This window comes from Bos javanicus, chromosome 17 (assembly GCF_032452875.1).
Source record: "Bos javanicus breed banteng chromosome 17, ARS-OSU_banteng_1.0, whole genome shotgun sequence".
Taxonomy (NCBI): Eukaryota; Metazoa; Chordata; class Mammalia; order Artiodactyla; family Bovidae; genus Bos; species Bos javanicus.
Window position 1 is genome coordinate 43,451,751 of NC_083884.1, and position 144,179 is coordinate 43,595,929.

Below are 144,179 nucleotides of genomic sequence, written 5' to 3' on the forward strand. Positions count from 1 at the left end.
TGATTAAGAGGATCACAGCAAAATTCATTCTTTTTAAGTTTGCAGTGCCCTGATCTCAAGAGCCTACTGCTTTATGAAACAGGGTTTGATGTCCAGCCTAGGACCCAAACAAGCAGGATCACTTTCTGAGAGGCACTCACATCCTCTTCCATCACTTTGGCATGCCTTCCAGCTTTCTGAGCAACATTCTCACACATTCTTTGCCCTTAATTATTCTACAAAAGGTTTTTATTAACAATACAGATTATTAGTGGCATATGAATAAAATAATGATACTGACAATGGAGAAATGCTCTCCAAATAATATCTCTGGGGTCTTTAAGAAAGCTGAAATGCTCACAAAATCCCTTTTAATATGTTGATGTTTCCTCTACTGGTATTTCTAAGAAAAGAAAATTATTCAATTCTGTTGTTTTGGTTTTTCTTTTATATTTACACAATGTCAGATTTTATGTAATGGGAGTCGTTATTACTCTGACCTGCAAGTTGCCCAGATTTTACAAACAAAGGGTGTGGTTTTGTTCTAATAAAGCTCCGCAAAAACAGCAGTCAGCCTGATTTGGCCAATAAGTCCCACTTTACCCCTGAGAGACATGAGACATTCTACTAGATATCAGAGGGCATACAATAAGTTTTTAATCTCAAAATATTTACCAGCCAGTGACAAGACACAAAGATAAATTCACCATAGAAGACACTTTATGGTAAGTTTTAAATGAAAGATGCAAAGAATGTCAAAGGCCAGAATTAGTCATTGAGATAATGTATGTGGTAGAATGTTTTGAATTAGGAAATAAGAAAACTACAATATTATTGTTGTTTAACTCCTACTGCTATTCACATTTGATGCTCAAAAATTTAATTATATTGGCAAGTAAAAACAAAAAGCAAGATTTTTATTATGTTAGTGATTAAAACATTGTTTCTTTCATAGCTAGTCTGCTCACTGTTTTATTTGACTATTCAGAATTTGGACCATTCTTGGTAAACATGTTTCTGTCTTAGAGCTGTACTTTTTATTTATTCATTACCCTTGGCACTAAAATTTATGACCATTTCCAAAATAGAATAGTCTGTGCTTTTTACTTTAACACTTGGGAGACATCTCATTGTAATGTCTGCCAGAACAGAAACGATTTTTGTGGGTTTTTTCCCACTGAACTATTTATGCCTGTCCTTCAAGAAAATAGTCACTTCTTCCACACAGTTTAATGATAGCTCCTAGGTCACATCTCCAAGGCCAAATAAGTCAGAGAATTAAGATTTTTTCAGAACTTTATACTTAAACGACATGTATTATTCAATGTAATTACCTCAACTGTCTATAGTGACCCTTCAGTTCTGTGCTTTGGCTGAGGTCTGACTTACATGGGATGGTTGAAAGACAATGAATAAAAAACATTTTAAAAATTACTGTAGATGAAGTATCCAAAGAAAATACATCTTTATTCTGAAGGTGAACCATGTAAGGTACAGAAATACACACACACACACACACACACACACATATATATATATATGTATATGTATATGAGATGAGTAACTCTAAAAGAAGAAAAAGTAGAGCTTGAGCCTATCAGATCACAGAACACGTGTATTAACACTTTTTCAAATTAAAAAAGGAATAAAGAAAACACTGTATCTTCAGTTCAGTTCAGTCGCTCAGTCGTGTCCAACTCTTTCAGACCCCATGAACAACAGCATACCAGGCCTCCCTGTCCATCACCAACTCCCGGAGTTTACTCAAACTCACGTCACTGAGTTGGTGATGACATCCAACTATCTCATCCTCTATCATCCCCTTATCCTTCCACCTTATATATTTTCTAGCATCAGGGTCTTTTCCAATGAGTCAGTTCTTCCCATCAGGTGCCAAAATACTGGAGCTTCAGTTTCAGCATCAGACCTTCCACTGAATATTCAGGACTGATTTCCTTTAGGATGGACTGGTTGGGTCTCCTTGCAGCCCAAGGGACTCTAAAGAGTCTTCTCCAAAACCACAGCTCAAAAGCGTCAATTCTTTGGTGCTCAGCTTTTTCTATAGTCCAACTCTCACATCCATATATGACTACTGGAAAAGCCATTGCCTTAACTAGATGGACCTTAGTTGACAAAGTAATGTCTCTGTTTTATAATATGCTATCTAGGTTGGTTATAACTTTCCTTCCAAGGAGTAAGCGTCTTTTAATTTCATGGCTGCAGTCAACATCTGCAGTGATTTTGGAGCCCAAAAAAAGAAAGTCTGTTGCCGTTTCCACTGTTTCAACATTTATTTGCATGAAGTGATGGAACCGGATGCCATGATCTTGGTTCTCTGAATGTTGACTTTAAAGCCAACATTTTCACTCTCCTCTTTCACTTTCATCAAGACGCTCTTTAGTTCTTCTTCACTTTCTGCCACAAGGGTGGTGTCATCTGCATATCTGAGATTATTGATATTTCACCCGGCAATCTTGATTCCAGCTTGTGCTTCATCCAGCTCACCATTTCTCATGATGTACTCTGCACATAAATTAAATAAGCATAGTGACAATATACAGCCTTGATGTACTCCTTTCCTGATTTGGAACCAGTCTATTGTTCCATGTCCAGTTCTAACTGTTGCTTCCTGACCTGCATACAGATTCCTCAAGAGGCAGATCAAGTGGTCTGGTATTCCCATCACTTGAAGAATTTTCAACACTGGTGGTGATCTGCAAAGTCAAAGGCTTTGGCATAGTCAATAAAGCATAAATAGATGTTTCTCAGCAACTCTCTTGCTTTTTCAATGATCCAACAGATGTTGGCAATTTGATCTCTGGGTCCTCTGATTTTCTAAATCCAGCTTGAACATTTGGAAGTTCCTGGTTAATGCACTGTTGAAACCTGGCTTGGAGAGTTTTGAGCATTACTTTTCTAGTCTGTGCTGCTGCTGCTGCTGCTAAGTCGCTTCAGTCGTGTCCGACTCTGTGCGACCCCATAGACAGCAGCACATGGGGCTCCCCTGTCCCTAGGATTCTCCAGGCAAGAACACTGGAGAGATAAGTGCAATTGTGTGGTAGTTTGAGCATTCTTTGGCATTGTCTTTCTTTGGGATTGGAATGAAAACTGAGCTTTTCCAGTCCTGTGGCAACTGCTGAGTTTTCCAAATTTGCTGGCATATTGAGAGAAGCATTTTCACAGCATCATCTTTTAGGATTTGAAATAGCTCAATTGGAATTCCATGACCTCCACTAGCTTTGTTCATAGTGATATTTCCTGAGGCCCACTTGACTTCTCATTCCAGGATGTCTGGCTCTAGGTGAGTGATAACACCATCGTGATTATCTGGGTTGTGCAGATCTTTTTGTATACTGCTTCTGTGTATTCTTGCCACTTCTTCTTAATAGCTTCAGCTTCTGTTAGGTCCATACCATTTCTGTCCTTTATTGAGCCCATCATTGCATGAAATGTTCCCTTGGCATCTCTAATTTTCTTGAAGAGATCTGTAATCTTTCCCATTCTATTATCTTCCTCTGTTTCTTTGCACTGGTCACTGAGGAAGGCTTTCTTATTTCTCCTTGCTATTCTTTGGAATTCTGCATTCAAATGGGTATATCTGTCATTCTCTCCTTTGATTTTTGCCTCTCTTCTTTTCACTATTATTTGTAAGGCCTCCTCTTATGTATAAGACAGCCATTTGCTTTTTTGTATTTCTTTTTCTTGGAAATGATCTTGATCCCTGTCTCCTGTACAATGTCATTAGCCTCTGTTCTTAGTTCATCAGGCACTCTGTGTATCAGATCTAATCCCTTGAATCGATTTCTCAATTCCACTGTATAATTGTAAGGGATTTGATTTAGGTCATACTTGAATGGTCTAGTGGTTTTCTCTACTTTTCTCAGCTTAAGTCTGAATTTGGCAAGAAAGAGTTTATGATCTGAGCCACAGTCAGCTCCCAGTCTTGTTTCTGCTGACTGTATAGAGCTTCTTCATTTTTGGCTCCAAATAATATTACCAATCTGATTTCAGTATTGACCATCTGGTGATGTGTAGATGTGTTCATGTGTAGAGTCTTCTCTTGTGTTGTTGGAAGAGGATGTTTGCTATGACCAATGTGTTCTTTTGGGCAAAATTCTTATTAGAATTTTGCCATGTACTCCACAGCCAAACTTGCCTGTTACTCCAGGTATCTCTTGACTTCCTACTTTTGCATTCCAGTCCCCTATACTGAAAAGGACCTCTTTTGTGTGTGTTCTAAAAGGTCTTGTAGGTCTTCATAGAACGATTCAACTTCAGCTTCTTCAGCATTATTGTTTGGGGTATAGACTTGGATTACCATGAAATTGAATGGTTTGCCTTGGAAACAATCAGAGATCATTACTTCTTAACATAATGGGTTTGCTTAAGTCCATACCCTAACAATAAACTGACATTGAATTTTCTATTTTTAATAAAATAAAATCATATTTATTTTAAGGATTATTTATAATGTTTAAATTATTAAGTGCAAAAGTTACACTTAACTACCACTGGGGAGCAAAATCACACGGAAAATTAATGTAAAGGAAATAATATACGTGCTTTAACACGAGTAAGTTTTGCTCAATCATGGTGTACAACAAGAGATGAATACTAGGGATCTGTCTAACACGCTCTGTGATTGTGATACTTGCATCCATAAAAGAAGCAGCACAATTGATTAAGAAAGCAAGAAATAGTCTCTGAAATGAATATTTGTAATAAATTCTCACATACTTGAAATACTATTTTTCTCTAAGTTCTTTTTCTCTCTTTTCTTTGTTGATTTTAAATATTTGCATTATAACTAAAGAAAAGTAGAAACCATTCATCTGCCCAAGTCAAATCCTGAGTTTCTTTTTTAATACACCAATTTTTAAAGTAGTTAATTTACAATATTGTGTTAGTTTCATGTATACAGCAAAGTGGTCAGTTAAACAGACACATGTATATGCATATTATACTAATAATCTGCAAAAGAATAGATGCATGTTTATTACATATATTGGAGGAGGAAATGGCAATTCTCCAGTGTTCTTGCCTGGAGAATCCCATGGACAGAGGAGCCTGGTGGGCTGCCGTCTATGGGGTCGCACAGAGTAGGACACGACTGAAGCGACCTAGCAGCAGCAGCAGCAGCAGCAATATGCATATAGACATATAATATGCATGATATACATGTATATGGGAATCACTGGTGGCTCAGCTGCATAGAATCTGACTGTGAGACAGTAGATGCAGGTTTGGTCCCTGGCTCAGAAAGACCCCCTGTACAAGGAAATGACAATCCACTCCAGTATTCTTGCCTGGGAAATCCCAAGGACAGAGGAGTCTGGTGGGTTACAGTCCTTGGTGTCATAAGAGCACGACATGACATAGCAACTAAACCACCACCAACATGTACATATATGCCAATGCTGCTGCTAAGTCGCTTCAGTCATGTCCGAATCTGTGCGACCCCTTAGACGGCAGCCCACTAGGCTCCGCTGTCCCTGGGATTCTCCAGGCAGTAATACTGGAGTGGGTTGCCATTTCCTTCTCCAATGCATGAGAGTGAAGAGTGAAAGTGAAGTCTCTCGGTCGTGCCCAACTCTTAGTGACCCCATGGACTGCAGCCTTCCAGGCTCCTCCGTCCACGGGATTTTCCAGGCAAGAGTACTGGAGTGGGTTGCCATTGCCTTCTCCGCTGTACATATATATATATATATATATATATATATATACATATAATATACATGTATATACATTTACATGTATCTATGGCTATTCTAACTCCAGAAAGAATGAAGGAACGGAGCCAAAGCAAAAACAATACCCAGTTGTGGATGTGACTGGTGACAGAAGCAAGGTCCAATACTGTAAAGAGCAATATTGCATATAGGAACCTGGAATGTCAAGTCCATGAATCAAGGCAAATTGGAAGTGCTCAAACAAGAGATGGCAAGAGTGAACGTCGACATTCTAGGAATCAGCGAACTAAAATGGACTGGAATGGGTGAATTTAACTCGGATGACCATTATATCTATTACTGCGGGCAGGAATCCCTTAGAAGAAATGGAGTAGCCATCATGGTCAACAAAAGAGTTCAAAATGCAGAACTTGGATGCAATCTCAAAAATGACAGAATGATCTCTGTTCGTTTCCAAGGCAAACCATTCAGTATCACAGTAATCCAAGTCTATGCCCCAACCAGTAATGCTGAAGAAGCTGAACTTGAACGGTCCTATGAAGACCTACAAGACCTTTTAGAACTAACACCCCAAAAAGATGTCCTTTTCATTATAGGGGACTGGAATGCAAAAGTAGGAAGTCAAGAAACACCTGGAGTAACAGGCAAATTTGGCCTTGGAATATGGAATAAAGCAGGGCAAAGACTAATAGAGTTTTGCCAAGAAAATGCACTGGTCATAGCAAACAACTTCTTCCAACAACACAAGACTCTATACATGGACATCACCAGATGGTCACAACAAAATCAGATGGATTATATTCTTTGCAGCCAAACATGGAGAAGCTCTATACAGTCAGCAAAAACAAGACTGAGAGCTGACTGTGGCTCAGACCATGAACTCCTTATTGCCAAATTCAGACTTAAATTGAAGAAAGTAGGGAAAACCACTAGACCATTCAGGTATGACCTAAATCAAATCCCTTATGATTATACAGTGGAAGTGAGAAATAGATTTAAGGGCCTAGATCTGATAGATAGAGTGCCTGATGAACTATGGAATGAGGTTCATGACATTGTACAGGAGACAGGGATCAAGACCATCCCCATGGAAAAGAAATGCAAAAAAGCAAAACGGCTGTCTGGGGAGGCCTAACAAATAGCTGTGAAAGAAGAGAAGTGAAAAGCAAAGGAGCAAAGGAAAGATATAAGCATCTGAATGCAGAGTTCCAAAGAATAGCAAGAAGAATAAGAAAGCCTTCCTCAGCGATCAATGCAAAGAAATAGAGGAAAACAACAGAATGGGAAAGACTAGAGATCTCTTCAAGAAAATTAGAGATACCAAAGGGAACACTCCATGCAAAGATGGGCTGGATAAATGACAGAAATGGTATGGACCTAACAGAAGCAGAAGATATTAAGAAGAGATGGAAAGAATACACAGAGGAACTGTACAAAAAGATCTTCACGACCCAGATAATCACGATGGTGTGATCACTGACCTAGAGCCAGACATCCTGGAATGTGAAGTCAAGTGGGCCTTAGGAAGCATCACTACAAACAAAGCTAGTGGAGGTGATGGAATGCCAGTTGAGCTATTTCAAAGCCTGAAAGATGATGGTGTTAAAGTGCTGCACTCAATATGCCAGCAAATTTGAAAACTCAGCAGTGGCCACAGGACTGGAAAAGGTCAGTTTTCATTCCAATCCCAAAGAAAGGCAATGCCAAAGAATGCTCAAACTACCGCACAATTGCACTCATCTCACACGCTAGTAAAGTAATGCTTAAAATTCTCCAAGCCAGGCTTCAGCAATACATGAATCGTGAACTTCCAGATGTTCAAGCTGGTTTTAGAAAAGGCAGAGGAACCAGAGATCAAATTGCCAACATCTGCTGGATCATAGAAAAAGCAAGAGAGTTCCAGAAAAACATCTATTTCTGCTTTATTGACTATGCCAAAGCCTTTGACTGTGTGGATCACAATAAACTCTGGAAAATTCTGAAAGAGACGGGAATACCAGACCACCTGACCTGCCTCTTGAGAAACCTATATGCAGGTCAGGAAGCAACAGTTCGAACTGGACATGGAACAACAGACTGGTTCCAAATAGGAAAAGGAGTCCATCAAGGCTGTATATTGTCACCCTGCTTGTTTAACTTATATGCAGAGTACATCATGAGAAACGCTGGGCTGGAAAAAGCACAAGCTGGAATCAAGATTGCCCGGAGAAATATCAATAACCTCAGATATGCAGATGACACCACCCTTATGGCAGAAAGTGAAGAGGAACTAAAGAGCCTCTTGATGAAAGTGAAAGAGGAGAGTGAAAAAGTTGGCTTGAAGCTCAACCTTCAGAAAACGAAGATCATGGCATCTGGTCCCAACACTTCATGGGAAATAGATGGGGAAACAGTGGAAACAGTATCAGACTTCATTTTGGGGGGCTCCAAAATCACTGCAGATGTTGATTGCAGCCATGAAATTAAAAGACGCTTACTCCTTGGAAGGAAAGTTATGACCAATCTAGATAGCATATTGAAAAGCAGAGACATTACTTTGCCAAAAAAGGTCGGTCTAATCAAGGCTATGGTTTTTCCTGTGGTCATGTATGGATGTGTGAGTTGGACTGTGAAGAAAGCTGAGTGCCAAAGAACTGATGCTTTTGAACTGTGGTGTTGGAGAAACTCTTGAGAGTCCCTTGGACTGCAAGGAGATCCAACCAGTCCATTCTGAAGGAGATCAGCCCTGGGATTTCTTTGGATGGAATGATGCTAAAGCTGAAACTCCAGTCTTTTGGCCACCTCATGTGAAGAGTTGACTCACTGGAAAAGACTCTGATGCTGGGAGGGATTGGGGGCAGGAGGAGAAGGGGACAACAGAGGATGAGATGGCTGGATGGCATCTCATGAGGATGAGATGACTCCATGGATGTGAGTCTGAGTGAACTCCAGGAGTTGGTTATGAACATGGAGGCCTGGCATGCTGCAATTCATGGGGTTGCAAAGAGTCGGACACGATTGAGCGATTAAACTGAACTGAATGATGGCTATTACAGAATATTGAGTACAGTCTCTGGTGCTATATAGTAGAACTTTGTTGTTTAGCTTCTGAATTTTAATGAAATAAAATTCTTAAGCAAAAATCTATCAGTTGTCTCTCAGAACTTATGTGCACAAAAAGAGGGCATCATGATTTCTCTCTGATTATTTTTAAAGCTGTGAAGAGATGATTCTTTGATAGAGTATTCATATATTGTGTCTTTTTTTGAACACATCTACTCAAAATATTACAGTTTGATTGCACTTGCCAGAACATAAATTGCATTTACTCTTCTCCAAAGAAAAAGTTTGACCAAAAATCCGTTTCTTGTCTATAGCTTTCCCAAGGCTCAAGTTATCCTTATTTAATGTAAATACAGCTCTTGATAAATAATCAGAGTTGTTCTTATGCAGATGCATGTTGGCTAAGCAAGAAGTCTGTCATCTTGATGATTGAATAAGACTGTTGTCTTTGAGGGCTGACACGAACACAACTTTACCTCTAAGTATTCCAGCCACCACTTCATAGCTAACTGCATTTTTGGGAAGAAAGAACATAGATTTTGACTCATATTTCTTTAATCATTATCAAAATTATTTATAGAATGCCAGTGATAGATAATTAGCTTCTTTTTAAATCTAGAATATTACTGAGGCTTTTAAGAAAAATAGAGGGAAAGGGGAAATAACAAAATGTGTCATCATAACATTTTAAGTACTCAACCTCCATTTAAAGATTCAGCATTTACTTTCCTAATTAAAAACTGAACATTTCCTGAAATATGAAATTCTCCCATCTCTCATTCTCTTTCTTTCCCTTTCTCTCCTTTACAATATACACTATTTGGGAAAGTGAGACTTTTGTGAAACCTGTTTAATAAATAAAATGATAAGTCACAGCTCAGTTACTGGGCAAAACTAAAGTAATTTGAAAACTATTATATTTTGGAGCAACCTGATCAATCCAAAGTCATAAAATATTTAAGTATTCAGGTTGGAGCCCTAGGAGAAAGCCTGTTACTCTGGCAGGAAGATATTAACAACTTAAATGGCCTGTCAAAGCATGTTTGATTTCCTAGGAGACATCCTTGTAAACAAGGGCATTTAAATGATGTGCATAAAAAAAATAAAATAAATAAATGATGTGCATAGTCATACTATATGTTCAAACTTACAGCTATCTCTAAGAAGGAAAGCTTTGGATAATGACATAATGACACCATAATGTGTCATTATTCTACCCAGGTAGAGTTAATAATTGATGAGTAAAGAATGGCTCTCTCTGTTGTAACTCTAATTAAATATGAAAGAATCATTAATTCTTGAGTCCACTTATGGTTGAGTTGAACAGTTGAATGGCAATCTCTCAGATTGCCCAAGGTTGTATACATGTTGTAATTACTTGCAGACAATTTCAGAAACTAAATCCTATAAATAATCATACCAATGTAATGTTGTTTTTTTGTCACCAAGTCATGTCTGATTCTTTGTGTCCCCATGGACTGTAGCCTGCCAGGCTCCTCTGTCCATGGTATGTCCCAGCCGAAAATACTGGAGAGGATCGCCATCTCCTTCTCAAGGGGATCTTCCTGCAGATCAAATCTGGTTTCCTAAATCGCCAAGTGGATTCTTTACCACTGAGCCACCTGGGAAGCACAATAAAGTAATAAAGACATTTTACTGACAACTGGATAATTGCAGTGCTACCTAAAACCACGTGTATCATCCAGGTTCCCAGAGATGCTTCACAATATTCTTTCCCATTTTGGTCACAAGAACAGAGATCTCTTTGGAAATTTAACAATATACAACTCTGATTAAGGAAAAAAATAAAAATATCTAATTTTCCTAAAAAAACATATATATTGGAGGAAAGAGCCAAGGAGTAAGCATTATATAGAAGATTATGTAGTTGAATTGGCTTCTTGAATTATTTTATTTTCATCCTGTTAGTTAGATAGCAGTTCACAATACATTAATCTAGCACCAACTAAATGCAAGATGTTTCACTGAAAAAACTTTAGATTGCAGAGACAAAACTCTTAAAGCTATCATATTAATTTGGTTTTCTAGATAAAATCTACTCATATAACACATAGTATTATTATCTCTGTTATCAATGTCATTGAAAATAATGTATATCAAAACATTCCAAAACATAAATTGCTAGTTATATTGCTAGCTTATTCAAGGTAAATTCAAATTAAAATATGGCATACTAAGACATCCATTATGTAATACTAAAAAGATCTTTTAAACACTCTTATTACCCAAATTTCTGTCTCTGTTACTCTAGTGACAACAAATTGTTTTAAGTAGTTTCAATATATATACATTTTAAATCTTCTTTTTCTATTAAATATAATGTTCACTGAAAAAAATCATCTGCTTTAATGAGTAATTTTAATACCAACTCCCATGTAATCAATACAAATGACAAGAAATATAGCCATGTATCAGTCTGCCTTCCCAGAAGGACCTGTTGTAATTGCAGCATAGTAATTAGTCCATTGATTTCTGTTATAGCTTTTCTAGCCATCTATGTGTTTTTAAACAACACAATTTTCTTTTGCTTATTTTTAGAATACTGATTTTAAAAATCAAATTTTATACAATCCCCATGTCTTGCAGTTTGCATTAAAAAATTCTGGGTTCATCTGTATATTTTTACATGCAAGCAAAGTTTATCTTCAATATTGTTTTTAACTACATTTCAGACTACAGTGTTATCTCTTTTACCAAAGTATAGATAGAAATTTGAATTGTTTCAAGTTTGGGGCTATTTTGAATGGTGTTGTCATAAACATTCTTGTTCATGTTTCCTGGTGCCAAGTACCTAATTTTCTCTGGTATATTCCAAATAGTGGAACCACTGGGTCATAAGATATGGGTGTCTACTTACTTAGAATGTATGACTTTTTCTTTTCTTTTCACAAGTGTCCAAAGAATCACAGTTCAGTTCAGTTCAGTTCAGTCGCTCAGTCGTGTCCGACTCTACGCGACCCCATGAATCGCAGCACGCCAGGCCTCCCTGTCCAACCATCTTAAATTAAATGTTTATTGCTAACTCTGTCTTCCTTGATTATTGTGTGGACTAGAATAAGATAGCCACCTTCTGGTGTTTGCTATTATCGAGATGTTTTTAGGTCTGCGTTGACTTTTTTCAACCTAAAACAACCTGAACAAGTCATTTGTTCCAGATTTTGGTTTCATAACTCCTTCTTATTTTGTCAGCTCTCAATCCACATAACATGTGTGTAAATCCATATAAATGTGTATTTATTTTATTTCTATTTACATAGTATAAATATATATGTACACTCAGTTGTGCATAAATACAGGCATTTTTAATATTTTAAATCCATTTCAAGGGAATTTTTTTAAGTTCAGCTGTTTTCAATGGGTGCTGTTATGAGTTACATTTAGTTCAGTTCAGTTCAGTCACTCAGTCGTGTCCAACTCTTTGTAACCCCATGGACTGCAACACGCCAGACTTCCCTGTCTGTCACCAACTCCCAGAGCTTGTTCAAACTTGTGTCCATTGAGTTGGTAATGCCATCCAACCATCTCATTGTCTGTCATCCCCTTCTCCTCCTACCTTCAATCTTGCCCAACATCAGGGTCTTTTCCAGTAAGTCAATTCTTTGCATCAGGTGGCCAAAGTATTGGAGCTTCAACTTCAGCATCAGTCCTTCCAATGAATATTCAGGACTGATTTCCTTTAGGATTGACTGGTTTGATCTCCTTGCAGTTCTAGGGACTCTAAGGAGTCTTCTCCAACACCACAGTTCAAAAGCATCAATTCTTTGACACTCAGCTTTTTTTATAGTCCAACTCTCACATCCATACATGGCAAATGGAAAAACCATAGCTTTGACTAGATGGACCTTTGTTGGCAAAGTAATGTCTCTTGCTTTTTAATATGCTGTCTAGGTTGATCATAGCTTTTCTTCCAAGGAGCAAGCATCTTTTAATTTCATAGCTGCAGTCACCATTTGCAGTGATTTTGGAGCCCAAGAAAATAAAGTCTGTCACTGTTTCCATTGTTTCCCCATCTATTTGCCATAAAGTGATGGGACCAGATGCCGTGATCTTTTTTTTTTTAATATTGAATTTTAAGCCAGTTTTTTCATTCTCCTGTTTCACTTTCATCGAGAGGCTATTTAGTTCTTCACTTTCTGCCATAAGGGTGGTGTCATCTGCATATCTGAGGTTTTTGATATTTCTCCAGGCTCCCAAAATTTACATGTTGTCATCCTAACCTCCATAATGTGATTTTTTTGAAAATGGTCTTTACAGAGGTAATTCGATTTGAAGGAGATTATACTGGAGGAGGGTGGCTCCTGATCCAACACAATGAGTGTCTTTAGAGGAGGCTAAATGAGGACACAGACACATGAACAAGGAAAAGGCCATGTGGACTTAAAGGCAGACCCTGGAGTGATGCTCCTACAAGCCAGGTAACACCAAAGATAGCCAGCCAACCCGAGTGCCAGAAACGGACTTCCTCAAAGCCTCCAAAGGAAGCACCCACTGACACCTTGAATCCAACGTCTACCCTTCAGGACAAGCAGACAACAACCTCTTGTGTTTGAGCCACCCAATTGTGGTACATTTTGCAGGCACTTTAGAAAACTAAAGCAGATGAGTTTTAATAAATTTTCCAATATTATCTGAACCACAGACAGAAAACACTTCCTCACACCTTTGTGGAGGGAGTGACTTGTTTGTGTTTCACACAGAGACCAGGATGTTTCTCCATCTCTTTCTTCCCGTCCTTCCTCTTTTCCTTGCCAATCTCCCTCCTTCCTTTTTCTTTCCTTCCTTCCTTTCTTTCTTCCCTTCCTTTATTCCTTCCTTGTTTCTTTCTCTTCTTTGCTTCTGAACCCTCAAACCTTCTCTATTTAACATCTTGTCCCATCTTATTATGCACACACCATATCCCTTCAATGTCATAAGATACATACAGAAAGCCATCCTAGCTAACAAAGTAGATTGTAGACCACATGTCTGACCGTAAAAGAAAATATCAAAGGAAGATAAATAAATTAAGCCTTCTTAATATAATTTGTCCTAAAAAGTAGATAATAGCTTTAGATAACCCAAGTTATAGGAAGGTACTCAGTTGTGAAAAAGTGAATCAACATCTCTCAACCTTGATTTTTAAATATAAATGGTGTTAGGCAGTGTGTTGTTCCAATAGGGCTGCCGGTACAAGGACCACAGACTCGGGCTTAAACAACAGAAATTTACTTCTCATAGTCCTGGGGGCTGAAAGTCCAAGACCAAGGTGTAGGCAGGACTAGTTTCTTCTGAGGCTGCTGTCCTGGATGTGCAGATGGGCATCTTCTCCCTGTGTGCTCACATGGTCTTCTCTCCTTCCCTAGTGAAGTAGCTCAGTCATGTCCAACTCTTTGCGACCCAGTGGACTGTAACTCTTGCGACCCAGTGGACTATAGCCCACCAGGGTCTTCAGTCCATGGGATTTTCCAGGCAAGAATACTGGAGTGGGTTGACATTTCCTACTCCATCTCTCCTTCCTTATCTGTTTCCTAAACTCCTCTTGTTATTGGGATACCAGGCAAGCTAGACTAAAGCCCATGCTGATGACTTCATTTTAACTTAATTACGTTTTTAAAGACCCTGTCTTCAAATATGGTTACCTGCTGATATACTAGAGGTTAGGACTTTAACATACAAATTTTAAGGGGAGCAAAATTTAGCTGTAACAGGCATAGAGAATGTAAAACATCTAATAAAAATGCAAATGCAATTACAAGTATGATAATAGCTATTATTATTATTACAATCTTTCTGGAAAACACTAATGTAAAAATACTAATAACTACTTAAGATGAAGCTTTGTATCTTGCTCAAAGATACAATAGCATTAATATTCACAGAAGAGAATAAAATATTAGAAAATTATATGAATGAAACTTATTTGTATACCTATTAACAGGGCTAGTCATTACATTCAAGCAGAATCTTTGATTATAAGAGTCCCCCAAGCTAAATTCAAGTCCCATGTGTAAAGTACTACACACTTTATTAACAGTTACCATCAAAACTACTTCAAATAAAAGCAATCATATTTAACTGATTTATAGAGCAGTTAAAGTTCTGTGTAATGATAACCCATGTCTATCTATGCAAATATCTTTAATCTCTATTTCTGGATATTATCCTTTTTGTCTTTTTGGGGATAAATACTGACTATAACACTGATTGGAGTTTTTAACTAGAGTTATTATTCTTTGCAACATAAGATCCAATACAAATATAACACTTCTATTTTCTATTCTACATTATCTATATGTGCACCACATATTTGTCTATAATAAATATATGCTTATTACAGTCAATATTATATTCCAAATACTTAACTCTCATAAAGATATATGCCTATTTATTGATTCATTGTGATGTACTCAATTATTTATACCTTTAGTCACTGATTCTTTTGAATGACTATTTTATAACCTCTTATGTTAGCATTACATGTGATAGTATTTGATTACTGTTTATTTCCTGTGTTTACTCATAAATTCCTCAAATTCAGACCCTTCACAAGGAAACTAATTATTCTAATGCTTTATCTTCCTGAAATGCAATGGTGGTGGTTTAGTCCCTAAGTTGCATCCAGTTCTTGGTGACCCCATGGACTGTAGCCCCCCAGGTTCCTTTTTCCATGGGACTTTTCAGGCAAGAATACTGGAGTGGATTGTCATTTTCTTCTCCAGGGAATCAAATCCAAGTCCCTACCTGGCAGGCATTCTTTGTCACTGAGACACCTGAGAAGCCTTCCTGAAATAGGTGCGCTCCTATTTTTATACAGCAGCAGTCATGAACTGCTTTGTGTTCTCCTAAAATTTAGTGCCAGGTGATGGTGTTGGAGATGGAGATTCTGCAAGGTAGTTAAGTTTAAATGAAGCCATGAAGGTGGGAGCCTCACAATGGGATTTGTGTTCTTATAAAAAGACTCTGGAGAGCTTTATCCTTCACCTTTCATGCCCCCAAAAATGAGGTCCTGTGAACACACAGCAAGATGGTGCCAGTTCACAAGGCAATTCAAACCTCAGAATGGAACCTAGGTTACAGGCATCTTGATCTTGGACTTCCAGCCTGCAGAAGTGTATGAGATAAATTCCTATTGTTTAGGCCAGTCAGTCAATGAAATTTAATGATGACATCTGAAAATAAGATAGGTCTTTTAAAATTGTTTTTTATCTTATGTGTTTGTTCTGGTTTGTAGGTTCCACAAATGGAAGGATCATTTCTATCATTTCTAGTGTTTCTTTATCATCCTAAAACAGCAGTGTACATATGCTTGAGCAATGGAATCATAGCACCTAAGATACACTACCAGAAGTCACAAATGAACCTGGTTTGCAAACACCAGAATGGTTTGAGTTTTCCTTTATTCAACTGTTTACATGGTCATGATTTCTTAAGAGTATGGCAAAGTCTCTGACTGTGTGGACCACAATAAACTGTGGAAAATTCTGAAAGAGATGGGAATACCAGACCATCTGACCTGCCTCTTGAGAAACCTATATGCAGGTCAAGAAACAACAGTTAGAACTGGACATGGAACAACAGACTGGTTCCAAATAGGAAAAGGAGTATATCAAGGCTGTATATTGTCACCCTGCTTATTGAACTTATATTCAGAGTGCATCATGAGAAACGCTGGGCTGTAGGAAGCACAAGCTGGAATCCAGATTGCCAGGAGAAATATCAATCACCTCAGATATGCAGATGACACCACTGTTATGGCAGAAAATAAAGAGGAACTAAAAAGTCTCTTGATAAAAGTAAAAGAGGAAAGTGAAAAAGTTGGCTTAAAGCTCAACATTCAGAAAACTAAGATCATGGCATCTGATCCCATCACTTCACGACGGATAGATGGGGAAACAGTGGAAACAGTGGCTGACTTTACTTTGGGGGGCTCCAAAATCACTGCAGATGGTGATTGCAGCCATGAAATTAAAAAACGCTTACTCCTTGGAAGGAAAGTTATGACCAACCTAGATACCATATTGAAAAGCAGAGACATTACTTTGCCAACAAAGGTCCACCTAGTCAAGGCTATGGATTTTCTAGTGGTCATGTATGGATGTGAGAGTTGGACTGTAAAGAAAGCTAAGAGCTGAAGAATTGATGCTTTTGAACTGTGGTGTTGGAGAAGACTCTTGAGAGTCCCTTGGACTGCAAGGAGATCCAACCAGTCCATCCTAAAGGAGATCAGTCCTGGGTGTTCATTGGAAGGACTGATACTGAAGCTGAAACTCCAATACTTTGGCCACCTCATATGAAGAGTTGACTCATTGTAAAAGACTCTGATGCTGGGAGGGATTGGGGGCAGGAGGAGAAGGGGATGACAGAGGATGAGATGGCTGGATGGCATCACCGACTCGATGGACATGAATCTGAGTAAACTCCAGGGGTTGGTGATGGACAGGGAGGCCTGGTGTGCTGCAATTCATGGGGTCACAAAGAGTCAGACAAGACTGAGTGACTGAACTGAACTGAATGTAGTCAGAGAGATAAATCATTTTGGGGAAGAATCAGTCAGATAATGGTTTTTAGATGATGAGGCCTCATAGCCTAGATTTTTTATATCTTATTACATATTTGTTCAAGATGTCTCATCGTTCAAATGACTTGTTTGGTAATTTTGAAGAAAACTGTCATATCTAGAGTCAAAAGTTTTATCCTGTGGATTCCAGCATTGATTCTAAGGAATCACTTGAATCCTAAATGCTACTTGCATCTGAGGGATTTATCAACCCAGGAAATGATTAAATTCAAAAGCAAGGGCTCTTTCTGAAACCTCTGTCCGTATTAGGTCAAGTGTGTTTATGAGCATCTCAGGAGTGGCTCTTTTAATAGGCTACTTTTGAATGGATTCCACCAACATCCTGGATGTTATCCAGTGCTTCTCCCATCTCTGCTGGGGCTCTGTTTTCTTTCTTTCTGTCTTTTAAATTTATTTATTTTAGTTGGAGGCTAATTACTTTACAATATTGTAGTGGCTTTTGCCATATATTGATATGAATCAGCCATGTTTGAGTTTTCCCTGAGTTTTGAGTTTCTTAACTTCCTTAGGGCATATTTAAATCTATTAAATCCCTTTCATTTCCACTTCTCATTTCAGCCCATGTTTTTGTATAGAGAAGATTGTTTTAAAAAAATAGTTTCCAAAGTATCTTGAGCTAATAATATAGAAACTGGTGGTGTCATCCTTTCCTTGAAACACACAAACAGTAACCTGAGGTATGAAACCTACCTTTCACAGGAACTACTTCTTCATGCAGAACTGGCATTCCAGAGTCACAATGTGACCAGGTAGAGGAGTTGACCTTGAGCCTGTGGTAAGTTACGTGCATCTAAATTTCACCTGTATATATTTCCTCCTTTTGACACCACATGCATCATGGAATTTAGGACAGTGCACCTAGACTGGGGACTAGCATTTAATATGACATCTGCAGGAACCCAGCCCACTTGCTTTATAAAAGTACATGGACCCGAATAGCAAAAATCATGCTGCAGCTACTGCACACTTGAGCATTAGACTTCTGAACCCCTGCAAGTCTGTAACTTTGCTTAGACCAGGAATAGCATGCAAGTGGAATACGGCCATAGACTTTGTAGTTCAAGGTCAAACGGAAGCAATTTCGTACCCTCACACCAAGTATGAAACCTATCTGCCAGTGTTTGGTTAAAGGGTGGGTGGAGAGCGCCCCGTGAATGTGAGAAAGAGGAAAATCTCAATGTTTGATCACTTTAACATCCATCTAGCACAGAATCTGGCATATTTAGGGACATGGTGTGTTTTTACTGAATGAATTAATTTAATAAATACATCTTAATTACGGTCCAGGTATTTAACGCTCACCCAGATCTGGTTCTGCTCTTTTTCTGGTCACATAGAAAGTTTAACCCTTCCAAGTGCTATTTGCATTAGGTGAGACTGTTGACTGCATGTAGGCAGTGGGGTGTGAGAAAAGTGGTGTGCATCATTTCCGAGCCAAGGCATTTAAGAACCTGCCTACTACACTCTTCATACTGTCTCTTCCCCTGCTGTTGGCATCCTGGGAGAGCACCGTCCTAAGACCATGGATGCTGAACCTGCATTGCTGCCTCCAGGAGCTTTCTCTGGAGGGGTGGTCTCAGTTCAATTCAGTTCAGTTGCTCAGTCATGTCCGACTCTTTGCGACCCCATGAATCGCAGCATGCCAGGCCTCCCTGTCCATCACCAACTCCCTATCTACATGTAATTTCAAGCTTTTCTTTGTACGGTCAATGATATTTTGACTTTATTTTGTTAGCCTTCTGTTATACTGATGCATACCACTGGTTTTATGCCTGTTAATTCTATCTCCAATGTGAAATCATAGAGCCACATTAGCAGACTCTTAACTGTTCACTGTTTATTATTAGTACATATGCATCATCTTTGAGAAATTCAGGGAAAAACCACACTTGCTTCATGTGCAAACCAACTCAATAAATTTCCTGTAAAATCCTGACTGTAAGCTTAAAGTTTTCCTTTGCTTGTAAAACTACTATTGACAATGTGGTGAGTAAACTTTTTTCAGCAAACTGTGGGACTTGATCTTGGAAAGCAGAGTCTCAATTAGAGAAAAATCCATGATAAACATAACAAATGCCACAGTCAAAAATAAGGAACAAGTACATAATAGGTGATGCTTGCTTGGTCAGGGAAAAGGAATTAATTAAATATGTAGTACCATAACATTTTTATTTCAATAATTAAAACTATTTTAGATTTTCAATTAAGAAATGAATCAGGCTTTAGTAGTGTTTTTGTATTTCCACAGCATACATTTTAAAAAATATTATAGAAATATAGTATATTTGTACTATTGTGTTAGTTTCTGCTCTATAGCAAACTGATTCAGTTATATATATATATATGTGTATATATTTATATATATTCTTTTCCAGTAGAAGTTATGACAGAGAATTGAGTATAGTTCCCTGTATTATATAGTAGGGCCTTATTGTTTATCCATCCTATATATAATAGTTTACCTATGCTAACCCCAAACTCCCAATCTTTCCCCACCCTTGGCAATTACAAGTCTGTTTTCTGTGTCTGTGAGTCTATTTCTCTTTCATAGATAAGTTCATTTGTATCCGTTTTTATATTCCACGTGTAAGTGATCTCATGTGATATTAGCCTTTCTCTTTCTGACGTCACTTAGTATAGTGATTTCTAGGTTGACCCACACAGCATACATTTTCACTGCTTTCTGAAGTATAGTAGTAAAGTCACATTGTTTGTAACACATGTAACAGTGGAAACAAAAAAACAAGCACTGCTTTAAAGGAAAAGGAAGAGTTAATTTAGGTGAGTGAGAGTTCAATTATACAGAATTATTTTTAGATTTTACCTAGAGTGTTGGTTTTAAAGATAAAACTTCTCAACACCTCATGAGAAATGTGAAAGGTGAAAAGGCTGGAGAAGCTGGGTTAGGACACAGAACACAGGATAGATGTGGTTTGTTTCCATTTTTGTTTTATTTTTAATGGCCAAAACTTTGGAAGCAAAGGCAGAAGGGAAATGAGAAATAAAGATCTAAAAGGTGGTTTGAATTTAGAATTCAAACTTAAGAGTTGGAATAAAAGGTACTATTTACTCACCAAATAATCAAAAGTGATTTTATAAGTGATGGAAAATTTTGAGCACAAGATTAAAACTTTAAGGCAATTTATTGAATTAGTTTGACAAGTTAGGTGAAATGTACACTTTACATAACAAATTTAACTCAGCATAATTTTGTGAATTAGGAATTATTTCAGCTTTGCAGTTGAAAAAATAAGTCAAACTTCTAAGCTCTCTAAAGTAATAAAGATGGAGCTTGGATTTAAAACTTTATATGTTTGATTTTAAGGTTTTTAATATTTCCAGGGGATCTCATAGCTCTTCTTAGAAATCATCTTTGTTAACTTTTTAAGAGAGACAAGTGGTATCCCAATTACTTATATACAAATGGAAGCAGAGATTAACTGTCCTAAGTCCTTTCTCAGGACTCATTCAGATAAAACAAGCCTCGGTTTCCAGATTGAAGTTTAAGGAAGGAAAGAAAAAGTTTAATAAATATTTGCTTGCTATAAAAAACCACAGATGCTATAGTCTATGGATATGACTTAGTTTTCATACAATAAAATGGAAAATAATACCTTCCCGGTAGGATTTTTGTAGATGTGAGTGATAATGTATATTGCTTGGAACGGTGTCCAGCTCATGCTAAGGAATCAATAGGTGATACTTACCATTTTCACGTCTTTTTACGCCCTGCCATTTGGAAAGAATGCCGCCCACAGTTTTTCTGTTCACATAAAAAGTGGAAGTAATCAATGGACATGGGTTTGGGTGGACTCCGGGAGTTGGTGATGGACAGGGAGGCCTGGCATGCTGCAGTTCATGGGGTCGCAAAGAGTCGGACATGACTGAGCGACTGAACTGAACTGAACCAGGGTAAAGTTAATAGAAGTCAGATGAATTGGATGACAACAAGACAGGGACGGATATGGCTGTATTTTTCTACAGAAGTAAAATCAGACCGTAACATTTAAAAAATATAACAATATCAGATAAGACATTGAAGACAAAATTTGACGGAGCTTGGCTGCAGCCACTGCATGACCACCATACCTGCCTCCTAGCAGCAGAGGAGAAGAACGCATGGGGGAGAAGCACCCCTCCCTCCGGGACAGGGGGCGTGATTCCAATGCTTGCCCTGCTCCATTGGCTTCCCACGAAAGCGGACTAGGAGTCAGCTGATGGAAGTGGATTCCTCTTTCAGAGCAGAGTCGGTCGCTCTTCACAGGAAAGCTAGGTTTTACAGATCACTGTGGTTGTAGATGTTGCCACTGCAAATACTCCAGCACCAGCCCTCCAAGTATTCCTGAAATTTATAAGTTGTAAATGTTTAACACAAACCTTTCAGGTATTTGTAGGATGGTCTGTGAAAAGTAATAAACTCTTCTACTGGCTACTAAGCTATTAGTTCTGAGCTCAAAACCAGCCTTACAGATTCTAAAGCTGCCAGGACTTAAAGTCCAGAACGCTCTTCTATTTGCCAGCACGCCTATCAATCTCTGCCCAGAAAGGGGCTAGAGAGTGACAATGAAGCCCCAAAAAGGAACTGACCCTTGCTTAACTGTTGGTTTCTCATCCCACCAGCATGCCTCACTTCTGTGTCTTGGAAATGGCAGTTTGTTCCAAAGTCAGTAGGTTTTCTATGCTGATTTTTTTCCATTACTTGCAGCATTGGCCCACGGATGCCTGTTCTAGACAACAGCATCATCGACCTGATACCGCTGCCCATTGGGTACCATTGCCACGAGGTCCAGGTGCTTGGACCCAGCCTCTGATTCAAAGACAGGTTCTCCATGGAGCCTGCCCCCATTTAGAGGTCAGAGTTTCCCTCCAGGGGCCACTCCTCCACACTGGCAAAGTTTTAATCATGCTATGTATATGTGTGCTAAGTCACCAGTCATGTCTGACTCTTTGCTACCCTATGGACTGTAGACTGCCAGGCTCCTCTGTCCTTGGGATTCTCCAGGCAAGTATACTGCAGTGGGTTGTCATGCCTTCCTCCAAGGCATCTTCCTGACCCAGGGATCGAACCTGATTTAACCATGCTAACTGACCTCTTCATCATTTCCCCAATTCTAGCGGGGATGATTGTTTCCTGTGGTTGTTGCCTCTCTGACACTTTCTGTGCAGAGAAGCACGAACACAGTGGACCTAAGATGCTGTCCTTAGAGCATCCTGCCTGCAAGACTGGCCCTTGACTGGAACTTGGATTTACAAAAGGGTCCCCTGAGAAGAGTGGCTTGCGGTGCCCTACCTATGCAAATATTGTGGCTTATCCTGAGCACCTCCTTTCTTGCAGGGAGTCAGGAATTTGAGTGCACGATAGGCAGCGAGATCATGTCCAATAAACATCTAGGGTTCTGAATGTCTAATGAGAGTCTCTAATCAACAGAGTTACATGTGGCAGCAGGAATCTCTGACCCCTCTTCGTATTATTTTTTTTTTCATACCTAGGTAATAATTCTTTGAATTAAATTTACTCTGTTAACATACCTGGTATAGATTAAGCTCTAACCTGAAATGATTTTTTTTTTTTTAATAGCAGGGTTTTCACAGCACAGCTTGTACGTACACCAGAAGGATTACCTTGACAGTGTGCTTACCAGGGGAACTCAGTGAGAGGAAGCAGGGGAGGGATCAGGGGATCTAGTTTAACACACACCCTGATGAAGATCTTTTTTTTTTTTTTTTGTCTGAACCCTCCTCCCTCCTCCCTCCCCATACTGATGAAGATCTTTATAAATAAATCTGGGAAACATTTCTCAATGATGTCAAGTAATTTTTTTTTAATATCTGAGAAGGTTTTCACATTAAATATTCTTGCCTTCAAAGAATGAAGGTACTTCTTTCAAGGAGCATATCACTGCCAAGTGCTTGGACTCATATCTGTGAGTACTGACTACACTGGCAAATTGCTTTATGACCATACCTAGTCATTCATACAATCTGAAGGTAGTATCTACTTTGGGTTTATTTCAAGGTCTTGGATAAAGTCCATAGAAAACTGAATTGTGAAAGTGGACGCTGGTCCAGTAAGGGGTCTTTATGTGAAATCCTAGAGGGGTAGGATGCAGAGGTGGGAGGAGGCTCAAGAGGGAAGGGATATATGCATACACAGGGCATTTCATGTTGTTGTATGGCAGAAACCAACAAAACATTGAGGCAATTAAACTCCAGTTAAATTTTTTAAAAGATAAACATTTTTAAATGCAGAAATATTTTTGAAAAATTTCTAGAATACCCAAAGAAAATATACTTGATGAGGATATATATATATATATATATAAAGTGCTTCTAAGTATTTTCTGGGGCACTGATACAATTTTTCCAAAAACTGCAGAGCAAGGATAAAGACCATAAAATTAAAAACCTATGACATGCAAATGGGATGTAGAAATATTAATTTAAAAGAGGACATAATCTCCTTACCTTTTTGAATACAACAGTTCAGTTCAGTTCAGTTCAGTCACTCAGTCATGTCCAACTCTTTGAACCCCGTGGACTGCAGAACGCCAGGCCTCCCTGTCCATCACCAAGTCCTGGAGTTTACTCAAACTCATGCCCATTTAATTGGTGATGCCATCCAATCTTTTCATCCCTGTCGTCCCCTTCTCCTCCCACCTTCAATCTTTCCCAGTATCAGTGTCTTTTCAAATGCGTCAGTTCTTCACATCAGGTGGCCAAAGCATGAGTTTCAGCTTCAACATCAGTCCTTCCAATGAATATTCAGGACTGATTTCCTTTAGGATGGACTGGTTGGATCTCCTTGCAGTCCAAGGGACTCTCAAGAGTCTTCTCCAACACCACAGTTCAAAAGCATCAATTCTTCAGCGCTCAGCTTTCTTTATAGTCCAGATCTCACATCCACATATGACTATTGGAAAAACCATAGCCTTAACTAGACAGACCTTTGTTGGCAAAGTAATGTTTCTGCTTTTAAATATGCTGTCTAGGTTGGTCATACCTTTCCTTCCAAGGAGTAAGCGTCCTTTAATTTCATGGCTGCAGTCACCATCTGCAGTGATTTTGGAGCCCCAGAAAATAAAGTCTGACACTGTTTATATTGTTTCCCCATCTATTTGCCATGAAGTGATGGGACTGGATGCCATGATCTCAGTTTTCTGAATGTTGAACTTTAAGACAACTTTTACATTGTCTTCTTTCACTTTCATCAAGAGGCAATGATGAAGTTCTTCTTTAGTTCTTCTTCACTTTCTGCCATTAGGGTGGTATCATCTGCATATCTGAGGTTATTGATATTTCCCCCAGCAATCTTGATTCTAACTTGTGATTCATCCAGCCCAGCGTTTCTCATGATATACTCTGCATAAAAGTTAAATAAGCATGGTGACAATATATAGCCTTGACATACTCCTTTTCCTATTTGGAACCAGTCTGTTGTTCTATGACCAGTTCTAACTGTTGCTTCCTGACCTGCATACAGATTCCTGAAGAGGCAAATCAGGTGATCTGGTATTCCCATCTTTTTCAGAATTTTCCACAGTTTATTGTAATCCACACAGTCAAAGGCTTTGGCATAATCAATAAAGTAGAAATAGACATTTTTCTGGAACTCTCTTGCTTTCTTGATGATCCAAAGGAGGTTGCCAATTTGATCTCTGGTTCCTCTGTCTTTTCTAAAACCAGCATGAACATTTGGAATTTCAGCGTTAATGTGTTGTTGAAGCCTGGCTTGGAGAATTTTGAGCACTGCTTTACTAGCGTGTGAGATGAGTGCAATTGTGCGGTAGTTTGAGCATTCTTTGGCATTGCCTTTCTTTGGGATTGGAATGAAAACTGACCTTTTCCAGTCCTGTAGCCACTGCTGAGTTTTCCAAATGTGCTGGCATATTGAGAGCAGCACTTTCACAGCATCATCTTTTAAGATATGAAATAGCTCAACTGTGATTCTATCACCTCAGTTAGCTTTGTTCATATTGATTCTTCCTAAGGCCCACTTGACTTCATATTCCAGGATGTCTGGCTCTAGGTGAGTGATCACACCATAGTGGTTATCTGAGTCGTGAAGATCTTATTTGTATCAGGCTTCTGTGTATTCTTTCCACCTCTTCTTAATATCTTCTGCTTCTGTTAGGTCCATACTATCTCTGCCTTTTATTGTGCTCATCTTTGCATGAAATGTTCCCGTGGTATCTCTAATTTTCTTGACGAGATCTCTAGTCCTTCCATTCTATTGTTGTTTTTTTTTTTTTTAATATTGTATTGATTTTGCCATTCATCAACATGAATCCGCCACGGGTGTACATGTGTTCCCCATCCTGAACCCCCCACCCTCCTCCCTCCCTGTACCATCCCTCTGGGTCATCCCAGTGCACTAGCCCCAAGCATCCTGTATCGTGCATCGAACCTGGACTGGTGATTTGTTTCTTATATGATATTATACATGTTTCAATTTTCCTCTATTTCCTTGCAGTGATCACTGAGGAAGGCTATCTCTCCTTGCTATTCTTTGGAACTCTGCATTCAAATGGGTATATCTTTCCTTTTCTCCTATGCTTTTCACTTCTCTTCTTTCACAGCTATTTATAAGGCCTCCTCAGAAAGCCTTTTGCTTTTTTGCATTTCTTTTTCTTGGGGATGGTCTTGCTCCCTGATTCCTATACACTGTCACGAACCTCTCTCCATAGTTCTTCAGGCACTCTGTCTATCAGAACTAGTCCCTTAAATCTATTTCTCACTTCTACTGTATAATCACTAGGGACTTGATTTAGGTCATACCTGAATGATGTAGTGGTTTTCCCTACTTTCTTCAATTTAAGTCTGAATTTGGGTATAAGGAGTTCATGATCTGAGCCACAGTCAGCTCTCAGTCTTGTTTTTGCTGACTGTATAGAGCTTCTCCATCTTTGGCTGCAAAGAATATAATCAATCTGATTTTGATGTTGGCCATCTGGTGATGTCCTTGTGAATACATGAACATGTGTATTACTCACACCTTTTCTCCTTTCTGTATTATCGTCTTGGACTGGCAATTATGATAGATAGTTTAAGGAGTGAAAAACAAATCTGCTTGCTAAGGGTCATAAAATTATGCTTTAAGTTCCGACAGAGGCGTGGCATGGGGTGAAATCATTATTCCATCCTGACTTTTAAAGCAAAGCTTCAGCAAATTGCACAACTCAAAGGCACTTCCTAAGAATTTTGGATGAAACTGGATGCTTCAAGGAGCTCTCTGACTGAAGGCATCTGCTTCAGATTATACTGTTCCAGAGAAGAGCTGCAGGTATCTGGGCATCGTTCAGACCTGTTTATAAAAATGCTCATCTGATGCACATGATGCTCAGCAAACATCAGCTCTCCATGTACACGACAGTCAGCAAACACCAGCGTAGGATACTCGACCACGATACTCTGACACTTACTCCTTTGGGATCAATCTGGGGTGCTAGGATATTGGCAGTCAGTTCCATTCTCTCCTCACCTCCGAGTGCTGCCTCCTTACTCCTTAACTGCTCCAGTTTCCTGCATGAGACAAGCCTTCAACTCTCCACTAATTTGCAAGAATAGATGAGCAGTGGCCCTGAGTCATCAGGAATTTCCAGTTTGGTTACCAGATCTAACCACTTCCAGGGTACTCCTGTATGAATCATTTAGGTTTTTACTTTCCCCTCTCTCATTCTTCAGATATTCCTCTGCAATCATGTCCCCTCGGCTTTATAACAAAAATCTGAGCTATACTCTCAATGACTGTAGCAGGCCACTCCAGCCTAAAATGAAAATTGTTCTCTGACACTTGAGCAAGTAGAAGGCTTTCTCCGAGTGCTTGCTGTGTCTCAGGGCTGTGAGCCTGCAGGCATGCCCTTTAGTGACTCTCAAGATGTGCCTCTATTTTAAATGGAAGGCAGGGCCACGAAGGCCATAACACACCCAGCATCACTGTGAGCCAAGACAAAAGGCTAATGGAAGCGGTGGGACTTTTGCCTCGTGAAGTTGAAAATGAGGGCTATTTGTACTTTAAAATCTAGTGTGAACTTAGAGCACATGTAATTCTAGAGTAGCCATCGAGTTATGAGGAAAAGATTAAGGGACAAAAGAAGACAACTATTCTGGGAAAAGTGCTATATTTCTAGAAGATTCTCCACATTCTGCTTCTTTTTCCAAATTATACTCTGTATACCTATTTTTGCTGTTGTCCAAGCCATGGTGTCCATGCAAACCAGAAAAATACCTGTGTGGCAGCAAGTCAGGACCTTCTTACTGGTGATTTAATCCAGGTTGACCATGACAATATATTTATAAATCAGATTATTTAATAAGACATAAAAATGGAAAGAGGAAAATCAAACGCAAATTAGTTACATATTCAGTGTTTCAAATCACTGCCTTAATTCAGTTGTTTAAAAGATCAAACTATTCATTTTTATTTTGAACTATTTTTGTTGTTCAGCTACTAAGTCGTGTCCAACTTTTTTGCCCTCCCGATTCCTCTGTCCATGGGATTTCCCAGGCAAGAATACTGAAGTGGTTTGTCATTTCCTCCTCCAGGGTATCTTCCCTACCGAGGGATCAAACATGAGTCTCCTGCTTTGGCAGGTGAATTCTTTACCACAGAGCCACTGGTGACAAACAAATTTAACTCTAATATTACTTTCAATCTGTCCTTGCCTTTTTTGTTCTGTAAGTAAGAGTTTTGATTCTGAAATGTTGCTATTAAAGTTCCTTTTGCTGAAAAATGCAATAAAAAGAAGGAGCCCAATTAAAATAAAACTTTCCAATTCAAAAATTCAGATCTTTATAACTATGAGAAGTTCTGTAGGGTATCCATTTCTTATACGGTGATGCTGTTTTAGGTCCTGATTCATTGCATCTTAGGAAGATGATGGAACATCATAGCTTCTGGTTCATACTCTGCAGTGGCCCCTCATCTGACTCAGAATAAAACCAGAGCATTGACAGCAGGCTCACCATCTGTCTCCCCATTTGGCTCCTGACTCAACCACCACTCTCCATCCTATCCACCCTGGTCTCCTTGGAATCCTGACGCATGCTCCTGTTTTGGGGCATTTTCACTGGTGGTTTCCTCTGTCTGAAGCTGCTCTCTCTGGCTAATTCTCTCATGCCCTATATTTGCTTTAAGATTACCTTTCTGATGAAGAGTACCACTCTGTTTTTAATGATAACCCCTTCCATATCCCAGTTCCTTCAAATCAACTATCAAGATATAGTTTACCCTGCTCTATGACTGGTTGATTTCCATTTACTTACACATTTAATTGTGTTGTGTGATGTTTGTCTGCATCCCCATGGAATGTAAATAGCAAAGGAGTAGAGCCGTTGTTGTGGTCTGAATGTTTGTGTCCCCCTCAAGGGCAGGTGTTGAGATCTTACAGGCGCTGGTATTAATAGGTAGAACCACAAAGGTGATTAGACCATGGCAGTGATGTTCCCTTAGAAAAGATACCCAAGGGAGCTCCCTGGTCCCTGCCCTCCCTGAGGACACAGTGACACTACATCTGCAACCTGGAAGCATCCCCCTACCCCACTCCAAGCAGGCTCCCCACAAGCAAGCTCCACCCTGATCGCAGACTTCCGGTCTCCAGAATGGTGACATATTTCCGTTGTTCACAAGCCACCTTGTTTGCGTTATTTCATTGTAACAGTCTGCATGGACTAAGACAGTTGTCCATCCCTGTTTGTTCATTAATGTGTCTCAATAGCCTGAAACAATGTAAACACAATTGACCCTTGAAACAACTTGGGTCTGAACTGAGCAGGTCTATCCATAAGAAGTTTTGCCCTTAACCCCTGCATGGTTCATGGATCACCTGTACTTAGTAATTTTTTTTTTTTTTAAGAAGAGATTAGGTGAATGGTGGAGAATGATAGTGAATATGATGATAAGTGATTCTTCTGTTTTCTACCCTGAGCCAAGAAGCACACTTTATAATATACCAAACCTCCCCATAAATTCTATGGCACATGGATATTATGATTCTTATTTTATCAATGAAAAAATTGTGACTTGAGAAGTTAAGGAATCTGTCTCAAATTACACAGCTGATAAACTAATGAACTGGTACCATCATGTTCCCATGTCTATGCCCTTATCCTAAATGATGTTATCATTCCTAAAATCATAATTTGGCTAAATTAAGTTTATGCTTGTTTGACCTCCAATCAGTAAAGGAAACACATTTTTTATATGGTCAATATGTTGAATAAACTGTAGTGCAGGATGTTATATGTCTTTTAACCAATCCATTTGATTTTGGGACCTTGTTATTCTGGCCCTTGAACTCATGAATCATATATTCCCCTTCTATTCACTTTATAAAACTCTGTGAATTAATTGTTATGGCTACCCTGTGAAAGTTCACTAGCATAAATGCACTCTTTGGACATGAAACATGGAGAGTGGAAACGTTTACTAACTCATCTTGCCTGATAACATGAAACCTCACAAATAAAAAAAAATTATGGGGCAGGAGGGAGCTGTGTTGTCAAGGATAGAAACATAAAAGTCTAAAGATTCCAAGTGGTTACATTAAAAATAGAACAAGCAAGAGATATAATAGTTATTGTCAACAGGGGTTCATGCTTTGAATAGTGGAGATAGAAAATAAGAAAAGAAAAATTGAGTATAGAGTTAAGCAGGAGGGAACCACTTCCATCACAAAGGGCAGTACTTGCAGCTGTTCAGTGCTCTTTTCAGTTTGCTCATTTCCAAGTTGGTTATAAAAATAGTACCTACCTCAAAGTCTTGTTTAGAAAATAAAATGACTTTATGCATTTAAAATGAATACAAACAGTGTTTTCTGTAACCATTTGTATAATTCTAATGGGCAGAAACATATCTCTCTTTGTTTTCTATTATGGAAATCCATTATTCATGAATGATTTGACCTGCAGATCTACTTAGAAATATGAAGATTCTGACTCCAGTTAATTTAAGGACTCTTACCTTTCCTTGGGTCCCTTTTCTTCTCCCTCTGTAGCATCTGGGCATAGGTGGAAACTTAACAGCATTACGATGGAGGAAGGAAGAGTCTCACCTGAATATCATCCCTCAGGTCTTAGCTGCCTTTCCACCTCACTCCTGCTGGCCTTGGTTTGCTTTTTTTTTTTTTTTTTCGGCTGTGTCAGGTCTTAGTTGCAGCATGTGGACTCTTCATTGCCCCGTGCAGACTTTTTGCTGTGTCATGCAGGATCTAGTTCTCTAACCAGGGATCGAACCCAGGCCCCTGGCATTGGAGCATGGAGTCTTAACCACTGGACCACCAGGGAAGTCCCTGAAAGTATATAGTCTTGTCCTGTTATTTCAGATAATCTCCTCATTTAACTCTGTCAAAATGTGGTGGAAATAATGCCTCTTTTTGGAGACAGTTGGGCCACAGTCAAATCTGTACCCTCATTTACTTTTAAGGCTTTGAATCTTTGAATTGCTTGACTTGATTTAACATATTTCTACACAAACTATGGTGCTTAATTTTATATATCAATTTACCTGGCCCACAGGGAATTCAAACACTTGGTTACACATGGTTCTGGGTATGTGAGGATGTCTCTGGATGTGATAAACATTTGAATCTGTAGACTGAGTAAAGCTGACTGCCCTCCCCTATGTGGTGGGCCTCTACTAATCCACTGAAGGCCTGAATAGAACACAAGGCAAGGTGAGGGAGGGTTTATTCTCTCTGTGTCTACAAGCTGAGATATCTGTCTTCTCCTGCCTTCAGACTAAAACACGGGGTAGAATTTACACCATCAGCTTGCCTGGTTCCAGCCCACTGGGGACTTCTCAACCTCCATAGCTGAATAGGCCAATTCCTTACAATCAATCAATCAATCAATCTCTCTGTATAAACAAATTATTTTTCTCTTTCTCTGGAGAACACAGATGAAACACATATTGAACCATAAGATTCAGGATTCACCTTCTCTTTATTCCTGATGTCTAGTGTGCTGTGGGGCACCTCTGGCTTGGCTACTAAGTACATTAGTGTAGACTGCATGCAATGTATTTTAAAGGTAAACACATTTTTATGGTGATGAGAGTTTACAAAGGAAGTAAGACTAGATTAAAATCTGAGGGTGTAGACAGATGAATGTGGCAAGTATAATTAAATATTTTTGCAGGCAATGTCTGAAGCTAATATTGGGGGAAAGAAGAGATATGCTTGGAGCAGGATATGGTGCTCCATGAGAGGACTTTTACTGGAGAGGGGGAACCTAGGAATAGTTAGTGCTCACACGTGAAGGAGAAAGATGATAGAGAAAGAAAGAAAAGGTATGAGGTTGTATAAATTAAAGTTTACCTGCCTTACTCTATTTCCCAGGACCATTGTGGTGAGAGTCGTCCTCTGTGATCTAATCATTTTACTCCATACTATTAATGTTTTCAGTCGTCAGTCAGACCCCAGTGATAATCTATCCATACTCAATATGATTATCTGGCTTAGAAAGCCCATGAAAAACACAAGCAATCACGTCTAGGAAGATATGTAATTCAAATACACTTATTATGTAGTCAAATCCATTTACTAGTTGAAAGTAAATTATGATTATTGTGAACAAAGAAAGAAACTGAGAATTTAAGAAACAGATCTAGATGTAAACGAACTTTGAAAATTGAGAGAAACTTTACCTAGAGAGATGGGTGGCCCTTCCTGAGATGATTAAGTGTGGTAAATGTGTAGCCATGGTCATTTGAGGCTATTCGGATGACAGTAACATGATTTCCCCTTCAGCCACCCCCATTCTCTCTCTGCTCTGATTTCCACCACTAAGTATTCCCCTCACCCGCCATTCCTAACCCCAGACTGGACTTCAGGATCAGAGATGAGAAAGGCTCAAGGTTGCAGTGTGCCTCTGGATGGGGGTAGATATTCATCTTTTGCAAATTCCTTGATAATTAAAATAGACATGGGGTTAGGGTAGAGATAAACTACTCTGTATAAAATAAGTAACTAATAAGGACCCATTGTGGGCTTCACTGGTGGCTCAGATGGTAAAAAAAATCCACCTGCAATACAAGAGACCTGGGTTTGATCCCTGGGTTGGGAAGATCCCCTGAAGAAGAGCATGGCAACCCACTCCAATATTCTTGCCTGGAGAATCCCGTGGACAGTGGAGCCTGATGGGCTACAGTCCATGGGATTGCAAAGAGTCAGACATGACTGAGCAACTGAGCACCGCACACCAAGGATCTACTGTATATCACAGGGAAGTCTATCAATACTCTGTAATGGCTTATATGGGAAAAGAATCTAAAAAGGAACGGACACTTGTTTATGTATAATTGAGTCACTTTGCTCTACACCTAAAACTAATACAACATAGTAAATCAATTATGATCCAAAAAAAAATAATTTTAAAAATAGATACAAATTTAGAGTCTGAATTTAAAAGACATGAATATGACTGGACAAACTCTAGGAGATAGTGAGGGACAGGGCAGCTTGGTGTGCTGCAGTCCATGGGGTCGCAGAGAGTCAGACATGACTGGGAGACTGAACAACAACAAAGGCTAAAATAACAGCCCATCAAAACAGCTGCTTCACATCAACTATATGAACATACCTTATAGTTCTTCCTTTAGAATCACCTTCTGTCGAGCTCAGAACAGCATGAAAATTACTTCTCAAATGCCTTCCTGGTCTCTGAAGTCTAAGGTAACTGTTTCTCAGGCATGTATATAACACAATGCAAGACATAAATGATGATTAATATCTCTCCACTAGGAGTTGGGCCTTTCTCTCAGCCACAGAGCAGATTTTATTAGTCCACATACTCCCCACACCTAGCACATGACCATCAAATAATGGGTACTAGTGATTAAATAATAAATCATGTAGTGGTTAAATAATAAATCTACTAAAACTAGGGCTTGCAAGGTGGCCCTAGTGGTAAAGAATTTGCCTGCCAATGCAGGAGTTGTAAGAGATGTGGATTCAATCCCTCGCTCAGGAAGATACCCTGAAGAAGGAAATGATAACCTACTTCAGTTTTCTTGCCTGGGAAATCCCATGAACAGAGGGGCCTGGTTGGCTACAGTCCATGGGGCTGCAAAGTCAGACACAACTGTCTGAGCACAGCACATACTAGAACTAGCTGTTAACTAGCCAGGCTTTAACTGCTGAATTAGAAAGGAGCTGCTAAACAGTGATTTCAGAAATACCTATTTATTTGTCTTTGGTGAAATGAATAAACAAAATATAATATTCATATAGCTATAATTTAGCCTGAAATATTACACACAGTGGTGAAAACATGTACAACTTGTATATTTCATTTATGAAAATATAAATTAGGATTGTGTCACATAAGAAAAACAAGCAATTCAAATTCCCATCATTAAGAATATTCAAGTCTTTCATTTGAATTGTCTTTAATTTTCCTTAAGGTAAGGTGGTGGTTTAGTTGCTAAGTTGCGTTCAACTCTTGTGATACTATGGACTAGACTTTATCCTGCCAGGCTCCTCTATCCATGGGATTCTCCAGGCAGGAATATTGGAGTGGGCTGTCATTTCCTCCTCCAGGGGATCTTCCCATTGGTCCCCTGCTCTCCTGCATTAGAGGCAGCTTCTTTACCAATTGAGCTACAAGGGAAACCCAAGTTATGTTACTGGGTAATATTTAGATGAATTGCTATTTAAAACTAAAACTAAAGATTCTAAACAGAGCTTCTTGCCCTGAAATGACCATACTGTCCCTTATTCCTTATTGAAAACTGAAAGCCCATCAATGACCTCTTTACAATCCAATCTGGTAATTGACTAACCTTCATCTCTTCTTCCCTTAGAAAACTATGGCCTTCTGATAGCACTGCTTCATTCATTAGTTGCAAAAATAGCAGAAGTTCAGCTTTCATAACACTTGGACACTATCTCTAGGATCAAATCATACTCACAATAATACTGATATAACAGTAATAAAAACAATTCCATACATTTGATGGAAATTCCCTTTTGAAAAGATACGCATACTTTGTTTCAAATTTGATTCTCAGAACATTCATAATAATGAGGGCTAGAATGTTCCATCTTAAATTACAGGGTTTTTATTTAAAGCCTCTTTCTCAAAATCAGTAAGTTATTTGGGTTTAGAAATAGTACATGGAACTGTTAATGAAACCCACACCTTCCCTCCACACCACTCTGAGTAGAAATGGAAGCTACTAAGGATGGTTGGAAACAAGCCTTTCATAATCTAAATTCAGAGATGCTACTTAGCAAAACCGAAGCTAAATGCTATGGTATCTAAAAGCCACTCAGGAATAACACCTTAAAGCTAGCATAATAAATGTGTTTATTGAATTATGGTTCAAACATGGGATTTTCACCTCCAATTATCTTATCCTTAATCCTGGCACCTCAAGCCGCCCCTTTTCGGTTTTTAATATTTTAATTAGGGATCCCATTTGAGCTGGAATTTTAAAAGGCTCAAAAGTATTCTTGCTTTGACACAAAACTTTGGGTTTTTGTTATGACTATAACAAGTATTGTTTATACAATCCTCTGTTTCAGAGTTGAGCTGTGAAAAATAGCTTTTGATATTTGGTATTATTATTTTCTTTCTTTTTTTTTTTTTTTTAGCAGTTGATCTTGGCACCCTAGACTGTTTTTTCAAAGACTGTAGCAATAGCAAACCCTCTCAGAATTTGGTTACTGATTTAGAACAAAGAAGCTGGATATTTTCTGGGTAATTCAGTAGTTCTTAAATTTAACTCTGTTTGGTTAGATTCTCATTCTTAATTAAGGAAATGGCAACCCACTCCAGTACTCTTGCCTGGAAAATCCCATGGACGGAGGAGCCTGGTAGGCTATAGTCTATGGGGTCGCAAAGAGTTGGACACGACTGAGCGACTTCACTCACTCACTCATGAAAATGTTTTGTTAATATGTTATGTTAACAGTAAAAAGTAGACATTATAAATAATCTTGAGTCTAGTAGCAAAAGTCGAATTGAGCAAAACAGTGATTCCTAATTTAAAAGATGCACTGACTCAATGTATCTATAATTTGAAAAGAAAAAAGAAAATGCCTGTGATCCTAACAAGGCACAATAGTGTCTAGCTCTCAGATGCTAGTTTAACTTTCACTTAAACTTATATTCGGAGAAGGCAATGGCACCCCACTCCAGTACTCTTGGCTGGAAAATCCCATGGACAGAGGAGCCTGGTAGGCTACAGTCCATGGGGTCGCTAAGAGTCTGACATGACTGAGCTATTTGTTCCTGATATATTACTCGCCTAAATTATCATTTAGTATCATTTTTACAGCCCTATTCATTTAACAAATAAATTATGATAAACTACCTCTGTTTAGTGAGTTTTATGATCATTTACCTTGAGGGAAAAAAAGAAAGAGACTGTGTCTTGAAAAGATGTAAGACTAACCGTGTATGTGTATATTTTATGAAAATGTTTATTTGCAATTTATTTCTTAGTTGATCTAATTCTTAGTCTTAGATGTCTCCAAACTAATGTAAGATAAAAATTTAAAAATTGTAGTGAAATATAGATGAATTCAACTCAATCGAAATTAGTAATATCAGGTAAACTAAGAACATTGTCTATAGAAACTTATTTATACATTTATACAACCTTATCATTCAGGAGCTCCATTTTACAAATTAAAAACTGAATCTTGGAGAATTTAAACAGGAAAAGTGAGTTCCTCCGTTTAGTGAATTCCTAGGCTAACATCTGAACCTGGCTAACAAGAAAACAAACAAACAAAAAACATTTTTGGAACCACTGGCTGTACAATCAATGAATTGGAGTGTATAGATTGCATACAAGGTTTGTTTAGAAATGTAAATTTACATACACTGAACATGACTATGTCACATACTATTTGTATGACTCTGGAGAAACTGATTAACTGAGATTCAATGCCATCATTCATAAAACGAAAGTATTACTTAGCCAAATTCAATTAAAGCTACATTTTAGAGGGTGTGAATGTGGCACCAAATTAAACATGACCATTCTGTGGTGGTAAGTCTCAAAAACAATGATGAGCAACAAAAACGGTCTACACAGATGAGCATCTCAGCATCCCAGCGCTTCAAAACTCTTGCTGGTACTTTTTTGTCAATACTGCTGCCACTTAGGAGTTACTGCAAGTTGTAATTATGGGACCACAAGAGCCTAAAAAGTCCTGAACCTGAAAAATTCTTGTCAGGATATAATAGGAAGGTGGTTGAACGCTAGTAAAGGAATAACAAACCCGATGTTCTTCAGATTATAAGAAAATATGCTGTTTTAAAATTGTCTGCATTACTAAATGAAGTAAGTTGGATAGAGACAAATATTGTTATGATATCGCTTGTTTGTAAAATGTGGAATCTAAAAAACAATGATACAAATGAACTTATTTAGAATTCAGAAACAGATTCATAGACATACAAAACAAACCTATGGTTAACAAAGGATAGGGTGAGAATAACTTAAGAGTTTGAGGTTAAAATATACACACTACTATATAAAATAGACAATCAATGGGAATCTACTGTATACCATGAGGAACTCTACTCAATATATTGTAATAACCTATAATGTAAAAGAATGTAATATATATAGTATATATATATTTATATGTTATAAATATATATGTATAACTGAATCATTTGCTGTACTACTGAAACTAACACAACGTTATAAATCAACTATACTTCAATAAAATTGCTTTAATAAATAAAGGACTCTGAATAGTATGTACTAGCTTAATCAAATCTATTTTAGCTTATTTTCTAATTACTGTGGATAAAAGCAATTATATCTAGATTATAAATAGAGGACAAAATAACTCATACCCAGTGTGACAAAACCTACACAGTCCTTGGATCCAAGGATGGTGGGGTGTGCATTCCAACCCTGGTCCTCAGAAGACCAACCAACTTTCAGTGTATTTTTACTGTAGGCATAGCTAGGAATGGATACTGAATCATACATTGGATTTCTGGTACTTTTACTAGATACTGTTGACAGTTTCTTATGTAAATGCACCAGGTTAACTCGTAGCAGCAGCCAGAGAGGATTCTTGTTCCTTAACTTGAAATCCTTGAAAACGTTTGGTCACTAAAATAAAGATTATTTCTCTGTAGTCATCTTAGGATTTGTGTTAGAACACTATGATTTTGATTTGGGTTTTCTTGCTGGTTAAAACAGATATTTCTATTATTTATTTTTTGCCATGTGTTATCATCTTCAGTAAGGTTCTGCTGAATTTTTAATGCATTTTTCTATTGCACTGTTTAATTATTATGTATATAAATATAGATCTATAAATATTATTTATATATTTTGGATAGGGATCAAGTCAGGTGCATGCAAAGCAAAATATAGTTTCTGAATCTGTTAATCTGCCTTTTTGCTCTCTTAATAATGTCTTTTTGAGAAGCATGATTTATTTTCATATAATCAAATTAATATAGCCCAATTTATTTTAATATAGTCAAAAATAAATAAAAAATGAAAAAGCATCGTTAGTGCTTTCTACATTTTGTTGAGAAATGTTTGCCCTCACCAAAATGATAATGTTTCCCTTTATTCTGTTCCCTAATAGCTTACTTGCCATTTACCTTTAAATCTGCACTATATTTTCTACTGATTCTTACAGATGGAACACACAAACTGTCTACTCTTATCCATACACATATCTAATTCACTTGATACTGTCTGCTGACAATGTCTATTGACAACGTCTATTCTCTACTGTCAATTCTGAAGGAAACCAACTCTGAATACTCATTGGAAGGACTGATGCTGAAGACGAACCTCCAATACTTTGGCCACCTGATGCAAAAAGTTGACTCTTTGGAAAAGATCCTGATGCTGGGAAAAGTTGAAGGTGAAAGGAAAAGGGTGTGGCAGAGGATGAGATGGTTAGATAGCATCACCGACTCAATGGACATGAATTTGAGCAAGCTCTAGGAGATATTGAAGGACAAGGAAGTCTGGTGTGATGCAGTCCAAGTGGTCTCAAAGGGTCAGACATGACTTAGCGATAAAACTATAATTGTCTACTGAAGTGGCATATCTTACTCCTTTGACTTCAGTGTGACTTTTGTCATATAATAGGTGAGTGTGTATGCACTGTCCTATTTCTGAAATTTCCGCTATTTAAACCACAGGGTTTCAATCACTGCAGTTTTGTAGGAGAACTTCTGTCAGTTTAAATCCTTCCTTTCTTTAGTTTTCATCAGATTGTCTTGGATTATCTTGGGCCTGTGCATTTCTCATGATTTTTTGAGTATTTTTGTCAATATAAAAAACAAAGAAACCCAGCTCTGTATAATGTTGAAAATGTTGAACAAAGGAGTTTTCTATTTATTTTTCTTTTGAGTGTGGTAAATTATATTTTTAAATACATCTATTTATTTTATTCAAATTGCCAAATTGATTAGCCATAGTTTGTTTATTGTACCCACTTACTATGCTTTTCACTGTTGGCCAGATTATTACCATTTTTTCCCTTTCTTGTTCTTACTGTAGATAACTTGTGTTTTTTCTCCCTTTCTTCTTAATTAAACATGAGTCTGTCTGATTAATTTCATCACTGAACTAGTTTCTATCCTATGTGACAGTCTGCTGTACATTTGTTTTCTTTACTATTTCTCTCTTTAATTTGAGTTTAATTTTCTGCTCTTTTTATAACTTATTGAGTTGAAAGTTTAGCTCATTGATTTTTAAACTTCTTTATTAATATATGGAGTTAAGGATATAAATTTCCCTTAATAATGTTTGAGTTGATCACACCTTAGTTATGTTTTATTTTCTTTAAAATGCAGTTCTAACACTTTTATTTTTTCTAATCTCTAACTGGTGAATTATTTTTAAATGTGTTCAATTTTTAAGAGGTTGGGGATTTTATAGTTGTAATTATTGTCTTTGTCATTGTTATTCTTGTTAACTATTTTGATTCCATTGCTGTGATGAAATATACTCTGGATGATTTATCTTTGTAATTTGTTGAAATGTATTGCTCATAGAAGGATCAGTTTTTGTAACAATTATGAAAAAGCTATGAAAATTTCTAGCTTTTTCCTGTTTGGGGCACATTCTTTTGGCTTAGAAAATCAAATAATTTGTTTTCTTCTTCCATGTCTCTCAGTATATCTTTTTTCAGTACCACACATCTTTACTTTAGCATTAGAATTTCCCTAAAAAAAATCTGGCTTTGAGAAATCCAAATGGAGAAATTAGCATTATATATTACATTCCAGTAATATGCTAGTTAATAACAGGAGTATACACCTTTAATTCAGATATATATCTATTTATGAAGCTATAAGAGTACTTATTTCAGCTGTGAAATTCCCTGGGTACATGTTTACATGCCATTTGTCTTTGAATAAAACCAAATTGCTCTTTGAGTAAAGCTGAATAGTTAATCCTACAGTCAAGCAAACATATTGTCTATGCCTCTTGTATTTCTTCATGTTCTTTCTTTTTGTTGCTGGTACCAAGAATGCTTGTGTAAAATGAGTACTTGTTTAAACCAGGACTTTAGTTTGTCTTTCTCTTGTGTCATTTTGTACTCTCTGAATAAGAAAAGATCTCCCAGGACTGGCTAATATGCAAACTAGAGTGAAGCTGTAATGATCATGTCATTACAGATAGATAGATAGATGACAGGTGGATAGATAGACGGGTATTTTAAACCTGAGTTTTCTCTTTATATCAATGTAACATGAGCAAAAAACACACAGTAAGTCTGACAAGCAAAGTTTCAAATTTTGAGACATATCCTTTTTAAAAATATATCATATATTAAATGCAAGTAAGAGATTTTTGTTTGATTACATGAGGGATTGTGTTCTACCTTTGCATTTTGTATAAATTTAAAATAATTTTAGTTATCAAATAATACTATTATGGAAAGAAATTCTAAATAGAGTATTTGGTCATTATTTTCAAAAGGTGATACATGGGAACTACATCAGAATTGCCTGGTTGTTTAATAAAAGGGACTATGAACCTAACCCAGCCTACTGAACTGGCATCTCTGTGTGGAGTCTAAGAAATAACATTTCTAAAAATTTCCATATGGGAGTTGGGCATAGTTACATTTGTGAAACACAAAGTTGGGCAATTTATATATAAGTATTAGATTATTATATAATCATGTATCAAAAGTATATTTGGTATTATGGAGCAAACCTTGTAAGAAATAGAATTTATTTTTCAAAATATTTTAATTTGGCACCATTAAACAACATTTTGGAATAGATGTTTTGAGTTAAAAATACATACTGAAATTTAGGAATGCTTTTTTTTGGAAATTTGGGAAAGATTTTTCCTTTTTTAAATAGCATCTTTCCATTCCAAGAATGAAAAATATTTTGACATAAAATCAGTATGTAAGCCAGGTTATTTCAGTGATAAAGAATCACAGAACATTTAGGAACAGAAGGCTGTGATGTTTTCCAATGACATAAGTTTACACATGAAGAGATAGACTCATTTAGCGAAATGCTTCACTCAAATTGTAGATGAAATACAGCCACTATTTGAACCCAGACCCAGTGTTATCTTTGCTATTCTCCATTGACCTTCTTCTACACTGTTGAGTGTTTCTATTTATGCATCAAATGGCTTCTAGTCAAGCCATAGCATGTATGACTAACACAAATGAATATGCCCTTAAAATATTATATAATTAAGGATTTTTGGACTTTCCAGTGGCTCACTGATAAAGAATCCACCTGCCAATGCAGGAGATGCAGGTTTACTTCCTTGGTGGGGAAGATCCCCTAGAGAAGGAAAGTGCAGCCCACTCCAGTGTTCTTGCTTGGGAAACCCCATGGACAGAGAAGCCTGGTGGGCTACAGTCTCTGGGATCTTAAAAGAGCTGGACATGACTGAGGGACTAAAACAATAAAAAAGGATTTTTGAGGAGGAGGGTGGATAAGCAGTCACATTGTAGCAGCCCGGAAATTCTAACTGAAACCACTACTTAGCTTCCATTGAGAACAAGTAGAGACAATTCTGGAAATGACATAACTCTCTTTATAGACATAAACCATACAGGAAGGTGTTTTCTGTGAAGCAGTCAGCTTTCTATTCAAATTAGAAATTAAATGCATGAGAAAAATAAAATTGGAACAAGACGGAGAGTCATCTTTTTTAAATTAACTTATTTATTTTATTTGGAGGCTAATTACAATATTGTGGTGGCTTTTGCCTTACATAGACATGAGTCAGCCATGGGTGTACATGTGTCCCCCCATCCTGAGCCCCCCTCCAAGCCCCCTCCCCATCCCATCCCTCTGGGTTGTCCCAGAGTACCAGCTTTGAGTGCCCTGCTTCAGGCATACAAAGAAAACCAAACTTACTTTAAACAGTTTTTTTTTTTTTTTTAAGTCTGCCAGAGCCACTTGTTCTGCTGTTAAAGTAATTATGTCTGTTATATGTTTGTGAGTCTATGTTTTCTTAAAAATATGTCTCAGACTTCATAGATTAAATATGGGATACAAAACATGTTTCTCTTTATTGATGTTTCAGATACTCAAAGTGTTTAATGAACATGCAGAAAATGTCAATAACAGATAGAAGAGCTGAAGCAATGAGATCAGAGGAGGGAGCTATTTTTAGAAAATGGAAAGTAGGTGGGTAAGTGGTACCATATATAAAAAATCAGAGGAAGTGCATCCTGTTTTTTTAAGTCTTTTGTATGTGTATCATTTTTAAAGGCTTTATTGAATTTGTTACAGTATTGCTTCTGTTTTATGTTTTGTTTTTTTGGCTGAAAGGCATGTGTAATCTTAGGTCACTGACCAAGGGTCAAACCTACACCCCCGCACTGGGAGGCAGTCTTAACCACTGAACTGTGGGGCAAGTCCCCACCCTCACTGTCTTGATGTGTTTCCATCTTCTCATCAGATCTCACTCTTGTTGATGTACCAAGTGTCCTCTTTCCTTGGCCAGAGGAATCCTCTTTGGCTGGTTCCTGTGTATTTTAGACATGACCCTAATAGCTTTGGAAAGTTCTTTGTTCCCTGGTACATGAAGCAGGTTCATATCTATCTTACATACTTTCTGCCCCAAACCTAAAAGATGATACTGTTAAAGTATTGCACTCCATATATCAGCAAATTTGGAAAAACTAAGTAGTGGTCACATGACTGGAAAAGGTCAGTTCTCAATCCAAAACCAAAGAAGGGCAATGCCAAAGAATATTCAAACTACTATACAACTGCACTCATTTCACATACTAGCAATGTTATGCTCAAAAGCCTTCAAGCTAGGTTTCAACAGTAAATGAACCAAGAACTTCCAGATATAAAAACTGAATTTTGAAGAGGCAGAGGAACCAGAAATCAAATTGCCTACATTCACTGGATCATGAAGAAAGCAAGGAAATTATATATATATATTTTAAAAAATCTACTTCTGCTTCATTGACTACACATAAGCCTTTGTGTGGATCACAGCAAACTGTGTAAAATTCCCCAAGAGATAAGAATACAGACCACCTCACCTGCATCCTGGAAAATCTGTGTGCAGGTCAAAAAGCAACAGTTAGAATCGAACATGGAACAACAGACTGGTTCCAAATTGGGAAAGGAGTAGGTCAAGGCTGTATATCTTAGTCTGTTTATTTAACTTAAATGCAGAGTACATCATGTGAAATGCCAGGCTGGATGAAGCACAAACTGGAATCAAGATTGCTGGGAGAAATATCAACAACCTCAGATATGCAAATGTTAACCACTCTAATGGCAGCAAGTGAAGAGAAACTAAAGAGTCTCTTGATGTGGGTGAAAGAGGAAAGTGAAAAAGCTTCCTGAAACTCAATATTAAAAAAAAAAAAAAACGAAGATCATGGCATATGATCCCATCATTTCATTTCAAGTGGAAAAAGTGTATGCAGTGACATATGTTATTTTCTTGGGCTACAAAATCATTGTGGTTGGTGACTGCAGCCATGAAATTAAGACACTTGCTCCTTGGAAGAAAAGCTATGACAAACTTAGACAGCATATTACAAAAAAATAAAATAAAAAATAAATAAAAAGCAGAGACATCACTTTGCCCACAAAGGTCTGTTATAGTCAAAACTATGGTTTTTTCCAGTAGTCAAGTATGGATGTGAGAGCTAGACTATAAAGAAGGCTGAGTGTCAAAGCATTGATGCTGTCAAATTGCAGTGCTGGAGAAGACTCTTGAGAGTCCCTTGGACTGCAAGGAGATCAAACCAGTCAATCCTAAAAGAAATCAACCCTGAATATTCATTGGAAGGACTGACCCTGAAGTTGAAGCTCTGATACTTTGGCCAGCTGATGCAAAGAGTTGACTCATTGGAAAAGACTACAATGCTGGGAAACATTGAAGGCAAATGGAGAAGGGGGCAGCAGAGGATGAGATGGTTGTATAGCATTACCAACTCAATGGACATGAGTTTGGGCAAACTCCAGGAGATATAGGAGGACAGAGGAACCTGGCCTGCTCCAGTCCACGGAGTTGCAAAGAGTGGGACACAACTTAGTGACAGAACAACAAAAGCATTCTGAAATTGTTTCTGTTTCCAAGGAGTACTAATTATGATGAGTGGGAAAGAAATATTTATAGATCATAGTCTGGACGCTCAATGTGATTGCTTACTGAGCTAATCCACTTCACCCCAGAGTCGTATCCATGCTATTGGTCTGGTATGGCCCATTCGCCTCCAAACCCTCTTGCCATCTGACCCCTCAGTCACCCTTCATGGTCCAAGCATCTCTCTTGGTTGAGTAAAGAATACATATCTACATAGCCCAGAGTTTTGAGATCTGACAACTGAATGATCTCATTGTCATGATATTTAGAAACTCTAGGGAGTCAATGTCCTGAAGTGTGATAGCTGAGATGTTAGGGACAGAATTTGGGAAAGAGTTCCATGTGGTGCTGTCACCATTTAATGCTACCAGATGAGGACAAAGTGGGGAAAGACTGTTTTCAACTGTTGAGATGTTACCATTCAGGACAGGACAAGAAAGTTTATGGTGACCTGCATTCTCACCACAATAGTTAATACTACTTCTTTATTAATATGCTGTCTTCTTCTTCTGTGTATGTGTGAACTGTAGAGTAATTGTCAACCAGTAAATACACTATGACTTGTAATTATATTCCCACAAATGTGATAAAAATATAGAGAATTAGAAGAAACATTACAGTGTCTTCTTAAAGGGAATTTTCAACTTATTTCAAGAGAAAAATAACACCATTGATAAAGAAGAAAAAAAAGAAAAACAAAACAAAAAGCTGTGAAATAATATAATAGACATTCAAATATGATTTTTAGAAGGAGAGATAAATTTGGCTTGGAAATATATCCATTCATCTATTCAGTTCAGTTCAGTAGCTCAGTTGTGTAAAACTCTTTACAACCCCATGGACTGCAAAACACCAGGCTTCCCTGTCCATCTCCAACTCCTGGAACTTGCGAAGAAGCTTCTAAAAAGAAGCTAAAAAAAGCAAAGAAGACCTAAAAAGCCTCTTGATGAAAGTGAAAAGGGAGAGTGAAAAAGTTGGCTGAAAACTCAACATTCAAAAAACTAAAATCATGGCATCTGGTCCTATCACCTCATGGCAAATTGAAACGAAAACAATGGAAATGGTGACAGACTATTTTGGGGAGCTCCAAAATCACTTCAGGTGGTGACTGCAGTCATGAAATTAAAAGACACTTGCTCCTTGGAAGAAAAGCTATGACCAACCTAGACAGCATTCATCTATTACTTTATTTATTTACTCATATATCTTCTCCCAGAATTATTGAAGAGATGTACAGAAATGCATAGTGTTAATGTAAAAAAACTCACAATGATCAAAATTGCCAAATGAACAGAGAAATTTGTGTGAAAAGAAATTTGACTACAAATACGAATAATTAGTAAATTTAGAAATATGTGCAACATATGAATTGAGATTTTCGGTTCCATATTTACATTGATAATATGATCTTCAACAATTAACAATGAAGATATTTATAACAAAACTCTGTCCTTGTGGTTCAGTGGTGAAGAATCTGTCTGCAATATGGGAGACCTGGGTTCAATCCCTGGCTTGGAAAGATCTCCTGGAGGAGGGCATGACAATCCATGCCAGTATACTTGCCTAGAGAATTCCCATGGACAGAGGAGCCTGGCAGGCTATAGTCCATCAGGTTGCAAAGAGTCAGACACAACTGAGTGACTAAGCACTTCTTGGTAAAATCTTTAACATTGATCACAGCATGAATGACCAACTGTATGAAAACCCTTCAATCAAATAATGATACATTCATGTGATACACTATTACAAAGCCACTGAACACTATGTTTCCAAATAATGTCTAATGACTTGAAAATACTCATATAAGACTAATTTTAAATATAAAATTATATTTTAGCCAAACCTGTTAAAATCATAAAAACAAAATTAATAGAAAACAGTAAAGTGAATAAATCTAAATATCTGAAGTGGTTATTTTGGATGATGATTTACAGTTAATTATACGTGTTTTATTTTTTTCCTATTTTTTGATTTTTCAATGTTTTTACAAGGATTTCCTTTGGAGGGTTAATTTTTGTGAAATAAAATTTTGTCATGTTTTTAGAATGCAAAAATTTAGTTATAAATATATATGATAGTAAAAAGGGAAAATAGGGGTAGCAAAGTCAGTCAATTCATATATCAATTTAGAGGAGAAATTAGCATATTTTGAAGTATTCTATAATTGTTAGAATGGACATATTTTGAAGCTGAGAGTTCCTGATGAACAAGTAAACACAAACTGACATAATTGGCAGCATCAGTAACTTAAAATCAAATGAGATCTCAGGTAAAGACAATTACCCCTTATAATGGGGCATAAGAGATTTTTTTGGCCTTTACAAGAGGATACTGAATTATGTTGTCAAATGAAGTAGACAAGAAGTCTTTGTTGAATGGGCAAGATTTCAACTAAATATTTAGGTTTGGATATTTGAATAGGTAGAGAGGACACTGGATGGACACATTTCTAACAGAAAAAACGGTGAGAACAAAGCTCTAAAGTGATGAATGAACTCAACTTGCTCCAGGTCATTTGAAATGGCAAGAGCAGGGAATTCATGTTAGAGGGATGTAGACAAAGGATACTGTGAAAATGTCACATATGAGGTTCTCAGGGTGCAGATAAAGATGAGGATAGAAAGAGAAAGAGGGAGAAGGAGGGCATTACATTCTATTGGAGAGAAAATGTGTCATTATCTTAAAAAACAATTGATCATTGTTAAAAGAAGGAAAATACTCAAATTTCAATTTTGCATGCTTAGAAAGAAAACACAATAACATCATATAATAATCAGTTTAGTTCAGTCGCTCAGTCGTGTCCGACTGTTTGCGACCCCATGAATCACAGCACACCAGGCCTCCCTGTCCATCACCAACTCCCAGAGTTCACCCAAACTCATGTCCATTGAGTCAGTGATGACATCCAGCCATTTCGTCCTCTGTCGTCCCCTTCTTCTCCTGCCCCCAATCCTTCCCAGCATCAGGGTCTTTTCCAACGAGTCAACTCTTCTCGTGAGGTGGCCAAAGTATTGGAGTTTCAGCTTTAGCATCAGTCCTTCCAATGAACACCCAGGACTGATCTCCTATAAGATAGACTGGTTGGACCTCCTTGCAGTCCAAGGGACTCTCAAGAGTCTTCTCCAACGTCACAGTTCAAAAGCATCAGTTCTTCAGCACTCAGCTTTCTTCACAGTCCAACTCTCACATCCATACATGACCACTGGAAAAACCATAGCCTTGACTAGATGGAGCTTTGTTGGCAAAGTAATGTCTCTGCTTTTCAATATGGTATCTAGGTTGGTCATAACTTTCCTTCCAAGGAGTAAGCATCCTTTAATTTCATGACTGCAGTCACCATCTGCAGTGATTTTGGAGCCCAAAAAGATAAAGTCTGACACTGTTTCCACTGTTTCCCCATCTATTTCCCATGAAGTGATGGGACCATAGCTACTCTTTATTAACCTTTTAGGAACTGCTGGAAATTTCCTAGACCACAAAACTTCAGAAAGCTCTTCACAATTTTATTTTTCCCATATAAATGATTTCTTATGAGAGTTACAGACACTCTGGTATTCCTAGAAAAGTATCTGGAACAATCAGACACGATGCAAAAATCTGAGGACAAATGTAGAATTACATTTACTTGTACTGAAGTTGTTATTTTTATGTGACAAACTTCAGAATGTACACCATGTTATCATCAATGGAAATACTCATAATACTGCTATAATTATGATATTTCTTACAAACTAATTACCAGTGTGGACTGGTTATTTATTTACTTAATCATGGACTTTATAAAATGGGGTAAAAGCTTTAATCATCTTCTAAGTTTATAGTGAGACTTTTCTGCAAGGAGAATTTTATTTCTTTTTCTTTCTTTGCTTCCTACATGTAACTTGCACTTTCTATTCAAACAATATAGTTTACTTATTCCTTCACTTTGCCCTTCAACCATTCAAGTATGAGCAATTCAAAGAAACTTTAAAACCAAGTTTTCCTGTTCTGATTTACATGACAATTCTTTATGTTTCAGGAAAAAGTCTCATATTCAGAATCTTATATGTTCTATTTAGTTTCTGGGATGGAGGATGTAATGCTTGAAAAAATTACTCCTGCCTATAAATATTATATTGCAGGATATTTTTCTGCTCTTCTGTGAAGGTAGAAAAGTGCTGAGGATAAAATGAAAACCTAAGTTCTGACATGACAGGCTGATTGCTGTGAAGTAAGAAAATTAAATGACTTTTCAACAAATATATAAGATAACTTATTATGTATGTGGTTGCTGTTCAGTCACTCAGATGTGTACAACTCTTTGCAACCCCATGGACTGCAGAACACCAGGCTTCCCCATTCTTCACCATCTCCCAGAAATTGCTCAAACTCATGTCCACTGAGTCAGTGATGCCATCCATCCATTTCCTCCTCTGTTGTCCCCTTCTCCTCCTGCCTTCAACCTTCCCCAGCATCAGAGCCTTTTCCAATGAGTCAGCTCTTCTCATCAGGTGGCCAAAGTATTGGAGTTTCAGCTTCAACATCAATCCTTCCAATGAATATTCAGGATAGGTTTCCTTTAGGATTGACTGGATTGATCTCCTTGCAGTCCAAGGGACTCTCCAGAATCTTCTCCAACACCACAGTTCAAAAGCATCAATTCTTCAGCCCTCAGATTTCTTTATTGTCCAGCTCTCACATCCATACATGACTACTGGAAAAACCATAGCTTTGACTAAACAGACCTTTGTTGGCATTGTAATGTCTCTGCATTTTAATATGCTGTCATGGTCTTTATTCCAAGGAGCAAACTTCTTTTACTTTCAAGCCTGAAGTCATCATCTGCAGTGATTTTGGAACCCAAAAAAATAAAGTTTGTCATTGTTTCCACTTTTTCCCCATCTATTTGCCATGAAGTGATAGGACCAGATGCCATGATATTAGTTTTTTGAATGTTGAGTTTTAAGCCAGTTTTTTGACCCTCTTCTTTCACTTTCATCAAGAGGCACTTTAGTTCTTCCTCACTTTCTGCCATAAGAGTGGTGTCATCTGCATCTCTGAGGTTATTGATATTTCTCCAAGCAATCTTGATTCCAGCTTGTGCTTCATCCAGCCCACCTTTTCTCATGATGTACTCTGCACAGAAGTTAAATAAGAAGGGTGACAATATACAGTCTTGATGTCCTCCTTTCCCAATTTGGAACCAGTCCGTTATGCCATATTTGATTCTAACTGTTGTTTCTTGACATGCATATAGGTTTTGCAGGAGGTAGGTCAGGTAGTTTGGTATTCCCATCTCTTGAAGAATTTTCCACAGTTTGTTTTGATCCACATAGTCAAAGGCTTTAGCGTCATCAATGAAGCATAAGTAGATGTTTTTCTGGAATTCTCTTGCTTTTTCCATAGATATTACTAATAACAAGGAAGTGATAGTTTAGTACTTAACTTTTCATCTTAAATTTTTAAAAGCCTAAAAATAAATGGGAAAAAAATAGTTAAGAACTGTGTGCAAATCCTGGACACCTAGAGTTGGGGATAGAGGAAATGGATACAATATGAGTTATGTAACTTACTGTATGCTCTTTGAATTTAGAATTTTTAATGACCTCTACTTGCTATGTATTTGAATTCCATGAATAATATTTGAAAAGCAAACATATATATATATATTTTTTAAACATATATATAAACATATATATATATATATTTCCATGTAATAGTGCTGTCACATCAAGACACATTATGATAAAATGTTTGAAAAGTAAAGAGAAATGACCTTCAAAACAGTGAGAGAGAATCTATACCTTACATATAGAGAGGAAACAATTCAAACAACAATGTATTTTTTATCAGAAAGCCATCAAGAGAAACCAAGAAAGAAGTGACACCATGGTTTTAAATGCTGAAAGAAAATAATGATCAGCCCTGAATTTTATATCCAGCAAAAATATCCTTCAGGAATGCGGGGAAGTTTAGACATTCTCAGATTAAGAAAGGCTGAGAGAATTTGTTGCTAGTAGACCTAATCCTAAACAAATAGCCAAGGGAACTTTTGTTACAGAAAGAAAAACATTAAAGAAAGGATCTTGAAACATCAGAAGGAAAAAAGAATAATGGAAAGACTCAATAAAAATACAAAACATTTTCCTTCTTTTCTTGAGTGTTTTAAGTTATGTTTGACAGAGTAAAAGTACAGTGTTGTCTGATGTGGATATTTAAGATTACTATGAATAGTGATAATTAGAGGACTTAAAAGTAGGTAAAATTTCTACGCTTCATTTGAATTGGTAATATGTTGACACAAGTAGACCTTTGCAGTGATGGAATAGTTCTGAATCTTAACTGATCAGATCAGATCAGTCACTCAGTCATGTCCGACTCTTTACAACCCCATGAATCACAACACGCCAAGCCTCCCTGTCCATCACCAACTCCCAGAGTTCACCCAGACTCACGTCCATCGAGTCAGTGATGCCATCCAGCCGTCTCAACCTCTGTCGTCCCCTTCTCCTCCTGCCCCCAATCCCTCCCAGCATCAGGGTCTTTTCCAATTAGTCAACTCTTCGCATGAGGTAGCCAAAGTACTGGAGTTTCAGCTTTAGCATCATTCCTTCCAAAGAAATCCCAGGGCTGATCTCCTTCAGAATGGACTGGTTGGATCTCCTTGCAGTCCAAGGGACTCTCAAGAGTCTTCTCCAACACCACAGTTCAAAAGCATCAATTCTTCAGCACTCAGCCTTCTTCACAGTCCAACTCACACATCCATACACGACCACAGGAAAAACCATAACCTTGACTAGTCGGACCTTTGTTGGCAAAGTAATGTCTCTGCTTTTGAATATGCTATCTAGGTTGGTCATAACTTTCCTTCCAAGGAGTAAGCATCTTTTAATTTCATGGCTGCAGTCACCATCTGCAGTGATTTTGGAGCCCAGAAATAATAAAGTCTGACACTGTTTCCACTGTTTCCCCATCTATTTCCCATGAAGTGGTGGGACCGTGTGCCATGATCTTCATTTTCTGAATGTTGAGCTTTAAGCCAACTTTCTCACTCTCCACTTTCACTTTCATCAAGAGGCTTTTGAGTTCCTCTTCACTTTATGCCATAAGGGTGGTGTCATCTGCATATCTGAGGTGATTGATATTTCTCCCAGCAATCTTGATTCCAGCTTGTGCTTCTTCCAGGCCAGCGTTTCTCATGATGTACTCTGCATAGAAGTTAAATAAACAGGGTGACAATATACAGCCTTGATGGACTCCTTTTCCTATTTGGAACCAGTCTGTTGTTCCATGTCCAGTTCTAACTGTTGCTTCCTGACCTGCATATAGGTTTCTCAAGAGGCAGGTGAGGTGGTCTGGTATTCCCATCTCTTTCAGAATTTTCCACAGTTTCTTGTGATCTACACTGTCAAAGGCTTTGGCATAGTCAATAAAGCAGAAATAGATGAGCTTCTGGAACTCTCTTGCTTTTTCCATGATCCAGTGGATGTTGGCAATTTGATCTCTGGTTCCTCTGCCTTTTCTAAAACCAGCTTGAACATCAGGAAGGTCATGGTTCACATACTGCTGAAGCCTGGCTTGGAGAATTTGGAGCATTACTTTACTAGCGTGTGAGATGAGTGCAATTGTGCGGTAGTTTGAGCATTCTTTGGCATTGCCTTTCTTTGGGATTGGAATGAAAACGGACCTTTACCAGTCCTGTGGCCACTGCAGAGTTTACCAAATATGCTGGCATATTGAGTGTAGCACTTTCATAGAATCATCTTTCAGGATTTGAAATAGCTCAACTGCAATTCCATCACCTCCACTAGCTTTGTTCGTAGTGATGCTTTCTTTTTTCTTTTTTATACACAGATATACATGTGTTCCCCATCCTGAACCCTCCTCCCTCCTCCCTCCCCATACCATCTCTCTGGGTCGTCCCAGTGCACCAGCCCCAAGCATCCAGTATCGTGCATCGAACCTGGACTGGCAACTCGTTTCATACATGATATTATACATGTTTCAATCCCATTCCCCCAAATCTTCCCACCCTCTCCCTCTCCAACAGAGTCCATAAGACTGTTCTATACATCATGCTTTCTAAGGCCCACTTGACTTCACATTCCAGGATGTCTGACTCTAGGTCAGTGATCACACCATCGTGATTATCTGGGTCATGAAGATCATTTTTGTACAGTTCTTCTGTGTATTCTTGCCACCTCTTCTTAATATCTTCTGCTTCTGTTAGGTCCATACCATTTCTGTCCTTTATTGAGCCCATCTTTGCATGAAATGTTCCTTTGGTATCGCTGATTTTCTTGAAGAGATCCCTAGTCTTTCCCATTCTGTTGTTTTCCTCTATTTCTTTCCATTGATCGCTGAAGAAGGCTTTCTTATCTCTTCTTGCTATTCTTTGGAACTCTGCATTCAGATGCTTATATCTTTCCTTTTTTCCTTTGCTTTTTGCTTCTCTTCTTTTCACAGCTATTTGTAAGGCCTCCCCAGACAGCCATTTTGCTTTTTTGCATTTCTTTTCTATGGGAATGGTCTTGATCCCTGCCTCTGGTACAGTGTCACGAACCTCAGTCCATAGTTCATCAGGGACTCTATCTATCAGATCTAGGCCCTTAAATCTATTTCTCACTTCCACTGTATAATCATAAGGGATTTGATTTAGGTCATACCTGAATGGTCTAGTGGTTTTCCCTACTTTCTTCAATTTAAGTTTGAATTTGGCAATAAGGAGTTCATGGTCTGAGCCACAGTCAGCTCCCGGTCTTGTTTTTGCTGACTGTATAGAGCTCCTCCATCTTTGGCTGCAAAGAATATAATCAATCTGATTTCGGTGTTGACCATCTGGTGATGTCCATGTATAGAGTCTTCTCTTGTGTTGTTGGAAGAGGGTGTTTGTTATGACCAGTGCATTTTCTTGGCAAAACTCTATTAGTCTTTGCCCTGCTTCATTCCGTAATCCAAGGCCAAATTCGCCTATTACTCCAGGTGTTTCTTGACTTCGTACTTTTGCATTCCAGTCCCTTATAATGAAAAGGACATCTTTTTTGGGTGTTAGTTCTAAAAGGTCTTGTAGGTCTTCATAGAACCGTTCAACTTCAGCTTCTTCAGTGTTACTGGTTGGGGCATAGACTTGGATTACTGTGATATTGAACTGTTTGCCTTGGAAACCAACAGAGATCATTCTGTCATTTTTGAGACTGCATCCAAGTACTGCATTTTGGACTCTTTTGTTGACCATGATGGCCATTCCAGTTCTTCTGAGGGATTCCTGCCTGCAGTAGTAGATATAATGGTCATCTGAGTTAAATTCACCCATTCCAGTCCATTTCAGTTCACTTATTCTTAGAATGTTGACATTCACTCTTGCCATCTCTTGTTTGACCACTTCCAATTTGCCTTGATTCATGGGTCTGACATTCGAGGTTCCTATGCAATATTGCTCTTTACAGCATCGGATCTTGCTTCTATCACCAGTCACATCCACAGCTGGGTATTCTTTTTGCTTTGGCTCCATCCCTTCATTCTTTCTGGAATTTTATCTCCACTGATCTCCAGTAGCATATTCGGCACCTACTGACCTGGGGAGTTTCTCTTTCAGTATCCTATCATTTTGCCTTTTCATGCTGTTCATGGAGTTCTCGAGGCAAGAATACTGAAGTGGTTTGCCATTCCCTTCTCCAGTGGACCACATTCTGTCAAATCTCTCCACCATGACCTGCCCGTCTTGGGTGGCCCCACGGGCATGGCTTAGTTTAATTGAGTTAGACAAGGCTGTGGTCCTAGTGTGATTAGACTGACTAGTTTTCTGTGAGTATGGCTTCAGCATGTTTGCCTTCTGATGCCCTCTTGCAACACCTACCATCTTACTTGAGTTTCTCTTACCTTGGGCGTGGGATATCTCTTCACGGCTGTGGTTAAAAGAATTTCTACTTATGTGTTAGAGTGGCTTAGAACTATACACACACCTGGTACCAATCCAATGACTGGTTTTGATTTTAACAGTAGTTTTTCAACACGTAATCCCAAGGAAGACTGTGTGAAGGGTACATGGAGCCTTAAAGCACTGTCTTTGCAATTTCTCTTAAATCTGAATTTATTTCAAAATTTATCTCAAGTGGGGAAACAAAGAATGCTATTTTGAAACACTTTTTTTTTTTTTTTACTGTACAAACTCTTAAGCCTTGATTCCATTTAAAATGACTCCTGGTTTTAAACTTCACAATGATTTAGAATCCGTAAATGGATTAAAAAAATAATTATCTAACTAAACTTTAAATCCAATATGTCAGAAAAACCTAATTTCCAGAAAATGTCTGAGTTATGGCTTTCAGATTATTTTTAAATGAATGCAAAATCACAGATCAGTTGAAGGAAAGAATCATCTCACCATTGACAGGAATTAACAGGACTAAAATTCATTGTTTAAACAATAAAGAAAAACCCTCTGATTTTGAAAGATTAAAAATTAAGAACCTGCATGTTTCTTATGAATGTTTTATTTTGAAATAATTCTAGATTCACAAAAGGTTATGCAACTACATTGAGACAAATTTCATGCATCACAGCCTCTTCTGAGGACAATCACTTACACAACCATAGTGCAATCTCACAGCCCAGGTACTGATGAGGTTCTACACACACAGATTATGCAGACATCCACAGCTACACATGAGCTCATGTGTGTGTGGCTCCATCTGGTTTCATTACACGTGTAGCCTTGTGTTAACTACCTCTAGGAGGACGAGATGAAGATGGAAGAGGTGAGGACTGGGGGTGGCCTAGGAGTAAAAAGAAAGAGTCCTGTGATGAGAGTATGCTAAGCGAATTGTCTTTAATATAAATTGGAAAATTTGTTTCTAGTTAAGATTTTTAAAACACATTCAGAGCAAGTTTATACTGTTGCCCCTGAGCTGAAATTCTTCATGAATAAAGTCAAAATAAACAAGCAAGAAGATGGTTATTTTAAAGGGATACTTGATTAAAATCACAGCCTACCCCCCTATTTTCAGATTGGCTTACTATTTAAATTAGAGTGTCTAGGGGGAAGAAGTATTTGACAACAAATAGAATTCAAATGACCTCTTGTGTTTGTTAACCTTATTAATTGCTTTAAGTCCAAGTGCCTGCGTTTACTGGCATAGAAAGTTCCCATTATTTATGGCCATTTATTGTGGAAGACCTTTGTTCTTTGTGTTTTTCAGCTCTGTTAGTCCAAAGAGCCAGGAACTCTGACAGCTGCTGCCAGCCCTGTGCAGTTTGTTTAAAACAATAGGGAAGATTGCCTAGCAACCTCACATCCAGCTTCTGGTACCCTCCTGGAGACCACATTCCAGAACCACTCTGCTCATCTACTCAAGTTCACAGGGGAAAATACCCACACACGCGCACACACACAAGCGCACGCACACACACACACACATCAAAACTAGACTGACCTTCACTTTCCTAAAATAAATGACCCTGTTTTTCACAGCCAGGGTACTTTTCCAGCATACAGATCAGAGCTGGGTTGTTAACTTTAAAACATGAACAGAGATTTGTAGAATTGAATTTATTCACCCTCTGCAGAGTCTGTTGTCAGAGCTGGGAGAAGGGCAATGAAACATGTATAATATCATATGTGAAACAAATCACCAGTCCAGTTTTGATGCATGATACTGGATGCTTGGGGCTGGTGCACTGAGATGACCCAGTGTGATGGTATGGGGAGGGAGGAGGGAGGGGGGTTCAGGATGGGGAACACGTGTATACCTGTGGCGGATTCATGTTGATGTATGGCAAAACCAATACAATATTGTAAAGTAAAAAATAAAAATAAAAAAAATTTTAAAAAGAGACTGTGCAACTTTCATTGCTAAAATGGATAAAATGGGCCCCTTACACTATGACATATTTAATGCCTTATAGTTATAAGTAGTTACTGATGTTGACAGAGTTGTGGGAATTCAAGTTTATTTGCAGTCATTTCAGAGCATGGTATCTGGATTATAACCAGGATGTTCAGCTCTACCTGCTATGTTTCCTCCTCCCATACTCCTATCTATCAGGTGATTGTGATGGACATTAGGATGCCTTGGGGCTTTGTGAGGAGAGCACTATGTCAGAGTCGGAAGGCTGGACTTCAACTCTGGAATTGTGTTTGCTGGTTTTCACTCCCAGCTTGATCTAGGCAATCACTTCACTTCTTGATCTTTATAGCCTCACCTGCATAACAGAAACTTACACTAAACCATCACCAAGATCCTGTCTCATCTAACACCCCACCAGTCCATAGATGGTGTTGGTTGTCTGTGAGACTGTTTTATACAGAAAATTGAGAAGGAGGAAAAGGTTTTAGTAGATGACTTTTTCCTTCTTGTAACCATGCCATTGGGCCAAACATATTATCTGTGAAACTGGGAGAAAAGAGTGCATCAGAGGATCACAGGTACCTACCCAACTCTGGCAGAAGTACAAATACATACAACTATTCTACACATTCATACAAGTTATATAAGGACTTTCTGAAAGTTGAAGGATAATTTAAAGTCAAAACAGTAATATAGAGAGATTCTAAGGAAGAGATCAGAAACTACAGCTTTGTGGACCAAATCCATCCACCCTGTTACTTACTTTTATAAATAAAGATTTATTGGAACATGGTTCATGCACACTTTCACATATTATCTGTGGCTGCTTTCCTGCTAGAATGCCAGAGTTAAATAATTGGGGCAGAAGCCATAAGTTACAAATCTAAAATAGTTACTATTTGGCCCTTTAGAGAAAAAGTGTGCAGATTCCTGTTGTGGTGCATGAGAAACTTGGCTGTACTTATTTCGACTTGAAATCAATCAACTCAACCAGGTTATACACACACAAACGAAAGAGAAAAATTTGTAAATACTACAATCTAGAATTCAACATTCTGTTCTCTATTTTTTCAGTAGAGCAAATATTCACAAAGAAATTCAAGAGTGAATTTGATGGAAGAAAGCCAAAGCATTTTAATTTTTCAGAATGGGTTGTTGTCTTTAGGTTTCTTCATATATTTATAGCTAAATATTCAGAATCTGTTTGGCAACATCAAGGTTGCATATGTGCATGCTCATTCGCTCAATCATGTCCGATTCTTTGTGACCCCATGGACTGTAGCCTTCCAGGCTCCTCTGTCCATGGGATTCTCCAGGCAAGAATACTGAAGTGGGTTGTCATCCCCTCATCTAGGGGATCTTCACCATCAAGGGATTGAATTCACATCTCCTATGTCTCCTGCATTGGCAGGCATGTTCTTTACCACTAGTACCACCTGGGAAGCTCAGTGTCAAGGTTACTACATGTGAAATGCAATATCTAGTCCAAGAATAGTATTTTAACATATGGAACTCCTTCAAAAAATGTCCCAAGGCAAATATGGAATTCAGGGGCCTGGATTCCAGCAATATCACTGACAGTGATAAAATTCACTGTCATGATTATAAATTTATACATCATGAATGTAAAGTTGATTGTTTTATGCTATGATACATTTACATGTACCTTCCTGTATTAGATCAGGGCTGTTAAATTTCTCAATCCTGTGTTACTTTCTGAAGTGATTAGCAGAATCTTTAAAACAAAAATTAAAAAAAAATACAAAATCAATGGAGAATGAAATGCTTATCATTCTGTATCTTCTTTGTTTTTATTTTTTCAAATTAATTTTATTGGAGTATGTGTGTGTGCTCAGTCACTTCAGTCATGTCCGACTCTCTGCAACCCCATGGATCATGGCCCGCCAGGCTCCTCTGTCCATGGGATTCTCCAGGCAAGAATACTGGAGTGGATTGCCATTTCCTTTTCCAGTGATAAAGCATGAAGTGAGTGAAAAGAGTGAAGCGAAGTTGCTCAGTCATGTCCGACTCTTTGCGACCCCATGGACTATAGCCTACCAGGCTCCTCCGTCCATGGGATTTTCCAGGAAGAGTACTGGAGTGGCTTGCCTTTTCCTCCTCCATTATTGGAGTATAGTTGCTTTACAATGTTGTATTAGTTTCTGCTGTACAGCAAAATGAATCCGCCATACATATACATACATTCCCTCCCTATTGGACAGACATATACTACTGAAACTATGCATAAAATAGATAACTAATGAGAACCTACTCTATAGCACAAGGAACTCTACTTAATGCTCTGTGGTGACCTGAATGGGAAGGAAATCTTTCTTGTTTTTTAATTCCTTCTACCCTATACCTGGAATAGCAAAGTACATTGAGATAGAGTTTTATCTTGTTAGGAACTTCCTCAACACATAGGTACTTTTCACTTCTGTTTGAGAAAACAGTGAAGGTTAATACTTCATCTCCTGATGCTCTTGAGAGAATATTGTCATAGAAAAGGTCACCACTGAGTAGTAGATATGGTTCAGTAGTAGACATAGAATTCACAGTTCTGAATCCATCACCATAGAATCAGAAAACAATATTTTCTTTTCATTTGAAACATTTGAACATAGAAGGGTGGATTGTGTTCCTTTCTTCTCCTACCAACTGGCGCCTTTGATAAGATCTCCTGGGTATGCCCACCTTGCCTTCTGCCTCATAGGCGGGGCTATGGTGCAGTGTGATGGCAAGAATGCAGAGGAATCCAGCCCAGAAGGAGAAGAGCAATAAAGCAGGGACTCAGAATCAAGACATAGAGGAGAGGAACCAGGAACCAGGAGTGGGGGGAGCAGTGTCCTCCACACAAGAAGGAGGGAACCCAAGGGAAGGTTAGAACTTTTATTCATGTGTTATGGTGAATAGGTAAGAATGTACTTGATTAGCACTATTCACAATATCCAGGACACGGAAATACTCTACATGGCCATCAACAGAGGAATGAATAAAGAAGATGTGGCACATATATACAATGGAATATTACTCAGCCATTAAAAGGAATAAACTGGGTCATTTATAGAGATGTGGATGGAACCAGAGGAAGTTATATAGAGTAAAGTAAGTCAGAAAGAGAAAAACAAATATTGCATATTAATGCATATATGTGGAATACAGAAAATTGGTATAGATGATTTTATTTGCAGGGCAGAAACAGAAACAGACATAAAGAACAAACATATGGTTACCAAGTGGGGGAAGAAGGGGTGAGATGGATTGGGAAACTGGAATTAACATATACACACTACTATATATAAAACAGATAATGAAATGAGAACCTACTGTATAGAACAAGGAACTCTACTCAATGTTATGTGCTGATCTAAATGGGGAGTAAATCAAAAAAAGATGGGATATATGTATACGTATAGCTGATTCACTTTGCTGTACATTAGAAACTAACACAACATTGTAAATCAACTACAATCCAATAAAAATTAATTTTAAAGAAGCATCGATTAAGATTCTCTAGAAAAAAAGAAAGAATGTACTTGATTAAAGTGATGGGGAAAGTGGACATCAACCAACAGGAAAATTAAAGGAAAAAAGAGATTTATGGATTTCATGTGAAGATGTAAAATTACTTTGGTATCCAGCTACCATCTGGTCTCTACTGTGGTGAGATATGTTTACTGGATTCTTGCCTTTTATCCTTTGAAAGTCGTATAGTTTTCAGCTGCAGGTGCTGCCTCACTATGCAGAGCTTTTGTAAGTGGGTGTCCATCAATCTGACCACCTTCTGCTGCCCCAGTCTGGTCAGCATGATCTCTGTGATGCTCTTGATGTTGTTCCACCTGAGAACTGTCAAGTCTGCTAGAGATAGGCATCCTCAACCTCACATCCTCTTGTATATGCTCTCTGCCAAAAATCCTCTCTGATGATCCTGTCCAACTGGGCAGATTCTGCCATGATGCCTGCCTGTGTTTTGCTTTTGCTGCCATCTACTGGGGAACCAATGACTTCACCTCAGACACTCCTGATAATTTGCTTGAAACTGTTCTACTCAATCAAACCTAATGTATCATACTACCTAGAGATGGGTCAGGTCCCCCAGATCCAGACCTTGGAAAGTCTGCTTCCCCATATAAATCATCTAATCACACTGCAAAAAACTCGAGAAAAAAATACTAGAAATCACTGAGATGAAAATCAGTGTGAATGAGAAGGTGCGTTTGTTTGCTTTTTGTTAATTTTACTTAAAGTGCATTTTTCCATGTGTGCCTTTTGCCACAGTCTCAGAGACCTGCAAATCTGGTTATACAATGCTTGCTAAAATGGCTGATATTAGTTAAGAGATCAGTTTCTGTACAGAGTCCAAAGGAAGAAGCAAGTTCATGGTGCATTTTAATCAGACAGATCTGAATGTGATTCTGGCAACAGCAGGAATAAGCCTTGTTACTGAGAAAAAGGTTACTTAAATTATTCTAAATATCATTTTCCTTATCTTTAAAACTGGAGTAAGCTACTATCAACCTACTACAATTTGTGAAGAATAAGAAAATAATACCTGCTAAGTACGTACCTCAGTGCCAAATAATAGACCTCATGGGTAAACGGGATGCATTGCTATCTGGGACCACACATATCATAGGTGAGATACTTAGATCAAACTATGGTGAAACAAAATGAAAACACTCCTTCTCTCTTTTTCTAAAACACGGTTCTAGTCTATGACATCATCTCACTTCTGTTTCCTGACTGCAAGAATTCTTTGTCCACACAGGATAATTCATACATGTCACTGCCCAACTGGACACAAGCCAAAGAAAAAAACAGAGTGTAAGAGAAAAATGGAAGGAGCTCTCGTGTTCTCTAGGGCAGAAGGAATAATCATGTCTTTCTTAACCATAAATATGCAATTTAGAATAACTTGAGTTTCGGTGATTTATACTCTACCTCCTGGTTTTGATTTTAAGGTTTCAGGAAACTTAAATGTTCAAATCATTGGAAGAGACACAGCTGATCAAGTTGAAAGAAGCCAGCTTCAAGAGAAGCTCATTAATGGACTCTTAACCTGGTGACATTTGTCAGCAATGTTGTTCTGTTTCCTTGGCAAACATACCACTGCAAGGTCTCAATAAATAGAATATATCTATAATTGAAATATAAATGCTTGCATATTTCATTGGTTTCTGAGAGTCCTTTCCCACCTATACCCTCATGAAAGTTCCTGTTGAACATTTGCTGGCCTGAGCCATGACCAACTTTACATAGAGTAGATTGATAAAATTGCCTAACAAAAAATAGCAAGGTGGTGGCAAGTCCTACTCCAATAATTTGGACTTAGAATTTAGTGGCAATTGTTTTTCTGAATGTAAATAACTAGAATCAAGTTTAAAGGCTGCAAATTGAGAAAAACGTTCCTTGATAAGGCTAGTGTTTGCCTGAAAATTTGAGACTTTTAAACATATTCACCCAAGTATCTTCAAAATTGTTGAAGAATTGCTGAGGATAGTTGATATCATTTCAGTGAGAATAATACTTATTAAGATTCTTTACTGTGCAGTACAGATAGTAAGAACAAATCTAAATTTTTAATTCTTACGAATTCCTTTGTCCTTAACATTCTGTTAAATGCCTTAGTCCCAATGACTTAATCTACTCAGGCTGCCATAAATGAAATAGCAGGGATTAATTGTTTAAGCAAACATTAGACATCTATGTCTCACAGTTCTAGAAGCTGGAAGGTCTAGGATCTGGGTGCTGGTCAATGTGGTCCCTGATGAGGGTTCTGTCCTCAGTTCTCGGGCTATCTTCTAGCTGTGTCCTCAAGTGAAGAACAGAAAGAAAGAGAGAATGGGCTCTAAGGAATTCTCTGGTGTCTCTTCATACTGGAACACTAATTCTATCAGATTGGAGCCCCACATTTTTGAGATCATTCATCCTTAGTGACTTCCTTTGGGTCCTGTCTTCAATATTATCACATTGGATTATTATTCACACATGGATTTTGCAGGGTACATGATTCTGTCCACATCACCAAATCTATGTTTTGGATGGAAATACAGTTCTCAGTGTTGAATGCATTAGCTCTGTATATGCCAGCAATGTGTACTTTTTAAAGAATTTACAATAATTTTTTTTAAATGTTGGGGGGTATAGTTGATTTACAGCAATGTGTGAATTTTTGCTTGGTGCCTTGATCACTTACTCCATGACAGCTTCATAGAAAAATAAATCACACTGAGGTTTTCTGCTCTGCAGGAGACAGCAGTCAGTGGAAGAGATGCAGTGTCAGCTCATAATTAGGATGAACAGTGCGGTATAAGAGGAGAATCACAGACTGGGCTCAGATAGTCCAGAGATGTAACAGCAACTGCCTCTGACCAATGGTGGTGGAATCAGAGGTGCAATATGGATATAGTGTCTAAGAAAACATAAGTATATTCTAAAATGTTAGAAACCTGTTACTTAAAAAAAAAAAAACAACTAAAGTGTAGGAAGATTGATATAAAGTCAATATATTAAAAATATGTAAATATGGGAATCAATGTCTTGTGATAAACCTGCCTTCTAGGAACTATTTTCAAATGCTGATTATATCATTACACAAGAAAGAGAATACTCAAAATATATTTAAAGCTAACCCAAAGATATTTAAACTAAACTATTTTAAGTTAAACCAGCAGGCCTGCAAATGTACTTTGTCACAATTTCAAGATAACCACAAAATAGAAGGCTTGTTTGAAGCTAGCAGAACTTCTATCACTTTATTATTAGCACAGAAATCTCACATACATTATTTCACTTCATCTCACAGCATCTCTCTGATAAAATAATCAAGCAGTGTATTAATTCTTACTCACTTAAAGAAACAGGTATCAAATGATCATGAATTTGCTAAAGTTCCATCAATATATGGGAAGTAGTTGGAGCATTTGGATTACTATACAAGTCCAAGTCTTCTAACTCAGCATCTAAACACCATTATCTTATTGACACTGCTTCTTGTTAGTAACTTTAAGATCACTATTAACAGAAAAATCAAGCAAGCTAAATTTCAACCATGTTAAAGATGGTTATTCATTCAAATATTAATCATTAGCTAGACACCAAGTTATTGGGAAAACTGTTAATCCTATCATGTGGGTTGCCACAATCCCTCCCCTTTCATTGTTGATTCTTACTATGATTCCTCCTACTGTTAAATGAATTGAACATCATCCCCTTCAAAGGGAAAAAATGTGAAAAATCTTAAAACTATCTTATTTGCCTTTAGTTCATGAAAGACTTGAGCACATTGGGACTATCAATTATCCTCCCTTCAGGGATGTCTGAGCATCTGCAGTACTGATACAGTTCCCTGAGGTTACTACCAAAGGATGCTGTTGATGCTTACAACCCCTTACCGTCATAGAACCCATCACTCAGTGCCAAAGGAGTGGTTTGGCATCAACATTATTTGCAACTATGGACAAAACCTTCTTTGTTTCTGTTTAGATAATTAGGTCCAATCTTATCATGCCTGAGTATTGGAATGAGGTTTAACATAAAAACGGAGAAATTTCAAATACAATCTGAAAATAGTCCTGACAAATAGCTTTTGTGACATTGTTCTAAACTCAGCAAACATTTATTTAGGATATTGAATTAAACCAAAGAATAGTCATCCTGTAGAACTGGGGAGAAAAAAGAAGTATTTGCATTCATTAAAAAGTCTGAACCATAACATTTTATAAATATTTATTCCTTTGACTCATTTTCAAATAGCTTTAAATAAAATTTCTTTGAGGAACACAATGCTTATCTCAGTTCCAATAAAATGTGTTCCTAAAAAGAGGCTAACAAAGAGTTTCTTCCATTATTAGCTGTACATTTCCTGCAACTGAAGCTCATGAAAATAGTAGACTTATCTCTGTTGTGAAGTATCACTGCCCATGGTGTGGTCAGAGAACAGGGAATTGGAATTTCTTAAGAAAATTACATAAAATTCCTAGGTATTCACAGACACAGATGCAAGAAAAACGGCTCATGATATTTTGTGGATAGGATTCCTTAAGACATCTATTAAGCCATTGAACATAAGGAAATAATAGATAATATTAACATTAAATCATGCTAAAAATTTTCTTTAAAGCAGAGTATTCCATGTTGAAAGGCAGAAATGAAACCAAGTGCATGAAATCTAACTTTTAAATCCTTCCTAATAATAAATTTAACCATTTTTATTAATGTCAAAGTATACTTATGTAAGAAATAAATCATGAATCCAGAGAAATATGAAGTCTTTTTCCATTGATAAAAAACCTTATAGAAAAATGATTTTAAAAATTAGATTGAACATTTCTTTTCAAATAACTTACAAAATTCAACTTTCAATTTTGTATTTTACAAAATATGAGGGAGATAAACTGGGGGAGGGTTTCTGAGGAGTAGTTGGAATTTCATTCACAGGTAGATGTAGAAACTAACACATCAAACACAGTAAACACGTATTGAAGGGAAAATCTATTTTGTTTTTAAAAGGTGAATCATTGATTTGCTCTTTTGCTCAGTAGGAGTATGGAGATTGAATCTTGGAGGTAGCAGATGAGAAAAAGATTGACTTAGGTCTTTGAAGTGCTATCATAGCCCAGACAGTCATGCCCAGGAAGCCACAAAGCCTAGAGTGAGCTCAATAAAACTCTGTGGATGTAGGCATATATTATATGAAGATCTAGAAAAGTTAATAGCGGGATATCTCAGCCATGGTTTGCAAGCAAGGACCTACCGTCTAGAGAACAGGATGATACAAAGATAGATGCCAACAAAAAAGTTGAACAGAAATGGGGAATATAAAAATATTTCTGAGCTTTTGCAGTAGACAGAGACTCAGTCATGGAAATTTGTTTAAAAATGATCAAAACTTCTTTTCCAAAATGTTAAACCATAGGATAAACCATCAAAGCTCCAGCCAGTAATCAATTATAGCTAATTAAAGAAAGAAATGCTTCTTTGAAAAATCACATTGGTGATTTTATAGTTTGCATTTGACATATTTGCTTTTATGACAAATTTATTATAATACTTTAATACTTCGCATTTGAATTACTTAACGTGTGATGTTGCTGTGATGTTCCCTTCCTTGAATGTAATCACATTTAAAAAGAGAAATGAACATGTTCAGATCAGAATTAATAAAACTAGTCTGTTCACATTCAGTTTCGCTAGAACTGTGCTAACCCCAACTCTAACCCTAACCCTAACCCATTGCTTTCTGACTTACCTTGTCAGGGTGGCAAGGTGGTCTCAAAGCAAGACGTTCACATTCCTTTCTAATGAGTCAACTTTCCAGCTTATAACAATATCAGATGTATTTTAAATCAAACAAAGAGAAGCTCTACAGAAATTTCTAGAGAAAATGATCCATGGTGCCTTAGGTTTAACATCAATTTAGTCCTTTTGTTCTTTTATAAGTACACTGGGAGCAGTTAGCGAAACTACCACTGTGTCTGACCTAACACTGTGAACAAAGATACTAAAATTAATTTGAAAATAATTATAAAACTAGAGTATCATATTATTGATGCACATAAGATTCTTAAATGTGTCATTAATAGTTACTGGAAAAATTATTCAAGTTAGTTAACTGGTTAACTTCAAGAAATTTAATGTTCAACCACTAAATGCACAGTCCAATTTGTACAAATTATCTTTTTTATTATTCATATTTTTTCTTGATTTTTTTTGCCTTCTGCACAAAATTATGTAAGAAATATGCTCCTCCTAGCATGTGGATGTTTTCTATATCTTGTGTACAGTTTTCTTCCTTATTAAACAGAAAGATAAATCTCATGGTGGTGTCTATTGTTCCTGACCCTGGCTGTACAGCCTGCTGAAGTCATATAGCTGCAAAATAAAAGACAAGAAAGAAGTAAAGGAAAAGGATAATGTGTCTGTGAGCATAGCGATGTAATCACACAGCACACCTCCCAAAGCCAGAAACCAAATAATTGGTTTATTCTGTTGCCCGTCCGTCATGATTGAATCACCAACTGACTGGGGAGACACAGGGCACCAGGCTAGTAGCATGTCAGGATCCATGGAGCATCATCTTGCATTGGCTGAGGTCCTACCCCCAGGTGTGATAGAGACTCACTGCAGTAAGTAGAACCCAAGCTAAGCTTAGAATGTTCATTCAAGAAAGACAGTGGTAAAATATTCCCTCCTCACCCTACAAGGTGTTTTTTTACTGTCTTTGCCACATTGTATGTGTCATGAATTTTTATAATCTCAGCATTAATTTGTCATGAATAGTTACAAATTCTTCTGTTGTAATTGGAATAACCAGGCATTAGTGAAGAACTCTGGCCTACAGTAGCTCTTCAGTAAAGTCACTCAGTTGTGTCTGATTCTTTGTGACCCCATGTACTGGAGAATGCCAGGCTTCCCAGTCCATCACCAACCCCCAAGCTTGCTCAAATTCATGTCCATTGAGTCAGTGGTGATGCCATCCAACCATCTCATCTGTTGTCCCCTTCTCCTCCTACCTTCAATCTTTCCCTGCATCAGGGTCTTTTTCAATGAGTCAGTTCTTAGAATCGGGTGGCCAAAGTATTGGAGTTTCAGCTTCAGCAGCAGTCCATCCAGTGATTATTCAGGACAGATTTCCTTTAGGATTGACTGGTTTGATCTCATTACTGTCCAAGAGACTCTCAAGAATCTTCTCCAACACCACAGTTCAAAAGCATCAATTCTTTGGTGATCAGCTTTCTTTATGGTCCAAACCTCACATCCATACATGCCTACTGGAAAAAACCATAACTTTGACTATATGGACATTTGTCAGTAGAGTAATGTCAGTAGAGCTTTTTAATATGCTGTCTAGGTTGGTCACAGCTTTCCTTTCAAGGAGCAAGCATCTTTAGATTTCATTGCTGCAGTCACCATTTTGCAGGCCAAGAAAATAAAGTCCATCACTGTTTCCATTGTTTCCCCATCTATTTGCCATGAATTGATGGAACTGGGTACCAGGATCTTCATTTCTTGAATGCTGAGTTTTAAGTCAGCTTATTCACTCTCTCTTTCAAGAAGCTATTTAGTTCCTCTTTGCTTTCTGCCTTAAGGGTTGTGTCATCTGAATATCTGAGGCGATTAATATTTCTTCCCACAATCTTGATTCCAGCTTGAGCTTCATCCTGCCCTGCATTTTGCATGATGCACCCTGCATATAAATTAAATTAGCAGGATGACAGTATACTGCCTTGATGTACTCCTTTCCTGATTTGGAACCAGTCTGTTGTTCCATGTCCAGTTCTAACTGTTGCTTCCTGACCTGCATACAAATTTCTCAAGAGACAGGTAAGGTAGCCTGGGATTTCCATCTCTTGAAGAATTTTCCACAATTTGTTGTGATCCACACAGTCAAAGGCTTTGGCATAGTCAATAAAGCAGAAATAGATGTTTTTCTGGAACTCTCTTGCTTTTTCAATGATCCAAAGAATGTTGGCAATTTGATCTCTGGTTCCTCTGCCTTTTCTAAATCCAGCTTGAACATCTGGAACTTCTTGGTTCATGTACTGTTGAAGCCTGGCTTGGAGAATTTTGAGCATTACTTTGCTAGCATGTGAGATGAGTGCAATGATGTTGTAGTTTGAACATTTTGGGGCATTTCCTTTCTTTGGGATTGGAAAGAAAACTGACACTTTGCAGTATGTTGGCTACTGCTGAGTTTTCCAAATTTGCTGGCATATTGAGTGTAGCACTTTAACACCATCATCTTAGGATTTGAAATAGCTTAGCTGGAATTCCCACTTCCAAAAACACAAGAGAAGACTCTACACATGGATATCACCAGATGGTCAACTCTGAAATCAGATTGATTATATTCTTTGCAGTCAAAGATGGAGAAGCTCTATACAGTCAGCAAAAACAAGACTGAGAGCTGACTGTGGCTCAGATCATGAACTCCTTATTGCCAAATTCAGACTTAAATTGAAGAAAGTAGGGAAAACCACTAGACCATTCAGGTATGACCTAAATCAAATCCCTTATGATTATACAGTGGAAGTGAGAAATAGATTTAAGGGACTAGATCTGATAGATAGAGTGCCTGATGAACTATGGACTGAGGTTCATGACACTGAACAGGAGACAGGGATCAAGACCATTCCCATGGAAAAGAAATGCAAAAAAGCAAAATGGCTGTCTGGGGAGGCCTTACAAATAGCTGTGAAAAGAAGAGAAGCAAAAAGCAAAGGAGAAAATGAAAGATATAAGCAACTGAATGCAGAGTTCCAAAGAATAGCAAGAAGAGATAAGAAAGCCTTCCTCAGCGATCAATGCAAAGAAATAGAGGAAAACAACAGAATGGGAAAGACTAGGGATCTCTTCAATAAAATTAGAGATACCAAGGGAATATTTCATGCAAAGATGGGCTCGATAAAGGACAGATATGGTATGGACCTAACAGAAGCAGAAGATATTAAGAAGAGGTGGCAAGAATATACAGAAGACCTACACAAAAAAGATCTTCACAACCCAGATAATCACGATGGTGTGATCACTCACCTAGAGCCAGATATCCTGGAATGTGAAGTCAAGTGGGCATTAGAAAGCATCACTACGATCAAAGCTAGTGGAGGTGATGGAATTTCAGTTGAGCTATTTCAAATCCTAAAAGATGATGCTGGGAAAGTGCTGCACTCAATATGCCAGCAAATTTGGAAAACTCAGCAGTGGCCACAGGACTGGAAAAGGTCAGTTTTTATTCCAATCCCAAAGAAAGGCAATGCCAAAGAATGCTCAAACTACCGCATAATTGCACTCAACTCACATGCTAGTAAAGTAATACTCAGAATTCTCCAAGCCAGACTTCAGCAATATGTGAACCATGAACTTTCAGATGCTCAAGCTGGTTTTAGAAAAGGCAGAGGAACCAGAGACCAAATTGCCAATATCCGCTGGATCATCAAAAAAGCAAGAGAGTTCCAGAAGCTCATCTATTTCTGCTTTATTGACTATGCTAAAGCCTTTGACTGTGTGGATCACAATAAACTGTGGAAAATTCTGAAAGAGTGTTTGTTGTTTTTTCAAGAGGCAGTTTTTGTTGTTTTCTCAAGAGGCAGGTCAGGTGGTCTGGGAATACCAGACCACCTGACCTGCCTCTTGAGAAATCTGTATGCAGGTCAGGAAGCAACAGTTAGAACTGGACATGGAACAACAGACTGGTTCCAAATAGGAAAAGGAGTTCGTCAAGGCTGTATATTGTCACCCTGCTTATTTAACTTATATGCAGAGTACATCAGGAGAAACACTGGGCTGGAAGAAGCACAAGCTGGAATCAAGATTGCCGGGAGAAATATCAGTCACCTCAGATATGCAGATGACACCACCCTTATGGTAGAAAGTGAAGAGGAACTAAAAAGCCTCTTGATGAAAGTGAAAGATGAGAGTGGAAAAGTTGGCTTAAAGCTCAACATTCAGAAAACGAAGATCATGGCATCTGGTCCCATCACTTCATGGGAAATAGATGGGCAAACAGTGGAAACAGTGTCAGACTTTATTATTTTGGGCTCCAAAATCACTGCAGATGGTGACTGCAGCCATGAAATTAAAAGACGCTTACTCCTTGGAAGGAAAGTTTTGACCAACCTGGATAGCATATTCAAAAGCAGAGACATTACTTGGCCAACAAAGGTCCACCTAGTCAAGGCTATGGTTTTTCCAGTGGTCATGTATGGATGTGAGAGTTGGACTGTGAAGAAAGCTGAGCGCCAAAGAATTGATGCTTTTGAACTGTGGTGTTGGAGAAGACTCTTGCGAGTCCCTTGGACTGCAAGGAGATCCAACCAGTCCATTCTGAAGGAGATCAGCCCTGGGATTTCTTTGGAAGGAATGATGCTAAAGTTGAAACTCCAGTACTTTGGCCACCTCATGCAAAGGGTTGATTCATTGGAAAAGTCTCTGATACTGAGAAGGATTGAGGGCAGAAGGAGAAGGGGATGACAGAGGATGAGATGGCTGGATGGCATCACTGACTCGATGGATGTGAGTCTGAGTGAACTCCAGGAGTTGGTGATGGACAGGGAGGCCTGGCGTGCTGCGATTCATGGGGTCTCAAAAAGTCGGACATGACTGAGTGACTGAACTGAACTGGAATTCCATCACCTCCACTAGCTTTGTTCATAATGATGCTTCCTAAGGCCCACTTGGCTTCACCCTTCAGGATGTCTGGCTCTAGGTGAGTGATCACATCATTGTGATTATCTGGGTCATTAAGATATTTTTGTATAGTTCTTCTGTGTGTTTTTGCAATCTCTTCTTAATATCTCCTTCTTTTGTTAGGTCCATAACATTTCTGTCCTTTATTGTGGCATCTGTGCATGAAATGTTCCCTTGGTATCTCTAATTTTCTTAAAGAGATTTCTAGTGTTTCCCATTCTATTGTTCTCCTCTATTTCTTTGCATTGATCACTGAAGAAGGCTTTCTTATCTTTACTTGCTATTCACTTCCTCAGTGATCAACGGTGGCTTTTACCTGATGTGAAACATACAAGTGTCACTGTCAGTCTTGCAGCCACAAGGACTATTTACCAATGTTCTGTTCTCACTTTGGAGCACCTGGCAGGATTACCTTTTTTCTCTTCCACTAATAACTGTTTGTCATGAAATTCGCTTTGGCAAATTTGTGAACAGAATGGACTGTCAGACTTTCCAGTGGAAGTTTTCTGAGCCCTTTGTCCTTCATTCACCCTGTCCCTTGGCCTCCATGACTAACAGCATCCATCAGCTCGGGGCCTGGAGTGAAGACAACAGGTGTAAAGCAGACAGGTAGCCCCAGTGAAAACTATAGTGGTTATCTTTTAATCCACTGAGATATAAGAGTTAAGACAACCCAACATGGCTGCCTTCGTTGATAGGCTTGAAGAACTACAAAGGTCTGAAGTGTGTTTCCAGATTAATTAAGAAAATATTTGAATTACAAAACCTGATACTGATACAAATAGCTCTTTAAAATATGTAAAGTAGATCTTCCTGACAAAGAAATACTTCTAGAAATAATACCTTTCATATCAATTATTATTTGATCAGATACAGGTTCTGCTGTGTGAAATTGCCCATGTTTGACCAGCTTTTAACCTACAAATGGCAACTGTGAGTGGCTTAACCTAATAAATGTCCTGATAATATCATATTGTCTTTGTGTATCTAAGGGAAATACACATTGTGTTTTAGTGAGCTGATTGCCAAAAAGAAATGATTATTCATGTTTAGTATTTGCTTAGAGTTTAATTTTATTGCATTAATTCCTTATGTTGAGATCATTTAAAAAGTTAGTCCAAATAGCACAGTGTGATTAACAAACATTTGTCTTTTTCAGACATGATCTAATGCATTTTTTAAGTTTTTGTTTTCTAACATCTTAACTATTACTTGCTTCAGGACACATTCTTGAGGGCACAAATGTTTATTTAACTTAAAATACTTGATAGGGACTATTATGTTTGTTTTGAAGTTTTTACCAGTGAAATATAACAAATTAGCCAATATGGCTTATTATGTTAAATTTATTCACTAAGAGAGTTTATAAAATGATTAAAATCCAGTACTGAATTCTTAGAGGTGCAATATTTCCACTAAATGACAGCACATATAAAAATTTGACTATTACTCATGTTTTAATTATGGAGATAATATTCTATTAGGGACAATCCAAGTCCAGCATATTGAAATAACTTACAAGAGGAACATTCTTTTTTGTTTTCTCCCACACAGTTCTTGAACTCTACCAAAATAAAGTTAAATTTGAGATTCAAATTCTACATGCTTTGAAAAACTGTGATTTTCTGGTTTAAAGAAAAGAAATTCAAGAATAATTTATAAAACTTTAGAATTTCCAGATGTAGCTTCTCATAAAGTTCTTTGAATATCAAGTGCTGCAGCATTTACCAAACATCTTGATGAGTTAAGTGTAAATTAATCAGTAACATAAGGATTAAATTTCTCCAGAAGTACACAAGAGCTTGAAAAATTAGGGAAAAGAGTGCCTTGGCAGAATTCAATTGGGTTTTGTCAAACCCAAAGAGTTTCAAAACTATCTTTGAAGTTTTTCTGAAACTGAAACTTGCTATTTTGATCTTTTGTTACACATCCAAACTGAATCGTGTTTCCAAGTTCTACTGGTGATAAACGAACAGAAAGTGGTTGGGACCAGGACCACAAATTCACTTTCATAAATCATTTTTTATAACATTAAGAGATTCATCATGTCATTCTCACTTGTGTTCAGTGGAATTATGAAAATTAAAACTGGAAGAAGGTGGTCAAAGGCATAAATTTTCAATTAAGGATAAATAAGTCCTAGGGAGGTAATGTACATGGAGACAAGAGTTAACACGGATGTACGGAATATAAGAAAGTTGTTAGGAGACAGATCTAAGAATTCTCACCACAAGGAAATTTTCTTCTTTTTTTTTTCTTCTTTTTAAGGTATCTGTATGAAATGATAGATGCCAACTAAGCTTTTATGCAGCAATAATCAATTCACAGAAGTTGTAACTTTAAATCACTAAGCTATACACCTTAAATTTATTCAGTGATGTATGTCAATTATATCTCAATAAAACTGGAATATATGAATAAATATTAATTTCAAGAAATTACAAAAACAACAACAGAAAACAAATAACCTGATTCCACAGGTTCTCAAGTTTCTCAACAAAATAGGTTGTGTGCCCAGTAGGGTACAACCCAACATCTCAATCCTTGAAATTTATCACCACCTTCATTTCATGCTTCACTCTGATCATCTAATAGTATTTGGTATTTATTACAGGGAAAAAAAAGCTGCATAAAGATATAATATCATTGAGAGAAATGTATCATGATGTAACACTGAAACTGTGAACTACATTCATCTAGTAGTTCAGATGGTACCCCATAAATGAGTGCTTCTGTGTTTCTTTTGGAAATTTAAAATATTCCATGGTGCCTCCCTATGGCAGTTAGTGCCCAGAGTGCCAGTTAGAGAACTGTGGATTTTATCCCTTTTATTATCTTACAGCCATTTTAGGATTTTCGGTATCAATTTTACAGCCAAGCAAGTATTGACAGCAGTAGAGTTGGACACGACTGAGAGACTAAGCACAACACAACAATACTATTTTATATTTTTATTTACACAATATTTTTATGAAGAAAATATTTTACTGTATGTTTTTAATTTACAAATAATTTTAATGAATTAAGAAAAAATACAGTATTTTGAGCTTATGTTTTTCATAACAAGCATAATTTACTTTGAAAGAATGTTAATTAGCAATTAATAAAATACAGGGGGGAATTCTTAGGCTGAAAATATAAGAATATCTCTGTTGGAGAGAAATGTCATGATACGATTTTTCAAGGGAAAGTTAGTTTAGCATTATTTCATTAAATTTGAAAAATTTTTCCATTATGGTATAGAACACAGTCTATTAAGGAAAAATTTTATAAATTAATAAAACATTTATAAACAAATAAAATATTTATTTTAAACAGATAAATATTTATAATAAAACCATTTATTAAAATATTTAAAAATAAATAAAAATTATGTATAAATAAATTAAAATATAGAAATAAATATATTTATTTATAAATAAATTTAAAATGTATAAATAAATAAAAACATTTATTCATTTCATTCTACACACATTATATCTAAAAATAAGTAAACTGATTTTACTGTGAAAAGAGTCTGCAAAGGAGCCTCTCTGAGAAACTTGTATAAGCGAAGGTTTGTTTTTAAAATACTGTGATCATGAATTGTTTCAGACTAGGAAAATATACCTATCTATTTAGTCAGAATTCAAATATTTTTCCTAAAAACTTTAGTCAATGGAAGTCATGTGCATATGTTGATAATCAGAAAATACTCACAAGGCTGAAGAGAGTCCGTGTAAGTATTGAAGAGCGTACAGTATAGCTATGTACCCAGTGGGTATAAAGCTCATGGAAAACCTGCCACTGCTGACACAGTCCCAAGTGTCCAGGGTACAGCAGTGAACAAAGCACTTGGAATGATTTCTTCATAAAGCCATTGTTTTAAAGAAAGAGACACACAATAAATGCAATGAGTAAGAAGCATATCTAGAATCTAGCAGTAAGATTACAAAGCTAAGAAGAAAAAGTACATTAGTGGAAAGTGATAGGAAATGTTGCGGAGGATTGAAAATTTAGAAACTGTACACAGATGGCCTTAGTGAGGATGTGAAAGAAGAAACAAGTGTTAAAGAGCAAACCTTGGGGAAATCTAGCAGTAGAACACTTTGGGAAGAAGTAAACCCAAGAGCAAAGATGCTTGTTGAGAATGTTCCACTGAGGCAAAGGTCAAGGTCTGAATGAATGAGAGGCAGAGCAGAGAGGCAGAGCAATAAGAAAACTCGGCAAGGCTCCAAGAAGGAAAGTGGGGACCCACATTTGCTCTTCCATGACAGCCCCTGCTCTGATGTGACAGGGATTCCAGCAGTACTGTGTGGCTGCAGGAGCAGGACACCAAAGAGGCTAACCACAGAGTAAGACAAGAGATGAGGATGCCTTGGACTAGGATTGCAGCCATGGAATTTGTCAGAAGTGGTGATATTCTAGATATACTTTGACCGTATATTTGCGCCATCTGATATGGCCACATGTGGTCATTTAAACTTGAATTTCAGTTACTAAAGATGAAATAAAACTAAAAATTCAGTTAGCTCCAGGAGACTGGGTGCCATGTTGGACAGATATAGATCCTTTTCATCAATATAGAAAGTTCTATCAGACAGCACTTGCTGAACTGACTGTGTTATAAATTGGAAGTAGGATACGAGAGAAAGAAAATAGTCAAGGATGATGTTGGCCTGAGGAACTAGAAACATTCAGTACACAGATGGAAAAGCAAGTTAGGAAGAAACACCAGGGGTTCAGTTTGGGAGATGGTCAATTTGAGATGCTTATGAGGCACCAGATAATGAACTCAAGTTTGAGTCCAGCTTGAAGGGTGAGGTCTAGGCTGGGTGGCCACAGAGGGTCTCTGAGCCAGGCACCCTTAAGAACACTTGCATAGACCATCCAGTTTCACAACCATCTTATGAGCTCCCTGCTAACATCCCCACTTTATAGATGAAGAAAGTGAGGCACTGAGAAAGATTCTATGTCTTGTAAGGATGAGAATCTGACTCTGAGGAGCTTTCCCCTCCACTACACCCAGGAGGCTGACTGTAAAAAAGAGCAAATGAACCCAGGACGTGACGAGAGATGGAAAAAGGGAGAAAAGAGAGATTTTGATTCTTTGAGCATTTCTCTCGCCTATGGGAGCTAATCCAAGGAACAGTCCTACTCAAACCTAGGAGGCAATAAAGCCCCTTCTTGTTAAGGAGTTGCAACCTGAAAATGTGTGAATAACACAGTCCATGAGCATCTTGTTTCACACATGATATACTGTAGCTTCCTAAGAAAATGTAGTAGATTTGCTAATCTAAAAGGAATCTTAGCATTGTAATTTATGAATTATATTGTTTTATTTGACCTATGAATAATAATTTTAAAACAAAACCTGTTCTTTCTCCTAGTTTATACTAAATATAAACTTTAAATAAAATATTTTCCAATGAAATTCTTATCTCTTTTCTCCTGGATTACTACTTATAATGTATTATTATCAAAATAGCTTTGTCTTTTTTTTACATAAATTTGCTGAATTGGAACTTACATTTATAAAAGTGCACAAATTGTAAGTTTCAGTTGGCAAAGCAGACATGCCTACAAGTTTAGTTTCATATGGTGAACACAGCCATGCGTTTAGTACTCACAGCTCAAAAACCTCAAAATCTCCCTTATTACAGATAACAAAATCACTAACCCTAGGCCCCCAGGATTACTATTATCCTGACATCAGATATGGGCTTCCCTCATAGCTCAGTTGGTAAAGAATTCGCCAGCAATGCAGGAGACCAAAGTTCAATTCCTGGATCAGGAAGATCCACTGGAGAAGGGATAGGTGACCCACTCCAGTACTCTTGGGCTTCCCCTGTGGCTCAGCTGGTAAAGAATCCATCTACAATGTGGGAGACCTGGGTCTGATCCCTGGTTTGGGAAGATCCCCTGGAGATGGGAAAGGCTACCTGCTCCAGTATTCTGGTTTGGAGAATTCCATGAACTGTATAGTCCATGGGTTCACAAAGAGTTGGACACAACTGAACGACTAACACAACTAACATCAGACATTAGTACCTTTCTCTTGACTGTGTTTAAATTCCTTGTAATAAGAATCATATGGTACACAGTTTTTGCATCTGGGTTCTTTTACCCAACATGCTGCTGTGTATAATTGTACTTTGTGAATTATGCTCTTAAATGTTCCATTGTTTAAATACACTGCAATTTATTTATTTATTCAACCAGTGGTGGACATTTGATTCCAGCTTGGAGCTATTGTGAATAGTGCTGCTATGTGCATTATGTACACGTGTTTCAGGAACATATTCATGCTTCTTTGCTAGTAGAATGCCTAGGAACAATGCGGCCAGGGTACAGTTAGACACTTCGGTTCAGTTCAGTTCAGTTGCTCAGTCGTGTCCGACTCTTTACGACCCCATGGACTGTAGCACGCCGGGCCTCCCTGTTCATCACCAACTCCTGGAGTTTATTCAAGCTCACGTCCATTGAGTCAGTGATGCCATCCAACCATTTGATCCTCTGTTGTCCCTTTTTCCCCCTGCCTTCAATCTTTCCCAGCATCAGGGTCTTTTCAAATGAGTCAATTTGCCAAAGTATTGGAGTTTCAGCTTCAGCATCAGTCCTTCCGATGAATATTCAGCACTGATTATTGTTAGGATGGACTGGTTGGATCTACTTGCAGCCCAAGGGACTCTCAAGAGTCTTCTTCAATGCCACAGTTCAAAAGGATCAATTTTTTGGCACTTGCCTTTCTTTATAGTCCAACTCTCACATCCATACATGACCACCGGAAAACCATAGCCTTAACGACACGAACTTTTGTTGGCAAAACAATGTCTCTGCTTTTGAATATGCTGTCTAGGTTAGTCATAGCTTTTCTCCCAAAGAGTAAGCATCTTTTAATTTCATGGCTGCAGTCACCATCTGCAGTGATTTTGGAGCCCCCCAAAATAATATCTACCACTGTTTCCCCATCTTTTTGCCATTAAGTAATGGGACTGAATGCCATAATCTTAGTTTTCTGAATGTTGAAAATTCTAAGCCAACTTTTTCACTCTCCTCTTTTACTTTCATCAAGAGGCTCTTTAGTTCTTCTTCACTTTCTGCCATAAGGGTGGTGTTATCTGCATATCTGAGGCTATTGATATTTCTCCTGATAAGCTTGATTCCAGCTTGTGCATCATCCAGCCCAGCATTTCTCATGATGTACTCTGCATATATGTTAAATAAGCAGGATGAAAATATGCAGTCTTGACATACTCCTTTACCTATTTGGAACCAGTTTGTTGTTCCATGTCCAGTTATAATTGTTGCTTCCTGACCCGCATACAAATTTCTCAAAAGGCAAGTCAGGTGGTCTGGTATTCTCATCTCTTTAATAATTTTCCACAGTTTTTGTGATACACAAAGTTAAAGGCTTTGGCATAGTCAATAAAACCAGAAGTAGATATTTTTCTGGAACTCTCTTGCTTTTTTGATGATCCATCAGGTGTTGGCAATTTGATCTCTGGTTCCTCTGTGTTTTCTAAAACCAGCTTGAACATCTGGAAGTTCACAGTTCACATACTGTTGAAGCCTCACTTGGAGAATATTCAGCACTACTTTGCTAGCGTGTGAGATGAGTGCAATTATGCAGTAGTTTGAGCATTCTTTGGCATTGCCTTTCTTTGGGATTGAAATGAAAACTGACATTTTGCAGTCCTGTGGCCACTGCTGAGTTTTCCAAATTTGCTGGCATATTGCATGCAGCAGTTTAACACCATCATCTTCTAGGATTTGAAATAGCTTAGCTGGAATTCCATCACCTCCACTAGCTTTGTTTATAGTGATGCTTCCTAAGACCCACTTGGCTTCACATTCCAGGATGTGTGGCTCTAGGTGAGTGATCACACCATTGTGATTATCTGGGTCATGAAGATCTTTTTGTAGAGTTCTTCTGTGTTCCTGCCACCTCTTAATATCTTCTGCTTCTGTTAGGTCCATACCATTTCTGTCCTTTATCGAGCCCATCTTTGCAAGAAATTCTCCCTTTGTATCTCTAATGTTCTTTAAGTGATCTCTAGTCTTTCCCATTCTATTGTTTTCCTCTATTTCTTTGCACTGATCATTGAGGAAGGCTTTCTTATCTCTCCTTGCTATTCTTTGGAACTCTGCATTCAAATAGGAATATCTTTCCTTTTCTCCTTTGCTTTTCACAGCTATTTGTAAGGTCTCCTAAGACAGCCATTTTGTTCTTTGCATTTCTTTTTCTTGGGGATGGTCTTGATCCCTGTTTCCTGTACAATGTCACAAACCTCTGTCCATAGTTCTTCAGGCACTGTATATATCACATCTAATCCCTTGAATCTATTTCTCACTTACAGTACATAATCGAAAGGGATTTGATTTAGGTCATTCCTGAATGGTCTAGTGGTTTTCCTTACTTTCTCCAATTTAAGTCTGAATTTGGCAAAACGAAGTTCTTGATCTGAGCCACAGTCCACTCCTAGTCTTGTTTCTACTGACTGTATAGAGCTTCTCCATCTATGGTTGCAAAGAATATAATCAAACTGATTTCAGTGTTGACCATCTGGTGATGTCCATGTGTAGAGTCTTCTCTTCTGTTATTGGAAGGGGATGTTTGCTATGACCAATGAATTCTCTTGACAAAACTCTGTTCACCTTTGCCCTGCTTCATTCTGTACTCCAAGGCCAAATTTACCTGTTACTCCAAGCTTCCCTGGTGGCTCAGACGGTAAAGCGTCTGCCTGTAATGCGGGAGACCTGGGTTTGATTCCTGGGTCGGGAAGATCCCCTGGAGAAGGAAATGGCAATCCACTCCAGCACTCTTGCCTGGAAAATCCCATGGACGGAGGAGCCTAATAGGCTACAGTCCATGGGGTCGCTAAGAGTCGGACACGACTGAGCAACTTCACTTCACTTCACTTCCAGGTACTCTAGATAGTTAGACACTTAGAGACTTAAACAGATACTGTTAGCTTCCAACATTATTCATGTTAATATACTTTCAAAACATGATAAAGTATGAATAAAATTTAATAATCCTCAAACTATTTCCATCCAGTAAATTGTCTGTTACCTACTTTTCTATTTTATGAGAAATATAACTCTTACCCAAGTATGATAGCAAACTAAGTAGCTTAATCATAAACTTTTATATTAAAGCTTCAAATAACAGTGTATAAACATAGAAATCTGTTGCTTTCTCATTGTCCTTAAGGGCTTCTTAATAACATTTTACTGAGGATCAAATAATATAGTAGATGTGAATGAAACCTCTTAGGTTCTTATGTATACTTGTTTCACACAGTTCTTCTTGCTCTATATTCTTGTGAAACTAAATATACAAAGTGTCTACCCCTCAGCCCTTTCCATGTACTCGATATACCCTAGTGGGATAGGAAAAGGTGAAAATTGAAACCAAATATGAATTTCTGGTCCATAGCAATTCTGAAATCCAGCTTGATAACTGTTGGGAGTTTCCTTGTTTGGTTCCTAGAGTCAGGGAACAGTTCTACTTGGTTCTCTGCATCTTCCTCTGGGCTCTTAGTCTTGCCCTCTCATTCTTTTTTCCTGAAAGGTGACATTTGTTTTCAACTGAGTAGGTGTCTCATGCTATTTATTACTAGTGGAGTTGTTTAGCCAGACCGAAATCCAACAGTCTCTTTTCACTCTGGTTTGCCATTCTATGAACTGTGAATGTCATTAGAGACACTCCACTAAACAAAAACATAACCATAAACCTCTCAGACATGAGCTCTTAGGCTTCACTTAAAAAGTCTTTTGTGTGACTGACTACTCCTCTGAGGCACTACCATTGATCTTTCTGAAAGTTGACCCAAGATGTGATAGTAACACTCAGATACATCTACAGACCATGCCATTTTAGCAATGCCATGGAACTTATTTTTCTCAAAGATATTTCTTGAGTTTAACATCATTTTTCAGTTGGAAAGGCTAAGAACTTTTAAAACCATTAAATTCTGGCTCTTTCTCTCAATATCTTGCTCTCCTTTTTATTTTTCTCTCATTTTACATTTTAGTAGGAAAGAAAGAGAGGAGGCAGGAGAACTGAGGCAGCATTAGGTAAGTTGGTTGGAAATCTTCCTAGCTATTATATGGTCCCTTAGACACTTTTTCTACATTGCCAGTTCCTACAGGTGATAGAGTTGCTAAACTTTCTGCTGTTCTGTATTAAGGATTCTTTCCAATAACATATTGTTCATTTTTTAAAATTTAAATTTATTTATTTTAATTGGAGGCTAATTATTTACAATATTGTATTGGTTCTGCCATACATCAACGTGAATCCGCCATGGGCGTACACATGTTCCCAATCCTGAATCTCCTTCCCACCTCCCTCCCCGTACGATCCTTCTGGGTCTTCCCAGTGCACCAGCCCCAAGAATCCTGTATCAAAACTGGACTGGTGATTCCTTTCTTAAATGATATTATACTTGTTTCCTTGACATTCCTCCAAATCATCCCACCCTCTCCCTCTCCCACAGAGTCCAAAAGACTGTTCTATACATCTGTGTCTATTTTGCTGTCTCGCATACAGGGTCATCGTTACCATCTTTCTAAATTCCATATATATGTGTTAGTATACTGTATTGATGTTTTTCTTTCTGGCTTACTTCACTCTGTATAACAGGCTCCAGTTTCATCCACCTCATTAGAACTGATTCACATGTATTCTTTTTAATGGCTGAGTAATACTCCATTGTGTATATGTACCATGGCTTTCTTATCCATTCATCTGCTGATGGACATCTAGGTTGCTTCCATGTCCTGGCTATTATAAACAGTGCTGCGATGAACATTGGGGTACATGTGTCTCTTTCAATTCTGGTTTCCTCAGTGTGTATGCCAAGCAGTGGGATTGCTGGGTCATAAGGCAGTTCTATTTCCAGGTTTTTAAGGAATCTCCACACTGTTCTCCATAGTGGCTGTACTAGTTTGCATTCCCACCAACAGTGTAAGAGGGTTCCCTTTTCTCCATACCCTCTCCAGCATTTATTGCTTGTAGACTTTTGGATCGCAGCCATTCTGACTGGCATGAAATGGTACCTCATTGTGGTTTTGATTTGCATTTCTCTGATAATGAGTGATGTTGAGCATCTTTTCATGTTTTTGTTGGCCATCTGTGTGTCTTCTTTGGAGAAATGTCTGTTTAGTTCTTTGGCCCATTTTTTTAATTGGGTCATTTATTTTTCTGAAACTGAGCTACAGGAGTTGCTTGTATAATTTTGAGATTAGTTCTTTGTCAGTTGCTTCATTTGTTATTATTTTCTCCCTTTCTGAAGGCTGTCTTTTCACCTTGCTTATAGTTTCCTTTGATGTGCAGAAGCTTTTAAGTTTAATTAGGTCCCATTTGTTCATTTTTGCTTTTGTTTCCAATATTCTGGGAGGTGGGTCATAGAGGATCCTGCTGTGATTTATTTCAGAGAGTGTTTTGCCTGTGTTCTCCTCTAGGAGTTCTATAATTTCTGGTCTTATGTTTAGATCTTTAATCCATTTTGAGTTTATTTTTTGTGTATGGTGTTATAAAGTGCTCTAGTTTCATTTGTTTACAAGTGGTTGACCAGTTTTCCCAGCGCCACTTGTTAAAGAGATTGTCTTTTCTCCATTGTATATTCTTGCCTCCTTTGTCAAAGATAAGGTGTCCATAGGTGCGTGGATTTATCTCTGGGCTTTCTATTTTGTTCCATTGATCTATATTTCTGTCTTTGTGCCAGTACCATACTGTCTTGATGACTGTGGCTTTGTAGTAGAGCCTGAAGTCAGGCAGGTTGATTCCTCCAGTTCCATCCATTTTTCTCAAGATTGCCTTGGCTATTCGAGGTTTTTTGTATTTCCATACAAGTTGTGAAATTATTTGTTCTAACTCTGTGAAAAATACTGTTGGTAGCTTGATAGGGATTGCATTGAATCTATAGATTTTTTAAAAATTTTATTTGAACTGTAATTAGCCATGTCCTCAAAGTCCAGACTTAAACGTCTCTTTGAGGGTAATTTAGACTTTTTCTAATTAGTTTCACAAAATCATTATTGCTTATAATTTTGCAGTTTCTGTAGATCAGAATCTTGTCACAGGTTGGTTGGACTCCTCCAATGCAAGGTCTCTCATAAAGCTGTTATTGAGGTGCCAGACAGGGTTGCAGTCATCTCAAGGATCAACTTGGATAGGAACCAACCACCCACATGGCTGGAAAGAGAAAAGGAAGATGATGTGGTCAAAATTCCTTGAGACTGTTCAAATAACAGACATTTTGGCAAACACAACTAATAGCATATTCTGACAAAAAGTCCTGCTCTGTGGGTTGCTTTAGTGGGTTTGCCTGGTCTGTTTAGGTTTGTATAAAATAATGAAGCCTGAATCTATGAATGCATATGTATAGCTCCTAGGAAAATGTCACATAGGCTACAGAACTATCAGAGTATGAAATATAAATGTTTTTAAATTGTTTTTTTTTTTAATTAGAAATTTAGTTTTCTTTTTTTTTTTTTTTTTTGTAGTACATCAAGGCTGTATGTTGTCACCCTGCTTATTTAACTTATATGCAGAGTGCATCATGAGAAACACTGGACTGGAAGAAGCACAAGCTGGAATCAAGATTGCCGGGAAAAATATCAGTAACCTCAGATATGCAGATGACACCACCCTTATGCTAGAAAGTGAAGAGGAACTCAAAAGCCTCTTGATGAAAGTGAAAGTGGAGAATGAAAAAGTTGGCTTAAAGCTCAACATTCAGAAAACGAAGATCATGACATCCAGTCCCATCACTTCATAGGAAATAGATGGGGAACCAGTGGAAACAGTGTCAGACTCTTATTTTTTGGGGCTCCAAAATCACTGCAGATGGTGACTGCAGCCATGAAATTAAAAGACACTTACTCCTTGGAAGGAAAGTTATGACCAATCTAGATAGCATGTTCAAAAGCAAAGATATTACTTTGCCAACAAAGGTCCGACTAGTCAAGGCTGTGGTTTTTCCTGTGGTCATGTATGGATGTGAAAGTTGGACTGTGAAGAAGGCTGAGCACTGAAGAATTGATGCTTTTGAACTGTGGTGTTGGAGAAGACTCTTGAGAGTCCCTTGGACTGCAAGGAGATCCAACCAGTCCATTCTGAAGGAGATCAGCCCTGGGATTTCTTTGGAAGGAATGATGCTAAAGCTGAAACTCCAGTATTTTGGCCACCTCATGGGAAGAGTTGACTCATTGGAAAAGACTCTGATGCTGGGAGGGTTTGGGGGCAGGAGGAGAAGGGGACAACAGAGGATGAGATGGCTGGATGGCATCACTGACTCGATGGATATGAGTCTGAGTGAACTCCGGGAGTTGATGATGGACAGGGAGGCCTGGCGTGCTGTGATTCATGCGGTCGCAAAGAGTCGGACATGACTGAGTGGCTGAACTGAACTGAACTCTGTTTTTAAAAAGCATACATTGCTTAGAGCTTTCATGTGTTATTCTGTGCCAGAGATGGCTGTAATAGGGACTAAAGAAAGGTCGGGAAACAGCACTGCTGTCTTCCTGCTTCTCTTGTGCATCATGATTATATGTACTCTTTACTAAATAATTACTAAGATCTCTGATGTTTTTAAATGGTTATTTGATAATCCAGTTCATCTCAGAAACAATCTAAAGAAAAATAAAACATGTATAAAGATGTAATGAATTAAAATCGCCAAGTAATAATCTAATTAGAGGTGTTCTTGGGAACAAGATATTAAAGCTACTTTTCAACATTTTAGATGGATGTTTTCAATGTGTGTTCTTTTTTTTAATTTAAATTTATTTATTTTAATTGGAGGCTAATTACTTTACAATATTGTATTGGTTCTGCCACACATCAACATGAATCCACCACTGGCATACACGTATGTGTGTTCTTAAAAAATATGTAAAGAGTATTTGATACAGAAACTTAAAATTTTCTGGTTAGGGAGGAGGGAGAAGGGTTCAGGATGGGGAACACATGTATACCTGTGGCGGATTCATTTTGATGTATGGCAAAACCAATACAATATTGTAAAGTTAAAAAATAAAATAAAAATAAAGGCAAGTTTAAAAATTGAGAGAAAATGTTTATATACAAAGGCAATCCTTAAAACCTATGAACTTTTATTTATTTATTTTATTTTATTTTTTAACTTTACAATATTGTATTGGTTTTGCCATATATCAAAATGAATCCACAACAGATATACACGTGTTCTCCATCCTGAACCCTCCTCCCTCCTCCCTCCCCATACCATCCCTCTGGGTCGTCCCAGTGCACCAGCCCCAAGCATCCAGTATGATAATGTCCCAGATAGAAAATTGAAAGAGGAAAAAAAGAAACAACAAATGTGATCAAAAACTGAAATGGAAAAAAAAAAAAGGAAAAACAATAGGTCAAAACACAAGTCTAAGTAATATACTAAAAAAAAGTATATTATTTTTACCTATCAAAATATCAAAGACTTTTCCCCACCAGATAATGTCCAGTATTTTCTGGGATAAAAGTGAGTGCATTTTATATCTATAGGGAAATTTTGTGTTATAAACTTTTAAAGTACTTCTATGTCTTGAACAGATATTTTCAATTCTGTGGATTGAGAATGATATTCTGAAATGTAGACAAATACATGCAGAAAAATGTTTTCAACAATACATAATATAAGAGACACTGATGTATAGAACAGTCTTTTGGACTCTGTGGGAGAGGGAGAGGGTGGGATGATTTGGGAGAATGGCATTGAAACATGTATAATATCATATATGAAACGAGTCACCAGTCCAGGTTCGATGCATGATACTGGATGCTTGAGGCTGGTGCACTGTGACGACCCAGAGGGATGGTACAGGGAGGGAGGAGGGACGAGGGTTCAGGATGGGAAACACGTGTATACCTGAGGCAGATTCATTTTGATATATAGCAAAACCAATACAATATTGTAAAGTTAAAAAATAAAATAAAATAAAAATATATATATAACTGTCCAAAAATAAGAGAATATTTTCATAAATTATTACACAGTCATGGAGTCCAAAGGATCTAATAATTTATAATTATATTATAGATAACAATAATAATTACTATTTACTAATGATAGCTAATAGTCCTGTGTGTTTCTTAAGTGTCAAGTGCTATTTCCATACACATATTGATGTAATTTTGTGTATGTATAAGAGGTCAACTGTGTAAATAGTAGTTATTTCTAGGTTATTGACTATGGCCCACTTTTATCTCTTTTACATTTTTTTGTGTTTTAAAGCTTTTCTGAGGTAAGTTTTTTTAAATTTAATAATCACAAAACTAAATGGAACTAAAGTGCATTCCATCTCACAGTGATTAAGCAATTGGTTCAAGGATGTTAAATCAGTCTCTAGACTATATGTTTTCTACATTCCCTACTCCTTGCCTTCAAGTTGAATGTCATGAGTTTAGAAGAAAAAAACATATATGTACTTGCTACGTAAGTATTTGAAAAGCATGGATTGTTTTTTTGGAACACATCTGGACACTCCAGTAATGGTTTACTGGTAATGATAGCACGGTATTCCATGAACACAAGGATTTATCCTTCACACTGTGCCAAGGTCAGTGCTGGTGCCATGACACAAGGCTGGATAAATGAGTGCTCCCAGGAGGAAAGAGAAGCTCATCACTCACCTTCTAAGCTACTCTCTCAGAGTTCATTGCTCCCAGGCAGGATTCAGAACAAACGTTCATATGTATTTGGCCTCAAAAGAAAGAGATCAAACTTCATGCTCCTTACAAAACTTTCTTGCAAAACACTCTTAAGGAAAAGCAAACAAGCTAACAAAAAAGCTAAGAAGTATAAACAAGAGAAGACTATCTCTGGCTAAAAGTTTAACTAAGTTCCAATATGTGAAATTGTATTATAATCAAACGTCTATTTATCTTATGCCATTAACTCCAAAACTTACTCATTAAGTGAGAAACATCTTTCATCCATTTTCATTCTACGCCAGTGTTAGGCAAAGACGATTTAGGTCTTACTTCAGAGAAATAAGCTTCTAAACCAATAAACCTGAAGAGGTTAGGTCCTGCCCTCAGAAAGGTTAAATCTGGCCAGTTTTTAATAAAAGGGAAACTAGTGTTTCCAATATTAGTGGCAAAGCTACCTCTGTGCATGGTGGTTGGACTAGATAACTTTGAAAAGACTCTAATCTTTATCTTTCTGGGAGCCTATGATTTGATGACTCTTCACCTTCCATCTAACCCCTATTTCCTCCTATTTGGTTCATGATCCATTTGGGAGAATCTGCAGGACAAGGGTCTATATTGCTCAGCAGTGAAAACAGTAACTTTAAAAAAATAATGAAACAATGTCCAAAACCAAGTGATCATTAGCATTTCTTCTAATAATGAATACATCTTCCTTAATATAAAACATTTGGTAGTTTTAAGTATGGCACAGGGTCATGTGATTACATTAGTTTTTTTTTTTTTTTTTTGTCTGTTTTTTTTAATTTAATTTTATTTTTAAACTTTACATAATTGTATTAGTTTTGCCAAATATCAAAATGAATCCACCATAGGTATACATGTGTTCCCCATCCTGAACCCTCCTCCCTCCTCCCTCCCCATACCATCCCTCTGGGTCATCCCAGTGCACTAGCCCCAAGCATCCATTATCATGTATCAATTAGGTTTTTTAGGTTATGGTCAGAACAAAGAGGAGTTCCCCCCAAAAATTACACTGAATTTAATTTAGAACTCAAGTACGAGAATACTACATATTGGAAATTCCATATGCATAATTAGTATTCTCCTCAGTTAAATAGCAATAGATTATTTAATTCAACATGAAGCACACTCTAGGGTAATCAGACATTGGCGTTTTAAATAATTTGTTTGTTACCATGTCTCTTCACTTGCATTTTAAGTATTAATCATGAGATTTTGTAAAACAAACATGGAACATTGAAGAGGGCAATTCATTTGCTGAAGCAACTTCAAAAGTGGAAAAGGAAGGAAAAATTGGGGCATTTGGTTTTTTGCCTATAATTGCATATCTCACTACAGCCTTAATTAAAACCGTTGAATCATTTCAGCTTCTACTCATTCCTTCTCTAACACGATTAGTTTTTATTACCATGAGCAAACTCATTATCACTTGCTTTAACTTTGTTTTAACTTTATTGATTTAATTACATGAATTTGCAACAGTAAACATGCAGCTTTAATGCATTACTTTTATATTCTGATCTTCGAAAGCACTCTTAGAATATAGGGAGCAAGTTCAAATAGTTTTCTTCTGAAAGTTCAGTTCAGTTCAGCAACCCCAAGAACCTCAGCACGCCAGTTCTCCCTGTCCATCACCAACTCCCGGAGTTTACCAAAACTCATGTCCATTGAGTTGATGATGCCATTTAACGATCTCATCCTCTGTCATCCCCTTCTCTTCCTGCCCTCAATCTTTCCCAACATCAGGGTCTTTTCAAATGAGTCAGCTCTTCGCATCAGGTGGCCAAAATTTTGGAGTTTCAGCTTCAACATGAATCCTTCCAATGAAGACCAGGACTGATTTCCTTTAAGATGGACTGGTTGGATCTCCTTGTAGTCCAAGGGACCCTCAAGAGTCTTCTCCAACATCACAGTTCAAAAGCATCAATTCTGCACTCAGCTTTCTTTATAGTCCAACTCTCACATCCATACATTACTACTGGAAAAACCATAGGCTTGACTAGACTGACCTTTGTTGACAAAGTAATGTCTCTGTTTTTAATATGCTGTCATCAGAAATGGGTGAAGTAATGTGCCATTTTTTGACATCAAATGATAATTACTGAAAGGAAGCATCACAGAAAGAGGTTTTTCTAATTGATTATTGTTAATGATCTGGAAATGAAAGGAGATACCTATTTGTATTTTTATATTTATAGTGTACAACAGTAAATCAGTATTTATATCGCATTGTACAAATGTCCACAGATTTATGTGAACAATGTTCATAAAATGAAGAAAGATCAACAGATTTGAAAGGTTCAGCCAAGAGCAGCCTATCAGTAAAAATCCTATAATCAGCATTTTGCTCCAAGGCCAGCACCAATGCAGAACAGAAAATATTGAAAAAGAAGTAAATACAATAAAATGATTTAAGTACAGTCCTTGGTTACTTTAGGGCTACTAAATCATTCCGTCACTCCTGCAGATTTTCTGCTTGCCCCCTTTAAATCTATCTACCTTTCCCATTTAGTAAAATCCTAATTTCTATCACCTTAGGTTGTTTTGGCTGTGCTCAGAATTTATGTAAATGGAATCATATGTTATGTAGAGAAGATAATTTTTTGAATACTTTTTCATTACAGTTTATTGCAAGATATTAAATATGTATAGTTCCCTGAGCTATACAAAATGTTCTTATTGTTTATCTATTTTATGTATCATAATGTGCCTCTGAGAAGAGAAACTTTAAAATCCATTTTTTTTTTGCAAGGCAATATGAACACCTCATTAAATCAACATTAAGTCTGAGTGTGATGTCCAGAAATATTCTTTTGTTAAGAATAATTATCAATGGGAAGAAGAACTATTTTCTTCTCTTTCAAATGTTTAAACCACATTGACATCTTATAAAAACAATTTCACCATTTAAATTCTCCAAGAATTTAAGAACATATAACTACAGGTTTTAAGTAATCAAGCTCATCCAAATGTTTCTAATTAACAATATCATTATGGATTAGTTTACTTGACAGCAAGGGTCATCTATAAAACAAAATTCTTAAACAATCTTCCAGATCACTTTAGACCTAAAACATGGTGTTTTCCATACATGATTGAAAGTTGAGAAGATAGCACTTAGTTCATAGTTAACTTTAGCCAAGGATTTCAAAAGCCATTGGAAAGACTTTACTGTGATATAAACTAGTTTGTTTCTATTAACTACCTCTCTCAGAGGACCAAAATATTAGGCCACTGAATCTTAGTACTATTCAGAAAGCACTTTGAATCTCTTGCTAGTGGATTCATCATAGTCCTTTTTTTTTTTTTTTTTCATTTTAGTTTCCCTAGAACTTCCCACGGAACTCTATCTACTGAAGGGATTAAATATATAGATGTTATAAGAGAAACATACTAGTACAGTGGGTTCCTGCAAATCGCAACACTGTCTGAGAGGAAGTAGTATAAAATTATGGGTGGGAGAACCAGTGGTTACATAAACAGAAGGCAATATAGGATCTAAATCTAAATTGAAGATTAAAAGTTGCAGAGAGACTAGATGGATTTTCCAAGCACCATGTCAATACTTGTTCACAATTATAACAAATGTATTAATTTCATATTAGCAACAGGGGAAAAATTGTATGGGGAAAATGCTCCATACAATCTTCTTTTGTAAACCTAAAAATGTTTTAAAATAAAATATTTATTAAGGAAGTTTTTAAAATAGCAGTAAAAATAAGATGGAATTAACAACAAATTTCATATTGCAGAGGAAAAGTTCAGTGACCATGAAAACGTGAAGTCGAAACTTTCCACAGTGAAACACAGAGGAAAAGAAGAATCCAACAAACAAGAACATCAACGACCTATTGGACAAATCAAGTGGCGTGAAATACATTGGATTAAACCAACCAAAGGAATGAGAAAAGCAGGACTGGAAACAAGAAAAAAAATTGAAGGATAAGAGAAAAACATTTAAACTAAAACCCTAGATATCCGAGAACCTCAACAAATTCAAAGCACAAATACATAAGGAAAACTACAGCAAGGCTTATCCTAGTCTAGTTGCTCAGAAATAGTGATGGAAATAATAGCTTCAAAGCAGCCAAGGAAAAAAAGACACACTCCATGCAAGGAAAAAAGATAAGGGTGACTGTAGATTCTTTAGTGCAAGTGAGAAGATAATGAAACAACTTATTTAAAATAGTAAAGAAATATAACATTGCACAAGTTCCATTGCTACAAAAACAAATCTCCATGCAGTGACTAAAAACAACAGGAAAGTTTTATCTTACATTTCTGGAGATAAGAAGCCTGAACTCAGTTTCACTGGGCTAAAATGTATCCCTTCCAGGAAGTCCAGAGAGAATTCATTCCTTCCCTTCTACTTCTAGGTCACCTGCCTCCCCAGAACTCATGGTCCCTCCCTTCAGCTGCCATATCTTCAGCTTAGAATTTTCCCTTCTCCCTGATATTATTGCTTCTGTCCTTACATATTTTCTCTTTCATCAGAACATTTTGATTACATTAGGCCCATCTACAGAATCCAAGAAAAATATCCCTATCTCAAAATCCTTTGACCTTTCTCTTGAGAAACCTGTATGCAGGTCAGGAAGCAACAGTTAAAACTGGACATGGAACAACACACTGGTTCCAAATAGGAAAAGGAGTACATCAAGGCTGTATATTGTCACCCTGCTTATTTAACTTATATGCAGAGTACGTCGTGAGAAACACTGGACTGGAAGAAGCACAAGCTGGAATCAAGATTGCCAGGAGAAATATCAATTGCCTCAGATATGCAGATGACACCACCCTTAGGGCAGAAAGTGAAGAATAACTAAAGGGCCTCTTGATGACAATGAAAGAGGAGAGTGAAAAAGTTGACTTAAAGCTCAACATTCAGAAAACGAATGTTGAAAACAAATTCAGAAAATGAATTCATGGCATCCGGCCCCATCACTTCATGGCAAATAGATGGGGAAACAGTGGAAACAGTAACTGACTTTATTTTTCTGGGCTCCAAAATCACTGCAGATGGTGATTGCAGCCATGAAATTAAGAGATGCTTACTCCTTGGAAGGAAAGTTATGACCAACCTAGACAGCATATTAAAAAGCAGAGACATCACTTTGTCAACAAAGGTCTGTCTAGTCAAGGTTATGGTTTTTCCAGTGGTCATGTATGGATGTGAGAGTTGGACTACAGAGAAAGCTAAGTGTCAAAGAATTGATGCTATTGAACTGTGGTGTTGAAGAAGACTCTTAAGATTCTCTTGGACTGCAAGGAGATCCAACCAGTCCATCTTAAAGGAGATCAGTCCTGGGTGTTCATTGGAAGGACTGATGTTGAAGCTGAAATTCCAATACTTTGGCCACCTGATTCAAAGAGCTGACTCTTTTGAAAAGACCCTGATGTTGGGAAAGATTGAAGGCAGGAGGAGAAGGGGACGACAGAGGCTGAGCTGGTTGGATGGCATCACAGACTCAATGGACATGGGTTTGGGTGGACTCTGGGAGTTGGTGATGGACAGAGAGGCCTGGTGTGCTGCGGTTCATGGGGTCTCAAAGAGTTAGACAGACTGAGTGACTGAACTGAACTAAGTTGAACTGGATCACAATCACACAGTTCTTTTTACATCCAAGTCAAGGCGTCCACAGGTTCTGGGGACTAGGTCACAGATATCTTTGAGACAAGGACATATTTAAACTTCTATTTTTGTCAACATAAAATTCCATGTACAACATAAATACCTCTCAGAAAAAGTCAAATAAAGACATTTTCAGACTTAAAAATGCTGAAAGGATTAATCACAAGCAAACTTACACAACAGGAAATGGTAAAGCAAGTCCTTCACACAGAAGAAAAAAATGATTCCTCATGGAATGTATGATTCTATATTTACCTAGCATTCTAGCAAAAGTTCCTTAGGCACATATATGGCATATATACCAGAAATGATTCATGTTGATTATATTAACCAATTAGTAGTATCAAGTTTTTCAAATTCACTGTAATAAATAGAGCTATTTTTTTCTTGTGCTCACAAAAATCCCAGACAGACCATTAGTGACAAAGGGAAGTATGAGTTTTCATTAACATTCAGAAGGCCAGAGATGGGTTAGAGTAAAAATAGAGAAATTAACAAAAATTCAAGAAATTGGCAAAAAAAATACCCTCAAAAACCAGATGTTCAAAAATGCTTGGTATTGCAAGTAGAATTCAGCTTTAAAATATAAATTTTTAAATTTTATTTATTTATGAATTTTTTCAGGGAATGTGTCTATGGTTACAAAATGTCAAGTTCTAATATGAACCAACCAGCTGATCTTCAGAAAGCAATTTGAATTTCTCTTGTTCATGAATTTCTACCGTTCAAAGAAAAGATTAGATTGCTTGATTTCATAAATCCTTCCAATTTGAGGTTTTGTTTTTGTTTCTCTTTCTTGTTGTTGTGTAGCCCACTAGTGCTTAGCTAGTTTGCTTAAAGAGGTTGGTTCAATACTGTAAAAACTTTCATGTTCAAAGTCATTCATGAACTTATCTGCATGAGGAAAATCTACTTTTATTAGCTTAATTGCTAATACACAATTTGTAAAACACCATAGTCATACAGGTAGACTAGTTCATATATTCAGTCCTGTATCTTGCATCTGTTCATGAAAATCATGGAATTGCCTGTTGAGGATAGAAAGAGTCACATAAGAGTGATTGGAGTGTGAGTGAGAAGACATCTGATAAGACCCTCAAAATGTATTTTAAGTTTATTATTTAAGATTTCTTAGAAGAGCTGACTCATTTGAAAAGACCCTAATGCTGGGAAAAATTGAGGGCAGGAGGAGAAGAGGACAACAGAGGATAAGATGGTTGGATAGCACTACCGACTCAATGGACATGGATTTGGGTGAGCTCTAGTAGTTGGTGATGGACAGGGAGGCCTGGGGTGCTGCAGTTCAAGGGGTCACAAAGAGTCAGACACTAAGCGACTGAACTGAACTGAAGAAGATGGCAGAGTAGAAGGATGTGTGCTCATCTCCTCCTGCAAGAACATCAAAATTGCAACCAGCTGTTGAACAACCATCAACAGGAAGACGCTGGAACCCATCAAAAAAAGATATCCCATGTTGAAAGACAAGAAGCCACAGTGAGAAAGTAGGAGGGGCACAATCATGATAAAATCAAATACCATAGCTGCCGAGTGGGTGACCCACAAACTGGAAAACAATAATACCAAAGAAGTTCTCCCACTGTTGTGAAGGTTCTGAATCCCATGTCAGGCTCTCCAGCCCAGGGATCTGACAAAGGGGTTGAGAATCCCTAGGGAATCTGGCCTTGAAGGCCAGAGAGATTTGATTATAGGATTTCCATAGGACTAAGGGAAACAGAGATTCCAGTCTTGGAGGGCACAAACAAAATCTTGAGTGCACTAAGACCCAGAGAAAAGGAGCAGTGACCCACAGGAGACAGAACCAAAACTACCTGCTAGTAGTGGAGGATTTCCTGTGGAGGTATGGGTGGGCAGGTGCTTAACACAGGGGCAGGGGCACTGGCAGCATCAGGCCAGGAAGATACCTCTTGCCATAAACCCGCTTGGAGTTCACCATTAACCATACCATAGAGCCTTAGAAAGCATCACTATGAACAAAGGTAGTGGAGGTGATGGAATTCCAGTTGAGCTATCCCAAATCCTGAAAGATGATGCTGCACTCAATATGCCAGCAAATTTGGAAAACTCAGCACTGGTCCCAGGACTTGGAAAAGGTCTGTTTTCATTCCAATCCCAAAGAAAGGCAATGCCAAAGAATGCTCAAACTACCGCACAATTGCACTCATCTCACACACCAGTAAAGTAATGCTCAAAATTCTCCAAGCCAGGCTTCAGCAATACGTGAGCCGTGAACTTCCAGATGTTCAAGCTGGGTTTAGAAAAGTCAGAGGAACCAGAGATCAAATTGCCAACATCTGCTGGATCATGGAAAAAGCAAGAGAGTTCCAGAAAAACATCTATTTCTGCTTTATTGACGATGCCAAAGCCTTTGACTATGTGAATCACAATGAACTGTGGAAAATTCTGAAAGAGATGGGAATACCAGACCACCTGACCTGCCTCTTGAGAAACGTGTATGCAGGTCAGGAAGCAACAGTTAGAACTGGACATGGAACAACAGACTGGTTCCAAATAGGAAAAGGAGTTCATCAAGGCTGTATATTGTCACCCTGCTTATTTAACTTATATGCAGAGTACTTTATAAGAAACACTGGACTCGAAGAAGCACAAGCTGAATCAAGATTTCCAGGAGAAATATCAATAACCTCAGATATGCAGATGACACCACCCTTATGGCAGAAAGTGAAGAGGAACTAAAAAGCCTCTTGATGAAGGTGAAAGTGGAGAGTGAGAAAGTTGGCTTAAAGCTCAACATTCAGAAAATGAAGATCATGGCATCCGGTCCCATCACTTCATGGGAAATAGATGGGGAAACAATGGAAAGAGTGTCAGACTCTTATTTTGGGGGGCTCCAAAATCACTGCAGATGGTGACTGCAGCCATGAAATTAAAAGACGCTTACTCCTTGGAAGGAAAGTTATGACCAACCCAGATAGCATATTCAAAAGCAGAGACATTACTTAGCCAACAAACGTTTGTCTAGTCAAGGCTATGGTTTTTCCTGTGGTCATGTATGGATGTGAGAGTTGGACTGTGAAGAAGGCTGAACACTGAAGAATTGATGCTTTTGAACTGTGGTGTTGGAGAAGACTCTTGAGAGTCCCTTGGACTGCAAGAAGATCCAACCAGTCCATTCTGAAGGAGATCAGCCCTGGGATTTCTTTGGAAGGAATGATGCTAAAGCTGAAACTCCAGTATTTTGGCCACCTCATGCGAAGAGTTGACTTGTTGGTAAAGACTCTGATGCTGGAAGGGATTGGTGGCAGGAGGAGAAGGGGACGACAAAGGATGAGATGGCTGGATGGCATCACTGACTCAATGGATGTGAGTCTGAGTGAACTCTGGGAGTTGGTGATGGACAGGGAGGCCTGGCGTGCTGTGATTCATGCTGTCGCAAAGAGTCGGACATGACTGAGGGACTGAACTGAACTGAACTGAGAGCCTATAGATCCCAGGCTGGATCTCCTCAGACCTAACAACTACCAGGGAGGGAGTGCAACTCCAACCATCCCCAGATAATATGATTAAAACCTTACTGAGCAAGGCCCTGCCCTACAGAGCAAGATCCAGTTTTTCCCACTGCCAATCCCTCCCATTGGGAAGCTTACACAAGCCTCTTAGCTGCCTCCATCAGAAGGCAGACAGAAGAAACAAGAAGAAGCACAGTTGTACAGTGGCTAAAACAAAACCCATATTATATAAAGTTACTCATGATGAAAAAGCAGAAAGTTATGTCCCAAATGAAGGGACAAGATAAAACCCCAGAAAAACAACTAAATAAAGTAGAGACAGGTAAACTTCCAGAAAATGAATTCAGAATTATGATAGTGAAGATGATCCAGGATCTCAGAAAAACAAAGGAGAAAATGCTAGAATGTTTACCAAAGACATACAAGAACTAAAGAACAAGCAACAGAGATGAATAATACCCTAGAAGTAATCAATAGAGAAATAACTCAAGCATTAGAACAAAAGACCTGGAGGATATAATGTTGGAAATCACTGCTGCAGAGCAGAACATAGAAGAAAGAATGAAAAGAAGTGAGACAGCCTAAGAGCCCTCTGGGACAACATTAAATGCACCAACATTTGCATTATAGGGGTCCCAGAAGGAGAATAGAGGGAGAAAGGACCTGAGAAAATATTTGAAGACATAATAACTGAAAACTTGCCAAACATGGGAAAGGAAACAGTCAATCAAGTACAGGAAACACAGAGAGTCCCAGGCAGGATAAACACAAGAAGGAACACTTCAGGACACATAGTAATCAAGTTGACAAAAATCAAGGCAGAGATAAAATATTAAAAGCAACAAGGAAAAAATGACAAAGAACATACAAGGGAACTCTCATCAGGCTATCAGCTGATTTCCTAGCAGAAATTCTACAAGCCAGAAGGCAATGGCACAATATATTTGCACATAGAACCTACAACTAAGACTACTCTACCCGCAAGACTCTCTTTCAGATTTGATGGAGAAATCTAAAGCTTTCCAGACAAGCAAAAGTTAAGAGAATTCAACACCACCAAACCAGCTTAGCATTTGTTGTAAATACTAAAGGAACTTCTCTAGGCAGGAAACACAAGAGAAGGAAAAGACTTATAAAAAATAAATCCAAAACAATTTTAAAAAATGGTAACAGGATCATATACATGGATAATTACCTTTAATGTAAATGGATTAAATGTACCAGCCAAAAGACATAGCTTGGCTGGGCAGATGAAAACGTGTGCATGTATACATTTCCACTTACCATATCACTCTACTTTACCCCCAAATTGTATGTAAATATTTTATATTGTTAAATTAACCACAATCCTCTTATGTTTTGCAACCATAAGTATCTTTTATTTTTTGTCTGGCTATTGTTTGTGAAGACTGATAATCATATTTTACTGTTGTGATTACATAACTGTTACTCACTTAATACCAGTGTATCATGATTGGTCAACAGAAAAATAATAATAGAACTCTATATCACCAAAACTAGGATTTAGGAGAAGAGGTATAATCATTTTTTAAAAAAATACAGATGCATATCAGAATTACTCTGAGTTTATTTGAAAAATACAAATGGTATTGCTTTTTACCTCAGAGATCCAGATATGTTTCTAATGAGCAGTCATGCTTAAGAACAGTTGGACTATATGATGATCTTTTACTTTTACCTACTTTATTTTACATTTTCTATTTCATGGTCATTGCTCCCATTTCATTTAGCTTATGTTTTTCAATTTCTCTATCTCTTTTTTTATGTTCTTTCTCAAAACTTTATCAAGTGTAGTAAAAAAGCTTTCATATACATATATATAAATAATATATGTAGCATATATATTTTAGAAAATTCATAAATCTTTGCTTAATGAAAAAATTATGACATTTTGATTCTACTTGTTTGACTTAGTATGAATAGAATGTTAGATTTCTCACTAAAAAATAGATACTCAGCCATTAAAAAGAATACATTTGAATCAGTTCTAATGAGGTGGATGAAACTGGAGCCTATTATACAGAGTAAAGTAAGCCAGAAAGAAAAACACCAATACAGTATATTAACGCATATAAATGGAATTTAGAAAGATGGTAATGATAACCCTGTATGTGAGACAGCAAAAAGAGACACAGATGTATAGAACAGTCTTTTGGACTCTGTGGGAGAGGGAGAGGGTGGGATGATTTGGTGGAATGTCATGGAAACATGTGTAATATCATATAAGAAACGAATCACCACTCCAGGTTCGATTCGATACAGGATGCTTGGGGCTGGTGCACTGGATGACCCGGAGGGATGGTATGGGGAGAGAGGTGGAAGGGGGGTTCAGGATGGGGAACACATGTACATCCGTGGTGGATTCATGTTGATATGTGGCAGAACCAATACAATATTTTAAATTAATTAGCCTCCAATTAAAATAAATAAATTTAAATTTAAAAAAATCTATATATAGGAACTTCCCTGGTGGTCCAGTGGCTACATAATATACATAGAGAGAGACCTGGGAAAAAACTGAGGGCAAGAGGAAAAGGGGGCAACAAAGGATGAGACAGTTGGATGGCATCACTGATTCAATGGACATGAGTTGGAGGAAACTCAAGAAGACAGTAATGGACAAGAGAAGCCTAGTGTGCTGGAGTTCATGGGGCCACAAAGAGTTGGACATGACTGAGCAACTAAACAACAAATATATGTGTGTGTGTGTGTGTGTGTATAACATAATAAAATATACAAGAAATTAAGAAGAATAAAAAAATAGATACATGGCAAGCAACAAAGGTTTACTGTATAACACAGGGAATGATAGTCAATATCTTATAATAACTATAGTCAATATCTTGTAATAAACTATAATGGAAAACAATTTCAAAAATAATATGTGTGTGTGTATATATATATATATATAACTAAATCACCTTGCTGTGAACCTTAAATATTGTAAATTAACCATACTTCAATAATATATATATATTAAGATTGCTTAGATAAAAATTACACATCACTTTAAAACTATAATTACTTCTTACATTAGCATGTGTTTTGGATAAAAAGATAAATGTCTACACGTCTTTACGGCAATTGCTGCATTACCCAATAATATGGATAACAATACAATACATATGATAAAAAAGATGATAAATAATAAATGTGACTGGAATAAAATAGGAGGCAAAGATGATTTTATAAGGGCTTATCAAAATTAATACAACATTTGAATTTTGTGCAACCTTTGACTACAACCAATCAGACAGCCAGGTGACAGTAGAATACATTTGTATATGATGAGAAAATGTTCTGTTTGTATAATTATGTGTTCTTCCCATATAAGGTATGTTTCTGAGATTTTCACCTGAAGATAAAACACATTAAGGATAGGAAATACTTCCAAACACTTGACTGAGGTTAAGAATCTCAAGACATATTTCAAATACGCTCATTTTCAGAAATCCAATAACATGAACAGTATGTTTTGATGTAAAAAAAAAACTATTAAGGAAGAGAATAATCAAAGTAAGAAATGATTATACCAGTCTGCAAATTAACATTTAAAAGCATGGGTAAAGCCATTCTATAAATTAGTAATGCCTTGTTAATCTTCATTAGAAAGAAAAAAAAAGATGACTATTAAGAGGAAAAAAATACAGCAACTAGCTGGCAAGTTAAACAGATGCTATGTTAAATTCATTACTGTGAATTTTGCCCAACCTTGTTGTGGAAGACACGTGGTGGGAAAGAGATTATCAACCAAGTCAGCAGGGAATTAATTAAATGGGGTGATTTGTTCAAAACTTTCCTCATTGGTTATGTTTCATTGAGCTCTAATGGTGAGTAGGGCAGAGGCCAAAGAGAAGAGTTTAAGACAAGTTCACAAGCAAAATTTTTGTGCAATTGTCAGTCCAATATTTACCAACAATGCTGTGTCCCTAGCTCTCATCTACCTTCTTGCTTTCTCTCCAGTTCAGCTTGATCCTGTTGGACCTGACTCTCCTAACCACCTGTCTCCTCCTCACCTGTCTCCTGTCCTCAGAGCTCTCCTCTCTCTGAACCACTTGCTCTTTGACTTCCCCTGGGATCCTGCCCACCCAAAGCAGTCTGTCTCCAGGCTCATCAAAAAACAGTCAGTACCAATCAACCAATGAGTAACCACCAAATGTACAGAAGACTCTTTTGAAAATTCCCCAGTGGGAGTCAAAGCTGTACCCAACTTGGACATGAGACTTTCAGCTTCATGCTTTGGTACCATAATTATGTTTTATCCCTGTATTTTCTGTCTTCTCTTCCCTATCTCTGTAACAAACATGCAGGAGAATGGAAAGAGAAGGAATTTTCCTTGTTGTTTTTGTTATCCTCCTTCTTCTGCTTCTCCTCTTCCCCTGCCTTTTTCTCTCCCTCCTCCTTCTCCTTCTCTTTCTTCAGCATTGACAGATACTGAGAAAACTTCAAAAATAATGTTATCAGTAGTGATCAGCACATCCCAAGTGCTTAAGTCATTAGTATATTCCAAGCGATAGCAATCAGGCTCTTTAAGTCTTAAGAATATTGATAGTAAGGCTTATTTTACCAGGAATACTTTCTTATCTGTTATTGTGGATGAAAACTGCAGGTGTTGAAAACAGAAAGGGTTTTGTAGTCAGATTTCCCATTTGTAGACTATAGATTTAGCTTCTGTTGCACCAGAGCAACTATTTCATAGTGCTTAGGGCTCTCAGAGAGTAAAATAATGGGGGGCAAATGGGAGTGAATGGGGAGGATGCAGCACATGCTCACCACTTGCTTTTATATTTGGGGAGAGGCTTGGCCATGTTTTCAGAAAATGCCAAGAGTTTCCTTTCTCGAACCCAAGAGCACAAAACAGAAAACCTATAAAAATGAATTAAAGTGCTCTGGTCTCAAATCCCAAGAAGTGTTATTAATAAAATCTTAGATAGAGACAAGAGTTAAACAAAGAAACCCAAAGGTATTAGTGTTATGAATTCTGCTGCAGGAGTATGGGAAATCTATGACCCATAAAGCATCCAGACATCATCTTATTTACATTTATAACATCTTTAAAGATATTGTTTGATGCCCCAGTCACTGGTAGTTTTCACCATTAAATAAAAACTTATATTTTATTAATGATAAGATTGATAAAATAAAGCTCCAGAAGTAAGTATGGAAGACCCATTGCTGTGTTTTCTGGAAGACTAAACTTGTGCAAATTTTCTAACTAGCAAATTATTCTCACCTTTCTTTAAAAACATTTTAAAATGTTATACAGTTAGAAATAATAATTTGTATTATTACATACTTAACTCAAATATCTAAGTATAAAGTGTATGATTATATACATTAAATAACATCTAGGATGTGAAATAGTATTCAGTTATTCTGAATGGTTTTTTACAGACTATCATCAACAAGGGAAATACTCAAGAGGTGTGAAATATGAAAAATAGACCACACAGATACATGTGTTTTGTGAGCCTTATGAATGTATAAAATATGTTGCAAATATTAAAAACTTTATTCACTATAAGTTGTGAACTAGGAATGTTTGTACTCTCCTTCATTTTTGTAATATTCTCTAAGTTTTCTACAATAAACTTATGGAAATAGGGAAAAAACATTTAAAACACTGAGAAAGAGCCTTGTGTGAACCAAAAATCTAAAGTGAGCTTCTGCTGCTACTGCTAAGTCACTTCAGTCATGTCCAACTTTGTGCGACCCCATAGACGGCAGCCCACCACGCTCCCCCATCCCTGGGATTCTCCAGACAAGAACATTGGAGTGGGTTGCCATTTCCTTCTCCAATGCATGAAAGTGAAAAGTGAAAGTGAAGTCGCTCAGTCGTGTCCAACCCTCAGCGACCCCATGGACTGCAGCCTTCCAGGCTCCTCTGTCCATGGGATTTTCCAGGCAAGAGTACTGGAGTGGGGTGCCATTGCCTTCTCCAAGGTGAGCTTCTAACTATGCAAATAATATGCTGAGGAAAGCATTACCATCAACCTGCAAATATAAAGAATAAAAAGTCTACATTCCTGCCATGGATTACAACGTTTTTATCAAAGAAAACAGATGAGTCTTGGATTTGATAGTTGACGTACTAATAATATAATAGCAGACTTTACCATCAAGAGAGATGGATGTACATATACTTTTAAAAGAAGAAATTCAAGAGCTGTGGACAGTTATGCCCAAGAACATTAATTTAATGGTTTAAATACTCAAACAGGCAAAATGTGTGTGTTTATGCAACTCACACAGTAAGTAGCTTCATCAAAGAAAGTAGTGTTGATTTTACTTCTGAAGTGTCATTACCATGACTACAGCTCCCTGGAGAGTGAATCCAGCCTTTCTGTGAGAAGCAATATTTATTTTTAAACAAGTACTTCAGTGACACCTTCACCCTTGCAAATATGCAGTTCCATGACTTATGCATGAGAGGGAAAAAGATTGCCATCTCTTCAAGTCCTCTTGTTCCAAATGAAACAGAAATTTGAAATCATTTACTTTTCATTCTGAGCGTTAACAGATATTCATGTCTACTTTTCACATACTTGCTTCAATTTTCTCACTTAATTTGGCTGATAAGTCCCCAGTTCTCCACACCCTATCTCCCTTTGGGCCTCTGGGAAGAAGGAAAGAACTGAGATTATACAAACCCGACACTGTCGTGGACTTCTAAAGTGAATGGCAATCAGATGAATAAAGCCAAGAACACAGCTAGGAAAGCCTCTTGGTTACTATGGAATCAGCAGCAGCTCCAGCAAACCTTGAGTCAACATGGATTTTCAAATGACCAAGGAGTATTCCGAGATGTTCTGCCATGAGCACGAGTAAATACAGAAATTCATCTGGAATCTCCGAAGCCCAGATGGCCACTGACACTCTGGCAGAGCACAACTCCCCGTCCATTGCTGCAGCCACGCAGTGACTGCGCATTTTTAGTTGACCTTCTTTAATTTCTTTCCATTCTTTCCCTAAGCACTAAGCACATATATGTGCCTATTGAAATCCTTCAACATTTTTTGAAAATAGAGAATTTGCTGCAATTCAATGAGATGCAAACACTTTATTTTTAGTTCTGCTCTTCTATCTACACCCTCAGCTGGGGAAAGATTCGCCTATTGTGGTTTTTTATTCTGTACACTCACGTAGCTTTGTTTGCAAGTAAGTGAGGCGGCAATAAAGTGGGCTGTGGTGTCAGACAGACCTGAACTCAAATTCCAGCTATACCCCAGACCTACTGTCTAACAAATGCTTCACTTCCCTAAACCCTAATTCTTCACATGGAAAATTAGGGAGGGTAATATCTCCTGTAAATTATAACTTCTCAGTGACCATCAATGAATGTATATATATAAATAGCAAAGAGGAGAGAGGCTAAAGCTAGCAGCCCCCATACCTCCCCTGAACTTCCTCCTTCCTGGGTAAAATCCCAGGGGCCAGCCCTTTCCCAATTATCCCACCATGTGTTCCCTGAAAGATTACATGCAAGTAGGGTGGAGTACAGGGTGTGGGATGGGAAAGGAAGAAAGAGAGGAGAAAACGATAAAGATGAAATGAAATGTGCTTTTTTGATTTTGGCTTTGCTTTTATTTTCATATTGATTTTAACCCAGCCTTACTTTCTTTTCAACTTAATACTAAACTTGGAAAAAATGCAAGGAGTCAAGAGACAAACACACACATATACAAACACAGACACCCTCAAAGAACTCCGTGGGTAGGAGGAGGTGGGGGTGAATAAAGCAGGAGAAGAAAGTAAACAGGTGTGATTTAAAAACATTATCCGGTTGTTTTTCCCTTTCTTCATTCCAGTGTATAATAGAACAAAGTTTCCTTTTGGGGGAAAGAAAGGGAGTTATCCACCCTCTCTGAACCTCAGTGTAGCTCCGTGATCTACTTAATGACCTGCAGGGAATATCAGCCCAGAACCCCCACCCATTTCATTCTCTGGTGTCCTCAGCCCATCCTGGGGGACCATCTTGTGAGCCTTACTCATCAAGGAGGAAAAGCCCTCTGTTCAAGAGAATACGAGTCTCTCCAAAGAAATCCCCTCAGCCACCCAGGTGTCAGTGTTGTCTAGCAGCCCCTGCGACACAGCAGAGGTTGCTGGATGCTTGAGGAGCCTTGGAAATCTACCCAGTTTACAAACGGGGTTAGCTGAGATCTGTCTGACATCATTCATTTATTTATGCAGTCAATAAACACATCCATCAAGTACTCAGAATGCACCTCAAGCAGCAAAGACATTCTCATGAGCAACACAGATATGGTCCCTAACCTCAGGGCTCTGAGAATCTAAGAGGGGAGAGAAATGCCAGCAGAAGGGTTACAGAAATGCAAGTACCTGCAGATATCACAAGGCAGCAATGGTGGGCCTATTAGCTTGAATAAAAGAAAAACCTACCACCCTGGAGTGTAAGAGCTAGAGGTTACCTACTCAGCAGAATTTTGCTGAAATTTGAGGATGTTAAATTAGCAAGGAGAAAAGGAATCACATGATACAGAGGATGCGGAAAAGCAGGTGGGGCGGGCAATTAGAGGTGGAGTGAGGCGGGCAGAGAGGCTGGGGCTGCCAGGAAAGGTAAGAGTTTTCATCCATGTGTGCCCCAAATGAGGACGAGGTCCTAAATGCCTGATTTCAAGTCAAGTTCTCCATGGGTAGAAGCCTCGGGCTCAATGTACAATCCTTGCATTTATTATTTGTATGAAATGGGGAATTTCCTATCATCTAAAAATTTCAACTGAACCCTGACGCTGAAAATCAGCACCAGATATCTGTGAACTGTAAAGAAAGTGGCAGAGTATCACCAGAACCCACTCCCAGCTCCTGGGAGATCACCACCAGTACCTTGCCCCCCACCACCATCTTTGCGTGTCTCCATTTTTCTCAGCTTCACTTGCCGGTAAGCAGATGCAGGGGTCTCGTTTTTTGCCAATAAACATGTAGAGAGAAATGGTAGAAACGATCTACAGGCTTTGTACCATAAGTCCCCTACAAACAAATGAGTTCTGTCCAAGAGTGCATTTGTAAGTTCAATTTTTTCGTTAAGTTCAATAAAGTTAGCCTAAAGTGAAGTGAAGTCACTCAGTCGTGTCCAACTCTTTGCGACCCTATGGACTGTAGCCTACCAGGCTCCTCTGTCCATGGGATTTTCCAGGCAATAGTTCTGGAGTGGATTACCATTTCCTTCTCCAGGGGATCTTCCCGACCCAGGGATCGAACCTGGGTCTCCCGCATTGTAGACAGGCACTTTACCCTCTGAGCCACCAGGGAAAGTAAAGTTAGCCTAGGTACCCAACTAACACAATTAGCTATACAGTACTGTAGTGTAATAGGTTTATAATACTTTTAATACAAATAATAGATAAAAGACAAAGAAACACAAAAATAAAACATTTTAATCGAACAGTACAGAACCTTGAAAATTACAGTAGTACAGTACTATGAGTGAACAGGGAAGAAGAGTTATTGACTAGAGGAAGGAGAGGATGTGGGAGATGGTAGAGCTGAAGGAACAGGATCATCAGCAATAGGAGATGGAGAGCAAACTACAACTTCACTCACATCCTGAGCTTGGCATATAGATACTGTACTACTGCACTCTATATAGTACTGTACAGTAAGGCACACAATAGAACAACCACTTGTAGAGGATACACACATGTGAAAATGTACACCAGACACGTGAACTAACTTATGTGATTGCACATGTAAATCTATATTAAATTCTTTGAAAGTTCACAACTTGAAGGTTCATATGTAGAGCACTTATTGCAATTAAAAAATGCCACCCCACTGGTCAGCATCCCATCAAGGTCTTCTCCAGGCCACACCGATGTCTCAGCTGCTCTGGGATCCAAGCCTGGATCCAAGGTAGGGTAGGGTATCTTTCAGCATTAGATTATAATGTACATAGAAAAGAAACACAAACACAGTGTCATTTAAGACACTGCCATTTGGGGGACCACAGGTGTTATTATTCATTTATCATGATGCATTTGATTGCTGCTGATAATAAATTTAAGTCTGAATTTGGTAATAAGGAGTTCATGATCTGAGCCACAGTCAACTCCTGGTCTTGTTTTTGCTGACTGTATAGAGCTTCTCCATCTTTGGCTGCAAAGAATATAATCAATCTGATTTCGGTGTTGACCATCTGGTGATGTCCATGTGTAGAGTCTTCTCTTGTGTTGTTGGAAGAGGGTGTTTGCTATGACCAGTGCATTCTCTTGGCAAAACTCTATTAGTCTTTGCCCTGCTTCATTCCATAATCCAAGGCCAAATTTGCCTGTTACTCCAGGTGTTTCTTGACTTCCTACTTTTGCATTCCAGTCCCCTATAATGAAAAGGACATCTTTTTTGGGTATTAGTTCTAAAAGGTCTTGTAGGTCTTCATAGAACCGTTCAACTTCAGCTTCTTCAGCATTACTGGTTGGGGCATAGACTTGGATTACTGTGATATTGAATGGTTTGCCTTGGAAACCAACAGAGATCATTCTGTTTTTGAGTCGTTTTTGAGATTGCATCCAGGTACTGCATTTCGGACTCTTTTGTTGACCATGATGGCTACTCCATTTCTTCTGAGGGATTTCTGCCCGCAGTAGTAGATATAATGGTCATCTGAGTTAAATTCATCCATTCCAGTCCATTTTAGTTCGCTGATTCCTAGAATGTCGACATTCACTCTTGCCATCTCTTGTTTGACCACTTCCAATTTGCCTTGATTCATGGACCTGACATTCCAGGTTCCTATGCAATATTGCTCTTTACAGCATCAGACCTTGCTTCTATCACCAGTCACATGCACAGCTGGATATTGTTTTTGCTTTGGCTCCATCCCTTCATTCTTTCTAGAGTTATTTCTCTACTTATCTCCAGTAGCCCCTATTGACCTGGGGAGTTATATTGGACCCCTACTGACCTGGGGAGTTCCTCTTTCAGTATCCTATCATTTTGCCTTTTCATACTGTTCATGGGGTTCTCAAGGCAAGAATACTGAAGTGGTTTGCCATTCCCTTCTCCAGTGGACCACATTCTGACAGATCTCTCCACCATGACCCACCCGTCTTGGGCAGCCCCACGGGCATGGCTTAGTTTCATTGAGTTAGACAAGGCTGTGGTCCTAGTGTGATTAGACTGACTAGTTTTCTGTGAGTATGGTTTCAGTGTGTCTGCCCTCTGATGCCCTCTTGCAACACCTATCATCTTACTTGGGTTTCTCTTACCTTGGGTGTGGGGTATCTCTTCACGGCTGCTCCCTCAAAGCACAGCTGCTGGTCATTACCTTGGATGAGGGGTATCTCCTCACTGCTGCCTTTCCTGACCTTCAGCGTGGGATAGCTCCTCTAGGCCCTCCTGCACCCGCACAGCCACTGCTCCTTGGACGTGGAGTTGGTCCTCCCGGCCGCCACCCCTGGCCTTGGGCGTGGGGGCGTGCGGTAGCTCCTCCTGGCTGCCGCCCCTACCTCATTCGCGGGGTATCTCCTCTCGGCCGCGGCCCCTTACCTCCAACGTGGGGTAGCTCCTCCCAGCCGCCTCCCCTGACCTGGGACATGGGTAGCTCATCTCGGCCCTTCCTGCGCTGTGCAGCCTGGCACTCTCAGCCGCTGCCCCTGACCTCAGATGTGGGGTAACTCCTCTTGGCCGTTGCCCTTTGGACATGGGGTTCTCCGGGCTTCTGCCCCTGACCTCGGATGTGGGGTAGCTCCTCTCGGCCGCACTTAGTGCGCCAGTCGCAGCCGCCGCGGCGCTTAGTGCACCGGTGGCAGCTGCCGCCGTGCTTAGTGCGCCGATACAGTGGAAGTGAGAAATAGATTTAAGGGCCTAGATCTGATACATAGAGTGCCTGATGAACTATGGACTGAGGTTTGTGACATTGTACAGGAGACAGGGATTAAGACCATCCTCATGGAAAAGAAATGCAAAAAGGCAAAATGGCTGTCTGGGGAGGCCTTACAAATAGCTGTGAAAAGAAGAGAAGTGAAAAGCAAAGGAGAAAAGGAAAGATATAGGCATCTGAATGCAGAGTTCCAAAGAATAGCAAGAAGAAATAAGAAAGCCTTCCTCAGAGATCAATGCAAAGAAATAGAGGAAAACAACAAAATGGGAAAGGCTAGACATCTCTTCAAGAAAATTAGAGATACCAAGGGGACATTTCAAGCAAAGATGGGCTCGATAAAGGACAGAAATTGTATGGACCTAACAGAAGCAGAAGATATGAAGAAGAGGTGGCAAGAATACACAGAAGAACTGAACAAAAAAGATCCTCACAATCCAGATAATCACAATGGTGTGGTCACTCATCTAGAGCCAGACATCCTGGACTGTGAAGTCAAGTGGGCCTTAGAAAGCATCACTACGAACAAAGCTAGTGGAGGTGATGGAATTCCAGTTGAGCTCTTTCAAATCCTGAAAGATGATGCTGTGAAAGTGCTGCACTCAATATGCCAGCAAATTTGGAAAACTCAGCAGTGGTACCAGGACTAGAAAAGGTTAGTTTTCATTCCAATCCCCAAGAAAAGCAATTCCAAAGAATGCTCAAACTACTGCACAATTGTACTCATCTCACACACTAGTAAAGTAGTGCTCAAAATTCTCCAAGCCAGGCTTCAGCAATATGCGAACTGTGAACTTCCCGATGTTCAAGCTGATTTTAGAAAAGGCAGAGGAACCAGAGATCAAATTGCCAACATTCACTGGATCATGGAAAAGCAAGAGAGTTCCAGAAAAACATCTATTTCTGCTTTATTGACTATGCCACAGCCTTTGCCTGTGTGGATCACAATAAACTGTGGAAAATTCTGAAAGAGATGGGAATACCAGACCACCTGACCTGCCTCTTGAGAAACCTGTATGCAGGTCAGGAAGCCACAGTTAAAACTGGATATGGAACAACAGACTGGTTCCAAATAGGAAAAGGAGTTCGTCAAGGCTGTATATTGTCACCCTGTTTATTTAACTTCTATGCAGAGTACATCATGAGAAACGCTGGACTGGAAGAAACACAAGCTGGAATCAAGATTGCTGGGAGAAATATCAATCACCTCAGATATGCAGATGACACCACCCTCATGGCAGAAAGTGAAGAGGAACTCAAAAGCCTCTTGATGAAAGTGAAGGTGGAGAGTGAAAAAGTTGGCTTAAAACTCAACATTCAGAAAACGAAGATCATGGCATCTGGTCCCACCACTTCATGGGAAATAGATGGGGAAACAGTGGAAACAGTGTCAGACTTTATTTTTCTGGGCTCCAAAATCACTGCAGATGGTGACTGCAGCATGAAATTAAAAGACGCTTACTCCTTGAAAGGAAAGTTATGTCCAACCTAGATAACATATTCAAAAGCAGAGACATCACTTTGCCAGCAAGGGTCCGTCTAGTCAAGGCTATGGTTTTTCCTATGGTCATGTATGGATGTGAGAGTTGGACTGTGAAGAAGGCTGAGCACTGAAGAATTGATGCTTTTGAACTGTAGTGTTGGAGAAGGTTCTTGAGAGTCCCTTGGACTGCAAGGAGATCCAACTAGTCCATTCTGAAGGAGATCAGCCCTGGGATTTCTTTGGAAGGAATGATGCTAAAGCTGAAACTCCGGTACTTTGGCCACCTCATGTGAAGAGTTGACTCATTGGAAAAGACTCTGATGCTGGGAGGGATTGGGGGTAGGAGGAGAAGGGGACGACAGAGGATGAGATGGCTGAGTGGCATCACTGACTCAATGGACCTGAGTCTGAGTGAACTCCGGGATTTGGTGATGGACAGGGAGGCCTGGCATGCTGCTATTCATGGGGTCGCAAAGAGTCAGACACGACTGAGCAACTGAACTGATAATAAATCATCAAAGTGAATTAACACAATACATAGCTAAGAGTTCAGTTTCTGTCAGCCAGGAGACCAGGATGGTGCAATTATCTGCCTCTCACTCAGGGTTTCTCCTGGGTTCCAACTAAAATGCCAATCAGAGGCATGGTCAACTCAAAGGTCCCTTGGAGAAAATATTGCTTCTAAGCTCACTTCCAGGGTGAAGGAAGACCTCCAGATGGCCAGCAGGAGAGCTCAGCTTCTTTTCATGTGGAACACTCCAGAAAGCAGCTAACAAACAGGGTTATCTCCATCTTCCAACATGGAGATGACTTTTCTCAGAGGAAGCAAGAGAAGAAAAGTAAAAAGACAAAAGTCATTGTATATTTGTAGCCTGTTTCAGGGTGACAGCTCATTACTTCTTCATATTCTAGTCGCTAGAAATTTGAAAGACTAGCTCCCACTGAGCAAGGAGGGTACCCCAAGGAGTTAAATACCAGAAGGCAAGTGACCTTGGGACCCTCCCCAGGGGCTGCCTACTGTGGTTCCAAGAGCACCAGTTGAAGATGGAGGGACAGATTCAAAGCCACAGGAATGAGGGTGCCCACTTCCACTGTGTCCCAGAGCAGACAGAATGGAACACTTGTGGAAGGCCGCATTAGGGGTATGCAAAGGGAATCTTGAATTATATGAAAATCTGAAATTTCTTATAAGCCATGCCTAAGTCCCTTGGACACTAGAAATAAACTTTAAAGGATCTTGCACCCAAATTCCATGTGAGGGGGATGAGTGTCACCCCCCCCCACCAACAATTCTCCAATAACAGCTGATTGTCCTACAAGTCAACTCAGTTCTGACACTGTCTACCTGGAGATGGCATCAGACTCCACAATTTGCTCTGTCCCACAAGACAGCACCACCCATCTTCAACAGCAAGTCCAGGTTTTCACCTGTGTCTCTGACCTATAGTGCAAAGGTCACAATGACTCTCATGTTTATTTCAATTAATTTACTCAAGCAGTTCACAGAACTCTGAGAAACATTTTACTTACTAAATGATCAATTTTTCATCAGAGGTTGTAACTCAGGAACATCAAGGTGGAAGAGACGCTCAGTGCAGGGTGTGGGGAGGGATATGGAGCTTCCTCACTCTAAGCCCACCTCTCTCGCCAGATCTCCACATGTTCACCCACCCAGAGCTCTCTGAACTCTGTCATTTTGAGTATTTAGGGGGCCTTCATTACACAGTCATGATCGATTAAATCATTGACCATTAATGATGGTTCAACTTCCAGCCCCCTCCCCCACCCCCGAGCTCAGGAAGTCAGAGATGAGGCTGAAAGTTACAATCCTCCAATTGCAGGGCTGGACTCCCCGCAACCAGCCTTCAAACTTTGGCTATCTGCTTGTTCTCCAAAAGTTTCCTTATTTTTCTTTTCATGCAACAAAGCCATTTATTCAGCTTCCTGAATCTCTATGCAGGTTTTTTTTAAAATTGGAGGATAATTGCTTTACAATGTTTTGTTGGTTTCTGCCATACAACAACATGAATCAACTATAAGTATATATGTATAACCCCTTCCTCTTGAGTCTCCCTTCCTCCCATCTCATCCCTCTAGGTCGTCACAGAGTGCTTGGCTGAGCTCCCTGTGTTATACAACAGTTTCCCACTAGCTATCTATTTTAAACATGGTAGTGTATATACTACTCTCTCAATTCACACCACCTTCTCCTTAGTCTCATTATAACATAACAAACAGCACCTTTATGGCTCTCATCATGTAGGAAATTCCAGAAGTTTTAGAAGATCTGCACCAGAAATGGAACAAAAACCAAGTATGTATTACTGTATAAACCATAGAATCATGGGTATTTACAACCCACCCAGCAAATCCTAAGGTCTAGGATGACTGGAATTGCCCAAGATGACAGAGAAGAACAAGGCCATCAAGGGAGCCACAGCAATCAAGAATCCATGAGCTTACAGATAAATCATATGTTGCAAGAAACACTGCAATGTCCTGCCTTCTTTTGTTATTCTTATTCCAATGAATATATGTTTAAGAATCTCTCACTACATGGTTAGCACTACATGTGATCTTGGAAAAAGCAGACAAGGATTCTATCCTTAACCGGTTTAGCATTTATTGGAAAAGACAGGCAGATAAACATACAATTTAATTTAATCAAAACAACTCAGATACAGAGACATTTTCAAGGTGCTAGGGAAGCACAGAAACCAAATTTTTTTAAAGTTAATTAGGTTTTAATTTTTTTTAACCATTTGTTTGGAAAAGGCAATGGCAACCCACTCCAGTACTCTTGCCTGGAAAATCCCATGGATGGAGGAGCCTGGAAGGCTGCATTCCATGGGGTCCCGAAGAGTTGGACACGACTGAGTGACTTCACTTTCCTTTTTCACTTTCATGCATTGGAGAAGAAAATGGCAACCCACTCCAGTGTTCTTGCCTGGAGAATCCCAGGGACGGCAGAGCCTGGTGGGCTGCCGTCTACGGGGTTGCACAGAGTTGGACATGACTGAAGCGACTTAGCAGCAGCAGCAGCAGCAGCAGCAACCATTTGTTTAATTGAAGTATAGTTGATTTACAACACTGTACTAGTTTCAGATGTACAGAAAGTGATTCCATTTTATATGTATATATATATATATATACTCTTTCAAATTCTTTCCCATTGTAGGTCATTACAAGATATTGAATACAGTTTCCTGTACTATATAATAGGTCTTTGTTGTTTATCTATTTTATATATACTAGTGGGTATATGTTAATCACAAACTCCTAGTTTATTTGGTATTTTTAAGTAATCATATGTATGTTGTTGGGGCAGAAAAACTTTTTGTCTACTTTCCATGCTTTTTGGCCGGTTTAATAACTAAGTTGACATAAGACAGATTAACAGGAGAAAAATTTAAATTGTACATATAGGAGTCCCATAAAATTATGAGACTCAGAGGTAGTCAGGTGATTGAGCCTTCCATGGCATCCTGAGCTGGGAAATGGGATGGGGGCTCCAGGGCTTCAAAGGGCAGGAGGACAATTTGCAGGGAGATGAGAAGAGCAAATAGTAATTAGGTATCTTTCCTGCCATACAGATGAGTTTTTCCTTGAAAAAAGATCTGTGTCAACAGCTCTTTTTCTGGGCCAGGTTCCCTATCTAAATTCTTCTGGGAAGTTTAGGAAGAGGCAAATGTTTTTCTTGCATCTGCTAGGTCTTGGTTTCCTTCTGCTCAGAAGAGTCCATACACCAAAGGGCACGCTTTGGGTTACCTATTCTGATCCCCTTCAACAAAATGATGCACACTTTTCATGTATAAAGACTAGAACTTTTTATCTTATATAGAAAAACAAACAGATGAGCAAAACTGCCTCTCCCTAAACTGTAGATTGGCGTGTAGACTCTGCACTGTCCTCCCCCTCTTTTATTCCCATAGATAACTCTAATTTATGGCTCACAACCCTGCTGTGGCATCCCCATTTTCTGAGTTTCTCCTAAACCCCACGTTGCACCCCTGACTCCACTGCTGTTCATCAGCAGCAGTCACTCCACCATCTCTGAACTCTCTGGCCCAGTCCGTGCTTTCCCTCTCATGCTGTGTGGTTCACTCTAATTATGAGTTGACACTGCATCTCCTCCACTGACTGCTGTTTCCTGCAGGGCAGAACCTTCTGTGATTTATCTTTATATGGAGCTGCCCTGGAGTACATGCTCGGTGATTTTTTTTTTTTCTCCTACATGATTTGTGTGCTTGCTTGTCTACAAGGAAAACCTTTTCATCATAAAGTATTTATTTGAAAAACAAACGTCAGCAAAAAACAAGCAAATTGAAATGCCTAATTCTACTTTCAGAGATAACTACTCTTAGTATTGTAGTTACCATTAGTTGATGAGCTCCATGAACAATACGCCTATGTCATCTAATTGATTTAGAGTAGTCCATGGTAAACAGATGCTGAATGCATCTTCTGCCCACTTCAAGTGTCTTAAAACTCTTTTCATATAATTAGATACTATTCTTCAATATCACTTTTCTAGCTCTTCACTATTTTGATATACAATAAATAATAAATTTATTTATTCAATCCTCTCCTGTTTTTGTTCTGGGTTGATTATAGCTTTTTCACTTCTATGACAATGAAAAATCCTGAGGACAACTAGGCATTTCAGGAAAAATGTAGAAGATTTTGAAATAGACAAAAAGAAAAGATTACTGTGCATCTTATCTAGTGCATATTTCTAGATTACTTTACTCTATGGACACTATTCCCTTCATGGAGCTATTTTATAACTCTTGTAAGTTGCAGAAAATATATGGCAAACTCTTGTCTGTAAAAATGCAAATGAATTGTGTCTAATGAAATGCAGGTGATTACTTTCCTAGAAATATTGACAATTCTTGCTTCTTTTTATAAATCAGTTTCAGCATTCTGGATTGCCATATGTGTGTGTTTTCAGTTTTCTTTGAATTGGTTGTAATAGCTTAAAAATTCAACTGTTGGGATGAATTGGAAGATTGGGATTGACACACATATTGATACCATGTATAAAATAGACAACTAAATGAGAACCTACTGTATAGCTCAGGGAACTCTACTAGTGCACTGTGGTGACTTGAATGGGAAGGAAGTCCATAAAAGAGGGGATATATGTACCTATGGCTGATTCACTTTCCTGTACAATAGAAATGAACACAATGTTGTAAAGCAACTATACTCCAATAATATTAATTAAAACAGAAAGTTCAATTGTTAATTATCAAGTTAAATAAAACCTCTGACATACATTTATTAGAAAAATACAAAAGCATCCATGAGTTTCCTGTGGACCCACTGGAGGTAATACAAAGATGACAGATAGTTTTAGTCATTATGATGGACACCTCCAAGTTTCTTCCTTCTGGGTTCAAGAACTTGTGTAATGCCTTCCCCTTGAGTGTTGTCAAGACCTGTGACTTATGTAGCCAATGAAACATGGCAAAGATGCTGAGTTTTCTCTCCAGCGGTTGTGTTACATTGTACAAGACTTTGCCTGGCTACAGACTGTCCTTGATGCGCTGTGGTGACCTGAATGGGAAGGAAGTCCCAAAAAGAGGGGATATATGTATACATTTGGCTGATTCACGTTCCTGTACAAGAGAAATGAACACAATATTGTACAGCAACTGTACTCCAATAACATTAATTAAAAAAATAAATAAAATACAAAAGTTCAATTGTTAATTATCAAGTTAAATAAAACTTTGGCATTGTTATAAGGTTCATGTGGACAGAGACCTGCACGGGTCCTCTAGGGGGTGAGGATGCCTTCAAGAGTGCAGGAAAGCTTCTCGCTGATAGCCAGTAAAAAGCTGAGTTGTCTGTGCCAGCAACCTGAGTAAGCTTGGACATAGACTTTTCTGCATTGGACCTTCCAGGTATGAATGCACATATCTGACTCTGAGTGCATATTTGTGAGTCCATAATGAGAGGACCCCACTAAGCAGTGCTTGAACCCCTCACCACAGAAAATGTAAGATAATACATATATGTTGTAGTAAGTGGCTAAGTTTGAGCAATTTGTAGGCAGTAATAGAAAATAAATACAACTATCTTGAAGTTATTTTGTCCAAGAGACAAGCCTTTAAGAATAAGAGGATCTTCAGAAAATGAAGTGGAAGTTGTGTACAGTTGTATCAGCAGGGCAGTCAGGGCCAGCAGGAGACCGTTGTCTATGTCTGGAGCTGTGCAGGGGCCCCCAACCCATAAACTGTCACTTCTACACACACCAAAGAGCAGGGGATTTGAACCCACATCACAGAGCTGTCATCATCAGTCATCACATCTTAGTCACAAAGAAAGGAATATAATAGTCATTGTGATATAACTAAAACTTATGCCTATTTTCCTCTAACTGGCCACAGAACAGTTTTATATTGTGAGCACCCAGAGGGTCTTAGCCTTTAATGCAAGCCTCTTACCTTGCTCCTGGGGGTGTATCTGCTCCTAGCACCTTTCTGGAAAGACAAGTTTGACATCACCTAATGAGTTACTATTCATTTCTAGTGACCAGATATTTCTTTGTATTAGTCTCAGATATAGTATTTTCCTATTTATTTATGATGGGTTTATTTTGCTTGTATTTCCATGAAGTTTTGGTTGTAAGTTCAGTTCAGTTCAGTTGCTCAGTTGTGTCTGACTCTTTGCAACCCCATGAATCCCAGCACGCCAGGCCTCCCTGTTCATCACCAACTCCTGGAGTTCACTCAAACTCACATCCATTGAGTCGGTGATGCCATCCAGCCATTTCATCCTCTGTCGTCCCCTTCTCCTCCTGCCCCCAATCCCTCCCAACATCAGAATCTTTTCCAATCAGTCAACTCTTCGCATGAGGTGGCCAAAGTACTGGAGTTTCAGCTTTAGCATCATTCCTTCCAAAGAAATCCCAGGCCTGATCTCCTTTAGAATGGACTGGTTGGATCTCCTTGCAGTCCAAGAGATGCTCAAGAATCTTCTCCAACACCACAGTTCAAAAGCATCAATTCTTCGGTGTTCAGCCTTCTTCACAGTCCAACTCTCACATCCATACATGACCACTGGAAAAACCATAGCCTTGACTAGATGGACCTTTGCTGGCAAAGTGATGTCTCTGCTTTTGAATATGCTATCTAGTTTGATCATAACTTTCTTTCCAAGGAGTAAGCGTCTTTTAATTTCATGGCTGCAATCACCATCTGCAGTGATTTTGGAGTCCCCAAAAATTAAGTCTGACACTGTTTCCACTGTTTCCGCATCTATTTCCCATAAACTGATGGGACCAGATGGGATTCTATTAAATCAGAATTTTTTTTCTGCCATATCTCTCAAAGCTGCCAATTATTTTCAGTCATCAGATTCTCTTTATTTTGTTATTCTAAGTTTAAGAATACTAACTCACACTCTTGTCCTGGACTTTGTACCCATAACCCACTTTGCTGTACACTTAAAACTAACACAACATTGTAAACCAATTATATTCCCAACTTTTTAATAAAAATTTTAGTTTAAAAATAATAATTTAGATAGAGAATGAAAGTTGGCACAAACTCGAATTATTATGTGCATTATTAATAAAACTTTATTTTCTACCACAGACATAGCATCTGAATGAAAATTAAAAGCAAAAACTTTGGGAGCATTTATTCTTCTCTAGTACTGTATATCCCTTATATAAATTTTGTCACTAGAGTGCTGGTTACTTGAAATATTTATAGATAATCCTAAGAAAAGTTTTTAAAACTCAAACCAAACCAACAACAAAATCCTCATAATAATAACAGAGTTAAAATAAACCATATCTATATTATGAATTCACTATATTTTCCTTTATATACCTTTCAGTCTGGAAAAAAATTCTTTGTTCTTTCACCTAATGTGATTCTAAGTCTAATTGGATAACCCAAGATCTTGCTTCCAGTTGTTTTTAAAGGTAACCCTGTCAAAAATAATCAATATTTGTAAACACAGCTTAAGAAAAATAAAAGAAAGGAAAAACAAACAAGCAAAAAAGACTATATTGTTACTTCTTATGCACTGTACATACAAATGACACAATTATTATGAAACAGTTTGGCAAATTCACAACTATAAACATACTACATATTTAAATGTTAATATTTTGGTTACAAATAACAGAAATAATGATTAAAATTGATGAACTTTTTAAATTAAAAAACATCAGATATTAGAGATTGCTGACTCCTGGTCCATGGCTTCACATACCGGTGATTTTTTGTTTTTGTTTTTGTTTTTTTTTTTTACTTTTTCCACATGAAACAAGATGATTGCTGATAGTCCAACCATTGGCCATTTTTATTTCGGGTTGGACATATTGCCAAAAAAGCTGACTTCTTTTTAGCAAGGAAGAGAGAGGAATAAATACTGAGTAGGAAACTGATAATATTAATAATATTTGGTCAAATATTATAATTGGGATTTTTGAAAGAGTTTACTTGACTGGTGGTCATCCACTATTTTCATTTTATACCAATTTGGGCACTTATGCTTTTCTTTGGTTTGGAAACTTTCAGTGATGGGTGATATCTTAAAAATCGTAAGTACCAAAATTAGTTAATGAAAAGTGGAATCTGTTGAAAAGTTAGAAGTTTAAAAATTAATGAAAATAAAAGAGAATTGTGCAACTGCATTTGATATTTTAAAATTTTAAAGGTGCAATTTTTAGCTTGAACATGGAAAAACATGATGAAAGATCAACTATTATGACAGAAACAATAGCTAGCAAATAACATTTTTCAACAATAATTTGCAAGAGTTCAAGACAGAGGTAAAAGAGACTGTATATTTTGACCTGCTAGCACTCTTGGCCTGGAAAATCCCATGGATGGAGGAGCCTGGTAGGCTGCAGTCCATGGGGTCCCGAAGAGTTGGACATGACTAGATGACTTCACTTTCACTTTTCACTTTCATGCATTGGAGAAGGAAATGGCAACCCATTCCAGTGTTTTTGCCTGGAGAATCCCAGGGACGGCAGAGCCTGGTGGGCTGTTGTCTATGGGGTCGCACAGAGTTGGACACGACTGAAGCGACTTAACAGCAGCAGCAGCAGAATCTTCTAAAGGAAGAAAACTCAGCTGGAAAGAAATTATTTTTTACTTACTTGGCATTGAAATATAAGACATAATTACATTAAGATTAACTGAGGTTTTTTTTTTTTTTTTTAACTTTGGAACCATTAGGGCAAAGCATATGTCAATCTCTGTAAAATCACTTGATATTTACAAATACCAATTAGTGGTTAATTATAGCAGTCATACTGTTCATGGGGTTCTCAAGGCAAGAATGCTGAAGTGGTTTAACATTCACCAGATAGTCAATACTGAAATTAGATTAATTATATTATTTGCAGCCAAAGATGGAGAAGCTCTATACAGTCAGCAAAAAGACCAGGAGTGGACTATGGCTCAGGTCATGAACTCCTCATTGTAAAATTCAGACTTAAACTGAAAGAAGTAAGGAAAACCACAGACCATTCAGGCATGACCTAAATCAAATCTCTTACAATTATACAATGGATGTGACAAACAGATTCAAGGAATTAGATCTGATGGAAAGAACGCCTGAAGAACTATGGGAGGAGGTTGTGACACTGTACAGGAGGCAGGGATCAAAACCATCCCCAAGAAAAAGAAATTCAAAAAGGCAAAATAGTTGTCTGAGGAGGCCATTCAAATAGCTGAGAAAAGAATAAAAGTGAAAGGCAAAGGAAAAAAGGAGAGATATACCCATCTGAATGGAGAGTTCCAAAGAATAGAAAGGAGAGATAAGAAAGACTAAAGATCTTTTCAAGAAAATTAGAGATACCAAGGGAAAATTTGTATGCTGACCTCACCATGATTACTAAACTTTCTCTTGATGTTTTTATTAAAAATTTTTTATTGAGATATAGTTATTTTTAAAAGGTGTGCCAATTTTTGCTGTACAGCAAAGTGAGTCAGTTAACTTACATATATAACCTATTTCATATTTTTCCATTATAATTTATCACAGGATAATATAGTTCCCCATGCTGTACAGTAGGACCTTGTTGCTTATCCATCCTATATATAATAGCTGTAATTTATTATAGAATCTATAGTGTCTTAGATTAAGATACAATCACAAGTTTTGATTAATGTTTCTGTAGTTTGTATTGATTGCTATCATTGCTGTTGTTGTTAGTTGCCATGTTGTGTTCGATTCTTTGTGATCCCATAGAATGTAGCCTGTCAAATTCCTCTCTCCATGGAATTTCCCAGACAATGATACTATAGTGGGCTGCCATCTCCTTCTGCAGGGGACCTTCCCAACACAGGGATGGAACCCACATCTTCTGCTTCACAAGCGCATTCTTTACCATAGGCCACCAGGGAAGCCCATTGATTGCTATGCTGTTGTTCAGATGCTCAGTCGTGGATGACTCTTTGGAACCCCATGACTGCAACACACCAGACTTCCCTGTCCTTCACCATCCCCAGAGGCTTGCTCAAACTCATGCCATTGAGTCAATGATGCCGTCCAACCATCTCATCCTTCACTGCCCCCTTCTCCTCCTGCCTTCAATCTAAATAAGTTCACGTGTCATACTTTAGATTCCACATACAAATAATTTATATGTTGTTTGTATTTCTCTGAATTCACTTAGTATGATCACCTATAGATCCATCTATGTTGCTGCAAATGATATTTCATTCCTTTTCATGGCTAGTACTATTCCATCATATATATGTATTCATACCTTCTTCACCCATTCATCTGTTGATGGACATTTAGATTGTGAAGCTCTATGCTTATCTTAATGCATAGGCAAAAAAGACAGACAGACTTGAATAGATAAATTTTTAAATTATTTTCATGAACGTATTGACTGTTGTATTGACCTGCTTCTTGAGAAACCTGTATGCAGGTCAGGAAGCAATAGTTAGAACTGGACATGGAACAACAGACTGGTTCCAAATAGAAAGAGGAGTACGTGAAGGCTGAATATTGTCACCGTGCTTATTTAACTTATATGCAGAGTACATCATGAGAAACACTGGGTGGAAGAAGCACAAGCTGGAATCAAGATTGCCGGGAGAAATATCAATAACCTCAGATATGCAGATGACGCCACCCTTATGGCAGAAAGTGAAGAAGAACTAAAGAGCCTCTTGATGAAAATGAAAGAGAAGAGTGAAAACGTTGGCTTAAAGCTCAACATTCAGAAAACTAAGATCATGGCATTCAGTCCTATAACTTCATGGCAAATTGATGGGGAAACAGTTGAAACAGTGGCTGACTTTATTTTGGGGGGCTCTAAAATCACTGCAGATGGTGATTGTAGCCATGAAATTAAAAGACGCTTACTCCTTGGAAGGAAAGCTATGACCAACCTAGACAGCATATTAAAAAGCAGAGACATTACTTTGTCCACAAAGGTCCATCTAGTCAAGGCTATGATTTTTCCAGTAGTCAGGTATGGATGTAAGAGTTGGACTATAAAGAAAGCTGAGCACTGAAGAATTGATGCTTTTGAACTGTGGTGTTGGAGAAGACTCTTGAGCATCTCTTGGACTGCAAGGAGATCCAACCAGTCCATCCTAAAGGAGATTAGTCCTGGTTGTTCATTAGAAGGACCAATATTGAAGCTGAAACTCCAATACTTTGGCCACCTGATGCAAAGAGCTGACTCATTTGAAAAGACTGATGCTGGGAAAGATTGAGGGCAAGAGGAGAAAGGAACGACAGAGGATGAGATGGTTGGACGGCATCCCCAACTCAATGGATATGAGTTTGGGTAGACTCTGGCAGTTGGTGATGGACAGGTAGGCCTGGCGTGCTGCAGTTCATGGGGTTGCAAAGAGTCGGACACAACTGAGTGACTGAACTGAACTGAACTGAACTGATTGACTGTTGTGAGAATGACAAATAAGGAGAAATTGTTACCATGTAGTTGAAAAGCAATGGACTGATTCTCTAAAACATGTGTGTGTATGTAACTGTGTGCACAGAGGATGAGATGGTTGGATAGCATCACTGATTCAATGGACATGAACTTGGGCAAACTCCAAGTGATGGTGAAGGACAGGGAGGGGGAAACCTAGTGTGCTGCAGTCCATGGGATTGCAAAGAGTTGGACATGACTTGGCAACTGAACAACAACAACACAAACAAATACACATCAGGTTATAATTTTCTTTTAATATCTTCTGTGAGCATCACTAAAGATATTTTTTCTTAACATTAATGAGATTTGGATGTTAAAGAGAAAGGTTCACAAGAGTTATAAGAAATAGCTAAGCATTTAATTTCATGTAAGTAGAGAATTAAGATATGAGTATTTGGTAATTCTCTCATCTTAATCATTTTTATTTAAAAATACATAGTTATCATAGTCAGGAGAAATATGTATATTCAAAATATTCTCTGGTTGGTCACATGAGATGCATTAATGCTGAAAAATGCAAAGTAATTCACTGGTCTATTTTGAGAGAATTTAAAAAGTCAAGAATAAATGTTACTTTAATTTCTCAAAATAAAAGTTGCTTATATTTTCTTTTATTGAGTTAGAGAGTTTTCCCATATAGCCAATTATAAGTATGTGGTTAAAATGAATTATGAGTTCAGATATGAAGCAATAACTACAGGAGATTACTTGGTATAAAATGCCTCATCCAAAGATACAAATATGTGAAGAAAAAGTGTTCTAAAAACAGAAAACTTCACTGCAGGTGCCTGCTATTGGTAATGTCATGCAATAAAGCAGTTGGCATTGATCTATGTTTTCATAAAGCCTGTGGTATTTTTTAGGCTTATTAGCAAAGTGCACTTTGTAAAGTTGCGGGTTTAAATGCCTTTCTAAGGGTGAGTACTTCTCACGATGAAGAAATAAGGGTCACTTTGCTTTTTCAGCAATTTTATAAATAGCTCCTTGTGGGTTTGCAAAAGAAGGCAAAGCTAAGATAAAACTGACCTTAAAACACTTGTAGGTCTTCCACCACCTCTAAAATAATCCACTTGAATAGTACTGAAACATTCAGGATCTGGACCTTCCTCATTATAAGCTAACGGAACAGCCAGATTTGAGCACAAATTGTGGTTGTTAACAATCTCTCCATTGAGACTATATCATTTTGAGCCCTAATAGGAATGACAAATAGTAGCACAAAAGCCATGCAGAATCCAGGCATCAGTTAAGCAGATTTCATTGCCAGACCTAGGATGCCACAAAACCCACCTCTCTGTTTTATTCACTCCAGCTGTGACACCTTGTTAATTAACACCCATGACTCACCTTTGCATGTCCTTTGTGATACCTAATATGTAAGTCAAATATTTAGCGATAAATAGTTTTTATTCCTTTAAAAGAATGCTTCCATTTTCCTAGAATGCTTACATTATAGGGTTTTTTTTATTTCCCACTATGTTTCAGGAAAATGATAATCAAAGTGAATTTTGATCCATTGATGATTTTGACTCATTAGTTTCACTGACAATTATATACACCATCAAAAAGAAACACTTCAAATTTCTAGAGGGTGTGAAAAGAAAATGTGAACAACTACATGAACTAATAATACAGAAGTACATGCAAGTCTACTGTTAGAATCACATTTTTAGATGATGTAGGAACACTGACTTTGTCTTAAGGCATCTTATAATCTGATTTTTTATTTTATTATTTGTCTATGTGTGCATGCTAAGTCTCTTCAGTCATGTCTGACTCTTTGCAACCCCATGGACTGTAGCCAAGCTCCTCTGTCCTTGGGATTCTCCAGGCAAAATTACTGGAGTGGGTTGCCATGCCCTCCTCCAGGGGACCTTCCCGACCCAGGGATGACATCCACTTCCTTACATTTGTGGCATTCGAAGGTGGGTTCTTTACCACTAGTGCTACCTGGGAAGCCCTTTATTGTCTATATCAAGGAGTAAAAAAATCAAGGCTTCTAACACTATGAGGCTCGGGCCTCTAACTGTTTTTCTCTTGAATTTTTTGACAGAATGTGTTCAAGAACATAATCATTTCTTTGAGGAAGTGACCAATAGTGTGAAAATCACCAATTCATTAAACTTCAAGGTCTATTAAATAGCTCACCTGATCTGGACCCCATAGAAGAGAATCAGGCCAAAAGTCTGCCCTCTCCAGCACTACCTGTGAAGGAGAGTCTGTGTTGTATTTACATATCTGGTCATGCAAGAACTGGCCAAGCTCCAGCCATCCTCTCTTTCCATGACCCTTCCAAGCAAACCTGTCCACCACCTGCTTTCTGTCCTCGATTCTTCTCACTCTCTTCCAACTCAAACTATATTCTGATGAGGGTAAGTACCTACATCAGAAGTTCTCCAGCTTGGGTGAAGAAGAATATATTCCATTTCACAATTATGTATTGCTAAAGCACTTACTGGGGCTTCCCAGGTGGCGCTAGTGATAAAGAACCTGCCTGCCAGTGCTGGAGAAGAAAGAGATGTGGGTTCAATTCCTGGGACAAGAAGATCCCTTCGAGGAGGGATGGCAACCCACTCCAATATTCTTGCCTGGAGAATCCCATGGACAGAGGGAGCTGGTGAGCTACAGTCCATAGGGTCACAAAGAGTCAGACAAGAGTGAAGTGACTTAGCACTCATGCAAAGCACTTACTGCATTTACTGTACACAAAAAACGTTGAATGTGCCAATTTTTCTCAGTAGCTTAGTGATTATTTGCTGATGTATTCAACTTTTTTGCACCATATTTTGGGTGTGATATCTGAAAAATGTGAAAACTGAAGGCTCAAAATTGGGTTATACTGACCCTCGTCTGCAATTTGTATCTTTTCAATGGCTTTCATGTATACTGCTATAGGAACTGATGAAAAAGAGAAAATAATCAATTTAGAAAGATTTTGATTTGATTTTCCCCATATGAGAGTATATATGGTAAGACATTTTCCTACAGAGTTATGACACCATAATTCCATATTCAGAAATATATTATTGTGCATTTATAAAATAAAAAGATTTATAACTATTTCCTTTAGCAGGAGAAATATTTCTTGATTTTGTGGAATTTTAAAAGCAATAGAAATTATTACTGCATAGCTAGTAATAATAGCTAATAAATGTGACTACCTCAGAGTCTTATTTCAAAGTATTGCTGAAGCAGTTTTTTGGTTGTAAATTGGGTAATACCATAAGAGCCTTCTGAAAATTAGTTATAAATTAGAGGATATTATAAGAACATTCCTTGTGAAGTTTAATTAGAAATTATTCATGTCACGTTAGTCTAAATCACACTAAAATGAATCCAATTATATTGACACTAAATATTCAATTTTAAAATAGAGTTTTTATGCCTATTATCCAAGCTGGGCACAAATATTTACAAAAGTTTCTGGTTGTCTTTCCTGCTGTCTCAACAATAAATGAACAAGCAGAATGTTTATTTGGGTAAAGACAAAGGTCATGTTTATAAAATTTATCCCGAAATGCTTTTGTAAAGCAAAATACAAATATAATATGTATACAAATATAGACAAGTAGGTCCATATTTAAGACAGATTCCCTAACTGAAACACACATTTTAAAATTTGGCCAGTTTCAAAGTAAATATTATCACCTACAGTATCATAATTAGATATCTCTTCAGAAAGTTTATCCTCAGTATTTTTTGGTAGAAGCCACAAATTGCTGTAATTAAGACAGGCATCTACACAGTGATGGGTGATAGTATCAGGCACCAGGCAATTTAGAGGTATGCATATGAAGAAGTAAAATTGTACCATTTCATGCCAGTCAGAATGGCTGCAATCCAAAAGTCTACAAGCAATAAATGCTGGAGAGGATGTGGAGAAAAGGGAACCCTCTTACACTGTTGATGGGAATGCAAACTAGTACAGCCACTATGGAGAACAGTGTGGAGATTCCTTAAAAAACTGGAAATAGAACTGCCATACGACCCAGCAATCCTACTGCTGGGCATACAAACTGAGGAAACCAGAATTGAAAGAGACACTTGTACCCCAATGTTCATCACAGCACTGTTTATAATAGCCAGGACATGGAAGAAACCTAGATGTCCATCAGCAGACGAATGGATAAAGAAAGCTGTGGTACATATACACAATGGAGTATTACCAGGCATTAAAAAGAATACATTTGAATCAGTTCTAATGAGGTGGTTGAAACTGGAGCCAATTATACAGAGTGAAGTAAGCCAGAAAGAAAAACAGCAGTACAGTATACTAACGCATATATATGGAATTTAGAAAGATGGTAACGATAACCCTGTATGCAAGACAGCAAAAGAGACACAGATGTATAGAACAGTCTTTTGGACTCTGTGGGAGAGGGAGGGGAGGGATGATTTGGGAGAATGGCATTGAAACATGTATAATATATAAGAAATGAATCGCCAGTGCAGGTTTGATGCAGGATACAGGAAGCTTGGGGCTGGTACACTGGGATGATCCAGAGGGGGGAGGGAGGTGGGAGGAGGGTTCAGGATTGGGAACACGTGTACACCCGTGGCGAATTCATGTTGATGTATGGCAAAACCAATACAATATTGCAAAGTAAATAGTCTCTAATTAAAATAAATAAGTTAAATAATAATCATAATAAAAGAAGTAAAATTGTAACATCACCATAAAATTATGAAATGAAACAAAATTTCTAATTAGGTTTTAGCCATGAAACATAATTTTTCCTTCGTGCTTATAATATTGTAATTAAGATCAATAATGGAAAGTCAGTGGCCATCAACAGTATGTCAATAACTGACCATATTATGTATGTAACATCTAAACAGCTTATAATATCTAAAATTCTATTTTTCATGAACCCTTAGCAAGCATATGCATTGAGAAGTTCACAGAGAAATGACTGACTGTAAAGTCAGTGTAAGGTTTTTCTTATCTCTTTTTTCCTTTTTTAAAAATTTGTTTATTCTTTTTTTTAAATATAAATTTATTTATTTTAATTGGAAGTTAATTACTTTACAATATTGTACTGGTTTTGCCATACATCAAAATGAATCCACCACAGGTATGCACATGTTCCCCATCCTGAACCCCTCTCCCTCCTCCCTCCCCGTATCATCCCTCTGGGTCCAAAGTATAGAAATAGAGAGGGTTTTTGTTTTTTAATTGAGGTTTTATATTTATTGTTTTTAGAATGAAATACTTTTATTACAACTGATGTATTGTTTGATGGGAAAACTACATTCACATTAAATTTGATTTGTATAAGCTCCTCTGTATGTGTGTATGTGTGTTTATATAACACAATATGAATGGCAATTGCATGGGCTATAAAATCTGACATTTGTTAGTGAACACTTACACCCATTCAGCATCTGTGAAAAGGGTAATAATGTGTAAATATTCCTTTGCTGAATTGTTCCAAACATTGTGAAAGAAATAATAATCACTCAGGAGACAATCATTGTTGTACTGGTGGTGGTTGTCTTTACTGAGACAGAGGGGAAAAGATGGCCCATCTATCCATTGCTGACTTTATTTTTAAGTCTTACAGGCTTTGACTTTTTTAATCATAAACATCCACAATTTGATAAATGAATACTAGTTAGATAGACCCTTCTATGATGCCTTAGTATTTCTTCCCTAACACACCACCCTTCCCCGCTAGGTGGGCCATTGGTTTTCCAAGAAACCATATCTGTGACTGCAAGATTCAAGACCATTATAGTAGCATTGTCCCCATGACCAAGTAGCCCCTGTGAACTTCCTGTCTTGCCAAAGCTGTGCTTTTGTGCTTTTAGCAATGAGGTCCTGCAAGCACCCAAATCCACACTTCTTCACCTCCCATCCCAGGGCAGAGACTCTGGACACTCGGTTATCAAGAAATGGACAAGCCTGGGAGTGGAGCTGGTTTGGATGGGTAGACTTTCAAGGGGTGGGAGCAAGGAGAATGGAGCCTGAATCACAAGTGAGAGAGATCTAAGCTGTCTCTGGGAACAGCTGTTTAGGAAAGAAAATCAAGATTGTTCAAAAGTCAGGGCCACTACTATATATATATATATATATATATACAATAGATAACTAACAAGGACCTGCTATATAGCCCTGCTGCTGCTAAGTTGCTTCAGTCGTGCCCAACTCTGTGCGACCCCATAGACGGCAGCCCACCAGGCTCCCCCGTCCCTGGGATTCTCCAGGCAAGAACACTGGAGTGGGTCGCCATTTCCTCCTCCAATGCATGAAAGTGAAAAGTGAAAGTGAAGTCGCTAAGTCATGTCTGACTCTTAGCGACCCCATGGACTGCAGCCTACCAGCCTCCTCCATCCATGGCAGGAGGATTTTCATTTCCTCCGTTCATTTTCTAGGCAAGAGTACTGGAGTGGGTTGCCATTGCCTTCTCCGCTATATAGCCCAGGGAACTGTATTCAGTACTTTATAATAGCCTATATAGGAAGAGAATCTTAACAAGATTTAAGTTCAGTTCAGTTGCTCAGTCCTGTCAACTCTTTGCAACCCCATGGACAGCAGCAAGCCAGGCTTCCCTGTCCATTACCAACTCCCAGAGCTTGCTCAAACTCATGTCCATTAAGTCGGTGATGTCATCCAACCATCTCATCCTCTGTTGTCTCCTTCTCTTCCTGCCTTCAATTTTTCCCAGCATCAGGATCTTTTCCAATAAGTCAGTTCTTCTCATCAGAAGGCCAAAGTATTGGACCATTCAATGGTCAGCATCAGACCTTTTGATGAATATTCAGGACTGATTTCCTTTGATATTGACAAGTTTGATCTCCCAGTCCAAGGGAATCTCAAAAGTCTTCTCCAACACCACAGTTGAAAAGCATCAATTATTCAGAGCTCAGCTGTCTTTTTAGTCCAGCTCTCACATCTATACATGACTACTGGAAAAATCATAACTTTGACTAGACGGATCTTTGTTGGCAAAGTAATAACTCTGCTTTTTAATATGTTGCCTACATTGGTCACAGTTTTTCTTTCAAGGAGCAAGTGTCTTTTAATTTCATGGCTGCGTTCACCATCTGCAGTAATTTTGGAGCCCTCCCAAAATAGTCTGTCACTGTTTCCCCAACTGTTTGCAATGAAGTAATGGGACTGGATGCCATGATCTTAGTTTTCTGAATGCCGTTTTAAGCCAGCTTTTTCACTACCCTCTTTCGCTGTCATCAAGGGACTCTTTAGTTCTTCTTCGCTTTCTGCCATAAGGGTGATGTTATCTGCATATCTGAGGTTATTGATATTTCTCCCAGCAATCTTGATTCCAGCTTGTGCTTCATCCAACCTGGCATTTTGCATGATGTACTCTGCGTATAAGTTAAATAAGCAGGGTGACAGTATACAGCCTTGACGTACTCCTTTCTGAATTTGGAACCAGTCTGCTGTTCCATATCCAGTTCTAACTGTTGCTTCTTGACCTGCATACAGATTTCTCAGGAGGCAGGTCAGGTGGTCTGGTGTTCCCATCTCTTGAAGAATTTTCCACAGTTTGTTGTGATCCACACAGTCAAAGGTTTGACATAGTCAATATAGCAGAAGTAGATGTTTTTCTGGAATGTTTTTCTCTTGCCTTTTCGATGATCTAATGGATGTTGGCAATTTGATCTATGTTTGATTGAATCTGATTCACTTTGTTATACAGCAGAAACTAACACAACATGGTAAATTAACTACATGCCAATATTTTTTTAATTAAAAAAAAAATAAGGACCTACGTATGGAAACCAAGACTGAAAGCAAAACACTGAGAGAGACAGAGAAAGAGATTGAAGAATGTATTTATTCCTGGGAGGAGCCCTGGAGCAGAGGCTTGTGAGCTGAAGGAATTCTTTTATGGGGTCTGCTCTGGAGCCTGGGGGCTTTGAGGGCCCAGAGTCTTGTTGGAGAGTAGTCATTTCAGACCACTGTGCTGGGGTCAAATCCAATTAGCCTCTGTGATCAAAGTGCTCACCTCTCACCTCTCATCAGTTCAATATTTAAAATCCCTCAGCCCGTTAGTCCTCATAACAGGGCTTCAAAGCCACTTTCCCTGTTAGAAACTCATTTCTGGTGGTGGCATGCCATTTTGTCCTCACCTGTGGATTTTCAAGTCTAACTCTCTTCCATGTGCCCAGATCTTACCCATAGGCTTTTTTCTGTTATTAAGAATGTTGTTCCTACGATCTTTTTGAGTACCTAGGCCCAACCTTGCTTCTGTCACATCTCATCCAAGATGTTGAAATCCTGGGACTATCTTCCCAGTGTCTGGAACTGATATCACCTTAGGACTTCACTCCAGGTACAACCCTCACCACATCCTCTGTCTTTCTCACTGTTGGGGTTCCCCAGGCATGCTTCCAATTGATTATTTATGCCACTCCTTCCCTTTTTGTAGTCATCTGAAACACCATCGTTTGTATAACCTTTGACCCATATTCCCTCACACCTGCATATCTGTGGCCTGGCTCTTTGGGTTCCAAAACAAAAAGACCTTCTCTAGTAAAGTCAAGCAAAGGATTTATCATAGGAATATATCTGCATAAGCAACTGAAAGTATTGGATCATAACGAATCAAAGCATTCATAGGGACAAAGTCATTCATCTATTCCATATAAGCTAGTAATCTTTCTTTGTTCCTCACATCACCTGTTTCTCTGCACACCTTCACCTGTTTATTTATATTATACTCCCTCATAATTTGAGTATGTTTCATTTTGACTGCCTATGGTCCTTCTCTCTCCTCTTCGTAACTGTTGTGTTTCAAATATCTCTTCACATGGACAAAATTCTGGGTGTTTCTCAGTTTAAATAATTACCTAGTCACTAGATAAGACTGTTCAATTGCACTTCCTTTTGGGTCACAAGTTATAGGTAAGCAGTCCCTAGTCGATCTATTAACTGGCTACGCATGGATCAGATGCTTAACACTGGTCCAACTACAAAGGACATGTCAGGGTCCCAGAACCCCACATGCCTGCAGACCCACTCCCTCAGCAGGGCATACAGGCAGGGCAGGGACTGCAGCATCTCAAAGATACCGTTTTCCTGGTGGTATTTCTTTCTGTGTCTCTGAACCCCAAGAACAGACAGACAGCCCATTTGCAAACCCTACAAGGTTTGAAATGGTGGCATATGGTGACAAGAAAATTTACATAATTCATTCTTTTTAACAGTTGATTTGATTCAGATTTCAAAGAAATGCTATGTAGAGATATTCAGAAAGATTTTTCCTTAGCAATTATTATGTAGATAAAAATGATTTAAGTCAAGCCATTCCTTTGAAAGTAATTATTTGAACACCAAGAAAAGCTAGATTATTTGTAAGTAGAATTAACAGAAGCAGGAAGACTGGTTCCTACAACTTTTATCTGCTAAAGATTATAGATTTTTGTGCTACATAATTAATCATCTTTTAGAAGCTTTTAGATGATTAAGGAGAAATACCTCAAAAGCCAAATTTTCTTCCATTTCACAGATGGAGACATCTTTAATGTGGAAAATATGCTAAACATTGTAGTTTGAGCATCAGAAAAGGCTCTCTATAAAATACAGCTGAGAATAAGCAGAGCAACATCATTTGGCAGGAGAATTTCACATCTTTTAGCTCCTTCAAAAATTTTAAAGTGCAGATAAAAATTATCAAAATTGACATAAAACTTGCTGAAGGAAAAAAATAGTTATTAAAATACTTTAAAATGGGTCAGTCAAAATAAATATTGTTTTAAGTTGCACATGTTTTTCACTACCCTCAGGGAATCTATTGTCAATGCTTTTTCACGCTAGCTGTGTTTTAAAACACGATTTTTTTAATGCTTGTTCACCAAGTGTCAAAGCCATAACTAATTGCATAAAATACTATCTGGATTCTAAGGGAGCCTCCAGGAAAAAAAAAATGAGATTTCCAGGAAATTCCTTTCTATGCCCTAGGATGGTGATTCAACGCAAAGGAAGGCATGTATTTACAATGTTGTTGACTTGCCTTTATTACTAATCAATGGCCTCACTGAGAAAAGCTATAAAAATCATATCAAATTCAACATTCCCATCAGGTAGGGATGCTGCCTAGGACATGTCTGCTATTCTTACCACAGGTCCTCCTAGGCAGGCTTAAGAAAAGACCCCAGATTCTGAACAACTGCCTGACCTCCTTTCATATCTCTCTTGTTACTAAGCAACTGAGAGTCAGAGTTGTGTCTTTCTCTAGAAACCACAGGAGACTCTGGGTGCATATGTGTGTGTGTGCGTTCACCACACTGGCATTGGTGTGTGCACCCCCATACTCCTTCATCTTGACTAACTTGCTATTGACTTTGAGGTTTGCAAGCCAATGCAAATCCTTTATGGAACAAAGGGGTCAGTTACACAATATATTGGTGCCTGACTAGTGGCGAGGACAGAGCCGGCAGCCTGCTCCCGATCACACTGAGCACAAAATCTAGGGGAAAGATTGGTTACTGCGGCACGTGGAACCAGGCTGTGACACCATGATTATCAAAACAGTCAAAAAACTGTTTTACTTTCTTAAGATTATCAAAAGCCCATTAAAGAAGCTCATGTCACAAGTCTGGACTTGTCATGTCTATACAGCTTGCCAAGAATAACTTTAGGGCCATTCTATCTAATTGCTGCTCACAAGGGAATTCAGCTTGGCTTTCTGGAAGAATATAACCAAACACAACATGGACCTTCACATCTATTTTTACTTTTTATAATAATTCTTTAAATTCATGTGAAATTCCTTGTACAACTGGTTTTGAAAAGAGGTTCCACCTAATTAATTTAGAATAATTGACAGACATGTACTGGAATTTGAAAGAACTATTAATAGAAACTATGTATTATATCATGGAAATATAATTATTGCCAGAACTTATGGGAACAGAACTCCAAGCCAAATATAGATTCTATAATATTCTGCCTTACAGAGAAGTTTTTTGACAAAAATATTTTTAGGTTTATGGATAGTCATGGTGACTATATTTTAATATATTGAAACATTTTATTTTGGGGTGTACGATACAATACACCCCTTTGTTTTTACTGTTTATTTATCTTTATTACTCTGTCAACAAACTCTTTAAACCTTACCACAGCCCTGTCTAAATTGCTCTAAAGCTCTCAATTATTTGAGGCTAAAAAGATATAATAAAGCATATTGTATCATGAAGACTTTTATTATCTATTGATTTGAAATATGCTGTAAAACGAGTATTTGGATCTCTAAGTATCTTTCTAAAAGTTTACCATGGTATCTGATGCATTTTATTAAATGAGGCTACTTGGAACTCACTCATTAGTATTCTACTATCATATTAAAAAAGCAGAAGTGTTGGCAGTATTTCTAGAAATAAGGCATCAGGAGAGCAGGTGGATTCATAAAAGGAAACTCAGTGTTTACAGGAAGGTGAGCATACAGGGGTAACTCTTGTTAAAAACACCTCTGTGTGTTTTTCATGTCACTCTCACTTAGCTGGCTGGGAAACCACACAAAGACTTCCTGTCTCATGCACAGAATCAGACTCAAAATATTTATCAGGCTTTTCTAACACCATAAACATAACTCACTGAACGTCTAGACAGGAATAATTAGTATTTAAAGTAAAGGATAGCTTATGATGGATTGTGAACCCTGGTGTCTCACTGATTAAATGCATGTAGATGTTTTGATATTTAAGTTCCATGAAAAACGTCAGCTTCCTGAACTGGCCTCACCCCTAAGATCATATTTTCATTCATTCTTGTCCAGTTTTCTCCCATTACGGCCAGCCTGAGATCCCACATCTGTCAAGTTAATTTGCCTTGCGGTCATCCCCACATAGGACTTGCTCACCTCCATTGTACCATCAAATTTCAGTGACTTCAACTGGAATTCTCTTTCCAAGCAACTTGGTTCATCATTTCTTTAACATCCTTGAGAATGCATCTTATGAAGTTTATCTTACTTGGTAGTGGTGGCGGGGGAGGGGGGTCAGGATGGTTGCCCCTCGCTCTGTCTGTTTCTGCAATACAGAAATACCCACTGTTTCCAGCCATTGATGGGTTTCTCAGTAAATTCTCTACATTTCGCATATATTTTGTTGTCAAATGTACCTAAGTTAAAAAAATCAAACATCTGGACAAATCCAGATATAATTAATGTAAACTATCATTTTAGTATTATTTGCAATAGTTCAGTTCAGTTCACTGGCTCAGTCTGTCCAACTCTTTGCACCCCCATGAACTGCACACACCAGGCCTCCCTGTCCATCACCAACTCCCGGAGTTTACCCAAACTCATATCCATTGAGCCGGTGATGCCATACAACCATCTCATCCTCTGTCATTCCCTTCTCCTCCTGCCCTCAATCTTTCCCAGCATTAGGGTCTTTTCAAATGAGTCAGCTCTTCGCATCAGGTGGCCAAAGTACTGGAGTTTCAGCATCAGTCCTTCAAATGAACACCCAGGACTGATCCCCTTTAGGATGGACTGGTTGGATCTCCTTGCAGTCCAAGGGACCCTCAAGACTCTTCTCCAACACCACAGTTCAAAAGCATCAATTCTTCTGTGCTCAGCCTTCATTATGCTCCAACTATCACATCCATACCTGACTACTGGAAAAACCATAGCCTTGACTAGACTGGCCGTTATTGACAGAGTAATGTCTCTGCTTTCTAATATGCTATCTACCTTGGTCATCAGAGAAGGCAATGGCAACCCACTTCAGTACTCTTGCCTGGAAAATTCCATGGACGGAGGAGCCTGGTAGGCTGCAGTCCACGGGGTCACGAAGAGTCGGACACTTACTGTGCGACTTCACTTTCACTTTTTGCTTTCATGCATTGGAGAAGGAAATGGCAACCCACTCCAGTGTTCTTGCCTGGAGAATCCCAGGGATGGTGGAGCCTGATGGGCTGCTGTCTGTGGGATCACACAGAGTCGGACATGCCTGAAGCAACTTGGCAGCAGCAGCAGCAGCAGCAGCTTGGTCGTAACTTCCCTTCCAAGGAGTAAGTGTCTTTTAATTTCATGGCTGCAGTCACCATCTAGTGATTTTGGAGCCCCCAAAAACTAAGTCAGCCACTGTTTCCACTATTTCCCCATCTATTTGCCATGAAGTGATGGGACTGGATGCCACGATCTTAGTTTTCTTAATGTTGAGCTTTGAGCCAACTTTTTCACTCTCCTCTTTCACTTTCACTCCTCTTTAGTTCTTCTTCACTTTCTGCCATAAGGGTGGTGTCATCTGCATATCTGAGGTTATTGATATTTCTCCCAGCAATCTTGATTCCAGCTTGTGCTTCATCCAGCCCAGCGTTTCTCATGATGTACTCTGCATAGAAGTTAAATAAGCAGGGTGACAATATACAGCCTTGACATACTCCTTTTCCTGTTGTTCCATGTCCAGTTCTAACTGTTGCTTCCTGACCTGCATACAGGCTTTTCAAGAGGCAGGTCAGGTGGTCTGGTATTCCCATCTCTTTCAGAATTTTCCACAGTTTATTGTGATCCACACAGCCAAAGGCTTTGGCATAGTCAATAAAGCAGAAATAGATGTTTTTCTGGAACTGTCTTGCTTTTTTGATTATCCAGCGGATGTTAGCAATTTGATCTCTGGTTCCTCTGCTTGTTCTAAAACCAACTTGAACTTCTAGAAGTTCACGGTTGAAGCCTGGCTTGGAGAATTTTGAGCATTGCTTTACTAGCATGTGAGATGAGTGCAATTGTGCAGTAGCTTAAAGATTCTTTGGCATTGCCTTTCTTAGGGATTGGAATGAAAACTGACCTTTTCCAGTTCTGTGGCCACTGCTGAGTTTTCTAAATTTGCTGGCATACTGAGTGCAACACTTTCACAGCATCATCTCTTAAGATTTGAAATAGCTCAACTGGAATTCCATCACCTCCACTAGTTTTGTTTGTAGTTCCTAAGGCCCACTTGACTTCACATTCCAGGGTGTCTGGTTCTAGGTGAATGATCACACCATCGAAATTATCTGAGTCGTGAAGATCTTTTTCGTATCATTCTGTGTATTCTTGCCACCTCTTCTTAGTATCTTCTGCTTCTGTTAGTTCTATACCATTTCTGTCCTTTATTGAGCCCATCTTTGCATAAAATGTTCCTTTGGTATCTCTAATTTTCTTGAAGGGGTCTCTAGTCTTTCGTATTCTATTGTTTTCCTCTACTTCTTTGCACTGATCACTGAGTAAGGCTTTCTTATCTCTCCTTGCTATTCTTTGGAACTCTGCATTCAGGTGCTTATATCTTTCCTTTTCTCCTTTGCTTTTTGCTTCTTTTCTTTTCACAGCTATTTGTAAGACCTCCTCAGACAGCCATTTGGCTTTTTTGCATTTTTTTTTCTTGGGGATGGTCTTGATCCCTGTCTCCTGTACAATGTCATGAACCTCCATCCATAGTTCATCAGGCACTTTGTCTATCAGATATAGTCCTTTAAATCTATTTCTCACTTCCACTGTATAATCATAAGGGATCTGATTTAGGTCATACCTGAATGATCTAGTGGTTTTCCCCACTTCCTTCAATTTAAGTCTGAATTTGGCAATAAGGAGTTCATGATCTGAACCACAGTCAGCTCCTGCTCTTGTTTTTGCTGACTGTATATCTCACTGGAGATACCAATGAGGAGGAGATACCCCACGTCTAAGGTAAGGAGTAGCGGCTGTGCTTTGCTGGAGCAGCCATGAAGAGATACCCCAAGTCCAAGGTAAGAGAAACCCCAGTAAGATGGTAGGTGCTGAGAGAGGGCATCAGAGGGCAGACAGACTGAAACGACAATCACAGAAAGCTAGCCAATCTGATCACATGGACCACAGTCTTGTAATAGTTAACTTCAAATAATTAATATCCCTCTGTTTATTGGCCCCATAAATTAAAATGAATATTAATATTATGAAAAAAAAAAAAGCTTTTAGATCAACTAAGTTTAAAAAATGGCTTCCCTCATAGCTCAGTTGCAAAATTATCTGCCTGCAAAGCAGGAGACCCCAATTCAATTCCTGGGTCAGGAAGATCCCCTGGAGAAGGGATAGGCTACCCACTCTAGTATTATGGCCTGGGGAATTCCATGGACTGTATAGTCCATGGGGTCACAAAGAGTCAGATATGACTGAGCAACTTTCACTTACACTTTCAATTTTAGAAAATCTGTGTTAAACAATACTTAATAGTTTCCATACTGTACAACCTCCAGTAGCAGTTTTTTTCGTACTACAGTACAGATATCCTTTAAGTGGGACTAGAGAACACAGTATTTTTTAAAACTATGTAACCATGAAAACTATCTTTAAAACATGTTTTGTACAGTATTGTTGGGCCACCCTGGAAAATGTTATGTAGTCCCTTAGTTGAGGCTTGACTCTATGATAATACAGGAAATAAGATCTAACATTTGTTATGATGCTGCAGATTAGTTATTTTTCAAGCAATGTCATTTCAGACAGCATTAGACTGAAATACTTCACTCTAGTGAAGTATTCCTGATCCTCTGAGGAGATTTTGTCCCAGAATTACTGAAGAACTTGCCAATTTTACACCATTAGTGACAGTGTTAATTCTCAAACCCTGGACATTACATTCCAAAATGAATCAGTACTAAGTGTTTGCAACCACGCAGCCTTCATGAGCATGAAATCAGCCTTGAGAAACGTGCTGTAAAGCCCATCATTCTGAATCATAAAAATATTAAATCACCATAGATACAGTGGTTCAAAGTGGTTACAGATGTATAGTCAATAAGTTTCACTGATATATTATGGATCCTTAAACACAACATTTTAATTTTAAAATGGTCATTTTTATTCTCAAACAAGTGGAAAATAATGCAATTCTTTTTTTTTTTTTTGGTAGCACTGTACCACTTATGAGATCTAAATTCCTCAACCAGTGATGAACCTGTGCCCCAGGGAGATCAGCGGACCATCAAGAAATTTTCAAGAATACAATTCTAAAAGTAAGGAGCTAAGATTTAAAAGGAAAATAAGGATAGCATATATAATTTTATGCAATGAAAATATTGCTCCAATACACATTGAAGTCCACATTTTATATCCTCCACATTTCCTTCCCTGCTTTGATATCTTAGCAAATCTGAAAGAGATAGTATTTAATTCTAGAAATATGAAATTCTAAATTTTGAGTGAATATATAGGCAACATTTTTGAAATAAATTTAAAATATGGATACTTGAACAATATGTTAATATATCTACTGAAAAAGTATAGCCAATTTTGGTTGAAAGCAACTTACTAAATCAAAAAGAAACACACTTATACAAACACACAGCATATATATTTAGCTTATATAAGGCAAAAATTCATTCTATTTGTGTGTGTGTTGTGTTTGCATGTTGTGTATGTGTGTGTCTGTGTGTTGACAGTAACAACTACTTTGGGCCCCAATTTATCACTATAATTGGTCACATTATAGTTTTTTTTAAACTTTACAATATTGTATTGGTTTCATTGTATTGTATTGTATTCATATCAACATGAATCCCCCACAGGTAGAGTCGAGTATCTAGTGTCCTGAAATTTCTGTTAACTCCTTCATCATATATCACACTTAATAATGTGCACTGCTAGCTCACTTCCCCTTTAGGGCAGCCTGAAAATAAAACATATAATATAGCCTATCAGCTAAAGATTACATAACCATTTCAGCAAGGGAAATAACCAAAGATAAAAGACCTCTTGCACATGATAATATTTTGTCTGTGTCTTTGAAATTTCTCATTAGCAAGACACAGAGATCAGTTAAACAATGGCTGAAGGTCAGTTTATGCTCATGGTGATCTTAAATACACTTTTGATCCTGGTTGTGACCAGGGATTTGGTCCCATAATGTAGTGAACTCTTTGAATCCCTTCTCCTCTGAAACATAAAAGAATGTATATCCCATCTGAGAAGCGCTGAGTCATGAGTCAGACACAGGATCGGACTCAAGGATGGTGCTGAGTTCCAAATCTCAAGAAATCTCAGAATAAAAGGAAATCTGCCTTCTGAGCTGTCAAGTGACTCTGAGACAAACTGTCACTAGATCAGTCCCATGGGATGGATTATTTATCACGGTGACCTGCATTGCTTCTCATAGACGAGTGACTGGTTTTGTGTTTTGCACTTCTGTGAAGCCCTGTCTTCCTAAAGCAGAAGAGGCTGCTTCTCCCCTTTGCTCACCTGAGTACACTGCAGATAGCTCTCAGGACTGATGCTTTGCTCTGTGTTTGCCTTCAGTCTATCTTCTCTAATTGTCTATGAGTTCCTTTAAAGCAAGAATCAATTTATCATCTTTGTACAAATATAACAGACAAATAATTATCTTAGTCCAACGTGTCTTTGCTTCCCTGGTGGTTCAGCTGGTAAAGAATCTGCCTGCAATGCAGGAGACCCCAGTTCAATTCCTGAGTCAGGAAGATTCCCTGGAGAAAGGATAGACTACCCACTTCAGTATTCATGGGCTTTCCTGGTGGCTCAAACAGTAAAGAATCCACTTGCAATGCAAGAGACCTGAATTTGATGCCTGGGTTGGGAAGATCCCCTGGAGGAAGTCATGGCAACCCACTCCAATACTCTTGCTTGGAAAATTCCCATGGACAGAGGTGCCTGGTGGGTTACAGGCCATGGGGTCTCAAGGAGTCAGACAGGACTGAGTGACTAAGCACACAGCACAACGTATCTTCAGGTCTCTTTTGGCCTTTCTAGCTCTAAAAAATTTCTAATGAATATCATGGGGGAGTCAATAAGGTTGAAATAGAGGTAAATGTTTATTTTAATAGTACTATTCTAATAGTCAATCAAAGCTATTTCTCCATCTTGGCATTCAAATGCTATAGTATTTACAAGCATATGATCACTAGTCATTTAATGACCCTTCTGTCAATCAAAGGTGTCTTTCACACAGGTGTACATAGAATAAGTGTATTTTGTATGCTAAACATCCATATGTATATTTATATGTACATATATACATGGATACTCGTTTATGTAGTCTGCTGACTTGGTAGATTATCCATTCTCTGATCCAGTCTCAGTCTACTTAGTATCAGAGTATTAGTTGTAGAAAGGTGGCTACACTGGGGGAAAAAAAGTAAAGGCTAAAAAAAGATAAGCTCAGGAATAGCAAGAGGCTAATAAAAGAATTCTTCTCTCAGATAAAGCAGAACTTTAAATGTTTTTTTCTCCTTTGTCTGGTGAGCAAGATTATGGGTGAAAAAAGAACGTCAGTCAATTCCTTTTCTTGCACTATCTTTATCTTCACACCAAATACATGCCAGTTAGAGGATCCCATTCTGTTTCATCTTCTTGTCTTCTCGAAGGTAGGTTCCTGGGATGTGTTTTTGTCTGGTGGGCATCCTTGATGTCCTCTGCTCTTTTCACTGCCAACTCTTATCCACCAAGCAGGACCTGAATACTCATCAAATTTGACGTCTCATCAGGAAAACACTAGCAGAGGGGGAACAGAACTGGAGCAGAGATGTTAGGAGGAAGGGGTTCCATTATCTCAGGTTGGAGAAGATGGTGTATAAACTAGAACAGTGGCAAGATGGAAGGAAGGCAGCAGAGAGATTTCAGGGGGTTCAAATACAGAGTGGCCTGAGTCAATACATCAAGGGATATAGGAGAAACAAGTCTGCTGTTCAGTTTGCATATTAAGCAGTTAGATGTTTAAAGATGCCTTTCATCGAGATAGAAACTGCAAGACTGAGAAAGAAGGTGCTTTTGGAGGAAATAGAACCTGTGGGATGAAGACTGAGCATCTCCAGATTGGCTGTTTATGACATCCTGAGATAATGGGAGACAGCCCCCATATAAAGCTGAAGATAAAGGTTAGAGACTCATCAGAATGTCGGCAATAGGTTATGTCTTGGAAGATATGGGAATGAGTACAGATGGAACTGTTAGAAATAAAGAATTAAAGTGGTCCATTTTCAAGGGTGTCTGGTTTTGAGTGGAAAGATTACTACCAGCCAAACTTTCCTAACAGCTTGTTGGTTGTAGTAACTGTAAGGAAAGTCTGGGCAAACAAAGGGAGGGTGGGATGCCTAGGATTTTTGTGTGGGCTCATTCTAATTGTGAATTCAAAACATAAGACTGGGAATAGGTGCACAAGAAAGGAGGAAACAAAATGCCAGGGAGGCACCAGCCCAAAAAGAGGGAGGAAATAAAGCTAGGTGACATCCAGGAAGATTGTTCACCCTAGAGTAGTCAGCCAATGAGGAACTGGGAGACAGACTTATGTGCTAGGGGATAAACTGCTTGTTGTAGCCACACTGGGCATGCCTGCCCACCAGACACTCCATCTTGTAAGATCATCGTTAAAGTCTCACTTTTGCTATGCTTCGGGTCTCCAAGTCCATCCCTTGGTTTGGGACTGATGAATGTGTTTCTCACAGAACTGTGCACATGGTATCTGTGAGAACCAACACTTAGAGGAAGAGGAGCTCACACAGGAGACTGATGTGCTGGAGAGGATAAAGAAAGAGCAGGAAGGTCTTAGGTCAGGGAAGACCAAGGACTGAGCTCCCGGGACTGTCACCTGGCAACAAAAAGTGATATAGCACTTGAGGCACAAGACAAAATAATGCCAGCAAAACAGGAACAGCAACTTTCAATAATCCACAAACACCCCTGCTGTTACTTCCTCACCATCATCTAGAAAACAGAATCTGTTAATGTTTTGGTACATAATCTACATCAAAAATGTGCTTCATATATGCAGATAGAATCAGTAAGTCAATAAGCAAACTCCCCACACAAAATAGTCACTGGTTCTCTTTTTAATGAATTAAACACCATGCAGCAATTTATTATTCAACACATTCTGTGGAGTTTTCCCCAAAGTTTTGAAGGGAGAAATCACCCGAAACAAGTCATCGCTAGAGTGTTATCATGTCCAATGTGAAATGTTTTAATCACAAAATGGGTAATTATGTGGGACTCTCATCTGTCTGAGGGTCAAATATCCTATGGTGATTTTTTGATTCTTGTGTAGAGAAGGGGTTCAATATAAAGATCCCAGGTTGTGCCACTCTGGCTTCTGGCCTATTTTGAACTGAAGAGAACCAAGACCCAGCAGATTTTTTTTTTTAAGTTTATGTCCCCCTTAACTGACTAAAAGAATTTAGACAGAGAACCTGGTCCAAGAAGAGAGCTGTCAGCACAGATGACCATGAAGGATACAGGGTGAGTGTGGTAACTGGGGTGAGCCTAACAAGAAGATGAGATTCCTCCCCGTGTCCCAAACTCTGCAGACCCAACAAACTCTGGTTCACCACACATCTGCTCCTCCACCTTTCTGTGAGCTCTCTGGCTACTCTTTGGGGCCCCAGACCACTGCACCCTTCTCTTAGTTCAGAGACATGTAAACCTCAGTGGACACGTAAACCTCAGTGGCCTGACTGTCTGGGGTTTCAAATTTTTATGGAACTCTGTACATACATAATTAAATATGTTGTTCTCCTTCTAATCTGTCCTGGGTTAACCTGATTGTTAGACCAGCCAAAAGCCAGGAAGGGTAGAGAAATATTTTTTTTCTTCTCCTGATGGAGTGATTTTTTCCTCCTTCCACCAAAAATAGAAAGAGTGGATAAAAAAAATCACTTGGTAGACAAAGCAGCCTGACTCACACAGTTTGAAAACAATCTCAGAAACTTTGAAGTTTAAAGTTTTAAAATCTCTTTGGTGCACTGTTTCTCTCTGCTACGATCAATCCGAGTGCAAAGGGAAAGGTCAAACACTTCTCACTTCTACCATACTAATGCCAAGAATGGAACTTTAAATTCATTTTCACTTGAAATTTCAGAAGTGAGACAAATTGCTATTTAATTTTGGCAACAAGAGCATCCTTATTGACAGACTTCAGATTTTGGAGAAGGTGCTAAACTGATTTTTGTCCAGAGATTCAATCTCAGCAGCTGGACCCACCCTTCACACTGCAGATCAAGGGGCATGAGCAAACAAGATCCCTTGTTTCCCTGAAAACCAGTTTTTCAAGTCTTTAAAACAGAAAAAGATTATTTTTAACAATCACATCTACCAGATTGTTACACTGGAAAATAGAGCTTGATTTCTTTCTGGATTCAATTGTATAACCAAATTATAAAGAAAATATGTTACAGTAATTTTATGCATTAATCACGGGTTATTTTCTCTCAACTTTTGGAATCTTTCATAACAAAGGTATTTAACAAAACTGAGTTAAATGTTCACTTTCAAGTTATTGATATTAAAGATATGGAAAATTTCTCCTCTATGGAGTAATACTGAGTTAAATAAATGAAGAAAATATGAACATTCATATTTATATTTAAACAGAACCGAATGGTCACATTTCAATTTAAGTGCATCACTTCAGACAATGATTCTGTCTCTCTAGTAGGACTTTTCTTATTTTCCAGGAAAATTATTTCACAACTTCTGTGGCTTCCTGAGCCTCTGACACTTCTTCTCCACTGATAGGTCATGAACTTAAGTCAGATCTATTTTAAGAAGCTGTGATTCTTACTCATTTGCATTTTCGTTTGTTTTTCCGAAATGATCCATTTATTTTCCCAGTTGCTGCTGCTGCTGCTAAGTGACTTCAGTCATGTCCGACTCTGTGCGACCCCATAGACAGCAGCCCACCAGGCTCCTCTGTCCCTGGGATTCTCCAGGCAAGAACACTGGAGTGGGTTGCCATTTCCTTCTCCAATGCATGAAAATGAAAAGTGAAAGTGAAGTCGCTCAGTCGTGTCTGACTCTTCGCGACCCCATGGACTGCAGCCTGCCAGGCTCCTCCATCCATGGGATTTTCCAGGCAAGAGTACTGGAGTGGGTTGCCATTGCCTTCTCCATTTTCCCAGTTACTTCTAGGTATTTTTTAGGGATACCAAATAATCACTCAATGCCAAAAAACTACTTGTATTTCCAAACTTAATTTAACCATGATCCCTTGCATCATTTTTATGGGATGTTTCTGAGAAGGCCAGAATTTGGTTAAGAGTCAAGCTCACAGAGATGGTGCTTTGGTCCAGCCCACATGGAAACATTCAGTCACCCAGAACTGGCATAGTAGAAGGGAATATTTCCTTTGGAAAGCATAACCTAGAAACAGGTGCTTATTTCTTACATAAAAAAAAAGAAAGGAAAAAAAACTTTAACATTCAACCTTTTTTTTTTTTTCCTTTTCATATTTCTGAGTGCTTGTCTACTGCAGCCTTTCTTCAATGTGTGTTTCTTTACTCTGAAGCTGATCACACATGCAGTTCAGACCTTCTCATGGGCCCAGACATCTCTTATAAAGCTCTCAGAGGGGCTTCAGCCACAGGCTAATCTCTGTTTTTGTCCAGGATCCAGAAAAAAATCACTCAAAGTATAATCCATGGTCATGCTCCTGCCCACCTGGTCTCCTGTCTTGTCCAGTCACTGGAGTGGGCTTGGTGGGGATTCACCTAAGGGGAGGCCCAGCTTGGGGGCACTTGTGTCAGTGGCTCCCAGTCTCTTCTGCCCAGGAGAGGTTCATGCTGGCTGCCAGTGTAGACAGACTGCCCAGCTCCCATAGGGAGGCCCCCAGTGCTCTGACACAAAAGAGCAGGGCCAGACTCGTGTTGCAAGACGTCCTATATTTTCCCTGCACCAGAAATACATGGATAGTGGATAAGAAAGAAGCTTAAAAAGCATAGAGTCAGAAATAAGTGGTAGAAATTTCTTTTCATTGCTTGAAATTTGAAGTGGAAGCTTTTATTCTGATCAATACCCCCTCAAAGTTTCTCTCGTGTCAATAATGGATTTGATGACACAAAATTTACAATTGTAAATGTTTCACTTTTCCCCTTTTTGTTGAGAATCTCACTGAATAAATTGATAAGTTACTGCAAGCAGCAACTCTACATCTGTGTGGGCAAGTATGTTTCATCCACGTTCATCCCCTCATAAACCCAAATGCCCTCACATCTCTGGTGCAACTTCTCCTGACATTGTCTGCTGGTTCCATGTTCAACCAAAAACAGCAAAACAATCATAAAATAAATGCCTTTCACAAGCTTCCAGTACATATTTAGCCATGGATCAATATTAATACCTTCTGTATAAGACTAATTTGGTTATACAACTATGTAACTCAAAAGAGTGAAAGTAACTAAAAATCTTGAATTCCTCCCTTGGATCATTTATTTTCAGTTACTTTTGTGTGTTTTCCAGGGTTACTGATAATAACCAAATTCAGAAAAAAATGCATGTTCATCCTGAAGTTTATTAATAAATTTATTAGATTATTCTTTGGCATTTACCATGCTTGTGGTATTTGTTAAGTTTTTAAAATTTATCCTTTATTGTGATTACATTTTCATTCTGAATTAATATTGGCTATTCTTAACTTTTAAATTATTATTCTAAGAGTTTTATAGTTTCTGGTCTTACATTTAATTCTTTAATCCATTTTGAGTTTATCTTTGTGTATGATGTTAGGAACTGTTCTAGTTTCATTCTTTTACATGTAGGTGACCAGTTTTTCCAGCATCATTTATTGAAGAGACTATCTTTGCCCCATTGTATATTCTTGCCTCCTCTGTAAAAAATAAGATGCCCATAGGTGCATGGGCTTATTTCTGGGCTTTCTATCTTGTTCCATTGATCTATATTTCTGCTTTTGTGCCAGTACCATACTGTCTTGATGACTGCAGCTTTGTAGTATAATCTGAAGTCAGGAAGATTGATTCCTCCAGCTCCATTATTCTTTATCAAGACTGCTTTGGCTATTTTGGGTCTTCTGTGTTTCCATATGAATTGTGATTTTTTTTGTTGTTCTAGTTATGTGGAAAATGCCATTGGTAATTTGATAGGGATTGCTTTGAAGCTGCAGATTGAATTTGATAGTATAGTCATTTTCAAAATGTTGATTCTTCTTACCCGGGAACATGGAATATCTCTCCATCTGTTTATGCCCTCTTTAACTTCTTTTATTAGTGTCTTATAATTTTCTGTGTACAGTTCTTTTGTCTCCTTAGGTAAGTTTATTCCTAAATATTTAATTCTTTTTGTTGCAATAGTGAATGGGATTGATTCCTTATTTTCCCTTTCTGATTTTTCATTGTTAGTATATAGAAATGCAAGTGACTTCTGTGTGTCGATTTTGTATCCTGAAACTTTGCTAAATTCACTGATTAGCTCTAGTAATTTTCTGATGCTATCTTTAGGGTTTTCTATGTACAATATCATATCATCTGCAAACAGTGAGAGCTTTACTTTTTCTTTTCCCATCTGGATTCCTTTTATTTCTTTTTCTTCTCTGACTG